The sequence below is a fragment of the Carcharodon carcharias genome, chromosome 36 (genome assembly GCF_017639515.1).
Source record: "Carcharodon carcharias isolate sCarCar2 chromosome 36, sCarCar2.pri, whole genome shotgun sequence".
NCBI classification, from domain to species: domain Eukaryota; kingdom Metazoa; phylum Chordata; class Chondrichthyes; order Lamniformes; family Lamnidae; genus Carcharodon; species Carcharodon carcharias.
Window position 1 is genome coordinate 1,002,181 of NC_054502.1, and position 144,179 is coordinate 1,146,359.

Consider the following 144,179-nt stretch of genomic DNA (forward strand, 5'->3'; position numbering starts at 1 on the left):
TTATGTGGGGGCGGTTTAGGCGGGGTTGTGGGGGGGTTAGGTGGGGTTGAGGGGTTTAGGTGGGGTTGAGGGGGTTTAGGTGGGGTGTGGGGCAGTTTAGGCGGTGTTGGGGGGGTTAGGTGGAGCTGGGGGGGTTTAGGTGGGGTTGTAGGGGGGGCTTAGGTGGGGTTGTGGGGGGGGTTTAGGTGGGGTTGGGGGGTTTAGGTGGGGGTGGCATTGTGGGGGGGGTTTAGGTGGGATTGGGGGGGTTTAGGTGGGGTTGGGGGGGTTGTGGGGGGGGTTTAGGTGGGGTTGGGGGGGTTGTGGGGGGTTTAGGTGGGGTTGGGGGGGTTGTGGGGGGGTTTAGGTGGAGTTGGGGGGGTTTAGGTGGGGTTGGGGGGGTTGTGGGGGAGGTTTAGGTGGGGTTGGGGGGGTTGTGGGGGAGGTTTAGGTGGGGTTGGGGGGGTTGTGGGGGGGGGGGGTTGGGGGGGTTGTGGGGGGGGGGTTGGGGGGGTTGTGGGGGGGTTTAGGTGGGGTTGGGGGGGGTTGTGGGGGGGTTTAGGTGGGGTTGGGGGCGGTTGTGGGGGAGGTTTAGGTGGGGTTGGGGGGGTTGTGGGGGGGTTTAGGTGGGGTTGGGGGGGTTTAGGTGGAGTTGGGGGGGTTTAGGTGGTGTTGGGGGGATTTAGGTGGGGTTGGGGGGGGGTTTAGGTGGGGTTGTGGGGGGGTTTAGGTGGGGTTGGGGGGGTTGTGGGGGGGTTTAGGTGGGGTTGTGGGGGGGGTTTAGGTGGGGCTGTGGGGGGGTTTAGGTGGGGTTGGGGGGGTTTAGGTGGGGTTGTGGGGGGTTTAGGTGGGGTTGGGGGGGTTTAGGTGGTGTTGGGGGGGTTGGGGGGGTTTAGGTGGGGTTGTGGGGGGGTTTAGGTAGGGTTGGGGGGGTTTAGGTGGGGTTGGGGGGGTTGTGGGGGGGATTTAGGTGGTGTTGGGGAGGTTTAGGTGGGGCTGTGGGGGGGTTTAGGTGGGGTTGGGGGGGTTTAGGTGGTGTTGGGGGGGTTTAGGTGGTGTTGGGGGGGTTTAGGTGGGGCTGTGGGGGGGTTTAGGTGGGGTTGGGGGGGTTTAGGTGGTGTTGGGGGGGTTTAGGTGGGGCTGTGGGGGGGTTTAGGTGGGGTTGGGGGGGTTTAGGTGGTGTTGGGGTGGTTGGGGGGGTTTAGGTGGGGTTGGGGGGGGTTGTGGGGGGGGTTTAGGTGGGGTTGTTGGGGGGGGTTAAGGTGGTGTTGGGGGGGTTTAGGTGGGGTTAGGGGGGGTTAGGTGGGGTTGGGGTTGTGGGGGGTTTAGGTGGGGTTGGGGGGTTTAGGTGGGGCTGGGGGGGGGTTTAGGTGGGGTTGGGGGGTTTAGGTGGCATTGGGGGTTTAGGTGGGGTTGGGGGGTTTAGGTGGGATTGGGGTTGGGGGTGTTTAGGTGGGGTTGGGGTTGGGGGGGGTTAGATGGGGTTGGGGGGTTTAGGTGGGGTTGGGGTTGGTGGGGTTTAGGTGTGGTTGAGGTTGGGGGGGTTTAGGTGGCGTTGGGTGGGTTTAGGTGGGGTTGGGGTTGGGGGGGTTTAGGTGGGATTGGGGGGTTTAGGTGGGGTTGGGGGGATTTAGGTGGGGTTGGGGTTGGGGGGTTTAGGTGGGGTTGGGGGGATTTAGGTGGGGTTGGGGTTGGGGGGGTTTAGGTGGGGTTGGGGGGGTTTAGGTGGCGTTGGGGTTGGGGGGTTTAGGTGGGGTTGGGGGGTGTTTAGGTGGGGCTGTGGGAGGGTTTAGGTGGGGTTTAGGGTGGTTTAGGTGGGGTTGGGGGGGGTTTAGGTGGTGTTGGGGTGGTTGGGGGGGTTTAGGTGGGGTTGGGGGGGTTGTGGGGGTTGTGGGGGGGGTTTAGGTGGGGTTGTTGGGGGGGGTTAAGGTGGTGTTGGGGGGGTTTAGGTGGGGTTAGGGGGGTTTAGGTGGGGTTGGGGTTGTGGGGGGGTTTAGGTGGGGTTGGGGGGTTTAGGTGGGGCTGGGGGGGGGTTAGGTGGGGTTGGGGGGTTTAGGTGGCATTGGGGGTTTAGGTGGGGTTGGGGGGTTTAGGTGGGATTGGGGTTGGGGGTGTTTAGGTGGGGTTGGGGTTGGGGGGGGTTAGATGGGGTTGGGGGGTTTAGGTGGGGTTGGGGTTGGTGGGGTTTAGGTGTGGTTGAGGTTGGGGGGGTTTAGGTGGCGTTGGGTGGGTTTAGGTGGGGTTGGGGTTGGGGGGTTTAGGTGGGATTGGGGGGTTTAGGTGGGGTTGGGGGGATTTAGGTGGGGTTGGGGTTGGGGGGTTTAGGTGGGGTTGGGGGGATTTAGGTGGGGTTGGGGTTGGGGGGGTTTAGGTGGGGTTGGGGGGGTTTAGGTGGCGTTGGGGTTGGGGGGGTTTAGGTGGGGTTGGGGGGGTGTTTAGGTGGGGCTGTGGGAGGGTTTAGGTGGGGTTTAGGGTGGTTTAGGTGGGGTTGGGGGGGGTTTAGGTGGGGCTGTGGGGGGGATTTAGGTGGGGTTGGGGTTGGGGGGGTTTAGGTGGGTTGGGGGGGGTTAGGTGGCGTTGGGGTTGGGGGGTTTAGGTGGGGCTGTGGGAGGGTTTAAGTGGGGTTGGGGGGTTTAGGTGGGGTTGGGGGGGGTTTAGGTGGGGCTGTGGGGGGGTTAGGTGGGGTTGGGGGGGTTTAGGTGGTGTTGGGGCGGTTTAGGTGGGGTTGGGGAGGGTTTAGGTGGGGTTGGGGGGTTTTAGGTGGGGTTGGGGGGGTTGTGGCAGGGGTTTAGGTGGGGTTGGGGGGGTTGTGGGGGGGGGGTTAGGTGGGGTTGGGGGGGTTTAGGTGGTGTTGTGGGGGGCTTTAGGTGGGGTTGGGGGGGATAAGGTGGGGTTGGGGGGGTTTAGGTGGGGTTGGCGGGGTTTAGGTGGGGTTGGGGGGGTTGTGGGGGGGTTTAGGTGGGATTGGGGGGGTTTAGGTGGGATTGGGGGGGTTGTGGGGGGGTTTAGGTGGGGTTGGGGGGGGGTTTAGGTGGGGTTGGGGGGGGTTTAGGTGGGGTTGGGGGGGGTTGTGGGGAGGTTTAGTGGGGTTGGGGGGGGTTTAGGTGGGGTTGTGGGGGGGTTTAGGTGGAGTTGGGGGGGTTTAGGTGGGGTTGGGGGGGGTTGTGGGGGAGGTTTAGGTGGGGTTGGGGGGGGTTTAGGTGGGGTTGGGGGGGGTTGTTGGGAGGTTTAGGTGGGGTTGGGGGGGTTTAGGTGGGGTTGGGGGGGTTGAGCTGGGGTTGGGGGGGTTTAGGTGGGGTTGGGGGGTTTAGGTGGTGTTGGGGGGGTTAAGGTGGGGTTGGGGGAATTGTGGGGGGGTTTAGGTGGGGTTGTGGGGGTGGGTTTAGGTGGGGTGGTTGGGGGGGTTGTGGGGGGGTTTAGGTGGGGCTGGGGGGTTGTGGAGGGGGTTTAGGTGGTGTTGGGGGGGTTTAGGTGGGGCTGTGGGGGGGTTTAGGTGGGGTTGGGGGGGTTTAGGTGGGGTTGGGGGGGGTTTAGGTGGTGTTGGGGGGGTTTAGGTGGGGTTGGGGGGGTTTAGGTGGGGTTGGGGGGGTTTAGGTGGGGTTGGGGGGGTTGTGGGGGGGTTTAGGTGGTGTTGGGGGGGTTTAGGTGGGGTTGGGGGGGTTTAGGTGGTGTTGGGGTGGTTAGGGGGGTTTAGGTGGGTTTGGGGGGGTTGTGGGGGGGGGTTTGGGGTTGGGGGGGTTTAGGTGGGATGGGGGGAGTTTAGGTGGTGTTGGGGGGGTTGGGGGGGTTTAGGTGGTGTTGGGGGGTTTAGGTGGGGTTGGGGGGGTTGTGGGGGGGGTTTAGGTGGTGTTGGGGGGGTTTAGTTGGGGCTGTGGGGGGGTTTAGGTGGGGTTGGGGGGGGGTTTAGGTGGGGTTGGGGGCGGTTTAGGTGGTGTTGGGGGGGTTTAGGTGGGGTTGGGGGGTTGTGGGGGGGTTTACGTGGGGTTGTGGGGTGGGGTTGTGGGGGGGGTTAGGTGGGGTTGTGGGGGGGGTTTAGGTGGGGTTGGGGGGTTTGTGGGGGGGTTTAGGTGGGGTTGGGGGGGATAAGGTGGGGTTGGGGGGGGTTTAGGTGGGGTTGGGGGGGTTTAGGTGGGGTTGGGGGGGGTTGTGGGGGGGTTTAGGTGGGATTGGGGGGTTGTGGGGGGGTTTAGGTGGGATTGGGGGGGTTGTGGGGGGGGTTTAGGTGGGGTTGGGGGGGTTAGGTGGGGTTGGGGGGGTTGTGGGGGGGTTTAGGTGGGGTTGGGGGGGGTTTAGGTGGGGTTGGGGGGGTTTAGGTGGGGTTGGGGGGTTTAGGTGGGGTTGTGGGGGGTTGGGGGGGTTGTGGGAGGTTTAGGTGGGGTTGGGGGGGTTGTGGGGGGGTTTAGGTGGTTTGGGGGGGTTTAGGTGGGTTTGGGGGGGTTGAGGTGGGGTTGGGGGGGTTGTGGGGGGGGGTTTAGGTGGGGTTGGGGGGGTTGTGGGGGGGTTTTAGGTGGAGTTGGGGGGGTTGTGGAGGGGGTTTAGGTGGTGTTGGGGGGGTTTAGGTGGGGCTGTGGGGGGGTTTAGGTGGGGTTGGGGGGGTTTAGGTAGGGTTGGGGGGGTTTAGGTGGTGTTGGGGGGGGTTTAGGTGGGGTTGTGGGGGGGTTTAGGTGGGGTTGGGGGGGTTGTGGGGGGGTTTAGGTGGGGTTGTGGGGGGGGTTTAGGTGGGGCTGTGGGGGGGTTTAGGTGGGGTTGGGGGGGTTTAGGTGGGGTTGGGGGGGGTTTAGGTGGTGTTGGGGGGGTTGGGGGGGTTTAGGTGGGGTTGTGGGGGGGTTTAGGTAGGGTTGGGGGGGTTTAGGTGGGGTTGGGGGGGTTGTGGGGGGGATTTAGGTGGTGTTGGGGAGGTTTAGGTGGGGCTGTGGGGGGGTTTAGGTGGGGTTGGGGGGGTTTAGGTGGTGTTGGGGGGGTTTAGGTGGTTGTTGGGGGGGTTTAGGTGGGGCTGTGGGGGGTTTAGGTGGGGTTGGGGGGGTTTAGGTGGTGTTGGGGGGTTTAGGTGGGGCTGTGGGGGGGTTTAGGTGGGGTTGGGGGGGTTTAGGTGGTGTTGGGGTGGTTGGGGGGGTTTAGGTGGGGTTGGGGGGGTTGTGGGGGGGGTTTAGGTGGGGTTGTTGGGGGGGGTTAAGGTGGTGTTGGGGGGGTTTAGGTGGGGTTAGGGGGGTTTAGGTGGGGTTGGGGTTGTGGGGGGGTTTAGGTGGGGTTGGGGGGTTTAGGTGGGGCTGGGGGGGGGTTTAGGTGGGGTTGGGGGGTTTAGGTGGCATTGGGGGTTTAGGTGGGGTTGGGGGGTTTAGGTGGGATTGGGGTTGGGGGTGTTTAGGTGGGGTTGGGGTTGGGGGGGGGTTAGATGGGGTTGGGGGGTTTAGGTGGGGTTGGGGTTGGTGGGGTTTAGGTGTGGTTGAGGTTGGGGGGGTTTAGGTGGCGTTGGGTGGGTTTAGGTGGGGTTGGGGTTGGGGGGGTTTAGGTGGGATTGGGGGGTTTAGGTGGGTTGGGGGGATTTAGGTGGGGTTGGTGTTGGGGGGTTTAGGTGGGGTTGGGGGGATTTAGGTGGGGTTGGGGTTGGGGGGGTTTAGGTGGGGTTGGGGGGGTTTAGGTGGCGTTGGGGTTGGGGGGGTTTAGGTGGGGTTGGGGGGTGTTTAGGTGGGGCTGTGGGAGGGTTTAGGTGGGGTTTAGGGTGGTTTAGGTGGGGTTGGGGGGGTTTAGGTGGTGTTGGGGTGGTTGGGGGGGTTTAGGTGGGGTTGGGGGGGTTGTGGGGGTTGTGGGGGGGGTTTAGGTGGGGTTGTTGGGGGGGGTTAAGGTGGTGTTGGGGGGGTTTAGGTGGGGTTAGGGGGGTTTAGGTGGGGTTGGGGTTGTGGGGGGGTTTAGGTGGGGTTGGGGGGTTTAGGTGGGGCTGGGGGGGGGTTTAGGTGGGGTTGGGGGGTTTAGGTGGCATTGGGGGTTTAGGTGGGGTTGGGGGGTTTAGGTGGGATTGGGGTTGGGGGTGTTTAGGTGGGGTTGGGGTTGGGGGGGGTTAGATGGGGTTGGGGGGTTTAGGTGGGGTTGGGGTTGGTGGGGTTTAGGTGTGGTTGAGGTTGGGGGGGTTTAGGTGGCGTTGGGTGGGTTTAGGTGGGGTTGGGGTTGGGGGGGTTTAGGTGGGATTGGGGGGTTTAGGTGGGGTTGGGGGGATTTAGGTGGGGTTGGGGTTGGGGGGTTTAGGTGGGGTTGGGGGGATTTAGGTGGGGTTGGGGTTGGGGGGGTTTAGGTGGGGTTGGGGGGGTTTAGGTGGCGTTGGGGTTGGGGGGGTTTAGGTGGGGTTGGGGGGTGTTTAGGTGGGGCTGTGGGAGGGTTTAGGTGGGGTTTAGGGTGGTTTAGGTGGGGTTGGGGGGGGTTTAGGTGGGGCTGTGGGGGGGATTTAGGTGGGGTTGGGGTTGGGGGGGTTTAGGTGGGGTTGGGGGGGGTTAGGTGGCGTTGGGGTTGGGGGGGTTTAGGTGGGGCTGTGGGAGGGTTTAAGTGGGGTTGGGGGGTTTAGGTGGGGTTGGGGGGGGTTTAGGTGGGGCTGTGGGGGGGTTTAGGTGGGGTTGGGGGGGTTTTAGGTGGTGTTGGGGCGGTTTAGGTGGGGTTGGGGAGGGTTTAGGTGGGGTTGGGGGGTTTTAGGTGGGGTTGGGGGGGTTGTGGCGGGGGTTTAGGTGGGGTTGGGGGGGTTGTGGGGGGGTGTTAGGTGGGGTTGGGGGGGTTTAGGTGGTGTTGTGGGGGGCTTTAGGTGGGGTTGGGGGGGATAAGGTGGGGTTGGGGGGGTTTAGGTGGGGTTGGCGGGGTTTAGGTGGGGTTGGAGGGGTTGTGGGGGGTTTAGGTGGGATTGGGGGGGTTTAGGTGGGATTGGGGGGTTGTGGGGGGGTTTAGGTGGGGTTGGGGGGGGTTTTAGGTGGGGTTGGGGGGGGTTTAGGTGGGGTTGGGGGGGGTTGTGGGGGAGGTTTAGGTGGGGTTGGGGGGGGTTTAGGTGGGGTTGTGGGGGGGTTTAGGTGGAGTTGGGGGGGTTTAGGTGGGGTTGGGGGGGGTTGTGGGGGAGGTTTAGGTGGGGTTGGGGGGGGTTTAGGTGGGGTTGGGGGGGGTTGTTGGGAGGTTTAGGTGGGGTTGGGGGGGTTGTGGCGGGGGTTTAGGTGGGGTTGGGGGGGTTTAGGTGGGGTTGGGGGGGTTGAGCTGGGGTTGGGGGGGTTTAGGTGGGGTTGGGGGGTTTAGGTGGTGTTGGGGGGGTTTAGGTGGGGTTGGGGGAATTGTGGGGGGGGTTTAGGTGGGGTTGTGGGGGTGGGTTTAGGTGGGGTTGGGGGGGTTGTGGGGGGGTTTAGGTGGGGCTGGGGGGGTTGTGGAGGGGGTTTAGGTGGTGTTGGGGGGGTTTAGGTGGGGCTGTGGGGGGGTTTAGGTGGGGTTGGGGGGGTTTAGGTGGGGTTGGGGGGGGTTTAGGTGGTGTTGGGGGGGCTTTAGGTGGGGTTGGGGGGGTTTAGGTGGGGTTGGGGGGGTTTAGGTGGGGTTGGGGGGGTTGTGGGGGGGTTTAGGTGGTGTTGGGGGGGTTTAGGTGGGGTTGGGGGGGTTTAGGTGGTGTTGGGGTGGTTAGGGGGGTTTAGGTGGGTTTGGGGGGGTTGTGGGGGGGTTTAGGTGGGGTTGGGGGGGTTTAGGTGGGGATGGGGGGAGTTTAGGTGGTGTTGGGGGGGTTGGGGGGGTTTAGGTGGTGTTGGGGGGGTTTAGGTGGGGTTGGGGGGGTTGTGGGGGGGGTTTAGGTGGTGTTGGGGGGGTTTAGTTGGGGCCTGTGGGGGGGTTTAGGTGGGGTTGGGGGGGGGTTTAGGTGGGGTTGGGGGCGGTTTAGGTGGTGTTGGGGGGGTTTAGGTGGGGTTGGGGGGGTTGTGGGGGGGTTTACGTGGGGTTGTGGGGTGGGGTTGTGGGGGGGGTTTAGGTGGGGTTGTGGGGGGGGTTTAGGTGGGGTTGGGGGGTTTGTGGGGGGGTTTAGGTGGGGTTGGGGGGGATAAGGTGGGGTTGGGGGGGGTTTAGGTGGGGTTGGGGGGGTTTAGGTGGGGCTGGGGGGGTTGTGGGGGGGTTTAGGTGGGATTGGGGGGGTTGTGGGGGGGTTTAGGTGGGATTGGGGGGGTTGTGGGGGGGGTTTAGGTGGGGTTGGGGGGGTTAGGTGGGGTTGGGGGGGTTGTGGGGGGGTTTAGGTGGGGTTGGGGGGGGTTTAGGTGGGGTTGGGGGGGTTTAGGTGGAGTTGGGGGGTTTAGGTGGGGTTGTGGGGGGTTGGGGGGGTTGTGGGGAGGTTTAGGTGGGGTTGGGGGGGTTGTGGGGGGGTTTAGGTGGTTTGGGGGGGTTTAGGTGGGTTTGGGGGGGTTGAGGTGGGGTTGGGGGGGTTGTGGGGGGGGGTTTAGGTGGGGTTGGGGGGGTTGTGGGGGGGTTTTAGGTGGAGTTGGGGGGGTTGTGGAGGGGGTTTAGGTGGTTGTTGGGGGGGTTTAGGTGGGGCTGTGGGGGGGGTTTAGGTGGGGTTGGGGGGGTTTAGGTAGGGTTGGGGGGGTTTAGGTGGTGTTGGGGTGGGTTTAGGTGGGGTTGTGGGGGGGTTTAGGTGGGGTTGGGGGGGGTTTAGGTGGGGTTGGGGGGTAGTGGGTGGGGTTAGGTGGTGTTGGGGGGGTTTAGGTGGGGTTGGGGGGGTTTAGGTGGTGTTGGGGCGGTTGGGGGGGTTTAGGTGGGGTTGGGGGGGGTTTAGGTGGTGTTGGGGCGGTTGGGGGGGGTTTAGGTGGGGTTGGGGGGTTGTGGGGGGGTTTAGGTGGGGTTGGGGGGGTTTAGGTGGGGTTGGGGGGTTTAGGTGGGGTTGGGGGGGGTTTAGGTGGTGTTGGGGGGGTTTAGGTGGTGTTGGGGGGGTTTAGGTGGGGTTGGGGGGGTTGTGGGGGGGTTTAGGTGGTGTTGGGGGTGTTTAGGTGGGGCTGTGGGGGGGTTTAGGTGGGGTTGTGGGGGGGTTTAGGTGGGGTTGGGGGCGGTTTAGGTGGTGTTGGGGGGTTTAGGTGGGGTTGGGGGGGTTTACGTGGGGGGGGGTTTAGGTGGGGTTGGGGGGGTTGAGGTGGGGTTGGGGGGGTTTAGGTGGGGTTGGGGGGGTTTAGGTGGTGTTGGGGGGGTTTAGGTGGTGTTGGGGGGGGTTTAGCTGCGGTTGGGGGGGTTGTGGAGGGGGTTTAGGTGGTGTTGGCGGGGTTTAGGTGGGGTTGGGGGGGTTGTGGGGAGTTTAGGTGGGGTTGGGGGGGTTGTGGGGAGTTTAGGTGGGGTTGGGGGGTTTAGGTGGGGTTGGGGGGGTTTAGGTGGGGTTGTGGGGGGGTTTAGGTGGGGTTGGGGGGGTTGTGGGGGGGGTTTAGGTGGTGTTGGGGGGGTTTAGTTGGGGCTGCGGGGGGGTTTAGGTGGGGTTGGGGGGGTTTAGGTGGGGTTGGGGGGGTTGTGGGGGGGTTTAGGTGGGGTTGGGGGGGGTTTAGGTGGGGTTGGGGGGGTTTTAGGTGGGGTTGGGGGTGGTTTAGGTGGGGTTGGGGGGGTTGTGGGGGGGTTTAGGTGGGGTTGGGGGGGGTTTAGGTGGGGTTGGGGGGGTTGTGGGGGGGGTTTAGGTGGGGTTGGGGGGGTTGTGGGGGGGTTTAGGTGGGGTTGGGGGGGTTGTGGGGGGGTTTAGGTGGGGTTGGGGGGGTTGTGGGGGGGTTTAGGTGGGGTTGTGGGGGGGTTTAGGTGGGGTTGGGGGTGTTGTGGGGGGGTTTAGGTGGGGTTGGGGGGGTTGTGGGGGGGGTTTAGGTGGGGTTGGGGGGGTTGTGGGGGGGTTTAGGTGGGGTTGGGGGGGTTGTGGGGGGTTTTAGGTGGGGTTTGGGGGGTTGTGGGGGGGTTTAGGTGGGGTTGGGGGGGTTGTGGGGGGGTTTAGGTGGGGTTGGGGGGGTTGTGGGGGGGTTTAGGTGGGGTTGGGGGGGTTGTGGGGGGGTTTAGGTGGGGTTGGGGGGGTTTAGGTGGGGTTGGGGGGGGTTTAGGTGGGGTTGGGGGTGGTTTAGGTGGGGTTGGGGGGGTTGTGGGGGGGTTTAGGTGGGGTTGGGGGGGGTTTAGGTGGGGTTGGGGGGGTTTGTGGGGGGGTTTAGGTGGGGTTGGGGGGGTTGTGGGGGGGTTTAGGTGGGGTTGGGGGGGTTGTGGGGGGGTTTAGGTGGGGTTGGGGGGGTTGTGGGGGGGTTTAGGTGGGGTTGTGGGGGGTTTAGGTGGGGTTGGGGGTGTTGTGGGGGGGTTTAGGTGGGGTTGGGGGGGTTGTGGGGGGGGTTTAGGTGGGGTTGGGGGGGTTGTGGGGGGGTTTAGGTGGGGTTGGGGGGGTTGTGGGGGGTTTAGGTGGGGTTGGGGGGGTTGTGGGGGGGTTTAGGTGGGGTTGGGGGGGTTGTGGGGGGGTTTAGTGGGGTTGGGGGGGTTGTGGGGGGGTTTAGGTGGGGTTGGGGGGGTTGTGGGGGGGTTTAGTTGGGGTTGGGGGGGGGGTTTAGGTGGGGTTGGGGGGGGTTTAGGTGGGGTTGGGGGTTTGTGGGGGGGTTTAGGTGGGGTTGGGGGGGTTTAGGTGGGGTTGGGGGGGTTGTGGGAGGGTTTAGGTGGGGTTGGGGGGGTTGTGGGGGGGGTTTAGGTGGGGTTGGGGGGGTTGTGGGGGGGTTTAGGTGGGGTTGGGGGGGTTGTGGGGGGGTTTAGGTGGGGTTGGGGGGGTTGTGGGGGGGTTTAGGTGGGGTTGGGGGGGTTTAGGTGGGGTTGGGGGGGTTGTGGGGGGGGTTTAGGTGGGGTTGGGGGGGTTGTGGGGGGGGTTTAGGTGGGGTTGGGGGGGTTGTGGGGGGGGTTTAGGTGGGGTTGGGGGGGTTGTGGGGGGGGTTTAGGTGGGGTTGGGGGGGTTGTGGGGGGGTTTAGGTGGGGTTGGGGGGGTTGTGGGGGGGGGTTAGGTGGGGTTGGGGGGTTGTGGGGGGGTTTAGGTGGGGTTGGGGGGGTTGTGGGGGGGTTTAGGTGGGGTTGGGGGGGTTTAGGTGGGGTTGGGGGGGTTGTGGGGGGGTTTAGGTGGGGTTGGGGGGGTTGTGGGGGGGGTTTAGGTGGGGTTGGGGGGGTTTAGGTGGGGTTGGGGGGTTTAGGTGGGGTTGGGGGGGTTGTGGGGGGGTTTAGGTGGGGTTGGGGGGGTTGTGGGGGGGTTTAGGTGGGGTTGGGGGGTTTAGGTGGGGTTGGGGGGGTTTAGGTGGGGGGGTTTAGGTGGGGTTGGGGGGGTTGTGGGGGGGGTTTAGGTGGGGTTGGGGGGGTTGTGGGGGGGTTTAGGTGGGGTTGGGGGGTTTAGGTGGGGTTGTGGGGGTTGTGGGGGGGTTTGGGTGGGGTTGGGGGGGTTGTGGGGGGGGTTTAGGTGGGGTTGGGGGGGTTGTGGGGGGGGTTTAGGTGGGGTTGGGGGGGTTGTGGGGGGGGTTTAGGTGGGGTTGGGGGGGTTGTGGGGGGGGTTTAGGTGGGGTTGGGGGGGTTGTGGGGGGGTTTAGGTGGGGTTGGGGGGGTTGTGGGGGGGGTTTAGGTGGGGTTGGGGGGGTTGTGGGGGGGTTTAGGTGGGGTTGGGGGGGTTGTGGGGGGGGTTTAGGTGGGGTTGGGGGGGTTGTGGGGGGGGTTTAGGTGGGGTTGGGGGGGTTGTGGGGGGGGGGTTGTCGGTATTGATGGTTCCTCGAGCAGATGGGCTCAGCCCGAGACGCCCGACCAGACGACACGGCTCGTGGCCAGCGGTTCACTGATTGGGCGGGAAAGGGCAGGACGCGCGAGAGGGGAAGGGCGGGGAGGGCGGTTGATTGAGGCGGGGCGGGGAGCGGGCGGGGCGGGGTTGATTGGGGCGGGACGGCGGTTGATTGGGGCGGGGAGTGGGCGGGGCGGGGAGGGCGGTTGATTGGGGCGGGGAGTGGGCGGGGCGGGGAGGGCGGTTGATTGGGGCGGGGAGTGGGCGGGGCGGGGAGGGCGGTTGATACGGGGGGGCGGCGGGTGTGTGAGTTCGGTGTATAGGGACATCCAGGCCCGGGGCCGGCGGAGAGTAACGGTCACGGGTGCGAAATCCGTTCCGGACGGAGGGTGTCCGCCCCGGTCACACATCCTTACACAAGAGGCGGCTCCTCCTTTCATCCTTGTCTCAGTTCCCACTTCTCATTCCCCTCTTTTCCAGGATAGCGCTCCCTTAGGGTTCCTCTGGCCCAGAGAAACTCCACTGGGATTGAGGGGGCAGTGCCACTGGCCCAGTGCAGCTCACTGGGATTGAGGAGGGGGCAGCTCCCCTGGCCCAGTGCAGCTCACTGGGATTGAGGAGGGCAGCGCCACTGGCCCAGTGCAGCTCACTGGGACTGAGGAGGGGGCAGCTCCCCTGGCCCAGTGCAGCTCACTGGGATTGAGGAGGGCAGCGCCACTGGCCCAGTGCAGTTTACTGGGATTGAGGAGGGGGCAGCGCCACTGGCCCAGTGCAGCTCACTGGGACTGAGGAGGGGGCAGCTCCCCTGGCCCAGTGCAACTCACTGGGATTGAGGGGGCAGCTCCACTGGCCCAGGGCATCTCACTGGGATTGAGGAGGGGGCAGCTCCCCAGGCCCAGGGCAGCTCACTGGGATTGAGGAGGGGGCAGCTCCACTGGCCCAGGGCATCTCACTGGGATTGAGGAGGGGGCAGCTCCACTGGCCCAGGGCATCTCACTGGGATTGAGGAGGGGGCAGCTCCACTGGCCCAGGGCATCTCACTGGGATTGAGGAGGGGGCAGCTCCCCAGGCCCAGGGCAGCTCACTGGGATTGAGGAGGGGGCAGCTCCACTGGCCCAGGGCATCTCACTGGGATTGAGGAGGGGGCAGCTCCACTGGCCCAGGGCATCTCACTGGGATTGAGGAGGGGGCAGCTCCACTGGCCCAGGGCATCTCACTGGGATTGAGGAGGGGGCAGCTCCCCAGGCCCAGGGCATCTCACTGGGATTGAGGAGGGGGCAGCTCCCCAGGCCCAGGGCAGCTCACTGGGATTGAGGAGGGGGCAGCTCCCCAGGCCCAGGGCAGCTCACTGGGGCCTACCCCCCCCCGGCTCATTCCTTTCTGGTGCAAAAATACAACAGGAAAAGTGGCCTAACTGTGGCTAACGGAAGAAGGTAAGGATAGTATTAGATCCAAAGTGGAGTCATATTAAGTTTCTAGAAAAAGTAGCAAGCCTGAGAATTGGGACCAGTTTAGAATTCAGCAAAGGAGAACCAAAAGATTGATTAAGAGGGGAAAAATGGAATCAACTTGCAAGGAACATGAAAGCGGACTGTAAAAGCTTCTATAAATATGTAAAAAGAAAAGGATTAGTGAAGACAAATGTACGTCCCTTACAGTCTGAAGTGGTGAATTTATAATAGAGAACAAGGAAATGACAGAGCAATTAAACAACTACTTTAGCTCTGTCTTCATGGAGCCAACTCCTTGAATGAGAAAGAATGACAAGATGGAATCTTCAGGAAAGTCAGGCATTTTGAACAAGCTTACTCCAAAAAAGTTTGACAAGCTATGCCTTGAGCTCCTCTATGTGGGTGTAGACTCTAAACTGGTCCTAAAAGGGATCGTTTTACTGATATCAAGAAATACTAGGGACCCAAGGGTCTAGTGCAGAGTATAGAAGGAAATTACTATTACAAAACAATAGTGCTGGAGAAATTAATGGGACTGAAAGCCGATAAATCCCCAGGGCCCGATAATCTACATCCCAGGGTACTAAAGGAGGTGGCCATGAAAATAGTGGATGTGTTGGTTGTCATCTTCCAAAGTTCTATAGACTCTGGAACAGTCCCTGCAGATTGCGGGGGGTGGGGTGGCAAATGTAACCCCGCTATTTTTTTTTAAAAAGGAGGGAGGGAGAAAACAGAATTACAGACCAGTTTGCCTAACATCAGTAGTAGGGAAGATGTAAGAGTCTATTCTAAAAGGTGTGATAACAGGACATTTAGAAAATATCAGTGGGATTAGACAAAGTCAGCATGGATTTATGAAAGCGAAATCATGTTTGACAAACCTACTGGAGTTTCTTGACGTAATTAGCAGGATAGATAAGGGAGAACCAGTGGATATGACGTATTTGGGTTTTCAGAAAGCTTTTGATAAAGTGCCACATGTGAGGTTAGCCTGCAAAATTAAAGCACATGGGATTGGGGATAACATATTGGCATGGATTGGGAATTGGTTAGCAGACAGGAAACAGTAGGAATAAATGAGTCTTTTTTGGAGTGGCGGGTGGTACAGCAGGAATCAGTGCTCGGGCCTCAGCTATTCACAATATATATCAATGATTTGGATGACGGAACCAAATGTAATATTTCCAAAACAAAAACAGAATTACCTGGAAAAACTCAGCAGGTCTGGCAGCATCAGCGGAGAAGAAAAGAGTTGACGTTTCGAGTCCTCATGACCCTTCGACAGAACTTGAGTTCGAGTCCAAGAAAGAGTTGAAATATAAGCTGGTTTAAGGTGTGTGTGTGGGGGGGCGGAGAGATAGAGAGAGAGAGAGGTGGGGGGGGTGTGGTTGTAGGGACAAACAAGCAGTGATAGAAGCAGATCATCAAAAGATGTCAACGACAATAGTACAATAGAACACATAGGTGTTAAAGTTGGTGATATTATCTAAACGAATGTGCTAATTAAATAATATCACCAACTTTAACTTTAACACCTATGTGTTCTATTGTACTATTGTCGTTGACATCTTTTGATGATCTGCTTCTATCACTGCTTGTTTGTCCCTACAACCACATACCCCCCCCACCTCTCTCTCTCTCTCTCTGTCTCTCCGCCCCCCACACACACACCTTAAACCAGCTTATATTTCAACTCTTTCTTGGACTCGAACTCAAGTTCTGTCGAAGGGTCATGAGGACTCGAAACGTCAACTCTTTTCTTCTCCGCTGATGCTGCCAGACCTGCTGAGTTTTTCCAGGTAATTCTGTTTTTGTTTTGGATTTCCAGCATCCACAGTTTTTTTGTTTTTATCTCTGTAATATTTCCAAGTTTGCTGACGACATGAACTTGATGAGCATGTGAGCAATGAGGAAGGAGAGTGTTAAGAAACTTCCAGGGGATTTTTTATACAGGTTGGGTAAGTGGGCAAATAAATGACAGATGCAGTATAACGTGGATAAGTGAAGTTATCTACTTTGGTAGGAAAAACAGAATGGCAGTGTATTATTTAAATGGTGATAGATTGGGAAATGTTGATGTACAAAGGGACCTGGGTGTCCTTGTACACCAATCACTGAAAGCAAGCATGCAGGTACAGCAAGCAGTTAAGAAGGCAAATGGTATGTTGGCCTTCATTGCGAGAGGACTTGAGTACAGGAGCAAGGATGTCTTACTGCAGCTGTACAGGGCCTTGGTGAGACCACACCTGGAGTATTGTGTGCAGTTTTGGTCTCCTTACCCAGTGCAGCTCACTGGGATTGAGGAGGGACCTGTTCCCCTGGCCCAGAGCAGCTCACTGGGATTGAGAAGGGACCTGTTCCCCTGGCCCAGAGTAGCTCACTGGGATTGAGAAGGGACCTGTTCCCCTGGCCCAGAGTAGCTCACTGGGATTGAGGAGAGAGCAGTTTCCCCGGCCCAGAGCGGCTCGCGGGGATTGAGGAGAGAGCAGTTTCTCCGGCCCAGAGCAGCTCGCGGGGATTGATGGGTGTGCGTTCCCTGGCCCAGAGGTTTCCTAAATTACACCAGTGACTAAGTTTCCAAAGTATTTAATTGCTGTTAAGCACTTTTGGATGTCTTAGGTTGTGAAATGGAAGTCTTTTAAAAATATTTTTGCTGTTTTGTAATTTCAGGATGCGATGTTTGTTGCCACCCTGATTAATGTTTGCATTGCCACTTTTGGCCCAGCAAGCAACAACCTTTTGAGAATTCAAACCCACACATGAGGACTACGCCCAGGCTGGAACAGGTAGAAGCGACAAGCTAAATCAGGGGATTGACGTTAGTTGGCAGAGTTTGCATTTACAGATTTTGAATAAAATTCTAAGGAAGGTACTTGGAGCATGTTGGCACAAGACATGGGAAAACCCCCTTGGTCGTCTTCAAGTACTAATGTGGGATCTTTTATAGCCACCTAAGAGCGCAAAAGGGACACTACTTAACATCACATCCGAAATCCTAACCCTCTGACAGCGCAGCACTCCCTCAGTACTGATTATCCAACAGTGCAGCACTTCCCCAGTACTGATCATCCAACAGTGCAGCGCTCCCTCAGTACTGATTATCCAACAGTGCAGCGCTCCCTCAGTACTGATTATCCAACAGTGCAGGGCTCCCTCAGTACTGATTATCCAACAGTGCAGCACTCCCTCAGTACTGATTATCCAACAGTGCAGCACTCCCTCAGTACTGACTATCCAACAGTGCAGGGCTCCCTCAATACTGATTATCCAACGGTGCAGCGCTCCCTCTGTCCTGATTATCCAACAGTGCAGGGCTCTCTCAGTACTGATTATCCAACAGTGCAGCACTCCCTCAGTACTGATTATCCAACAGTGCAGCTCTCCCTCTACTGATTATCCAACAGTGCAGCGCTCCCTCTACTGATTATCCAACAGTGCAGGGCTCCCTCAATACTGATTATCCAACAGTGCAGCACTCCCTCAGTACTGATTATCCAACAGTGCAGCTCTCCCTCTACTGATTATCCAACAGTGCAGCGCTCCCTCAGTACTGATTATCCAACAGTGCAGGGCTCCCGCAATACTGATTATCCAACAGTGCAGCACTCCCTCAGTACTGATTATCCAACAGTGCAGGGCTCCCTCAATACTGATTATCCAACGGTGCAGCGCTCCCTCTGTACTGATTATCCAACAGTGCAGGGCTCTCTCAGTACTGATTATCCAACAGTGCAGCACTCCCTCAGTACTGATTATCCAACAGTGCAGCTCTCCCTCTACTGATTATCCAACAGTGCAGCGCTCCCTCAGTACTGATTATCCAACAGTGCAGGGCTCCCTCAATACTGATTATCCAACAGTGCAGCACTCCCTCAGTACTGATTATCCAACAGTGCAGTGCTCCCTCAGTACTGATTATCCAACAGTGCAGCGCTCCCTCAGTACTGATTATCCAACGGTGCAGCGCTCCCTCAGTACTGATTATCCAACGGTGCAGCGCTCCCTCAGTACTGATTATCCAACGGTGCAGCGCTCCCTCAGTACTGATTATCCAACAGTGCAGCGCTGCCTCAGTACTGATTATCCAACAGTGCAGCGCTCCCTCAGTACTGATTATCCAACGGTGCAGCGCTCCCTCAGTACTGATTATCCAACAGCGCAGCGCTCCCTCAGTACTCATTATCCAACAGTGCAGCGCTCCCCCAGTACTGATTATCCAACAGTGCAGGGCACCCTCAGTACTGATTATCCAACAGTGCAGCTCTCCCTCTACTGATTATCCAACAGTGCAGCACTCCCTCAGTACTGACCCTCCAACACAGTGGCTCCCCTTCGGCACCAGCCCTCTGACAGTGAAACCCCGGGCAGCGCAGCGCTCCCCCAGAATCGGCCCTCGGGCAGCGCGGCGCTCCCCCAGAATCGGCCCTCGGGCAGCGCAGAGCTCCCCCAGAATCGGCCCTCGGGCAGCGCGGCGCTCCCCCAGAATCGGCCCTCGGGCAGTGCGGCGCTCCCTCAGCACCGGCAGCCCAGCACTCCCTGACCATGGGCCCTCCTGTATTGCAGTGCTCCCTGTGCAAGACATTTCTGGGAGGCTGGAACTGAGACCCAGCCTTACTGCAAACCAGATCCCAGGAACAGGGGATGCCTTAAAACTCCCCTTCCCTCCAAGAGAAGTGGAACTCTTTCATATTTTAATTTATTTTTGCTTGTTTCTATTCTTTATTGTCGCTCAGCTCTTTTGCAGCTTGCCCATTCCCTGCAGTGCTCACAGTTTCATTCATTCATTCATTGCCCCACCCCCATGCCTGTGTGTTTGATGTTTCTCCCTCCTTGCTTTGCACACTCTGCTCCAATCAGATGCCCTGGTCAGTTTCATACCAAATAAGGAGATGAGAGTGCAGCAATCAGTCAAATAGTCAGGCACTCTGGGGTTTATCCTCCTCCTCACTGATAGGCAGAGACTTAACCCTGTGTGTCCCAGGCTAGCCCCAAATCAATTCCTCACAAACTGATCACAGAAGAAGAAATTCACATTTTCTGCAGCTGGGACTTACTGGGTAGCACTCTTGTTTCTGAGTCAGAAGATCGTAGGTTCAAACTCCACTCTAGACGCTTGAGCATGTAATTCAGCCTGACTATCCCATTTTTCAAGATGAGACATTACACCAAATCCCCATCTACCCCCTTGCATGGATGTAAAAGATCCCATGGCATTACTTTGAAGAAGAACCGGGGAGTTCTCCCAGGTGTCCTGTAGCCAATGTGTATCCCTTAACCAACATAATTTAAAACAAAAATATTTGATCATTTTCACATTACTGTTTGTGGGAGCTTTTTTCTGTGAAATTCATTGGCTGCATTTCCTACATTACAATAGCATTTAAACTTCAAAAGTACTTCATTGCCTGTAAAGCACTTTGGTATGTCCTGAGGTGCTATGTTAAATGCAAGTCTTTGTTTCTTTCAGAAACCACAACTCAACGCAGCTCAAATGCAATTTTATTTAATCCCAGATTTTTCACTCCACACTTGCTCGGGTCGGGTTCCATGGGAGTTGGTGCCTTCCACTCAGTTAAGCAGCTGTTCTTTGTGTGTGAGCCCAGACAGTGGATTGTAGCAGGATATTCAAACATGACAATGTCACTGTCAAGACTGATCCTGTGCCCCTGCATTGACACTGAGTTTGAGCAGAAAAAATTAAATCAGCTACTGTCCTACTCCTGACCACTGTTCAGAGATCCCTGTTGGGAAGCAAGTCACTGGATACAAGCTGAGATCAACATAGGGCTTCACTGTGATGCCTGATGACAAAATAGCCAGGTAATCCTCATTATCTGGGTACTCAGAACAAAAAGAAAAGTTGTATTTATATAGTGCCTTTCACAACCTCAAGACATCCCCAAAGTACTTTACAACTAATGAAGTACGAATGAAGTATAATCACTTAGTTGCAATGGTGGAAATGTGGCAAACAATTTCCACAGAGCAAGCTCTCATAAACATCAGTGAGAATATGTTTAGTGGAGTTGGCTCAAGGATAAATATTGTCCCAAGACACCATGGAGAACTGCCCTACTCTTCAAAATAGTGCTGTGGAATCTTTTATATCCACCCAACAGAGCAGACAAGGCCTCAGTTTAATGTCTCAGCCAAAAGATGGAGCTTTCTTCAGTGCATGACCACTCAGTACTGCATTGAAATGTTGATCCAGATTATGTGCTAACATCTGTGAAGTGGGACTTGACCCCACAATCTGGGACTCAGAGGCAAGAGTGCTACCAATTGAGCCATGGCTAACCCCTTGAAAAGAAAAGAAAAATCACTTGCATGAGGTGTTGAAGAGAGCTGCTAGTGCTCATGGAGCCTGAACTTCAGCAAGAAAAAGAAACCTAAATCGTCTGTAGAATAAATGATGCGGCACTAGTGGAGGGAGGGAAAGACCAAGTGTCAAAGTCAGGTGAAGCAGCATTAGAGGGCAGAGAACAGTTGGCCCCAATTTAGTCCAATACTTACTTTTAAATAATTTCTATGTTCCTACTTATAATGAGACCCGCCCATGTAAACTTGTCACACTATAGTTACACCTTCCTGCCAGTAGTGGTGCTGCACCAATCCTTCTCCACACCCACACTGGTGGGAGGATGTAACTACAGCATGATTGTTTTACAAAGACAGTTTTCATTCAAATTTTGGACATATAAATTTATAATGAAAAGTTGAGAGAAAGTGTATCCAGACAAAAGATTTTTGATGTATAATAGGCGGTCCAGACATTGCGAACAAAACAGAGACTGCATGCAGGCTTAGTTTTACTCATTTTAATTTAATTGTATTAAAATCACAGCTTCAAAAAAATTCAAAGGAAATAAAGATGGATCAGGATCTGACAGTGCTGGGGAAAGAGGAGACCCAGAGATTAATTGTGGAAAAATAAATGTTATTAGGCCATCATTTCTTCCTCCCCTGATTTACATTTTGTTTTCTCAAATTGTTCAAGCTGCAAATTATCAGGCCACCCTTGGAACTGACAGGAAGGTTGTGATGTGACTGAGATTGCATTCTGTTCCTTTAGGCTGATACATTTGGACAGTAACTGATCTGATGGGACTCAATAGCACCTTAAGAACATTGAGCAGGTTAGAAGCATCAGATAAAATATTCGGACTACACAAACTCCCTATACTGAGGAACTGATACATCAGCACTTGATTAGATGAGTATATGCCCCTCCAAGAAGGATCAGGAATCATACCTTACATTGCCACATTGTTCGGTTGATTTCTTACTCTCCCCTTTATAAAGTTCAGAATATCACAAGTTCTTTGCAACACTTCCTTTCCCCCTGGAATTTGTTACAAGTAGATATTGAAACTAGGTTGACACTCAACAGTCAGGCCCAGCCATTCTCCAATGCGGTTTCTGTCCTGAGGAGACTCAGCACCCATATTAGATCCTCACAAGGACAATCCCCACACTGAATGCAGGGGCACGATAACAGTGAAGGGAGGGTAGGTGAGACAGGCTGGGTGAGGCGCAAGTGGGGAAGGAGGGACAAAGAGAAGGTAGGGCAAGGTATGTGGTGAACCCCAGGTGGGTGGATGGAGAGGGCTCATTTGTGGATGGTTGGGTGGAGGATAGGGAACAAAGGCATGAGTGTGAAGGAGTAGATTGGGTGGGTATATGGCTGGAGTTCTGAGGTTTAAACTGCTGGTTAAAGTTGATTGAAAATCTTAAAGGCTAACTCTCCAAGTCAAGGACAGATGTCCATCTTAAGAATTTTAACACATTTCCAGACAGCTCCTTTATAAGGTGAATACACGGGAACCTTGGAACTGGTAGACTATCCTGAAATAAAAACAAAATACTGGAAATAGCAGCAGTCCTGGCAGCATCTGTGGAGAGAGAAGTAGGGTTAACGTTTCAGGTCCTAATTTTTCATCAGAGTTCTGAGGGCCTGAAGCACTAACACTATTTCTCTCTCCACACTGCTGTCAGATATACTGAATAATTCCAGCATTTTCTATTTTTATCTCAGATTTTCAGCATCCATAGTATTTTGCTTTTGTATTAGACTACCCTGATGCTGAGTGGGGGATAATACTGACATAAACAAGGCTGAAAAGAGGCTTTATACTTGGGGAGTTTTCAGGGCAGCAGCTGCTGATGGGCTTCCTCCCTCCACTCAAATTAAACAGCTGAATTTGTAGCATTGTGCAGCTTACTCCAGTTTGTAACACAGGCACTGCATTGAAATGTGAGGTCCTGTCACTCGGCACAGACAACTGCAGCCTCAAAACAGGCTCAGTGGAATGAGGTGGACTCGTAGGCTCCTCCCTTCCAGACAGGATGGCACAGGCTTAGGCCATCAGTCTTGTCTGTTCCTGCCAGGGCTGAATCCAAAGTTAAGGTCGTGGTGAAGCCAAGCGACCCTTGCCAAAAGGCTCTCAATCTTCTGTAGGAACAAGAGAAGGAGGTTGACCAAGACACAAGGTTGTATACCTGCAAAGTTCACATCAGACTCCTCCTGGATGGAGGTTGGCTGCCTGCTGTCAGTGCTGGCTCAATGTGCATTCGAGCTGACTGCTTGCAGAGGTCCCTCAGTTCCTTGATCTCCTCCAGAACCTGCTTGGCTTGGGTCCAGTTGGTCAGAGCCTCAGTGAGTAGCCGCTCCGTCTCATAGAGGGCGCTCTGGCCATCTGATTTCCCTGAGGAGTCTCTGTTCTGCCTTTTCCGGCTCCCGTGGTTGCCAGCCTCCAGCAACAGCTGCTGAGTTCTCTCCAGTTTCAGTGCAATGAGTTCCCTGACCTGCCCCAACTGCTCCTGCTCCATACTGCTTGATTGGGTCTCAAACCCTTTCCGTAATGCAGACCTGTGCACAGATCCTGCTCGGGACAGGATTTCCTCTGACGCGCACTTGTTTAGCTCCGCAAAGGGTAGTTTCTTTGGGATCTTTGGCGAGGAGGCCCCTTCCCGATCCAGAGAGGTGGCTGATTCCCTCTGCCGACCGTCTCCTTTCTTCTGTAGGTTGCCACTCCGGGAGAAGAGCTCCTTCTCTGTTACCATGTCTCCCTTCTCCACGGTTTTGGTGGAGGTTTCATAGTTCGATTTGGGGTGGCTGGTACCAAGCTGATTGGTGCAGAAACTCTCTGCACAAGTTCCATGATGGTCCAGGGCTGTATCTTCTTCCTGGATCAGGTCGAGGGTCAGCATGCCATCGGATGTGGAGGTAGAAGCCTGTGGACACCAGATAAACACTTCACAATCTTGCTCAGGTCATACATGATGTTCTTTTTATAATATTCCCTCCACCCCTCAATCTGTCAAAGCACTAGTTCTTGCTGGGGAATGGGTTCCCTAGCATCCTTGACCCAGGTGCCTAGATAGTGAATATTTGCAGACTATTCAGCTGCAGAGGGCATTGCAACCAAGTCTGATCCTATCATCCCCAACACCACACACACAAATTACAACATGGAAACAGGCCAATCAGCCCAACCAATCTTTAAATCAATCTCTAAATCAATATTTATGCTCCACAAGTGCAGCATCCTAATCCCACCTGTTCCTATTTTCCTTTCAACAATTTTTCTACTCTTCTTAAATGTGGATATGTTCCACTAGAATAGTGATTGGGTGTAGGAACCATGGCTGATCATCCCCCTACCTTGTCAGGGGCCCCAAGACTAATTGTAATGTCCCAGGTATTGGCCACCTGGATGAAAGTTGCTCCTAGGTGCCTATACCAGCTAAACCCAGGGCAGCAACAGCAAACATCCAACGCGCACTTGTTTAGCTCCACAACATCAACATCTTGGGGGTTATCATTGATGAGAAACTGAATAGGACCAGCCATATAAATACTGTGACTACAAAAGCAGGTCAGAGGGTAGGAATCCTGTGACGGGTAACTCAGCTCTGACTCCCCAAAGCCTGTCCACCATCTACAAGGTACAGGTCAGGAGTGTGATGGAATACTCCCCCACTTGCCTGGATGAGTGCAGCTCCCACACTCAAGAAGCTCCACACCATCCAGGACAAAGCAGCCCGCTTGATTGGTACCCCATCCGCAAATATGCACTCCAATCTACAAGATGCACTGCAGGAACTCACCAAGGCTCCTTCGACAGCACCTTCCAAACCCACGACCACTACTACCTAGAAGGACAAGGGCAGCAGACACATGGGAACACCACCACCTGGAAGTTCCCCTCCAAGTCACCCACCATCCTGACCTGGAAATATATCTATCACTGCTTGTTTGTCGCTACAACCACACCAACCCCCTCCACCTCTCTGTCTCTCTATCTCTCCGCCCCCCACACACACACCTTAAACCAGCTTATATTTCAGCTCTTTCCTGGACTCGAACTCAAGTTCTGTCGAAGGGTCATGAGGACTCGAAACGTCAACTCTTTTCTTCTCCGCCGATGCTGCCAGACCTGCTGAGTTTTTCCAGGTAATTCTGTTTTTGTTTTGGATTTCCAGCATCCGCAGTTTTTTTGTTTTTTTTTTTCTGGAAATATATCGGCTGGTCCTTCACTATCGCTGGGTCAAAATCCTGGAACTCCCTCCCTAACAGCGCTGTGGGTGTACCTACACCACATGGACTGCAGCGGTTCAAGAAGGCAGCTCACCACCACCTTCACAAGGGTAACTAGGGATGGGCAATAAATAATGGCTCACATTCAATGAATAAATAAAAAATAGCTCCCAAATTCCTCTGTTGCCCCATGCCCATCCCAGCCAATTCCAGTCTGTCCCACAGTTTGTGAAGGCTGAAACCCAGGAGCTGATTCAGCCTCTCAAGCAGGCCACAGTTGACTTGCTGTCTCGGTGAAACAGAGCTGCCTCTTGTGCCAAGATTGATGAATGTATGAAACCAACTTCATCTGCATCTGAGATTAAATTCACATTATGTTAAGCAGTATTACAGACTGGACTCCAGCTGTGACAGGCATTGGGCTTTTAGTTTCTTTTTGGAGCAGGCAGGCAATTTGTTTAGGTGCCTGGCCCCTTTAACTTTGTCTGCAGTCACGCACACGCCCTAACTTAAAGGGGCCAATTTGTGCATGGCCCGTGTGGGGTCTTTTGAGTGTTGCACAGCCATGGAGCTTAGAGAAAGGGAACATTAGTTACTGCTACTGGAACTCTAGGATTGAGACCTCGTCCTAATTTCCTCAGCTGGCAGTCACACCTCCCTAGGCAACCATCCTAGGGCTCCTTCCATCAAAGTTAGATTCCTCTCCACTCCAGGATTTCTCGGGGAGAAGTCTCCAACGTTGTCCTAACTGCAGCCCAACATTGCCCTGCCAACATTTCTGTGACTGCACCCTGACAATCCTGGGCCCAGGACTATACTGAGTGAAGTTGAGGAACGGGGAACCCACTCACCACTGCCATCAGGTGGCCGCGAGTGGGTGGCCGGCGGGTGTGCTGGATTTTCACTCGGTCTCGAGTCGGGTGGGCAAGAAAGCTTTCTTCATCAACGGTCACCTGTAATTAAACAAATGACAGGAGTGGAATCCATGTCTGTGACCAGTACGCTTAACCACACAGAACCCCTACATGCACGCAGAAATCAATCACACCCAACCCCCAAACTCTCCAGAACACACATACACACTTGCACAGAGGGATCAAACATCCCCCTGCCCTACAGACGCATACACAAACAGAGGGATTGAATTTCAGCCACACACAAGGACCAAACTCACCCCTCATGCCCCCCCCCCCACACACACACACACACACACAGAGACCAAATCCCATCCACATGTTGCATGAAACACTCCCAGGACAGGTACAGCACTGGGTTAGATACAGAGTAAAGCTCACTCTACACTGTCCCCATCAAACACTCCCAGGGCAGGTACAGCACGGGGTTAGATACAGAGTAAAGCTCCCTCTACACTGTCCCCATCAAACACTCCCAGGACAGGTACAGCACAGGGTTAGATACAGAGTAAAGCTCCCTCTACACCGAACTCATCAAACACTCCCAGGACAGGTACAGCACAGGGTTAGATACAGAATAAAGCTCCCTCTACACTGTCCCCATCAAACACTCCCAGGACAGGTACAGCACGGGGTTAGATACAGAGTAAAGCTCCCTCTACGCTATCCCCATCAAACACTCCCAGGACAGGTACAGCACGGGGTTAGATACAGAATAAAGCTCCCTCTACACTGTCCCCATCAAACACTCCCAGGACAGGTACAGCACGGGGTTAGATACAGAGTAAAGCTCCGTCTACACCGAACTCATCAAACACTCCCAGGACAGGTACAGCACAGGGTTAGATACAGAATAAAGCTCCCTCTACACTGTCCCCATCAAACACTCCCAGGACAGGTACAGCACAGGGTTAGATACAGAATAAAGCTCCCTCTACACTGTCCCCATCAAACACTCCCAGGACAGGTACAGCACAGGGCTAGATACAGAATAAAGCTCCCTCTACACTGTCCCCATCAAACACTCCCAGGACAGGTACAGCACGGGGTTAGATACAGAGTAAAGCTCCCTCTACACTGTCCCCATCAAACACTCCCAGGACAGGTACAGCACAGGGTTAGATACAGAATAAAGCTCCCTCTACACTGTCTGTACTGTGCCATTTTAACTTAGTGCTGAATTTCTGGTGCCAAATTTGTAAGAATGTGTGAGCTGTTACCTCATCAAGGACGCGGTTCTTTGCTCGGCTGAGCGCGCTGCTCAGAACATTAATCCATGATTCCTTCTCCTCAGGACTCACTGCCAGGAAGACCAGATTTGGTACCTGGAGGGAGATGCATAAGGACAATGAGTGAGTAATGTGGTGGTGGCAATAATACCATAGCAATGAAATTGACACCAAATGTAGAGCCTTAATAGGAGGCACTGCTGGCCTCAGGGGCATATGATGTTCAACAGATATTTATTTATTTTGCATTTTAGCTGAAGTGTAAACGTAGGATTATGGAGGAAAGAACAACCATGCATTTATACTGCATCTTTCATAATCTCAGGAGATCCCAAAGTATTCTGCAGCCAATGTGAAGTATGTTTAAAATGTTTATTTTTTATTATTCATTCATGGGATGTGGGCTTCGCTGACTGGGCCAGCATTTATTGCCACAGTCTTGATGTCATGTATTGTAATTTGTGTGCAACAACCTCCCACAAACAGTAACGTGATAATGACCAGTTAACATGTTTTAGTAATGTTGGCTAAGGGGTAAATATTGGGCGAAGATCCTGAGAGAACTCCCCCGTTCCTCAAAGTAGTGCCATGGGATCTTTTACATCTATTTGAAAGGGTAGATGGGACCTTGATTTGGTGCCTCACCTGAAAGATGGCACCTTTAATAGTGAAGTGCTCCTCGGTATTACGCTGTGTTGGTATGGATTTTGTGCTGGAGCCTGCAGAATAGCGTTTGAACCCTCAACCTCCTAACTCTTGAGGTGAGAGTATTAGCCACTGAGTGACAGCAGAAGGAAATAAGCCTTAGTACAATTACAGTTGGAGATGGAGAGGCCAGCTGGATCAAAATCTTGCCAAGCATGGGATACAGGACTTCCCAGCAGAGATGACAAGGGCCAGCACAGGTTAAGGTGAGTCACATGTCAGCACTAGAAGCCCCATTTCCCCTCACTGCAACCTCAAGGGAAAATTATGCTCCTGCCAATCAGTGCCAGAGAGGCTCATGGGAAGGGAACATGCACAGGATCGCTAGCGTCAGATAGCGGTGTGTACACAAGGAGAAGCTCACCGTGTTACCGGGCTGTTTGTTGCGGACCAGTGTGAACTTGCTGTGGTTTTTCTTGCTCCGGCTTTTCGATTTGCGCAGTTCTTCGCATTTCTCATAGTCTGTCAGGTCGAACTTATCTGGAACCTTCTTCTCATCTTTCACCTGTGAATTGGAACAATCAGGATGAGCTGAAGAGCCGGCTGAGAATGAAAGCAAAGTCTTTGAATATTTTTAAGGCCGAGGTGGATAGATTCTTGGTAAGCAAGGGGGTGATAGGTTATTGGGGTAGGTAGGATGCAGATTTGAGATTACTATCAGATCAACCACGATCCTATTAAATGGCGGAGCCGGCTGGAGGGGCTGAATGGCCTACTCCTGCTCCTTGTTTGTATGTAAAGCAGGGATATACCTGGTCTCACCCATTCCTCGAACTTCAGCAGTTTATCAACATCACTCCGAAACCAAGGAAGCAAAGGTGGTTGGAAGTGACTGTGGAGCTGCTGCAAGGTGCCTCTCGTCAACCTTTTTCCAAACATCGACTACAATCCTTGCCAATCAATGTGAGGTTAAAGTATGGAGCCTGCATGAGGTGGCAAGGATGCAAAGACAAGATGTAGTATAACGACTCCGGCCCTCAAACCTTCGACATAAATCACAACTGCACAGGTAGGTGCAAGGCTGAACTACTCTTCCATTGGAATGGAATGGAGTGAAACCAATTAGACTAACACCAAGAATGTTAAACGGTTAGCTACATCTTTCCTGCTCCACACTTGCATTGAACATCCACCCTCAGGGCATTCTCTTTCTTTATCTGCCCTCCCTCACTGGGAACCAGCTGCATCGCTCCCAAATGATCATTCCTCATGTGAACGTGGGCAGGATATTTGACTGAGGGGCAGCAAAGGCAATCCTGTGTGCTCAGCACAAAGCCACACACGCTAGCTTAAAAGGGTCACTGGGTTGTGATCAGGAATGGAAACTCTGATCAGTGTAAGGTTGGTCGCAGCCATCCTGTAGTCAGAATGAATCCAGGTGCTTTGAGAGGGGAGCTAAGTTTATCACAGATTGCAGACTGTCACCTCACTTCTTATAGATACATTAGAAACGGCTGGTGAAGCTCTTTCCCCTGCCATTGTGTAGCCCCAGTTGTCTCTTAGTTGAGACCAGCTAACTCAGCACAGCCCAGTAGTGAGATAACAAACATACGCAATAGGAACAGAAGTAGGCCATTCAGTCCCCCGAGCCTGCTCTGCCATTCAATAAAGATGGCTGATCTATTGTGTTTTGAATTCCACATTTCCTCTACCTCTGATAAGTTTTGATTCCCTTGCCTAACAAGAATCTACTTACCACCTTAAAAATATTCAGTGACCCCGCCTCCACCACCTCCTGAGGCAGAGTTCCAGAGTTGCATAACCCTCTGAGAGAAAAAATTTCTCCTCATCTCTGTCCTAAAAGAATGACCCTTCATTTTAAATCAGTGCCCCCTAGTTCTGGACTCACCCACAAGAGGAAACATTCTTCCCATGTCCACCTTGTCAAGGCCGTTCAGGATCTTACATACTTCAATCAAATCACCCCTCACTCTTCTAAACTCCAGTGGAAACAAGCCCAGTCTGTCCAACCTTTCCTCATCAGTAACTGTATGGCTCAAGATTACAGCTGTCCTCTCCCACCAAAACTTCAGTGATGGGAGTCAATAGGGTCAAAGGCTCCCCCCCCCCGCCCAAGTCAGGTCTGAACCTTGCTGTAAAGACAATGGATCTGGAGTCTGTCTCAGTAGATGGAAACCATCATATTGCTGGATTTTTCAGAATGCCACAAAATCCATGGGAATTGCACCCTTCCAAAACTGAAGCCTGTTCATGGAATTAGTAACTAGGACAAAGAGAGGAAGTGAGGAGACATCCTGGGATTCCCCGTCTGATTAAAGAGGGATCGAGTTCTCTTATAAAAAAGCAGGAAATGAAACTGAGGGGGTAAAATTGATGTGTTCTCTCAAAGTCCTTTCCATATTCCCCCATCCTCATCAATAGAAAAGTGTATATATTTGTCAGCTTCCCATGTTAAGCAAGCAGCAGTGACGAAAGCTCACAAAATGAATGTTACCCAGGATGGAGATAAAATGTGTTTTGAGAAATCAAGCAACAGGTCTTTGGGCAGCATCATCAACCTCCTTGGAACCACTCCTAGCACTGACTGTCTGACCACAATAAAATGGCAAAGTCAGGGTTTCTGTTCCTGATCAGTCTCCACAGAGTATCATTGTGAGTGCATGTGAATGGTGAATGAGGACAGGACTGGAGGCATTCTGTGCTGACATTGATTAGTTAAAGAGCCTCCTTCTATCTACAGCTCCCTCCTATACCTACAGCTCCTCCCTCTGCCCACAGACAGCTCTCCCCTTCTCTACTAACAGCTCCAGCTCTCTCTGCTGACAGGTCCTCCCCACTCTCTACCGCTAGCTCTCTTTCTCTGCCAATAGATTCCCCCTCTACGACCATTTTCCTCCCTGTCCCTCTTTCTACTGCTAGGTCCTCCCTCTATCAACAGACAGCTTTCCCTTTCTCTACCAACAGCTCCCCCTTTCCACTGACTGCTCCTGCTTTCTCTACAGACAACTCCCCCACCACTCCCATCTACTGACAATACCCCCCCAATCCACCAACAGCCTCCCTCTCTCTACCAACAACTCCCCCTCTCTTACTGACAGCTACCCCTCTCTAGGGACAGCTCCCATTCTCTGCTGACAGTGCCCCCTCACTACCAACAGCTCACCCCCTCTACCGACACCTCCCCCTCTCTAGCAATAGTCCCCTCTGTACAGACAGCTCCTGCTCCCACCCATAGTTCCCCTGCTACCATTAGCTCCCCCCTCAATCGATAGTTCTACCAACAGCTCCCTGCCCCTACCAATAGCTCCCCTATCTATTGACAGCTCCCTCCGCCTCTACCAACAGCTTGCCCTGATACCAACAGCACCCCCTTTACTGATAGTTCCCGTTCTCTAGTGACAGCTTCCTCCACCCCCACCCACTCACAGCTGCCCCCCCTCCTCTACTGAGAGCTCGCTCCTCTCTATTGATACCTCTCCCTCTACCAACAACTCTTAAATAAGTGAACACTAAAATTAAGAAGCTTCAAAAGGTGAAAATTCACAATGCACCATGATTGCCAGCAGGACCAGTGTAAACAGACGCCCCTGTCCAGCACCCCGACGTGACCAGTGCCTACAGATTTCAGGGGTTAGTTGCTTCATCCTGAAGCAAGTGTGGCACCCTTAATCTCCTCAGCCTTTAGAAAGGATAGTCAGCATGACAGTTCATCCCTCCTGTCAGTTAACAGTGCAGCTGTTTACAACTAAAATACATTTTGTGCATTAGGAAAGTGACCACTATTCATGGCAGTGAAGGTGAGGGTAAAGGACGAATGTGGAGTGAGGGTGAGTGGTACAATGAAGAGCAGACACAGGGTGAAGGAATACCGTCGAGCTGAACCATGTGGCTCTGTTTCTCTCCAAAAAGTTATAATTAGCTGGCTGATCAGGATTTGTAAATGTGTGGGTTAGAGAGTGTCACCAAACAAACACTTTTTAAACACAGCTTATCAATCCTGGAATGAAATCTTATCGAGGAGCAACTGTCACAAACTGCCTTTTAAAAATAAATAATGAGTCAGTTTTAACATTTTTAGCTCATTTCCATCTCCAGAATTTTTTTAACTGTTATCTATTTTCATTTGAGTTGATGATATTTGTGTCTCTCTATGCATACTCTGTGTTTGTGCATGTGTTATTGTGCGTACTGTGTAGACATGCATGTGTTTTGGTGCGTATTCTGTGTGTTAAACATTGGTGCTGTGGAATACGTGAGTGACAGCCCAATACATGTCTATGTGCACAGCATGTTGTGGCTTTTCTGTACAGACAGGCGGTGATGGAATGAAACCTCAGATGTACTGTCCTTCCTCTGTCCTCACTCAGCAAAACAGGAAGTGATAAAATGCAAGGTTAGAACTCAACTGTTTTTTGTGTACTTGACTCCTCCTTTCCTGCACCTTGGCTTCCAGATGCAAATGTGCTCTGTACAGAAAAGCCCAGAGACTCTCCTAATATCACATTAAGTGCACCACTCGCTGTGACATTGATCCATAACGTCCAGATGGTGCCAGGTTCCAACTCCTAGTCTGTGCTGAGCTAACTCGTACCACACAGGGCAGCAGTTAGGGACTACAATTGTTCTCAGAATCCCTGGGCTAAGGAGGTAAAAAAATCAGACAAGATCATTGCTGGAAAAAGTGTTTGTTGAGAAAGAACAGGATCAGGTTTGCTGCAGTGCTTTCACCGATGAATAATCTGCCGACGTTCCCAAGTGAAAAATGACCACTTGAATTAGGTATTGGAGAGGAGCTGGAACCTGTTCCCTAGCAAAGAGTTCTTTAGCCAATCACTTGAAATTATTGTCCTTGGTTCTCAACCCTTCTGCCAATGGAAACAGTTCCTCCCTACCCTGTCTAGTCCCTCATGATTTGGAACACCTCCATCAAATGTCCACTCAACTTTTATCCCACTACTGGACTTATCCCAAGAACTGAACATTTATAACCAGCACAGTTGCTGAAATAATCAGCATTAATGAAAGGATTTCAGAGGTTGCTGGTGCTGCCATGAGAATGGCCTTCGCAGGAGAGGGTTTTGGATGTTTGCGATCAAGAGTGGCCTCACTGTCATTACACAAGAATATGTTTGGGGTGCTAATTGAACCTCAGAGTAATGGCACAAAATCAAACCAAATGGGATCCAAAGCTTTTTCAGAGTCATTATCAATTTATGTGTCTGATTTTTAAGCTACCTTCCACTTCCAATTGCTCCTCATTGTAGCTTTTCATCTTTTTATCTGGAATAATGTATCAGTGTGTCAAGGAAATGTTTGCTATCTTTCCTTCAAAGCTTTGAAAACTCCAGGCTATCTCAAACCTGTGGAACTAGTGATCTCCCCAGGTCACTTCTTCCTCTTACTATCTACAGGCCATTAAAATCCAAGCCTGGCATCAACTAACCAGTAATTGCACAAACGTTGGCATTAAACTAATCACTACTTTAAGATTAGCCTGCTCTTCTTTCCTTATTCATTTCACTTCTGATCCTTCAGCTGAGCTTCTCAATAGGGAAAATCTGTTCTTCAGTTTCTGAGCACCTCACCCTCACTCCACCCATCCCAAATCCCTGCTTATCCCAGTAGGAAAAATCAGCAAGGATTGAACTCTGAGAAATTCAAAAACATTCCAACAAATGGGAGATGGAGCCAGTGATGGGGGAGGTAGGAAAGAGGAGTCATTGATGAAGGATGTAGGACAGAGATGGAGGCAGTAACAACGAATGTAAGAGAGAGATGGATCCATTAGTGGAGGATGTAGAGAGAGATGGAACCAGTGATGGAGAATGTAAGAGAAAGGTAAATCTAGTGACAGAGGCTGTATTGGAGAGATGGACCCAGTGGTGGAGGGTGTAAGGGAGAGATGGACGCAGTGATGGAGGATGTAGGACAAAGATGGATTTTTTTTAGAGAAATTAAAGAGAGATGAACCCAGTGACAGTGGACGTAGGAGCGAGGTGGATCCAGTGATGGAGGATATAAGAGAGAAATGGACCCAGTGACGGAGGATGTAGGAGAGAGATGGATCCAATGACGGAGGAATTAGAGAGAGCTGGATCCAATGATGGAGGACATAGAAGAGAGATGGATCCAGTGGTGGAGACTATAGGCAGGAGCTGGATCCAATTATGGAGGATGTAGGAAAAAGATGGACCCAGTGACGGAGGATGTAGGTGAAAGATGGATCCAATGATGGAGAATGTCGGAGAGAGATGGACCCAGTGAATCAGAATGTACAGAGAGATGGATCCAATGATGGAGAATGTCGGAGAGAAATGGACCCAGTGAATCAGAATGTACAGAGAGATGGATCCAATGATGGAGAATGTCGGAGAGAGATGGACCCAGTGATGGAGGATGTAATAGAGAGATAGACCCAGTAACGGTGGATGTAGGAGAGAGATGGATCCAGAACAGAGGAATTAGAGAGAGATGGACCCAGTGATGGAGGATTTAGAAGAGAGATGGAACCCATGAAAAAAAGCAGTTACTGACAATGTTGGACAATACTGGAAATTATGTTATCTCTCAAATTAGCTTGAACAGGAAGTGAGCAGTCATTACAGGACTATGCACAGACACAGTGACACTTATAGCTATTAGCCCTTAAATAATCTGAGATACGAACAAGGAGCAGGAGTAGGCCATTCAATCCCTCAAGCCTGCTCCGCCATTTAATAAGATCACAGCTGATCTGATAGTAACCTGAAATCTGCATCCTGCCTACTCCCGATAACCTATCACCTCCTTGCTTACGAAGAATCTATCCACCTCTGCCTTAAAAATATTCAAAGACTCTGCTTTCACCACTTTTTCGGAAAGAGAGTTCCAAAGACTTATGGCCCTCTGAGTGAAAACATTTCGCCTCATCTCTGTTTTAAATGGGTGACTCCTTATTTTTAAACAGTTCTAGATTCTCCCACAAGAGGAAACATCCTCTCCACATCCACCCTGTCAAGACCCCTCAGGATCTTATATGTTTCAATCAAGTCACTTCTTACTGTTCTAACAAGCCCAGCCTGTCCAACCTTTCCTCATAAGATAACCCACTCATTCCAGGTATTAGTCTGGTAAACCTTCCCTGAACTGCTTCCAATGCATTTAATATCTTTCCTTAAATAAGGAGACCAATACTGTATCCAGTACTCCAAATGTGGTTTCACTAGCGCTCTGTGTAACTGAAGCATAACCTCCCTACTTTTGTATTCAATTCCCCTTGCAATAAACGATAACATTCTATTAGCTTCCCTAATTACTTGCTGTACCTGCATTCTAACTTGTGTGATTCTTCACCCTAGTGATCCCTCTGCACCTCAGAGCTCTGCAATCTTTCACCATTTAGTTAATATGCTTCTCTTTTATTCTTCCTGTCAGAATGAACAATTTCACATTTTCCCACATTATACTCAATTTGTCAGATCTTTGCCCACTCACTTAACCTACCTATATCTTTTTGTAGTCTCCCCATGTCTTCTTCACAACTTATTTTCCTACCTGTCTTTGTGTCATCAGCAAATTGTGACATCACCCATCCATCCCTTCATCTAAGTCATTTATATAAATTGTAAACAGTTAAGGTCCCAGCACTGATCCCTGTGGCTCACCACTCGTTACATCTTGCCAATCTGAAAAAAAACCACATGCCTACTCTCTGCTTCCTGTTAGCCAGCCAATCTCTATGCTTGCCAATATGTTACCTCCTACACCATGAGGTTTTATTTTTTGCAATCACCTTTCATGTGGCTCTTTATAGTTTCAAAAATCTCATTCTTAAATTTCCCTTTCTCCTTGAACCCACCTCCAACTGTTTTCTCACTTGTCCAGTACCCAGTGAGCAAGGGGAAATTGCAGCCCAGTCTAATATTAGCACACAAGGGAGGATGTGGGCCGCTTAACAGTGATCAGGATCATGCACCCTACTAAATTCCCCACCTTCGCACTCACCCCCCCATAACAGGTGCATTGTGGCTAATTGCAGCTCCAACTGAGATCAGCAAAGTGAACCAGGGACCCATGCGATCCCAAGGGCTAAGCACCAGGTATCTACTCAACCAAAGTGAGATCTAAAATTTTGTTCCTGATGAATGTTGAGATTCCATGATCCCTCCATACTGCAGGATGCCTGTATGTGCCTCAGATCAACTCTTTATCTCACAACCCCTCTTTACCTTAGTACTCTTCCCTGTGTGCCTCAGGACCCACAGGATCCCTCTCTGTGTCTCAGGATCCCTCCCTGTGTCTCAGGATCCCTCCCTGTGCCTCAGGATCCCTCTCTGTGCCTCAGGATCCCTCTCTGTGCCTCAGGATCCCTCTCTGTGCCTCAGGATCCCTCTCTGTGCCTCAGGATCCCTCTCTGTGTCTCAGGATCCCTCTCTGTGATCCCTCTCTGTGTCTCAGGATCCCTCTCTGTGTCTCAGGATCCCTCTCTGTGTCTCAGGACCCACAGGATCCCTCTCTGTGCCTCAGGATCCCTCTCTGTGCCTCAGGATCCCTCTCTGTGCCTCAGGATCCCTCTCTGTGTCTCAGGACCCACAGGATCCCTCTCTGTGTCTCAGGACCCACAGGATCCCTCTCTGTGTCTCAGGACCCACAGGATCCCTCTCTGTGTCTCAGGACCCACAGGATCCCTCTCTGTGTCTCAGGATCCCTCTCTGTGTCTCAGGATCCCTCTCTGTGCCTCAGGATCCCTCTCTGTGTCTCAGGATCCCTCTCTGTGTCTCAGGACCCCTCTCTGTTTCTCAGGATCCCTCTCTGTGTCTCAGGATCCCTCTCTGTGCCTCAGGACCCCTCTCTGTTTCTCAGGATCCCTCTCTGTTTCTCAGGATCCCTCTCTGTGCCTCAGGATCCCTCTCTGTGTCTCAGGATCCCTCTCTGTGCCTCAGGACCCCTCTCTGTGTCTCAGGGTCCCTCTCTGTGCCTCAGGATCCCTCTCTGTGCCTCAGGATCCCTCTCTGTGTCTCAGGGTCCCTCTCTGTGCCTCAGGACCCCTCTCTGTGCCTCAGGACCCCTCTCTGTGCCTCAGGACCCCTCTCTGTGCCTCAGGACCCCTCTCTGTGCCTCAGGACCCCTCTCTGTGCCTCAGGGTCCCTCTCTGTGCCTCAGGACCCCTCTCTGTGCCTCAGGACCCCTCTCTGTGCCTCAGGACCCCTCTCTGTGCCTCAGGATCCCTCTCTGTGCCTCAGGATCCCTCTCTGTGCCTCAGGATCCCTCTCTGTGCCTCAGGATCCCTCTCTGTGCCTCAGGATCCCTCTCTGTGTCTCAGGATCCCTCTCTGTGTCTCAGGGTCCCTCTCTGTGCCTCAGGACCCACAGGACCCATCTCTGTGTCTCAGGATCCCTCTCTGTGCCTCAGGGCCAGGACTCTCTCAGTCTCCGGACACATACCTCTCTCTCTGAGATGTATAGCTGATCTGTCTTTAAGATCACGTAGCGGTTTTTCCAGATTTCCCGAAATATTCCTCTCCCGCAGTATTTCCGAATCCAGCCACACTTCTCGGGTTGGCCAGGCGGCTGATTCCCTTCCTGGGTGCCCTGGATAATGAAGCAATGTTAGTGAGCAGGAGAATATCAGTGAATGGAGCTGGGAGGAGATGCTGTTCACACCGGGGCTTTCGGGCTGTACACAATTATTATTATTATTATTATGAACATTATATTTTCTTTCGCAGTATTTGATTCCCCCAAAATTCTCTTTTTTTTTCTCTCTCTCTCTCTCTCTGGGTCCAGTTCATGTAAATAAAATGGGACGGAGTGGGGAAGGTGGAGCCTGACTCTCAGACCCCGATCCCAGAGGCACGGCCCGGCTCTTGGCCATCACTCACCCTCTTATTCGGCAGTGTCTTCTTCATCATCCAACAGCCCCAGCCCTGGCTCCGGCGGCTGGAGATGGTCAGGGGCTCTTGGTCTTTCTTTCCCTCTGCCTGGGGTTCTGTTCCTCTCCTTTCGTCTGCTTCTGCCTCTGAGTTTCCCTGTATCGAGCTGTCCCTACCCTCCTCTCCCTGCTTCTGTCTGCCTATCCTCTGCCTCTATTTCTCTCTCGCTAGCCCTCTCTATCTATCTATTCGCCCCGACGCTATTTCTCTAGATACACTTCTGTCGATGCCTTTATTCGCTGTGTCTATATATCTTACTGTCTGTCTCTGTTTCTGTATGTCTATTTCTGTCTCAGGGTCACATCCGTTCTATTGCATTTCTTGTTTCCCCACTCACGATGTCAGTCTGAATGGCTGGACGGCGGTCTATTTTGCTGCCTCCCTCTCCCCGCCTCTAACTCATCTTGTTAAAACCAGTGAGCGGGGCCGGATTTTTTGCTGCTTTCAGAGGAAGTTGACGTTAACCCATTGCGGGTTGTGAACTCAGCCTGCCTCTGGGAAGTTCTAAAGCTTTTTATCTGTTTTTTTTAAATGACCGATGTTAACAAAAAGTGGAAAATGGGAGGCCGGCCAAAAGATCCTGGAGTAGCCGAGCCTGGAGATGATAAATGCATGGACACGGGTTTCAGCGGCAGATGGGCTGAGGCAGGGGCAATGTTACAGATTTGTACATAGGCGGTGCTGATGATGGAGAGGGTATTGTGGAAATCTTAGCTTGGGGTCAAATAGGATACCAAGATCCTGAACAGTCTGGTTCATGCTGAGCTAATGGCCAAGGAGAGGGATGGAACTGGTGTGTGGGAACGCAGCTTGTGATGGACACAAGACTTCTAGTTTCTAGTTGAGTGAAATTTCTGCTGGTCCATTTCTGGATGTTGGACATGTTGGGAGTCACAATCTCAGAATTAAGAGTCTGCCATTTGAGATTTGAAATTTCTTCATTCAGAGGGTCGTGAACCTGCTCAGTTGGTTAGACATAAATAGGAGCAGGAGTAGGCCATAATGTCCCTGGAGCCTGCTATTCAATACCATAATGGCTGATCTTCTGCCTCAAATCCACTTTCACTTGAGAGACCAAAAATCTATTTCAGCCTTACACATAATCAACGATGGAGCATCCACAAGCCTCCAGAGTAGAAAATTCCAAAGATTCACAACCCTTTGCGTGAAGAAATTTCTCCTCATCTCAGTCCTAAAAATTGACCCAGGAACCCAATCTAGTGAATATAGATATACTGAGTACATACTAAACAGAGATTGATAGATTTTCGAATACTAAGGGATTTGAGGAATATGGAAATGATGTGGGAAAGTGGAGTTTAGGTAGATCAGCCACGATTGAATTAAATGGTAGAGCAGGCTTGAACAGCTGAATGGCTTAGATTAGAGACTGGAGCAGTCAAGAGAGGTGTTGAAGAGATAGAACTGGGTATCATCAATGTACATATGGAACTTGTTGTGTTTTCAGATGATGTTACCAAGGGGCAGCATGTAAAAGAGAAATAGAACGAGGTCAAGGAATAGTTCTGGGGGCACCAGAGATAATGGTGCAGGATTGAGAAGAGAAGTCATAGTAGGAGATTCTTGGTTACGATTGGATTGATAAGAAATGCAGCAAAGACTCACATTCAGCTGCAGTGGAAATGGACTTGCCAACTTCTGCTGCAAGGAGTATGTCTTTGAGGAGTTTTACTGCAAACTCTACAGTCTTCTGAACTTGTGCTGCTGTGTGTCCCCTCTCTATGGTGCATTATTAGAATACTGATTCAAAAACCCCTAAAAGCTCTCCACTGCTCTCTCCTTTAATAGTATTCTTAAAATCCAGCTTCACTATGATCACTGTGTCCATTTTTGATTTCATTTGTTAAAATTTTCAAACATTTTTCCTTAATGGTAAACAAAAGTTGTGCATGAGATATATAGAAAGAGCAGCATAAAGAACTTTATATCTAACCCCGTGCTGTACTTGCCCTGGGAGTGTTGATGGGGACAGTGTAGAGGGAGGTTTACTCTGTATCTAACCCCATGCTGTACTCATCCTGAGAGTATTTGATGGAACAGGAGGTTTATTCTGTATCTACTCAACTAAATTTAGACAGGGGCCTCAGTTTGTCTACACAGGAGTTGCACCTCACCTCAACAGTTTGACACATCACCACAATGGCACATACTTTGTTCATCGACAGTGCCTGTACCTTTGTGGATTGATGAAGTTCATCACAGGGTGCTCTGCTCTATCGATGTACAATTGATCAAGATCACAGCATCTGTCAGCAGTGGAACTGGACAATGTCAGACATGGGCCATTGTCTTTTAACTGAGTCTGCATTGGCCCCTCTGCACTGCACACCTAATTCAAACCATGTAAACAGCTCCAGGACCATCTCCTCAGAGGTACAGATATTTCTTCACTCCGTGTCATCTCTTCTCCTGACCCTTTGTACGGTCAAAGGGCAGACGCTGTCCTGGAATAGTCACCCACCTGACCATTCTCTGTCTGAGAGCCTGACATATGAGTGCCAACAGCATCTAGTACCACAGCGCAATATTATGGCTGAGTCCAATCCAGATGGCACCTCTGGATGAGGTCAATAGGAAGGAATTCTGGCTGTTTCTCTTTTGCCTTCCCTACCAGAGGCAATGCAGCTGTTACTCAGCTGCAACACTGATTGAGACCTTGTTCAAAGCTGACATTCTTCTGCCGTGTGGGGCTCAGTGACCTACAGTGGAGCCGTAAGAAATTTTACCTCAAGTTCCTTGAAGGAGTATATAATGTGTTGGGTCTGTAATGCACAGTACCTGTAATATGCTACATCTCCACTGTACGGGCCTGCAACATGCTGTATCTGTAATGCACGGTCCCTGTAACATACTACATTTGTGATGCACAGGCTGTAATGTGCTGAGTCTGTAATGCACAAGGTCTGTAACAATCTGGATTGTAATGCACAGGTACCTGTGATGTGCTACTTCTGTAATGCACAGGACTGTAGCATAATGGGTCTATAATGCACAGATACCTGTAATGTGCTGGGTTTGACGTGCATGGTTACTCTTGTCATGCATGGGTACCGGTAACATGCTGACACTGTAATGCACAGGGCCTGCAACGTGCTGGGTCTGGAATGCATGGATATGCAGTAGTGCCTATGATAATTTTTCAGTGCTCTCAAAACTTATGCTTTGATTTAATAAGCATTTCAGAACAATTATTGATCCACAAGCATCAGAGCCATTAACCAGTTTCTCAACTAGGGAAGGGTTTAACAATGTCCTGTTCTACAGGAATATGCATTACATTTATGCTCTTAGTTTTTGGAATGGAGGCATCCAGAGTTTACAGAAAGCAGGAGTGATGAAGCACTCAGTACAATGATGTTCGGGATAATGATCAGCAACTGGGTTCTTCAGTCATAGTCGGCAGATTTTTTTTTTACTGAAGCTGCAGTAATAATATTACAATCAATTATTCTGCATATTGCTTGACCTTGTGCTGCACCTAGTAACAACCCACCTAGCAGTGAATTACAAAGACCAGGAGAGCTCAGGGTCAATTTGAGTCGAGTCAGCTGAGCACCAGTAGGGAGACAACAGACAGCAATGTCCCTGCATTAAAGAAAGACAGATCACTGTCCAATGACCCCCGGGTTAGAGGACGTTGCGGGGGGGCGGGGGAGAAGCAAGCTGGGATTCCTGTTCCTAATCCCTATCCAGGGACAACTACTGGAGGGATCAGCCCCAACAATGATGCACTAATGGTGGTATATCCTGCTAACACTCACTGTCCAAGCTCACAGATTAGGAAAGGACACCCGAGGGTGGTACCAGAGATAGCACAGTGTGCTGAAATTTGCAGTCCATCCAGACTCCTCAACATTGGAGTTAAGTGAATAGAAAGCTCAAGAGTTAAAAGCAGCAGTTTATCAGACAGGGCATAATCATAACGAAACAGCACACATCCATTGAAAAAACTTTGCTATACCAGTGTCCATGAGCCTGAATTTAAGTTTTTATTTAATTATACAAGGAGATACAAAGCATCCACAGCAGCAGTTACAACAGCACAAACCAGTCCCAAAACACAGAAATACGGCAGTTAGGAGAGGGAGGAGAGAGAACATCCCAGGGCTTCATCGTCTTGATGAACGAGTCACTCCATGAGGCCGCTCTGACACTCGGCTCTGGATTCCTGAAGCTGCAACTTCTTCTACGAAACTAGCAAAAAAGAAAAAGGAAGACTTGCATTTATGTTACATTTTTCACATACTCAAAACCTTCCAACACACTTTCACGTACTTTTTGGAGTGTAGTCACTGTTGTAATGTAAGAAATGCAGGAGTTCCTCAGGGTAGTGGTCCTAGGCCCAACAATCTTCAGTTGCTTAATCAATGACTTTCTCTCCAACATAAAGTCAGAAGTGGGGAATTCACTGATGATTGCACAACATTCAGCACATTCGAGACTCCACAAATACTGAAGCAGTCTGAGCCCATATGCAGAAAAACCTGGACAACATTAAGGCTTGGGCTGACAAGTAACATTCACGCCACACAAATGCGAGGAAATGACCATCTCCAACGAGAGAGAATCCAACCATCTCCCCATGACATTCAATAGCATTACCATCACTGAATCCCCCGTTATCAACATCCTGTGGGGGGTTACAATTGACCAGAAACTGAATTAGACTAGCCATATAAATACTGTGGCTACAAGAAGTCAGAGGCTGGGAATCCTGCAGCGACTCCCCTCCTGACTCCCCAAAGCCTATCCACCATCTACAAGGCACAAATCAGGAGTGTGATGGAATACTTTCCACTTGCCTGGATGGGTGCAGCTCCAACAACACAAAAAGTTCGACACCATCCAGGACAAAGCAACCTGCATCATCAGCACCCCAGCCACCACCACCAGCAACCACTCTCTCCACCACCAATGCACAGTGGCACTGTGGGAGGGTCAGTACTGAGGGAGCGCCGCACTGTGGGAGGGTCAGTACTGAGGGAGCGCCGCACTGTGGGAGGGTCAGTACTGAGGGAGCGCCGCACTGTGGGAGGGTCAGTACTGAGGGAGCGCTGCACTGTGGGAGGGTCAGTACTGAGGGAGCGCCGCATTATTGGTGGTGTACCATCTACAAGATGCACAGCAGCAACTCACCACAGCTCCTTCAACAGCACCTTCCAAACCCACGACCATTACCATCTAGAAGGAAAAGGGCAGCAGATAGATAGGAACACCACCAAGTGGCAAGTTCCCCTCCAAGCCACTCACCATCCTGACTTGGAAATATGTCACCATTACTGACCCTCTGACAGTGCTCACACCACCTACCCAAGGACAATTAGAGATTGGCAATGAAAATGCTGGCCTAACCAGTGAAGCCCACATCCCATGAAAGAGTGAATAAGAAAAACTGAAACAGCCAACACCTCACAGTAAGCTCTCAAATAAACAACAGTAATGACTGGATAATCTGTTTTATGATGTTGGTTGGGAGATAAATTGTCATCTGGGACACCAGGAAGAACCCCCTTTTCTCTTTTCGAAAATTGGACTGTCGACCAACTAGAGCAGAAGGAGCTTCAGATTAATGTGTCCTCTGAAATACAATAACACCAATAATGCGGTGCTCCCTCAGTACTGACCCTCCCACAGTGCGGCGCTCCCTCAGTACTGACCCTCCCACAGTGCGGCGCTCCCTCAGTACTGACCCTCCCACAGTGCGGCGCTCCCTCAGTACTGACCCTCCCACAGTGCGGCGCTCCCTCAGTAGTGCACTGGAGTGTCAACCTGGATTTTGTATTCAGATCACCAAATTGGAATTCGAACCCTCAACTTTCTGAACCAGAAACGAGACTACTACCAAGTAAGCAAGCAACAGCTGGTGGAAATGGAAACAAATCACCGCGGAAAAGGACTTACAGCCCCTACATTCTGGGAAGGATCTCCAGGCCCTTTGTCTGCTCCTCACAAATCATCTTAGCAGCAGCAACACATCAGTATCCTGGACCCAAAGACCCCCAACAACCTGAGTGCCGAACTGTCTCCAGTCTCTCCTGCTCTCCAGCCTGAGGGTTAGTATGTATACCCACAAACAAATTGAGCAGCTAATTGCCAGCATTTGTCACAGGGTTGTCCAGTATTCTTGTTCCTGTGAAAGCCTGCATCATAATTAAAGCTCCTGTAGCTCAGGCTATCATGGGATCAGAAGAAAATGAAACTTCCACTGACCAACCGTGCAAAGTAATAGGAATTGGGGAAAGGGTGATGGGAGATGCCCAAGAGACAGGAGCACCAAAATACAGAAGACCAGAGGGAGATTTGATACAGGTGCTCACATCCTGAAGGATTTTGCTAAGATACAGAGGGAAAAACAAATTTGGTAATTAAAGAAAAATAGATTATCACTAAAACAATGAGGGAGCAATTAGAAGGGTTTTAAGTATATAGAATGTCTAACCAGAAATAAGAATGAAAACAGGATCCAGAATTGTTTCTAAAATGGGAAATAGAGAAAAACTTGAAATAGAAAAAAAATGACATTATTCGGGGAAAGGGCAGGGAAATGGGTCTAAGTGGTAGGTCTTTCAGAGAGAACTGATACCAAGGTGATCAGCCAAATGGCTGCTCCATTCCCACTTTCCCTCCAACCTTCTGTCCACACCCAAGAACACAAGAAATGGAAACAAACCCTTCAAGCCTAGTCCACCAGTGAACAATCATGGCTGATCCTAGACACCCAACTCCATCATTCTTCATTATCCCCATATCCCTTAATTCCCTTAGTATCCAAAGATTTACTGATCTTAGCCTTGCAGATATTCACAGCTCTCTGGGATGGACAATTCCAAAGATTCACACCTTTTGAGTGAAGAAATTTCTCATCTCAGTCCTAAATGGCCAAGCCATTATTCTGAGACTGTGACCCCATGCTTTAGATTTCCCAGCCAGGGGAAACATTTTCTCAGAATCTATCCTGTGAAACTCTAAGAAACATATACATTTCAATTAGATCATTTTCTTCTAAACTTCAGAGAATATGTCCTCTCTTAACCTCTCTCCATTCTGTGCCAATTCACCCCCCTCCTGTGCCACAACTCCCCTGTTCTTGCTGGTCACTCACCCCCAACCCACTCACCAGCCCCATGTCTTTGCCTCTAGTCACATCTCGTTCCCACTCAGCCCCTTCTCACTCACGCTGTGTCCTGCCCACACAGAGAACAAATATTTCAGAAGGTATGAGAAATTTCCATCTGCTGTCATCAGTTGTCATCCTTGAAAACCAAACTGCTTTAAATTATTGAGAGACTGTCAGTAGAGCTGTATGTAACGGAGCAGAGTATGATAGAGTTACTGACTGGCGAGGTCTCAGAATGGCCATGGGACCTCCAATCAACAGGCTCACAATGAATGAGGACATTTTATTTCCAAATACAGATTCTAATTGGTTAATCTCAACACAACACAGCAAATAAAGCAAAAAGTTTTCCAACCGTACCTTTGTACCCCAGTGAGAGTCAGCGCCTTCAAGACAGGAGGGCAAAGATACCCCAGTGAGAGTCAGCGCCTTCAGGAGAGGAAGGGGACCTGTACCCCAGTGAGAGTCAATACCTTCAGGAGAGGAGGGGGACCTGTACCCCAGTGAGAGTCAGCACCTTCAGGAGAGGAGGGGGACCTGTACCCCAGTGAGAGTTAGCGCCTTCAGGAGAGGAGGGGACCTGTACCCCAGTGAGAGTCAGCACCTTCAGGAGAGGAGGGGGACCCGTACCCCAGTGAGAGTCAGCACCTTCAGGAGAGGAGGGGACCTGTACCCCAGTGAGAGTTAGCGCCTTCAGGAGAGGAGGGGACCTGTACCCCAGTGAGAGTCAGCACCTTCAGGAGAGGAGGGGGACCTGTACCCCAGTGAGAGTCAGCACCTTCAGGAGAGGAGGGGACCCTGTAGCCCAGTGAGAGTCAGCACCTTCAGGAGAGGAGGGGACCTGTACCCCAGTGAGAGTCAGCACCTTCAGGAGAGGAGGGAGACCTGTACCCCAGTGAGAGTTAGCGCCTTCAGGAGAGGAGGGGGACCTGTACCCCAGTGAGAGTCAGCACCTTCAGGAGAGGAGGGAGACCTGTACCCCAGTGAGAGTCAGCGCCTTCAGGAGAGGAGGGGGACCTGTACCCCAGTGAGAGTCAGCACCTTCAGGAGAGGAGGGGGACCTGTACCCCAGTGAGAGTCAGCGCCTTCAGGAGAGGAGGGGGACCTGTACCCCAGTGAGAGTCAATACCTTCAGGAGAGGAGGGGGACCTGTACCCCAGTGAGAGTCAGCGCCTTCAGGAGAGGAGGGGACCCTGTACCCCAGTGAGAGTCAGCAACTTCAGGAGAGGAGGGGACCCTGTAGCCCAGTGAGAGTCAGCACCTTCAGGAGAGGAGGGGGACCCGTACCCCAGTTAGTGTCAGGACAGAAGGGAGAAAATGGGAGCTTTAAGAGTGGCCAGTAATTATTTTGGAGATAAAACTATAAAGTAAAAGGAAAAAAGACTGCCATTTGTCCTGTGAACCCAGAACTACATGAATTAGTTTCAATCAGTCATCGATTACCGTAGCACTAATTTACATACTGGTTTCCAGTTAAACTTTGCCCTTTTTTTCTTCAGGGTACTCCCAACAGGGCTCTGAGCAGCTGCTAGTGTAGGGAGAGGCGTAGAGACAACCACCTGTCACACTGTTTGTGGAGCTTCAAGTTACTAACCCCGAGGGGTGTGGGAGAGAGTGAAGGCTGGTGCTGTAATGGACTAACTCAATAGCATGAGGCAGTGGAGATGGGGTGGGGGAGGCTGTGTGGAAAGAAAAGAGCCCAGTAAAAGGTGAGGTGTTTTAGTCTCTATCACAAGCAGTGCTAACTCCAAGTCAATTTCTGCACTGGCTGTGAACACCAAGCAAACTGGATGAACAACATAAAACTCCCCCAGCAGGAGTAACAGGGCTTTCTGCTTCTGTAGACACTTTGACTCAGGACTCCACTGGGGGAGGGAGTATAATTCAGCACTGCTGAATTCTGCAGGCTGTAATATTGTGCAGTTCATGTTTCCAAATAATAACGAATGGAGAGACTGCGGAAAATGACGTCAAGTCAGGAAGGAATGACATCAAACTGCAGTGGAGTTGGGCTTAGACCAAGGTCAGTTCTGACCTCTTGTCACATTTGATAATTATTTTATTATTACTATGTTGGAGGGAAAAGGTCTAGCTGACAAACTCCTTGAGAATCCTGGATAAACTCCAAGCAGCGAATGTCTTGGTTGTAACAGAATTGTGAACTGCATGCAATCACAGGCCGGGATTCATACAGAAGCACACTTTCATTTGAAAGTTCTTAGTTTTGCTGTTTAAAAAACTCTCAAATGTTGATATGCAGCACCAAAAGTAGATGAACTAGCTATTGGTATTGCTATATCTAAAGCCTTGCAGTGTGGAAATTGCCTGCTGCATTTACCCATGGAACAACAGTAACTGCGTTTGAAAGTAATTCACTCAATCGGGCATCACGAGACATTATAATGAAATATCTGTGTTTCCATACAGGGATCTCCTAATAATGCAAACCACAACCATGCAAAGATTGTCAATGGATCAAATCCCTTCCCATTTACTCCCAATGCACAGAATTCCAATGGACCAAAACCATACTTAACCAGAAGAGCATTGCAGTTAACCTGATATTGTTCTTAACCCACTGTCCCAACAATTACATATAATTAGAAACAAGAATATAAACAGAAAGTGCTGGAAAAACTTAGCAGGTCCAGCAGCATCTGTGCATCCAAAGAAGAGTCATTTGACTCAAAACATTAACTTGGTTTCCCTCTCCGCTGATGCTACCAGACCCACTTTTTCCAGCGCTTGGTTTTTATTTCAGATTTCCAGCATCCACAAAATTTTTCCTTTATATAAAAGGAACAGGAACCCTGGTCACTATTTCTCTTTATGTGAGATCTTTCATTCCCCTAGTTTCCCCTTTGCTGAGAACAGCCATAGGCTTCAATCCTGGGAGCTTGACTTATTGACTTCACTAATGTGCTCTCAAGGATACCACACCCTGAGCTTTAAGACAGCTCTGAGCTTCAAGAGTAACTGAACTCAGTGACCAAGTCCAAGCTATGTAATTGTGTGGGATTCTGCTCGAGCTAGCCAGGATCAGAAATTCCATTGCCAGGTGTCCTGACTCCAAATGCAGACTTGCCCTTACCTCTTGGTGTTGTGAATGGTTGTTCCCCCCAGGACAATCCTCACTCCTGGACTGGTACGGTTCAGATTGTAGACAGTCTGTGCCTCCTCATAGGTCCCTCCTCCAATGATAAACACGATGATATCTTGCGGCCTGTGGGAAAGGAGTGTGACACTGAGTACCATCAAAGTGCAGTCAGCTAAGCGTAATATTACTGAGCAAATAGGGCTCCTGCTAAATGTAAAATCAGGAGCTCCTTGGAGGGAGGTAATCTAATTGATGAATTTAATAAATAAGAGATACTTCAATATGGACTGACTGTGTATCCAAATCCAGGACCGTTGCTCCCAGTGGGAGCAACCATTAATCTCAGTGCTCCTGCTCCTGACTGTTGTCCTGTGTCAGGACAGAACTGATCTGCAATGTCCTCTGAGGTCAAATATCTGGCTGACTTTCAAGATCCAGGCTAATGCTATGGAGCTAAACCCCACTGAGAAGTTATCTTCAAAACAAAAGGGAGAAAGGTTAGATGATAAAAAGGGCAAGAACAACTTGCATTTATATTGTACCTTGAAAGTAAAAATATGTCCCAAGGTGCTTCACATGAGTGTAATCAGAAAAAATTGACAAAGATGGAGTTATTAGGGCTGGTGACTAAATGCTCGGTCAAAAGGAGTGTCTTAATGGAGGACAGAGGCGGGAAAGTTTTAGGGAGGCGGTTGCAGAGCTTAGGGCCCAGATAACTGAGGCACTACTGCCAATGGTGGAAATTGAGGAACACAGATCTTAGAAGGTCGTCGGGGCCGGAGGAGGTGACAGAGGCAGGGAGGGGTGTCGGGGCCGGAGGAGGTGACAGAGGCAGGGAGGGGTGTCGGGGCCGGAGGAGGTGACAGAGGCAGGGAGGGGTGTCGGGGCCGGAGGAGGTGACAGAGGCAGGGAGGGGTGTCGGGGCCGGAGGAGGTGACAGAGGCAGGGAGGGGTGTCGGGGCCGGAGGAGGTGACAGAGGCAGGGAGGGGTGTCGGGGCCGGAGGAGGTGACAGAGGCAGGGAGGGGTGTCGGGGCCGGAGGAGGTGACAGAGGCAGGGAGGGGTGTCGGGGCCGGAGGAGGTGACAGAGGCAGGGAGGGGTGTCGGGGCCGGAGGAGGTGACAGAGGCAGGGAGGGGTGTTGGGGCTGGAGGAGGTGACAGAGGCAGGGAGTGACAAGGCCAGGCAGAGGCACTTTCTCCTGGACTGTTGGAAGCGGTGTGGCCTGAACCACAGTCATTTTGTCAATGAACACACCCATTTAAAAGAAGAGAAAATCCATTTTCCATGAGAGTTAATGGAGTGTTTCAGGCCTGGGAGAGATCAGACACCTGAAGGAAGTGCCAACAGTCAGTCAGATTCCACATCTCAATCCAATCAGCAAGCAAGAGTCAGTGGTATGGAGGTAGTACAATCATGGGTTCAAAACACAGATTGGTCTGGAATCCAGGGCTCAGTTGAACTGGTAGATTTGTCCCGGAGGAGTTTTAATCAGAGTCCTTGCACACTGCTCATCTGTCACATCTGCAGCACCTGGTGCCTTAGGCTACTAGAGGATGGGTGGAGCCTTCTTGTCTGGCTCAGCTATCTCACATGAGGTGCCTGTAGTGTCAAACACTCAATGCAGTTTATTGGATCACTGATGAAGGGACTCCTGGCTGTGCAGTCAAGTGAATTCTGGTAACAGAAAGTACTAAAGGAAATGGAGAATTTCCCTGGAATCTGAACTAAGGGTCAGAGGGTACTGCACAGACCTGCTCCACAAACAGTTGGAAGAGACAGTTATTGGTGGGTTCCATGTTGTCTCAGGAAGGAGGGCCAAAAGCACACGGCCAGTGCCAGCTTCCCCGCGGGGCACACGGGCAAATACAGACAGCTTAGCCCTCTTCCACCCCCCCACCAGTCATTACTGTCACCCCCCTCCGATACAGCTCCCTGTCCACTCAGGCTATTTTGTTTTCTTTCTTCCCCTGCTAACTCTTGTTTGATTTAGCTACCGTTCATATTTGACACGCACTGGTTTCTCACTCAAAGTTTCCATTCTTCATACATGAGAATGGTACATTGGTTGGCCACTGAAGTACATGCAACATCTCTTCCTAACTTGATCCAGTGTTTATTCTCACCTCCTAAAGGGGACCCTGGAGAGTGACCAGAGGCAACCTTAATCGTAGCATAGGAATATTGAGGCCAATTGTGGTCCACTGGCTGAAATCATGGAGGCCATGGGCTTTGTGGTCTGTACAGTCTCAGAGGTGTGCAATCAGCACCAATGCAGACAACGTTAACTGCAACAGGAGTCAAAGGTGCACCAGTCAGACAGGACCAAGCAATGAATATTTAAACGCAGGCTGATCACTAAAAGTGGAGAGCGTTCTAGGGTTACCAGCACACTGGAACAGACAGCTCTCAGGAGACTCTGGGTTTCACCAGTTTCACTTACAGAAACTTTGAGGTTGGGGGAGAGAGAGAAAGAAAGAAAATGAACAGGAGGGAGGGAGGTGTTCTGTTGGCAGAAACTCACTTCAGCCTCACCAGACAAACATACATAAAGTAGGAATCCCCTTGAGACAAACATAGGAACATTCAGCCCTCGGAGCTTGTTTTACAGACGAAAGTGATGGCACAGCTTCTGGACACCACTTTCTTGTTTGACTCTAACAGATGAAGAGGAGTCTGCTCCTGGGGGGAGGCTCGGCTAACAGGTGAAGGGGTTGGGTTGCAAAGAATGTGGAGCAGCAGCCCAAGCATGCCTCTCAATAGCTCAGTGGCTCATCTACAAGAAAAACAGATGCCAACATCTTAAGGAGACAGCGCGCTTAGAGTTTGCGATGGACAGGTGCACACAGCCTTTTCTGCTGAGCTTTGAGATCAAGGCAAGGGAATGTGTTAATACTCTACTGTAACACTGGTGGCAAAGGACCCTGCTGTCAGTGAGTGACAGTCACAGAAAGAAACAGAGGCGGTAAATGACTATCACAGCGTATGATCAGCAGAGGAGAAAAAAAGGCCTTATCCAGACGGACAGAGGAAATCTCAACACACCTATAACACGCAAAGGGAACTGAAGCACGGGGAGACTTTCCAGGGATGCCAAAGTTATTAAATAATTTTGCTTCACTTTTAACAGTCCCTTGGGATCCCAGCTGCATCTCTCTCCAAACAATACCACGCTATATTTATTTTTAGTTAGTTGCATGGGCTTTTGAAAAATAGGAAAGGATGGGCATTAACAATAAGTGTTTAAGAAGTTCAGTGTTTCCAGGTCACATTACTCCCTAAAATCCTGTCTCCTCCTCTCCTGAAGGTGCTCACTCTCACTGGGGTACGGGTCCCCTCCTCTCCTGAAGGTGCTGATTCTCACTGGGGTACAGGTCCCCCACCTTTCCTGAAGGTGCTGATTCTCACTGGGGTACAGGTCCCCCTCCTCTACTGAAGGTGCTGACTCTCACTGGGGTACAGGTCCCCCTCCTCTCCTGAAGGTGCTGACTCTCACTGGGGTACAGGTCCCCCTCCTCTCCTGAAGGTGCTGACTCTCACTGGGGTACAGGTCCCCCTCCTCTCCTGAAGGTGCTGATTCTCACTGGGGTACAGGTCCCCCTCCTCTCCTGAAGGTGCTGACTCTCACTGGGGTACAGGACCCCTCCTCTCCTGAAGGTGCTGACTCTCACTGGGGTACAGGTTCCCCCTCCTCTCCTGAAGGTGCTGACTCTCACTGGGGTACAGGTCCCCCTCCTCTCCTGAAGGTGCTGACTCTCACTGGGGTACAGGTCCCCTCCTCTCCTGAAGGTGCTGACTCTCACTGGGGTAAGTCAAAACCAGTCAGTGCACAGACAAGGGACTAACAGACATCTGACACAAGTCTTGGTTTAGAACAGGTTATTCACTTACCGGTCTCGCAGTGTGTTTGGTCCGAGATACGGGTACTGGCTGTCCTTCAGCTTGCCTTTAATCAGTTGGTCCAGGGTGTCCTGAAGCAATGGCTGGTGTTGTGTGTACACATTCTCAATACCCTGCAGAGAAAATGTCAATCCATTACAGAGCACGCTCCCCTAGGCACGCTGCCACCTCAGCCAGTACCCCACCAGGCACCACTCCCGACACTCCCCCCACCGGGCTGCACCCCCTCGACACGCCCCCCACCGGGCTGCACCCCCTCGACACTCCCCCCACCGGGCTGCACCCCCTCGACACTCCCCCCACCGGGCTGCACCCCCTCGACACTCCCCCCACCGGGCTGCACCCCCTCGACACTCCCCCCACCGGGCTGCACCCCCTCGACACTCCCCCCACCGGGCTGCACCCCCTCGACACTCCCCCCACCGGGCTGCACCCCCTCGACACTCCCCCCACCGGGCTGCACCCCCTCGACACTCCCCCCACCGGGCTGCACCCCCACGACACTCCCCCCACCGGGCTGCACCCCCTCGACACTCCCCCCACCGGGCTGCACCCCCTCGACACTCCCCCCACCGGGCTGCACCCCCTCGACACTCCCCCCACCGGGCTGCACCCCCTCGACACTCCCCCCACCGGGCTGCACCCCCTCGACACTCCCCCCACCGGGCTGCACCCCCTCGACACTCCCCCCACCGGGCTGCACCCCCTCGACACTCCCCCCACCGGGCTGCACCCCCTCGACACTCCCCCCACCGGGCTGCACCCCCTCGACACTCCCCCCACCGGGCTGCACCCCCTCGACACTCCCCCCACCGGGCTGCACCCCCTCGACACTCCCCCCACCGGGCTGCACCCCCTCGACACTCCCCCCACCGGGCTGCACCCCCTCGACACTCCCCCCACCGGGCTGCACCCCCTCGACACTCCCCCCACCGGGCTGCACCCCCTCGACACTCCCCCCACCGGGCTGCACCCCCTCGACACTCCCCCCACCGGGCTGCACCCCCTCGACACTCCCCCCACCGGGCTGCACCCCCTCGACACTCCCCCCACCGGGCTGCACCCCCTCGACACTCCCCCCCACCGGGCTGCACCCCCTCGACACTCCCCCCACCGGGCTGCACCCCCTCGACACTCCCCCCACCGGGCTGCACCCCCTCGACACTCCCCCCACCGGGCTGCACCCCCTCGACACTCCCCCCACCGGGCTGCACCCCCTCGACACTCCCCCCACCGGGCTGCACCCCCTCGACACTCCCCCCACCGGGCTGCACCCCCTCGACACTCCCCCCACCGGGCTGCACCCCCTCGACACTCCCCCCACCGGGCTGCACCCCCTCGACACTCCCCCCACCGGGCTGCACCCCCTCGACACTCCCCCCACCGGGCTGCACCCCCTCGACACTCCCCCCACCGGGCTGCACCCCCTCGACACTCCCCCCACCGGGCTGCACCCCCTCGACACTCCCCCCACCGGGCTGCACCCCCTCGACACTCCCCCCACCGGGCTGCACCCCCTCGACACTCCCCCCACCGGGCTGCACCCCCTCGACACTCCCCCCACCGGGCTGCACCCCCTCGACACTCCCCCCACCGGGCTGCACCCCCTCGACACTCCCCCCACCGGGCTGCACCCCCTCGACACTCCCCCCACCGGGCTGCACCCCCTCGACACTCCCCCCACCGGGCTGCACCCCCTCGACACTCCCCCCACCGGGCTGCACCCCCTCGACACTCCCCCCACCGGGCTGCACCCCCTCGACACTCCCCCCACCGGGCTGCACCCCCTCGACACTCCCCCCACCGGGCTGCACCCCCTCGACACTCCCCCCACCGGGCTGCACCCCCTCGACACTCCCCCCACCGGGCTGCACCCCCTCGACACTCCCCCCACCGGGCTGCACCCCCTCGACACTCCCCCCACCGGGCTGCACCCCCTCGACACTCCCCCCCACCGGGCTGCACCCCCTCGACACTCCCCCCACCGGGCTGCACCCCCTCGACACTCCCCCCACCGGGCTGCACCCCCTCGACACTCCCCCCACCGGGCTGCACCCCCTCGACACTCCCCCCACCGGGCTGCACCCCCTCGACACTCCCCCCACCGGGCTGCACCCCCTCGACACTCCCCCCACCGGGCTGCACCCCCTCGACACTCCCCCCACCGGGCTGCACCCCCTCGACACTCCCCCCACCGGGCTGCACCCCCTCGACACTCCCCCCACCGGGCTGCACCCCCTCGACACTCCCCCCACCGGGCTGCACCCCCTCGACACTCCCCCCACCGGGCTGCACCCCCTCGACACTCCCCCCACCGGGCTGCACCCCCTCGACACTCCCCCCACCGGGCTGCACCCCCTCGACACTCCCCCCACCGGGCTGCACCCCCTCGACACTCCCCCCACCGGGCTGCACCCCCTCGACACTCCCCCCACCGGGCTGCACCCCCTCGACACTCCCCCCACCGGGCTGCACCCCCTCGACACTCCCCCCACCGGGCTGCACCCCCTCGACACTCCCCCCACCGGGCTGCACCCCCTCGACACTCCCCCCACCGGGCTGCACCCCCTCGACACTCCCCCCACCGGGCTGCACCCCCTCGACACTCCCCCCACCGGGCTGCACCCCCTCGACACTCCCCCCACCGGGCTGCACCCCCTCGACACTCCCCCCACCGGGCTGCACCCCCTCGACACTCCCCCCACCGGGCTGCACCCCCTCGACACTCCCCCCACCGGGCTGCACCCCCTCGACACTCCCCCCACCGGGCTGCACCCCCTCGACACTCCCCCCACCGCGCTGCACCCCCTCGACACTCCCCCCACCGCGCTGCACCCCCTCGACACTCCCCCCACCGCGCTGCACCCCCTCGACACTCCCCCCACCGCGCTGCACCCCCTCGACACTCCCCCCACCGCGCTGCACCCCCTCGACACTCCCCCCACCGCGCTGCACCCCCTCGACACTCCCCCCACCGCGCTGCACCCCCTCGACACTCCCCCCACCGCGCTGCACCCCCTCGACACTCCCCCCACCGGGCTGCACCCCCTCGACACTCCCCCCACCGGGCTGCACCCCCTCGACACTCCCCCCACCGGGCTGCACCCCCTCGACACTCCCCCCACCGGGCTGCACCCCCTCGACACTCCCCCCACCGCGCTGCACCCCCTCGACACTCCCCCCACCGCGCTGCACCCCCTCGACACTCCCCCCACCGCGCTGCACCCCCTCGACACTCCCCCCACCGCGCTGCACCCCCTCGACACTCCCCCCACCGCGCTGCACCCCCTCGACACTCCCCCCACCGCGCTGCACCCCCTCGACACTTCCCCCACCGCGCTGCACCCCCTCGACACTTCACTGAAAGCATCACCCTGAGATGCCTTGCTCGCTACTGCATTCTCCCCACAACTTTTTACATCCCTAATAAGTAGCAAAATCAACTTCATTTGAAGTCAGTTAGTGTCAATCCTATAAAGGGAGCACCTGATGCTGCATGTAAAACAGATGTGGAGCTGGAAGGAGACAGGGACACCGAGTGAATGAAGTTACCCTTACGTGTGGGAACTTTCCACCGAGGGCCCTGCCCCCACCGAGGGAAGCTCCACTGCTGTGCACCACAAGGACAGAGGGGTTATGTCGAAGGAGATATTGCGAATTTATCAGTAAATGTAAACTTTACCTTCAGTCCTTTAAAGAACTGCTTGGTGATGGCAACAGCATCCTTTGGGGTCACAAGGTCACTTCCTCGGATTCTTTTCCCACCGTATTCCACAACAACTGATACCAACTAGGATAAAATTAACAAAAGGAGGGAGAAATAGTCATCAACTTCACATAGTGTAAATAGCGACAGACCCGTCCCCGTCAGTACTGTACCCCAGTGTTATACAGTGACAGACCTGTCCCCACCGGTATTGTACCCCAGTATTATACAGTGACTGATCCGTCCCCACCAGTACTGTACCCCAGTGTTATACAGTGACAGACCCGTCCCCACCAGTACTGTATCCGTGTTATACAGTGACAGACCCGTCCCCATCAGTACTGTACCCCAGTGTTATACCGTGACAGACCCGTCCCCACCAGTACTGTACCCCAGTTTCATACACTGACAGACCCGTCCCCACCAGTACTGTACCCCAGTGTTATATAGCGACAGACCCGTCCTGGTCAGTACTGTACCCCAGTGTTATACAGCGATAGACCAATCCCCACCAGTACTGTACCCCAGTGTTATACAGTGACAGACCCAGCCCCACCAATACTGTACCCCAGTGTTATACAGTGACAGACCCATCCCCACCAGTACTGTACCCCAGTGTTATAGTGACAGACCTGTTCCCGTCAGTACTGTACCCCAGTGTTATACAGTGACAGACCCATCCCCACCAGTACTGTACCCCAGTGTTATACAGTGACAGACTAGTACCCATCTCTACTATATGTATTAAACTGTGGACCATTTGCTTCATGTGCCCCCTTCAATCCCTGCCCAAATTGGCCAAACATAATGGGTGAGCCCAGACCTCGTGTGTCAGTTTTATATACTGTGAACAGCACTGTATATAAATTTCCCCTCTCCATAACCCAGGGATCACTGGACAGTGATCAGGAGCAAGAACCCTGGCTGATTTACCCTCTCTCTCTAACCCAGGGATCACTGGACAGTGACCAGGAGCAGGAACCCTGGCTGATTTCCCCTCTCTCTCCAACCCAGGGATCACTGGACAGTGATCAGGAGCAGGAACCCTGGCTGATTTCCCCTCTCTCTCTAACCCAGGGATCACTGGACAGTGATCAGGAGCAGGAACCCTGGCTGATTTCCCCTCTCTCTCTAACCCAGGGATCACTGGACAGTGATCAGGAGCAGGAACCCTGGCTGATTTACCCTCTCTCTCTAACCCAGGGGTCACTGGACAGTGATCAGGAGCAGGAACCCTGGCTGATTTCCCCTCTCTCCAACCCAGAGGTCACTGGACAGTGATCAGGAGCAGGAACCCTGGCTGATTTCCCCTCTGTCTCTCTCTCTCTAACCCAGGGATCACTAGACAGTGACCAGGAGCAGGAACCCTGGCTGATTTCCCCTCTCTCGCTCTCTAACCCAGGGATCACTAGACAGTGACCAGGAGCAGGAACCCTGGCTGATTTCCCCTCTCTCGCTCTCTAACCCAGGGATCACTAGACAGTGATCAGGAGCAGGAACCTTGGCTGATTTCCCCTCTCTCTCTAACCCAGGGATCACTAGACAGTGACCAGGAGCAGGAACCCTGGCTGATTTCCCCTCTGTCTCTCTTTCTCTAACCCAGGGGTCACTAGACAGTGACCAGGAGCAGGAACCCTGGCTGATTTCCCCTCTCTCGCTCTCTAACCCAGGGGTCACTAGACAGTGACCAGGAGCAGGAACCCTGGCTGATTTCCCCTCTCTTGCTCTCTAACCCAGGGATCACTAGACAGTGATCAGGAGCAAGAACCCTGGCTGATTTCCCCTCTCTCTCTAACCCAGGGATCAGTGAACAGTGATCAGGAGCAGGAACCCTGGCTGATTTCCCCTCTCTCTCTAACCCAGGGATCAGTGAACAGTGATCAGGAGCAGGAACCCTGGCTGATTTCCCCTCTCTCTCTAACCCAGGGGTCACTGGACAGTGATCAGGAGCAGGAACCCTGGCTGATTTCCCCTCTCTCTCTGACCCAGGGATCAGTGAACAGTGATCAGGAGCAGGAACCCGGGCTGATTTCCCCTCTCTCTCTAACCCAGGGGTCAGTGGACAGTGATCAGGAGCTGGAGATCCGGTTAATTGTTCATTGGATTGAATTATTGAGCCAATGCCAAAAATGAATTGCATTTCTACATGGATGGCCAGAGGCTGAAGCATGATCTGAATGCAACGTACTTGGAAGTGACCCTAGATAGCATTCTATCCTTCCTGGAACATCTGAAGAAAACAGCAGCAAAGGTCAAAAGCAGAAATTATCTATGTGGGGCACTGCTGCTCCAACACTCCGCAGCAGAGTACTGCGCACTTGTCTCCAAAAGTCATCTCACATACATCTTGTTGACATTCAACTGAATGCAACAATGCACATCATAACTGGAATCCTCCGCTTAACACCTCTGGCCTGGTTTCCTATCTTCATATACATCACTCCCGACAATCCACCAGCTGACCAAAACCCACAAGCTGGTTGAAACCATCTGTGCTGCAACTCACCACTCCATGATGACCTGTTCAACCCATTTACTGCCCACCTTTCATCGTGGCACCCCATATGGAGCACCCTTCATGAGCATAAGGTACCCGCAGACTGTTACTCACAATAAGAGGTTGTGGTGGAAGAATTAATCCAGGCTGGTCTTTTGGTTCAAGCTGGTTTATTTTCAAGACAACTCTTTAGTGCTACTGACTTCCAAGTAGCTCCTACCCAAAGTGTTCCAGCTGTATCTTTTTATTCTATTTAGATGGGCTAATCAATGCCCGTTACCTGTTTATCTAGCAATTGTCTTTAACAATTTGATAGTGTGACTATTTATACATTGACACAGACATCCTTTGGATCAAGGAATGGGAGCTTGGCCTAAATAGCCAAGTGGTTATGGTACTGGGTTTGTAACCCTGAGATCAAGAGTTCAAATCTCACAATGGCAAACTGTGAAACATGTAACTTCATCTGAAACAGATGGAAACAGGTTTGTACTCGAAAGAGTATCAAGGAATGGGAAACATGGAAAGTCACTAACAAGTTCCTTATGACAAACCCCATCTATCCAATGACAGCTTTGAAGTACCACAGTGACTGTGGTCCTTGCTAAACAGGTTCAGGGCAGGCCAGAGCCCCTGTGCAGCCAACCTCCACTGCTGGGGCCTTATGCACTTGTAGCAGACACAATATTGCACATTACCGAGGAGCATCCCCTATATAGACGAATCACCTTAAACTCAGCAAATGAGGAGGCTATCACTTGGCTTTGGGGATTTGCATTCACTACATAAATAAATAACTCAGAGGCCAACACTCACCCGCTTGTACTTTTCCGACACCCCCTTACGAGTCAGAGCCTCCATCAGCGAGGCCAGGCTACTGTTGCTGTGACGTTCATAACGCAGAGCGTAGAGCATCACCAGCCTCACTGCGTCCAAGTCCGTCACTTTGGGGTCCTGCAGCAACTTCCTCACGTTCTGTGGGTTACAGAAGCAGGGTTAACCCAGCAACAATTTCAGCACCATCCTCAAACACTAACACCAGGGCTATACCCAAACTCACTTCCCCTCCCAAAACTGCAATACATCATTGCTAAGGCTATCGCTCATCAATCACCCTCTGCAATGGCAGGCACAGCTTCTACACCCTTTGTCCTCAGATCAGGTCTTGTGATAGAATCACCACTCGAATGTTTCAAGGGCCCCACCCCAGCTCACCACCACCTCGGCCAATCCACAAATTTCCCCCAACTTCCAAACAACGTCTGCCCTCATTAAGAGGTGTGCTGTTTAATCTGAGCCAAGTGGAGGTGTGTTGGGGGATAGCAAATAACACAGCCACTGTTTCCCCTAGACTTCCATCATGTAGCTGTTCAGTGAGCGGGTCAACATTTTCCCCCTTAGGCTTGGTGAGGGACAACGCGAAGGAGATGTTGCCCTCCTGATCTGGGAGAGAGGAGCAAGGAAGCAGCATGTGACCTTTTGATAGACAGAACATCAGATGGGAGAAAAATGTCAAGCAGCAGGAGTGACGGGCCAGCTGTGAGTCTGTTAGCGACAGTCTGTGCACACAGTTACAGTTACTCATAGGTCATGGACTAGGGCTCTGTGACTGTGTGGGTCACAGTTAAACAGAGCACACTCTGTCTTTCTCATTGCCTCACACTCTACAAAAACACAAAAGCCCTTGTCATCACCATAATTAGAGAATTAAAAAGCAGAAGTCAGCTTAACAGTTGTGGTCAGAGGGGTTTAGGATAAAAATGGTCAAAGTTCAAGAGCAGAAAAACACCCTAGTGTCTGAAGACTATGACACAAAGGCTCACAATTAATTCTTTATGGCGCTGGACTTTCACCTTGAAGAATTAAGGGTTAATTAGACTCATTTTTAGTAAAGGTTTAAAGAACTCAAATGAGAAAGGAAAGTCTGTGTGATTTCACAGTCGCAAATTCCATCCAACCAAAAGTCAATTGGAAGAATTACAAGACAAAGTCAATCAAACATGGCTGTAAAGCTCCTCTCATCTCTCAAACAGCTCGATTGCCACATGAACTGGAATAAATCCGGAATAATTCACTCAGCTGCATTGCGATGTGGGAGTGAAGGGAAGTCTGTTTCACTAACTGGGACACAAAGACACTGTAAGTAGACCATGTCAGAAACATGCAGTTTCAAGTGCTTGAAAGGAGGTAGTGGTCAGCAGGTCACCTTGTGTTGGTAACTGGGAGACCTGGGAGCAGGTTGGCAGGTTCCTCAGTTTAAAACAGAGCAGCATGGTAAAGGCAAGTGAAATCAGCACGGCTTAATATCGAGATGATTTTATGGAAAAGAGATGTCAGTGAAACACTTAGTTCAATGATTGGAAGTCAGAGGGCACATCAGCATCTGCTCCACTCAACTGTTGTTTCATAGGCCAAATGTGCCAAAACAGAAGGTCAAGGAGCAGAAGGGATTGGCCCATTCCACAAAGTCCATCACAGCCCACCAGCAGTACACAGTGCAAAAGTCAGGGGAGAGAAGGTTGGAAGGTGCTGATATTCAGTAGGTCAGAGCAGTGGATGGGCTGCTTGCTTGGTACCATGGCATCACACATCCCATCACTTGCACCAAAAATTGCTGTTAGAGTGAGAGGTAGGAGGGGAGGCTCATGAGGTGGATGAACACAAGCATGGACCAGTTGGGCTGAATGGCCTGTTTCCCTGCTGCAAATTCTATGCAGTGTGTGACACCAACATGTTTACACACATTGACCAAACAAATACGTGGAACACGTTGTTTTGATTCCTGTCCCAGAGATCATCAGGGATGAAGGCCAGTTTGTGTAGTGTGTACTGACTCTCAGCATGCCTTCAAGAGGATTAACATCATATAAAGATTAAGTGGATTCAGAAGGTAAACGTCAGATTGATTTGGATCACCTGAGGGGATGGCAGTGGACATGGCCAGTACTTGCTCCTCCTTCTGGGGCCTGTTTTATATGTTTTGTTCCTTTCCTAACAGATTACTTGGCTGTGGGATTGCAAAGTGAGAGGGTTGGAAGTGTCTGGTGACAGTGCTCCAACCATCACCACTACAGGGCAGATTTAAAATCAGCTGGTCTTTATCTGCCTGTCATTTTTATTTGTTTGTATGTATCTAATACCCAAATAGATAATAATGCTGACAATGCTCTGATGCCTGGTACTTTCCTTTTGGTGCTTCTCAGTGACCCAAACTGACAGTTCCCCAGATTTAAACACAGAATACATCTTAGTCTGTCACCCAAATATAGACTCATTACATCCATTTTATCCAGAGGCAAATTCCACATAATCATACAAGCTACCAGTTAATGCAGTTCTTCTTGGGTTTAGAGAGAAACTTGAACATAAATACCACCAGCAGAGCTCTTTCCTCCCCTTCAAATGGAGCTAGTGGATCCTTAACTTTCACTTTAACAAATACAAGATGTATGTGGCATCTTGTAAAATGGCACCACTCAGTGCCTGTCTTAGCCTGGATTAGAATTAGGCTCACAGTCTCACCCTCTGAGCCAGAAGAGAGCATTACTGAATACAGTGAGCAGAGAAGAGGGTGGGTTTCAGATGGAAAACAGTCAAAACTCTACTCACACACTTCCCTCAATACACAAGCTGAAACATATGACAGACACTTTGATCCTAACTGCACCAGCTGAGACAGGAAGTTCCCATAAAGAGTTTCTGCTTTTCTCCAGCCCAGAGAGGAAGTTTTACAAAGAACCAGACCGCAAACAGGCAGATATCTCAGAGCTTTAATGACTACAGGACTGGTGGGTGGCGGGGGGGCGGAGGGTGATACATGAGCACACTCACAACACCTCCTCAATAATAGGGTTTAAGAGGGAAATAGCACTGGATTAGATACAGAGTTGAGTTCACTCTTTCTATACAGTCCAGTCAAAAGGATTAGATATGGAGTAAATCTCACTCTACACTGTCCCCATCAAACACTCCCAGGACAGGTACAGCACGGGGTTAGATACAGAGTCAAGCTCCCTCTCCACTGTCCCCATCAAACACTCCCAGGACAGGTACAGCACGGGGTTAGATACAGAGTAAAACTCCCTCTACACTGTCCCCATCAAACACTCCCAGGACAGGTACAGCACGGGGTTAGATACAGAGTAAAACTCCCTCTACACTGTCCCCATCAAACACTCCCAGGGCAGGTACAGCACGGGGTTAGATACAGAGTCAAGCTCCCTCTCCACTGTCCCCATCAAACACTCCCAGGACAGGTACAGCACGGGGTTAGATACAGAGTAAAGCTCCCTCTCCACTGTCCCCATCAAACACTCCCAGGACAGGTACAGCACGGGGTTAGATACAGAGTCAAGCTCCCTCTCCACTGTCCCCATCAAACACTCCCAGGACAGGTACAGCACGGGGTTAGATACAGAGTAAAACTCCCTCTACACTGTCCCCATCAAACACTCCCAGGGCAGGTACAGCACGGGGTTAGATACAGAGTAAAGCTCCCTCTACACTGTCCCCATCAAACACTCCCAGGACAGGTACAGCACAGGGTTAGAAACAGAGTAAAGCTCTCCCTACACTGTCCCCATCAAACACTCCCAGGACAGGTACAGCTCGGGGTTAGATACAGAGTAAAGCTCCCTCTACACCGTCCCCATCAAACACTCCCAGGGCAGGTACAGCATGGGGTTAGATACAGAGTAAAGCTCCCTCTACACTGTCCCCATCAAACACTCCCAGGACAGGTACAGCACGGGGTTAGATACAGAGTAAAGCTCCCTCTACACTGACCCCATCAAACACTCCCAGGACAGGTACAGCACGGGGTTAGATACTGGGTAAAGCTCCCTCTACACTGTCCCCGTCAAACACTCCCAGGACAGGTACAGCACGCGGTTAGATACAGAGTAAAGCTCCCTCTACACTGTCCCCATCAAACACTCCCAGGACAGGTACAGCACAGGGTTAGATACAGAGTAAAGCTCCCTCTACACTGTCCCCATCAAACACTCCCAGGACAGGTACAGCACGGGGTTAGATACAGAGTAAATCTCCCTCTACACTGTCCCCATCAAACACTCCCAGGACAGGTACAGCACGGGGTTAGATACAGTGTAAAGCTCCCTCTACACCGTCCACATCAAACACTCCCAGGACAGGTACAGCACGCGGTTAGATACAGAGTAAAGCTCCCTCTACACTGTCCCCATCAAACACTCCCAGGGCAGGTACAGCACGGGGTTAGATACAGAGTAAAGCTCCCTCTACACTGTCCCCATCAAACACTCCCAGGACAGGTACAGCACGGGGTTAGATACAGAGTCCCCATCATACACTCCCAGGACAGGTACAGCACGGGGTTAGATACAGAGTAAAGCTCCCTCTACACTGTCCCCCTCCAACACTCCCAGGACAGGTACAGCACGGGGTTAGATACAGAGTCAAGCTCCCTCTACACTGTCCCCACCAAACACTCCCAGGACAGGTACAGCACGGGGTTAGATACAGAGTAAAACTCCCTCTACACTGTCCCCATCAAACACTCCCAGGACAGGTACAGCGCAGAGTTAGATACAGAGTAAAACTCCCTCTACACTGTCCCCGTCAAACACTCCCAGGACAGGTACAGCACGGGGTTAGATACAGAGTAAAGCTCCCTCTACACTGTCCGCATCAAACACTCCCAGGACAGGTACAGCACGGGGTTAGATACAGAGTCCCCATCATACACTCCCAGGACAGGTACAGCACGGGGTTAGATACAGAGTAAAGCTCCCTCTACACTGTCCCCATCAAACACTCCCAGGACAGGTACAGCACGGGGTTAGATACAGAGTAAAGCTCCCTCTACACTGGCCCCATCAAACACTCCCAGGACAGGTACAGCACGGGGTTAGATACAGAGTAAAGCTCCCTGTACACTGTCCCCATCAAACACTCCCAGGACAGGTACAGCACGGGGTTAGATACAGAGTAAAGCTCCCTCTACACTGTCCCCATCAAACACTCCCAGGACAGGTACAGCACGGGGTTAGATACAGAGTAAAGCTCCCTCTACACTGTCCCCATCAAACACTCCCAGGACAGGTACAGCACGGGGTTAGATACAGAGTCCCCATCATACACTCCCAGGACAGGTACAGCACGGGGTTAGATACAGAGTAAAGCTCCCTCTACACTGTACCCATCAAACACTCCCAGGACAGATACAGCACGGGGTTAGATACAGAGTAAAGCTCCCTCTACACTGTCCCCCTCCAACACTCCCAGGACAGGTACAGCACGGGGTTAGATACAGAGTAAAGCTCCCTCTACACTGTCCCCATCAAACGCTCCCAGGACAGGTACAGCATGGGGTTAGATACAGAGTAAAGCTCCCTCTACACCGTCCCCATCAAACACTCCCAGGACAGGTACAGCACAGAGTTAGATACAGAGTCAAGCTTCCTCTACACTGTCCCCACCAAACACTCCCAGGACAGGTACAGCACGGGGTTAGATACAGAGTAAAACTCCCTCTACACTGTCCCCATCAAACACTCCCAGGACAGGTACAGTGCAGAGTTAGATACAGAGTCAAGCTCCCTCTACACTGTCCCCATCAAACACTCCCAGGACAGGTACAGCACGGGGTTAGATACAGAGTCCCCATCATACACTCCCAGGACAGGTACAGCACGGGGTTAGATACAGAGTCCCCATCATACACTCCCAGGACAGGTACAGCACGGGGTTAGATACAGAGTAAAGCTCCCTCTACACTGTACCCATCAAACACTCCCAGGACAGGTACAGCACGGGGTTAGATACAGAGTAAAGCTCCCTCTACACTGTCCCCATCAAACACTCCCAGGACAGGTACAGCACGGGGTTAGATACAGAGTAAAGCTCCCTCTACACCGTCCCCATCAAACACTCCCAGGGCAGGTACAGCACGGGGTTAGATACAGAGTAAAGCTCCCTCTACACTGTCCCCATCGAACACTCCCAGGACAGGTACAGCACGGGGTTAGATACAGAGTCCCCATCAAACACTCCCAGGACAGGTACAGCACGGGGTTAGATACAGAGTAAAGCTCCCTCTACACTGTCCCCGTCAAACACTCCCAGGACAGGTACAGCACGGGGTTAGATACAGAGTCCCCATCATACACTCCCAGGACAGGTACAGCACGGGGTTAGATACAGAGTAAAGCTCCCTCTACACTGTACCCATCAAACACTCCCAGGACAGATACAGCACGGGGTTAGATACAGAGTAAAGCTCCCTCTACACTGTCCGCAACAAACACTCCCAGGACAGGTACAGCACGGGGTTATATACAGAGTAAAGCTCCCTCTACACTGTCCCCATCAAACACTCCCAGGACAGGTACAGCACGGGGTTAGATACAGAGTAAAGCTCCCTCTACACCGTCCCCATCAAACACTCCCAGGACAGGTACAGCACAGAGTTAGATACAGAGTCAAGCTCCCTCTACACTGTCCCCACCAAACACTCCCAGGACAGGTACAGCACGGGGTTAGATACAGAGTCAAGCTCCCTCTACACTGTCCCCATCAAACACTCCCAGGACAGGTACAGCACAGAGTTAGATACAGAGTCAATCTCCCTCTACACTGTCCCCATCAAACACTCCCAGGACAGGTGCAGCACGGGGTTAGATACAGAGTAAAGCTTCCTCTACACTGTCCCCATCAAACACTCCCAGGACAGGTACAGCATGGTGTTAGGTACAGAGTAAAGCTCCCTCTACACTGTCCCCATCAAACACTCCCAGGACAGGTACAGCACGGGGTTAGATACACAGTAAATCTCCCTCTACACTGTCCCCCTCAAACACTCCCAGGACAGGTACAGCATGGTGTTAGGTACAGAGTAAAGCTCCCTCTACACTGTCCCCATCAAACACTCCCAGGACAGGTACAGCATGGTGTTAGGTACAGAGTTAAGCTCCTTCTATACTGTCCCCATCAAACACTCCCAGGACAGGTACAGCACGGGGTTAGATACAGAGTAAATCTCCCTCTACACTGTCCCCATCAAACACTCCCAGGACAGATACAGCACGGGGTTAGATACAGAGTAAAGCTCTCTCTACACTGTCCCCATCAAACACTCCCAGGACAGGTACAGCACGGGGTTAGATACAGAGTAAAACTCCCTCTACACTGTCCCTATCAAACACTCCCAGGACAGGTACAGCACGGGTTTAGATACAGAGTAAAGCTCCCTCTACACTGTCCCCATCAAACACTCCCAGGACAGGTACAGCACGGGGTTAGATACAGAGTAAAGCTCCCTCTACACCGTCCCCATCAAACAGTCCCAGGACAGGTACAGCACGGGGTTAGATACAGAGTAAAGCTCCCTCTATCAACCTGAAACCTGTTGTAGACAACACATTTTGAGGAGAGGGGAAGAAAAGGTCGATGAAACAGTAATGGATGTTCATGTCTTGTTCTGGTCAGGCAGTGACAGGTTTCTCAGTGTGCAGCAGAAATAAAAGGTGGTGATTGGAGTGGTTGCTGATCCGGTCAGAAATAACAAGGCTCTTGTAGTGGGAGTTGGGGGGACAGGAGGGAGGGAAGGTGAAGAACACAGATCCTGTATCAGGATATCAACAATGTTTCCCATTGTTAATGCAAACCGGCCGGAAACATGTTGCAGAGACGGCCTGAAGGTCACTGCTGTTGGTTTGCTGCCAAAGTGTGACAGAAGATTAACAGTATGGGGTAGCCCAGTACTGTGAAACAACAGCTCCAGAAATTATATAGAATAAATCAGCTTCTGAAGACAATCAAAGAAGAGTGATGAGAGATGAAGTGAAAGTGCGAGAGAGAGAGAGAGCGCGAGCGCCAGTGTGTGTATGCACGCAGTCAGACCTGGGTATATCAGTTACTTGTGAATCAGGGCCCCAGGCCCTCGTTCTAACCTCATTCTGGTAGCTGAAGCTTGAGAGGTTGACACAAATTACCGAGGCCCAGAGATTGCAGCAGAAACAGCAGCAATGGAGCCCATGGGTAAGGCAGACTGCAACTTGTGGTTGTTTGGGGACCGGGGTGCAGACAAGAATCACCTCTTCCCTTGAGGAGGGTCTGTGGGGCAACAGTCTCAAACTCTGGAAAGAAGGACCTCAAATGGCAACAACCTGCAGCACACAGCCAAGAGCAGAGAGTGAGAGGCAGCAAACTATTTGACCATGGGAGGCAGCAAAGACAAACTGATCCCTTCCTTACCTCCCAGTGGTGACACAGTCTCCAGCAGGGACCATGAGTGATCAGAAGCCAGGATCCTGACTGACTATTTTGCCCAGATGTAGGAAAGAGTTGGATTTCTACAGCGCCTTTACACAATGCCTTTACTGATCTCAGGAGGGCCCCAAAGTACTTTATAGCCAACCATGTACTTTTGAAGTGCAGTCACTGTTGTCTTGTAGGAAACGCAACAATCAATTTCTGCAGAGCAAGGTCCCAGGCACAGGAATGACATAATGGCCAGTTTGGTTTTACTTATTGGCTCATAGATAAATAATGGCCAGGAACCTTCTTTCAATAATGCAATGGGAATAGGGAGAGAGCAGATGAAGCTACTGTTTAACATCTAACCTGAAAGGCAGCACCTCCAACACTGCGGTGCTCCCGCTGTGCTGACTCGCCCATGGTGCAACGCTCCCACCACGCTAACCCGCCCACAGCACAGCGGGCCCACCGACAGTGCGGCACTTGCTCAGTACTGCAGCCATGTTGGCCTGGAATACATGCTCAAATCCCTACAGCGGACTTAAACCCACAACTCCATGGCTCACATCACAACTCAGAGAGCAACTTCAATCCTATTCTCTACTGAAATCTGCTGAGCACCAGACCAACAAGCTGTGGCTGCTTCCTGTCTGAAAGGCTAGGGCTCTACGTCACACTGAGAATTGGCTTCAGCTATCACAGATGTGGAAAGTGTTGATCTCTTGGTCGTGTTGAACTAGCTGGGTTAGAGTGGTGGATTGTGAAATGTGTGGGAGGCTGAGGGGGAAACTGCAACAATGAAAGACAATCAGCGTACAGATTAGACAGTGTAAAGGAGTGTGCCTGTATGTATCAGTGTGGGCTCTGCAAGGTCTCACAGGGATCCGATAAGCACGCTCCTTGTCACTGCCCTTCAACCACTGAAACAATTTCATATTTTGTTGATTGAAGGACTCCCCCCTCATACAGAGACCTGCTGCATCAGCACAGTGCAACTGGGGATGTGCTGGGCACATGGGGGTGATTCACTGGCCCTGATGGACTCGGTCTGTTCCTAAATATTCTCTGGGTGCCCTTGGGAGCAAACCAAGGGTTTCAGAAACAGCTAACCAGCATTCTACCTCCATTAACAGGCAGACATGCTAATAAAGAGGATCAAGGCAAGGTCCTTCATCTCCAACCTTCTTACTCAGCTCTAGGTGGCAGGGCCTTTCCCCATTAGTATCCTCTCATTCACTCTAATCCCCCACCACAACCTCACTGCCCACCTCTGACCAGATCTCCAGCTACCCACCCAGCCTCACCTGCTGCTCAGACCTGTTCTTTCACTCAGAGCCCTTTACCTCCACACACACTTCAAGGAAAGATGCAATGAAAGAATGTGTGGGCCATTGCAATGGAGCTTGATGCTGCTTTGTGATGATTGGGAATCAGCCTTCCCTGCTAGACTGTCTGCTCTCAGACCTGCTGCTGTTGGCCAGCCAACCAATGATGAAGCAAGAGGTGAAACAAAAAGAAAAAAATGCTGGAAAAGCTCAGCAGGTCTGACAGCATCTGTGGAGAGAGAGAGAAACTCTGTCTTCCTCTCCACAGATGTTGTCAGACCTGTTGAGTTTTTCCAACATTTTTTCTTTCTGTTTCAGATTTCCAGCACCCACAGTATTTTGCCTTTATATAAGAGATGAAACAAGATGCCTTTGTTGGAGGACTATGCTTGCTTCTCTTCCATTCCTTACCCCTGGCCCCATCCCCCACCTGCAGAGCACTGGAATGGTCATTCTGACAGGCCAGCTCCTGCTCCACCTCCGACACCTCCATCAAGTGATGCTCGCTGACCAATCGTGACAGCTCTCCGACCACCGTTACGTGTTTTGACACCGTGCCTGACATCTTCTTAAACTGTGGGTAGTTTTCCACAAATGCCTGGGGAAAACAACAAAAAACAGACATCTCAGGTTACGGGCTGGGGAGTGTGCGCAGTGTACCCAGGAAATGGAAATGGCTGCATTTCATCCAACTTGTATTCAGCTACTGTTTGGGGAGAGAGAGAATCCAGGACGACCTTAACTCTACTGGACCGTCCAGCTGCTGCCATCTCCCAGCAGCATGGTCTGTGCTCCACCCAATCGACTGACATAGTACCAGCCATTCAACACGACTCAAAGGTAGTTCACTACTTCAAGGCAGTGGACCTCGACCCCTCAATACCCCTGTGCCACCCCCCCTCACTCCGCATTCCCTGACACCCCACCAAATTGTCCACTTCCCCGTTTCCCCTGCCCCGTGTAAGCCCTTCTCCTGCCCCCATTAACCCCATCCTCCATTCCCTGCTCCCCATTCCCCTGCCCCCGTTAACCCTGTAGCTCATTTCCCCTGCCCTTCTTAGCCTCATACCCCTCCCCCCCGATCCTGTGAACCCTGTACCGCATTCCCCCCGCCTTCCTGTTAACCCTGGACCCCATTCCCGCCCCGCCGTTATCCTGACCCACCCGTTCCCCTGCCCCCGTTCCCCACCCCCTGCCCCCCCCATTTCCCCTACACCGTTCCCCACCCCCCATTTCCCCTACACCGTTCCCCACCCCCCATTTCCCCTGCACTGTTCCCCACCCCCTGCCCCCCCATTTCCCCTGCCCCCGTTCCCCACCCCCCATTTCCCCTGCACTGTTCCCCACCCCCTGCCCCCCCCATTTCCCCTGCACTGTTCCCCACCCCCTGCCCCCCCCATTTCCCCTGCACTGTTCCCCACCCCCCATTTCCCCTGCCCTCGTTCCCCACCCCCCATTTCCCCTACACCGTTCCCCACCCCCCATTTCCCCTGCCCCCGTTCCCCACCCCCCATTTCCCCTACACCGTTCCCCACCCCCCATTTCCCCTGCACTGTTCCCCACCCCCCATTTCCCCTACACCGTTCCCCACCCCCCATTTCCCCTGCCCCCGTTCCCCACCCCCCATTTCCCCTACACCGTTCCCCACCCCCCATTTCCCCTGCCCCCGTTCCCCACCCCCCATTTCCCCTACACCGTTCCCCACCCCCCATTTCCCCTGCCCCCGTTCCCCACCCCCCATTTCCCCTGCACTGTTCCCCACCCCCCATTTCCCCTACACTGTTCCCCACCCCCCATTTCCCCTGCCCCCGTTCCCCACCCCCCATTTCCCCTGCCCCCGTTCCCCACCCCCCATTTCCCCTGCACTGTTCCCCACCCCCCATTTCCCCTGCCCCCGTTCCCCACCCCCCATTTCCCCTACACTGTTCCCCACCCCCCATTTCCCCTACACTGTTCCCCACCCCCCATTTCCCCTGCCCCCGTTCCCCACCCCCCATTTCCCCTGCCCCCGTTCCCCACCCCCCATTTCCCCTGCACTGTTCCCCACCCCCTGCCCCCCCATTTCCCCTGCCCCCGTTCCCCACCCCCCATTTCCCCTGCACTGTTCCCCACCCCCTGCCCCCCCATTTCCCCTGCCCCCGTTCCCCACCCCCTGCCCCCCCCATTTCCCCTACACCGTTCCCCACCCCCTGCCCCCCCATTTCCCCTACACCGTTCCCCACCCCCTGCCCCCCCCATTTCCCCTACACCGTTCCCCACCCCCCATTTCCCCTGCACTGTTCCCCACCCCCTGCCCCCCCATTTCCCCTGCCCCCGTTCCCCACCCCCTGCCCCCCCCATTTCCCCTACACCGTTCCCCACCCCCTGCCCCCCCCATTTCCCCTGCCCCCGTTCCCCACCCCCCATTTCCCCTGCACTGTTCCCCACCCCCTGCCCCCCCCATTTCCCCTGCCCCCGTTCCCCACCCCCCATTTCCCCTGCACTGTTCCCCACCCCCTGCCCCCCCATTTCCCCTGCCCCCGTTCCCCACCCCCTGCCCCCCCCATTTCCCCTACACCGTTCCCCACCCCCCATTTCCCCTGCCCCCGTTCCCCACCCCCCATTTCCCCTGCACTGTTCCCCACCCCCTGCCCCCCCATTTCCCCTGCCCCCGTTCCCCACCCCCCATTTCCCCTGCACTGTTCCCCACCCCCTGCCCCCCCATTTCCCCTGCCCCCGTTCCCCACCCCCTGCCCCCCCCATTTCCCCTGCACTGTTCCCCACCCCCTGCCCCCCCCATTTCTCTCACATCTTTCCCCACCCCCTGCCCCCCCCATTTCTCTCACATCTTTCCCCACCCCCTGCCCCCCCCCATTTCTCTCACATCTTTCCCCACCCCCTGCCCCCCCATTTCTCTCACATCATTCCCCATTCCCTGCCCCCCCATTTCTCGCACATCATTCCCCATTCCCTGCCCCCCCCATTTCTCTCACATCTTTCCCCACCCCCTGCCCCCCCCCCATTTCTCTCACATCTTTCCCCATTCCCTGCCCCCCCATTTCTCTCACATCTTTCCCCACCCCCTGCCCCCCCATTTCTCTCACATCATTCCCCATTCCCTGCCCCCCATTTCTCTCACATCTTTCCCCACCCCCTGCCCCCCCCATTTCTCTCACATCATTCCCCATTCCCTGCCCCCCCATTTCTCGCACATCATTCCCCATTCCCTGCCCCCCCCCATTTCTCTCACATCATTCCCCACCCCCCTGCCCCCCCATTTCTCTCACATCATTCCCCACCCCCCTGCCCCCCCCATTTCTCTCACATCATTCCCCATTCCCTGCCCCCCCATTTCTCGCACATCATTCCCCATTCCCTGCCCCCCCATTTCTCTCACATCATTCCCCACCCCCCTGCCCCCCCCATTTCTCTCACATCATTCCCCACCCCCCTGCCCCCCCCATTTCTCTCACATCATTCCCCATTCCTTCCCCACCCCCCCATTCCCATGTCCCCGCACCTCCCCACCCCCCGACCTTCCCCCGTTACCTTCATGTCTGAGATGGACTCCAGCTTCTGTTGGCCTTTTGGTTTCTTTTTCTGAAAATCCTCCATCAGATTCCGGATGTTGGTGCCAATTTCACCGAAGTTGAGGTACATGTTCTGTAGGAGAGGAGATGCTGTGTGAGGAATACCTAGCGGGAACATACAGCTCTTTAAGGAGCATTGAAAACCTTCCAGACATAGAGTGGGCTTACATTTGCATAGAATTCATCATTTTCAGCAGACAGCACCACTTCCTTCAGGTCCCTGCTGATCCCCGGCACTCGGGAAAGGTCAATTCGATTGTTGTTGATTCCCAGGAGCTCATGAACCATGGCTTGGTACGTCCACTGCAAAACAAGATGGCACTCAGCCTCCCATTTACAATTCGCATCTGTTACATGCCACATAATCACAGAACTGTTACAGTGCAGGAGGCTATTCGGCCCTTCGTGTCTGCACCGGCTCTTGATGAGCATTTTCACTTAGTGCCAATCTCTTGCCTTTTCCCCATAACCCTGCACATTAGATGATTATCTAAATAGAAACAATGCCCTCTTGAATGCCTCAGTTGAACCTACCTTCGTCACACTTCCAGGCAGTGCATGCCAAACCCTAACTACTCGCTTTGTGAAAACGTTTTTTCTCACCTTGCTTTTGCTTCTTTTGCAAAACACTTCAAAAAACTGTGTCCTCTAGTTCTCGATTCATTTATGAGTGGGAACAGCTTCTCCCTATCTACCCTGTCCAGGCCCCTCATTATTTTGAAAAGTTCTATCAAGTCTCCTCTCAGCCTTCTCCTCTCCAAGGAGAACAGTCCCAACTTCTCCAATCTTTCCTCATAACTGAAGTGTCTCATCCCTGGAACCATTCTCGTAAACCTCTTCTGCACTCTCTCCAGTGCAATGACATCCTTTCTATGGTGTGGCACCCAGAACTGTACACAATACTCCAGCTGAGGTCTAACCAGTGTCTTATATAAGTTCATCATAACCTCCCTGCTCTTGTACTCTATGCCCCTATTAATGAAGACTAGAATACTGTATGCTTTAGAAACAGCTCTCTCTACCTGTCCTGCCACCTTTAATGACTTATGTATATATACACCCAGGTTTCTCTGTTCTTGCACACCTTTTAGAATAGTATCCTTTGTTTTATATTGTCTCTCCGTGTTCTCACATTTCTCTGCATTGAACTTCATCTGCCACCTATCTGCCCACTCCACCAATGTGTCAATGTCCTTTTGAAGCTCTACACTGTCCTCCACACAGTTTACAATTCTCCCAACTTTTGTGTCATCTGTAAACTTTGAAATTGTTCCCTGCACACCAAGATCTAGATGATTTATATATATCAGGAAGAGCAAGGGTCTCAATACCGACCCCTGGGGAGCTCCACTACAAACCTCCTTCCAGCCTGAAAAATACCCATTAAACCATCACTCTCTGTTTCCCATTCCTCAGCCAATTTTGTGTCCACGTTGCTACTGTCCATGACCTGTAACTTCCCTCACAAGTCTGTTGTGTGGCACTGAATCAAACGCCTTTTGGAAGTCCATATACACATCATCAATTGCCTTATCCTCGTAAACCATCTCTGTCACCTCTTCAAAAAAACTCCAGTAAATTAGTTAGATTCAATTTCCCTGTAACAAATCCATACTGACTCTTCCGAATCAATCCAAGTTTTTCCATGTGACTATTAATTCTATCCCAAATAATTGTTTCTAGAAGTTTCCCCACCACCGAAGTTAAACTGACTGGTCTGTATTGAAAAGCAGATCTCTATAACCTTTATGGAACACGGGCGTAATGTTTTCAATTCTCCAGCACCTACCCTGAATCTAGGGAACATTGAAAGATTATTCCCAGTGCCTCTGCAATTTCCACTCCTGCTTCCTTCAATATTCTTGGATGCATCTCATCCAGTCCTGGTGACTTATCAACTTCAAGTCCCGACAGCTTATCCAATACCTCCTCCTTATCAATTTTAAACCCTTCTAGTGACTGAGTTTCCTCCTCTGTCACCTTGGCCTGGGCAGCATCTACCTCGTAGGTAAAGACAGATGCAAAGTATTCATTTAACACCTCAGCCGTGCCTCTTGTCTCTTTGTGTAAATCCCCTTTTTGGTCCCTAATCGGCCCTACTCCTCCTTTTACCCACCATGCCCCTCGGACCCGTGCCCATCATGTTCCATCAGACCTTGTGCTGCTTATCCCTTGTAATGTGTAACTCTGTGAGAGACCCCACACGTACTGGAAACTACATGCATGACTGCAACCTGGGGCCATGCTGGTGTTGACAGGGGGTCACTGTTAACGGGGGGGCGGGGGGGGTGTTGGGTGGGAATCAGGTCGGGGTGGGCGTGGGGATCAGGGTGTCCCCAGGAATGTCTTGGGATTTAATAGGTGAATCCCTCTGGCTCACTCACATAAGTTTAATTCCATCATTTTCAGCGCATCCGTGTGTCGGAAACTTGCTTTCTGACTCAAAAGGGGGAAGTAACTGCAGGAAAAGTGTCAACATTATCTAACTGTGTTTATAAACATTCAGCTCCTGCAGTCAGACGTTCAACTTCCAGCTTTAGTTTACATCATGTAGGAAACAGAGTGTGTCTCCTGCACTGTACCTTGGGCTCGATCAACAGGTCCTCCAGCTCCCTCCAATGCTCAATTACCGTTACTGCAGCATTATACTGAGGTACACAAAGAAGGCAGCTAGATCACGAGGGCCAGACAGCAGTGGGGTTGAAGGCTGACCTGGTTGAGGAGTGGTGTGATAGCATCATCACTGCGATCCAGGATAAGCAGCAGCGGCGGCACCTCAGTCCGACGGAAGTCAAACAGTTCATACTCCTTGGTGATGATTTGCTGCCATTAGAAGAGATGAAATGAATCCACAGTAAACAGGGTATTCATTTATGTACTAAACATTCAACAACCATTCCTGCCAACATATGGCACCCTGCTCTTCACAGCCTTTTTGTTTAAAGGACAAGTGGAACTTGTTCAGACAGGTATGGAGATACTGGATTACCCACTGTTTTAGACTATAAAACATAGGAGTAGACAGTAGGCCATTTGGCCCATCGAGTCTGCTCTCCCATTCAATGAGATCATGGCTGATCTGCTAATCCTCAACTCCACTTTCCTGCCTTTTCCCCATAACCCTTGATTCCCTTACTGATTAAAGATCTGTCTATCTCAGCCTTGAATATACTAAATGACCCAGCCTCTACAGCCCTCTGTAATAAAGAATTCCAGATTGATTACCCTCTGAGAAGAAATTCCTCCTCATCTCTGTATTAAATCTCACTCTGAGATTATGCCCTCTGGTCCTAGACTCTCCCTCAAGGGAAAACAACCTCTCAGCATCTACCCTGTCAAGCTCCCTAAGAATCTTATATGTTTCAATAAGGTTGCCTTTCATCCTTCCAATGAGTACAGGCCTAACCTACTCAACCTCTCCTCATAAGAAAATCCCTCCACACCCAGGATCAACCGAGTGAACCTTCTCTGGACTGCCCCCAATGCTAGTACATCCTTCCTTAGATAAAGGGACCAAAAAAGTGTTCACACTATTCTAGGTTTGGTCTAACTTGTGCCTTGTATCGTTTTAGCAAGACTCAGCTATTTTTGGACTCCATTCCCTTTGAAATAAAGGCCAACATTCCATTTGCTTCCTTATCACCGGCTGAACATGTACGCCAGCGTGATTCATGCACGAGGAGCCCCAAATCCCTCTGTGCTGCAGCTTTCTGCAGTCTTTCTCCATTTAAATAATATTCAGCTCCTCTATTCTTCCTGCCAAAGTGCATAACCTCACATATTCTCACATTATATTCCAACTGCCAAGTTTTTGCCCACTCACTTAACCTGTCTATATCCCTCTGTAGACTCTGTCGTCCTCATCACTTGCCTTCTCACCTATTTTTGTGTCATCCGCAAACTCGGCAATAGTACATGCACTTCCCTCATCCAAGTCATTAATGTATATATGTATACGCATGTATATAATTGCAGCCCCAGCACTGAGCCCTGTGGCACTCCACTAGTTACAGACTGCCATCCTGAAAATGCCCCCCTTATCCTAACTCTGTCTTCCATTAGTTAACCAATTCTCTATCTATGCTAATATACTACCCCCAAGGGCTTTATCTTATTAAGTAGATAAGAACATAAGAAATTGAAGGAGTAGGCCATTCGGCCCCTCAACCCTGCCCCGCTATTCAATAAGATAATGGCAGATCTGCCCCAGGCCTCAATTCCTCTTTCGTGCCAGCTCCTCATAGCCCTCAACTCCCCAATATTTTAAAAATCTATCTACCCCTCTTTAAATACTTTCAGTGATCTAACCTCCACAACTCTCTGGGGTGGAGAATTCCAAACATTCACTACCCTTTGAGAGAAAAAATTCCTTCACATCTCAGTTTTAAATGAGTGCTTCCTTATTCTGTAACTATGTCCCCTAGTTCGAGATTCCCCCACTAGTGGAAACATCTTCTCAACATCTACCCTGTCAAGTCCCCTCTGAATCTTGTATGTTTCAATAAGATCACCCCTCATTCATCCAAACTCTAATGAATAAAGGCCTAACCTGTTTAGCTGTTCTTGATAAGTCAACCCCTACATCCCAGGAATCAGCCTAGTGAATCTCTTTTGAACGGCCTCCAACGCCAGTATATCCTTTCTTAAATATGGGGACCAAAACTGTACACAGTGCTCCAGGTACAGCCTCACCAACACCCTGTACAGTTGTAACAAGACTTCCCTATTTTTAAACTCCAACCCCCTAGAAATACAGGCTAAAATTCCATTTGCCTTCTGAATTAGTTGCTGCGCCTACATGCTAACCTTTTGTGTTTTATGCATAAGAACACCCAGATCACTCTATGCTGCATTTATTGGAGTCTCTCTCCATTTAAATAATAGTCTGCCTTTTGATATTTCCTACCAAAGTGCATGACCTCATACTTTCCTACATTAAACTTCATCTGCCAAGTTTTTGCCCACTCACTCAACCCATTTATATCCCCTTGCAGATTCCTTGTGTCCTCATCACAACATGCCCACCCAGCTATTTTTGTATCGTCAGCAAAATTGGATACATTACACTCTGCCCCTCCTCCAAGTCATGACTATAGATAGTAAATAATTGAGGCCCTGGAACTGATCCTTGTGGCATTCCACTAGTTACATCTTTCCAACCTGAAAAGGACCCATTAATCCTGACTCTCTGTCTTCTTATCTGTTAACCAATCCTCAATCCATGCTACTAAATTACCCCCAAAACCGTGAGCTCTTATCTTGTGCAATAACCTTTTATGTGGCACCTTATTGAATGCCTTCTGGAAATCCAAATACACTACATCTACCGATTCCCCTTCATCGATCCCGCTCATTACCCCCTTAAAAGAATTCTAACAAATTTGTAAGGCATGATTTCTCCTTCACGAAGCCATGCTGACTCGGCTTGATTATATTATGCAGTTCTAAATGCTCTATTACATACTTTATAAGAGACTCTAACATTTTCCAAATGACGGATGTTAAGCTAACTGGCCTACTGTAAGCTGTATTTTATCTCCCTCCCTTTTTGAATAAGGGTGTGACATTGCCAGTTTTCCAATCCTCTGGGACTTCTCCAGAATCTAAGGATTCATGGAAGATTACTAGCAGTGCATCCACTATCCCTATAGCTGCTTCCTTTAATATCCTAGGATGCAACCCATCAGGTCCAGGGAACTTATCAGCCTTTAGCCCCATTAGTTTCCCTAGTGATAGTTATTGTATTTATTTCCTTCCCCTCTTTTGCCCCTTGATTATTTAGTATTTTTGGTATGCTATTAGTGTCTTCTACCCTGAAGACTGAAGTATTTATTCAGCTCCTCTACCGTTTCCTTATTCCCCCAGCCTCATTCTCTAAGGGGTCTATGTTCACTTTGGCCTCTCTCTTCCTTTTTATATATTTAAAGAAGCTCTTACTATCCGTTTTTATATTACTTGCTAGTTTACCCTCAAAAGTTTATTTTCTCCCTCTATTATTATTTTGGTCATCTTCTGTTGGTTTTTGAAACTTTCCCAATCCTCTTACTCACCACTAATCTTTGCCACATTGTATGTTTCTTTCTTTCACTTTGATGCTATCCTAACTTCCTTGGTTAACCATGGTTGGTTTATCCCTGTCCAACAATCCTTCTTCCTCATTTGGATATATCTTAAGTCATGAACTATTTCCTTAAACATCTGCCACTGTTCATCAACCATATTCCTTCTTTTCCACTCTTTGCCTTAGTGTCACACTCTGGGTAACATTATCTAAATAGCTGCCCTGCAAGGATGCTGTATCCTTTTGCTTTGTGAGCCGACGTATCCCTTCTCCGAAACCCTCCCACTTTCACCATCACCTGTAAATCTAACCTGTACAGAACGGTCTTTACCCCACTTCCACAAGTGACCATCACAAACACAACACTCCAGTTTACTGCATCACCTTGACACTCTCCGCAAGCCTCTTTGCCATGTCAGATGACAGCTGATAACGGATCATGGGACATTTCTTCAGTGACAGAAGGACTGCAGTCAGCCCCTGGGTGGTTCGTGCCAAATGTGCAGGGTTCCAGTTCCTGCCCTGTTAATGCACATGTGTTATTAACCACTTCCTACCCATCAATTAATCAACAAACAAACAGGCATTCGAAAATATCAAAGGGTACTGAACAACTTGTACACATCAACATAAAACAATTCCAGTTTTCCATACACTGTTCCCATCAAACACTCCCAGGACCAGTACAGCACGGGGTTAGGTACAGAGTAAAGCTCCCTCTACACTGTCCCCATCAAACACTCCCAGGACAGGTACAACACGGGGTTAGATACAGAGTAAAGCTACCTCTACACTGTCCCCATCAAACACTCCCAGGACAGGTACAGCACGGGGTTAGATACAGAGTAAAGCTCCCTCTACACTGTCCCCATGAAACACTCCCAGGACAGGTACAGCAAGGGCTTAGATACAGAGTAAAGCTCCCTCTACACTGTCCCCATGAAACACTCCCAGGACAGGTACAGCACGGGGTTAGAGACAGAGTAAAGCTCCCTCTACACAGACCCCAATAAACATTCCAGGGCAGGTATTACAAGGTTAGACACATTAAAGCCCCCTCTGCAGTGCAATCCAAACCGCAGGACCAGATTGACTGTCTGGGAGATAATTACTGGACCATACAGACACATCTAAACAGATCACCCAGAACCCTTGACCCAACGTTGCACATTGCTGCTTTCGGTCTGGAGAGGAGATTAATGTGGGAGCATTAATCACTCAGTTCCCCCACACCCATCCTCAAGTCTCAGCATTTTCTTGTCTGAAGTTCCCCAATGGCAATTAGCTTGGACTGAAATTCCATGAGAGAATATTCCAGGGAGAGCAATCTCACACACGCACACACTGTTCACATATATAATAATAACACCAGGGAGAGGATCTCACAAACACACTGTTCATATATATAATAACTCCAGGGAGAGGAATCTCACAAGCACACTGGTCACATATATAATAACTCCAGGGAGAAGAATCTCACAAACACACTGTACACATATATAATAATAACTCCAGGGAGAGGAATCACACACAGACACTGTTCACATATATAATAATAACTCCAGGGAGGGGAATCACACACACACACACACACACACTGTTCACATATATAATAATAACTCCAGGGAGAGGAATCTCACACACATACACACACACACTGTTCACATATGTAATAATAACTCCAGGGAGAGGAATCACACACAGACTGGTCACATACATCTAATAACACCAGGGAGATGAATCACACACACACACACACACACACACTGTTCACATATATAATAATAACTCCAGGGAAAGGAATCACACACAGACACACTGTTCACATATATAATAATAACTTCAGGGAGAGGAATCAAATTCTCACACACTGTTCACATATATAATAACTCCAGGGAGCAGAATCTCACACACACACACTGTTCATATATATAATAATAACTCCAGGGAGAGGAATCACACACACACACACTGTTCACATATATAATAATAACTCCAGGGAAAGGAATCTCACACACACACACTGTTCATATATATAATAACTCCAGGGAGAGGAATCAAACTCACACACATTGGTCATATATATAATAATAACTCCACGGAGAGGAATCTCACACACACACACACACACTGTTCACATATATAATAACTCCAGGGAGAGGAATCTCACTCACACACACTGTTCACATGTATAATAATAACCCGAGGGAGAGGAATCTCACTCTCACACACTGTTCACATATATAATAATAACTCCAGGGAGAGGAATCACACACAGACACACAGTTCACATATGTAATAACTCCAGGAAGGGGAATCTCACATACATACGTACTGTTCACATATATAATAATAAATCCAGGGAGAGGAAGCAAACTCACATACACTGTTCACATATATAATAATAACTCCAGGGAGAGGACTCACACACACACACACTGTTCACATATATAATAATAACTACAGGGAGAGGAATCTCACACACACACACTGTTCACATATATAATAATAACTCCAGGGAGAGGAATCACACTCACACACACTGTTCACATATATAATAATAACTCCAGGGAGAGGAATCACACACACACACACACTGTTCACATATATAATAATAACTCCAGGTAGAGGAATCACACACACACACTGTTCAAATATATAATAATAACGCCAGGGAGAAGAATCACACACACACACTGATCACATATATAATAATAACTCCAGGGAGAGGAATCACACACACACACTGTTCACATATATAATAATAACTCCAGGGAGAGGAATCACACACACACACTGTTCACATATATAATAATAACTCCAGGGAGAGGAATCAAACTCACAAACACTGTTCACATGTATAATAATAACTCCAGGGAGAGGAATCACACTCACATACACTGTTCACATATATAATAATAACTCCAGGGAGAGGAATCACACACACACACACTGTTCACATATATAATAATAACTCCAGGGAGAGGAATCACACACACTGTTCACATATATAATAATGACTCCAGGGAGAGGAATCTCACACACACACACTGTTCACATATATAATAACAACTCCAGGGAGTGGAATAACACACACACTGTTCACATATATAATAATAACTCCAGGGAGAGGAATCACACACAGACTGGTCACATACATCTAATAACACCAGGGAGATGAAACACACACACAGACACACTGTTCACATATATAATAATAACTCCAGGGAGAGGAATCACACACACACACACTGTTCACATATATAATAGTAACTCCAGGGAGAACAACCACAAACACACACTGTTCACATATATAATAATAACTCCAGGGAGAGGAATCTCACACACACACACTGTTCACATATATAATAATAACTCCAGGGAGAGGAATCACACTCACACACACGGTTCACATATATAATAATAACTCCAGGGAGAGGAATCACACACACACACACACACATTGTTCACATATATATTAATAAATCGAGGGAGAGGAATCACACACACTGGTCACATATATATAATAACTCCAGGGAGATGGATCACACACACAGACACACTGTTCACATATATAATAATAACTCCAGGGAGTGGAATAACACACACACACATTGTTCACATATATAATAACTCCAGGGAGGGGAATCACACACACACACACTGTTCACATATATAATAATAACTCCAGGGAGAGGAATCACACACACACACTGTTCACATATATAATAATAACTCCAGGGAGAGGAATCACAAACACACACTGTTCACATATATAATAATAACAACTCCAGGGAGAGGATTCACACACACACACTGTTCACATATATAATAATAACCCGAGGGAGAGGAATCTCACTCACACACACTGTTCACATATATAATAATAACTCCAGGGAGAGGAATCACACACACACACACACATTATTCACATATATAATAATAACTCCAGGGAGAGGAATCACACACACACACACATTGTTCACATATATAACAATAACTCCAGGGAGAGGAATCATACTCACACACATTGTTCACATATATAATAATAACTCCAGGGAGAAGAATCACACACAGACACACTATTCACATATATAATAACTCCAGGGAGAGGAATCATACTCACACGCATTGTTCACATATATAATAAGTCCAGGGAGAGGAATCACACACACACACATTGTTCACATATATAATACTAACTCCAGGGAGAGGAATCACACAAACACACACACACACACGCACACTGTTCACATATATAATAATAACTCCAGGGAGAGGAATCAAACACAGACACACTGTTCACATATGTAATAATAACTCCAGGGAGTGGAATCTCACACACGCACGCACGCACACACACACACTGTTCACATATATAATAATAACTCCAGGGAGAGGAATCATATACACACACACTGTTTACATATATAATAATAACCCCAGGGAGAGGAATCTCTCACACACACACACACATTATTCACATATATAATAATAATTCCAGGCAGAGGAATCACACACACACATATTGTTCACATATATAACAATAACTCCAGGGAGAGGAATCACACACACACTGGTCACATATATATAATAACTCCAGGGAGAGGAATCACACACACACACATTGTTCACATGCATAATAATAACTCCAGGGAGAGGAATCACATATACACACACTGTTTACATATATAATAATAACTCCAGGGAGGGGAATCACACACACACACTCACACACACACACACAGAGTTCACATATATAATAATAACTCCGGGGGAGGAATCAAACTCACACACACTGTTCACATATATAATAATAACTCCAGGGAGAGGAATCACACACACACACACACACACACACACACACACACACACACACACACACACACACACACTGTTCACATATATAATAATAACTCCAGGGACAGGAATCACACTCACACACACTGTTCACATATATAATAATAACTCCAGGGAGAGGAATCACACTCACACACATTGTTAACATATATAATAATAACTCCAGGGAATGGGAATCACACACACACACACACTGTTCACATATATAATAATCACTCCAGGGAGAGGAATCAAACACACACACTGTTCACATATATAATAATAACTCCAGGGAGAGGAATCTCACACACACACACATTGTTCACATATATAATAATCTGTCCAGGGAGAGGAATCACACACACACACACACACACTGTTCCCATATATAATAATCTGTCCAGGGAGAGGAATCACACACAGACACACCGTTCACATATATAATAATAAGTCCAGGTAGAGGAATCACACACACACACACACACAAACACTGTTCACATATATAATAATAACCCCAGGGAGAGGAATCACACACAGACACACTGTTCACATATCTAATAATAACTCCAGGGACAGGAAACACACTCACACACACTGTTCACATATATAATAATAACTCCAGGGAGAGGAATCACACTCACACACACTGTTCACATATATAATAATAACTCCAGGGAGAGGAATCACACACACACACACACTGTTCACATATATAATAATAACTCCAGGTAGAGGAATCACACACACACACTGTTCAAATATATAATAATAACGCCAGGGAGAAGAATCACACACACACACTGATCACATATATAATAATAACTCCAGGGAGAGGAATCACACACACACACTGTTCACATATATAATAATAACTCCAGGGAGAGGAATCACACACACACACTGTTCACATATATAATAATAACTCCAGGGAGAGGAATCAAACTCACAAACACTGTTCACATGTATAATAATAACTCCAGGGAGAGGAATCACACTCACATACACTGTTCACATATATAATAATAACTCCAGGGAGAGGAATCACACACACACACACTGTTCACATATATAATAATAACTCCAGGGAGAGGAATCACACACACTGTTCACATATATAATAATGACTCCAGGGAGAGGAATCTCACACACACACACTGTTCACATATATAATAACAACTCCAGGGAGTGGAATAACACACACACTGTTCACATATATAATAATAACTCCAGGGAGAGGAATCACACACAGACTGGTCACATACATCTAATAACACCAGGGAGATGAAACACACACACAGACACACTGTTCACATATATAATAATAACTCCAGGGAGAGGAATCACACACACACACACTGTTCACATATATAATAGTAACTCCAGGGAGAACAACCACAAACACACACTGTTCACATATATAATAATAACTCCAGGGAGAGGAATCTCACACACACACACTGTTCACATATATAATAATAACTCCAGGGAGAGGAATCACACTCACACACACGGTTCACATATATAATAATAACTCCAGGGAGAGGAATCACACACACACACACACACATTGTTCACATATATATTAATAAATCGAGGGAGAGGAATCACACACACTGGTCACATATATATAATAACTCCAGGGAGATGGATCACACACACAGACACACTGTTCACATATATAATAATAACTCCAGGGAGTGGAATAACACACACACACATTGTTCACATATATAATAACTCCAGGGAGGGGAATCACACACACACACACTGTTCACATATATAATAATAACTCCAGGGAGAGGAATCACACACACACACTGTTCACATATATAATAATAACTCCAGGGAGAGGAATCACAAACACACACTGTTCACATATATAATAATAACAACTCCAGGGTGAGGATTCACACACACACACTGTTCACATATATAATAATAACCCGAGGGAGAGGAATCTCACTCACACACACTGTTCACATATATAATAATAACTCCAGGGAGAGGAATCACACACACACACACACATTGTTCACATATATAATAATAACTCCAGGGAGAGGAATCACACACACACACACATTGTTCACATATATAACAATAACTCCAGGGAGAGGAATCATACTCACACACATTGTTCACATATATAATAATAACTCCAGGGAGAAGAATCACACACAGACACACTATTCACATATATAATAACTCCAGGGAGAGGAATCATACTCACACGCATTGTTCACATATATAATAAGTCCAGGGAGAGGAATCACACACACACACATTGTTCACATATATAATACTAACTCCAGGGAGAGGAATCACACAAACACACACACACACACGCACACTGTTCACATATATAATAATAACTCCAGGGAGAGGAATCAAACACAGACACACTGTTCACATATGTAATAATAACTCCAGGGAGTGGAATCTCACACACGCACGCACGCACACACACACACTGTTCACATATATAATAATAACTCCAGGGAGAGGAATCATATACACACACACTGTTTACATATATAATAATAACCCCAGGGAGAGGAATCTCTCACACACACACACACATTATTCACATATATAATAATAATTCCAGGCAGAGGAATCACACACACACATATTGTTCACATATATAACAATAACTCCAGGGAGAGGAATCACACACACACTGGTCACATATATATAATAACTCCAGGGAGAGGAATCACACACACACACATTGTTCACATGCATAATAATAACTCCAGGGAGAGGAATCACATATACACACACTGTTTACATATATAATAATAACTCCAGGGAGGGGAATCACACACACACACTCACACACACACACAGAGTTCACATATATAATAATAACTCCGGGGGAGGAATCAAACTCACACACACTGTTCACATATATAATAATAACTCCAGGGAGAGGAATCACACACACACACACACACACACACACACACACACACACACACTGTTCACATATATAATAATAACTCCAGGGACAGGAATCACACTCACATACACTGTTCACATATATAATAATAACTCCAGGGAGAGGAATCACACTCACACACATTGTTAACATATATAATAATAACTCCAGGGAGGGGAATCACACACACACACACACTGTTCACATATATAATAATCACTCCAGGGAGAGGAATCAAACACACACACTGTTCACATATATAATAATAACTCCAGGGAGAGGAATCTCACACACACACACATTGTTCACATATATAATAATCTGTCCAGGGAGAGGAATCACACACACACACACACACACTGTTCCCATATATAATAATCTGTCCAGGGAGAGGAATCACACACAGACACACCGTTCACATATATAATAATAAGTCCAGGTAGAGGAATCACACACACACACACACACAAACACTGTTCACATATATAATAATAACCCCAGGGAGAGGAATCACACACAGACACACTGTTCACATATCTAATAATAACTCCAGGGACAGGAAACACACTCACACACACTGTTCACATATATAATAATAACTCCAGGGAGAGGAATCACACTCACACACATTGCTAACATATATAATAATAACTCCAGGGAGGGGAATCACACACACACACACACACACACACTGTTCACATATATAATAATAACTCCAGGGAGAGGAATCACACACACACACACTGTTCACATATATAATAATAACTCCAGGGAGAGGAATCACACACACACACACTGCTTACATATGTAATAATAACTCCAGGGAGAGGAATCACACACAGACACACTGTTCACATATATAATAATAACTCCAGGGAGAGGAATCACACACACACACACACACTGTTCACATATATAATAATAACTCCAGCGAGAGGAATCAGACACATACACACACTGTTCACATATATAATAACTCCAGGGAGAGGAATCACACACACACACTGTTCAAATATATAATAATAACGCCAGGGAGAAGAATCACACACACACACTGATCACATATATAATAATAACTCCAGGGAGAGGAATCACACACACACACTGTTCACGTATATAATAATAACTCCAGGGAGAGGAATCACACACAGACACACCGTTCACATATATAAAAATAACTCCAGGTAGAGGAATCACACACACACACACACACACAGTTCACATACACACACTGTTCACATATATAATAATAACTCCAGGGAGAGGAATCACACACACACACACACACACACACACACACACACACACACACACTGTTTACATATATAATAATAACTCCAGGGAGAGGAATCACACACACACACACACACACACACACACACACACACACACACACACACTGTTTACATATATAATAATAACTCCAGGGAGAGGAATCACACACACACACACACACACACACACACACAGTTCACATATTTCATAATAACCCCAGGGAGAGGAATCACACACACACACACACACTGTTCACATATATAATAGCTCCAGGGGGAGGAATCACATACACACACATTGTTCACATATATAACAATAACTCCAGGGAGAGCAAACACACACACACACACACACACACACACACACACAGAGTTCACATATATAATAATAACTCCAGGGAGAGGAATCACACTCACACACTGTTCACATATGTAATAATAACTCAGGGAGAGGAATCACACACACATACTGTTCACATATATAATAATCACTCCAGGGAGAGGAATCACACACACACACTGTTCACATATATAATAATAACTCCAGGGAGAGGAATCTCACACACACACACACATTGTTCACATATATAATAATCTGTCCCGGGAGAGGAATCACACACACACACACACTGTTCACATATATAATAATAACTCCAGGGAGAGGAATCACACACAGACACACCGTTCACATATATAATAATAACTCCAGGTAGAGGAATCACACACACACACACACACAGTTCACATGTATAATAATAACTCCAGGGAGAGGAATCACACACACACACACACACACACATTCACACATTGTTCACATATATAATAATAACTCCAGGGAGAGGAATCACACACACACACACACATTGTTCACATATATAATAATAACTCCAGGGAGAGGAATCACACACACACACACACCGTTCACATATATAATACTAACTCCAGGGAGAGGAATCACACACACACACATGCACACACTGTTCACATATGTAATAATAACTCCAGGGATAGGAATCACACACACACTGTTCACATATATAATAATAATTCCAGGGAGAGGAATCACACTCACACACACTGTTCACATATATAATAATAACTCCAGGGAGAGGAATCACACACAGACACACTGTTCACATATATAATAATAACTCCAGGGACAGGAATCTCATACACACACACTGTTCACATATATAATAATAACTCCAGGGAGAGGAATCATATACACACACACTGTTTACATATATAATAATAACCCCAGGGAGAGGAATCAGACACACACACTCACACACACAGTTCACATATATAATAATAATCCCAGGGAGAGGAATCACACACACACACACTGTTCACACATATAATCATCACTCCAGGGAGAGGAATCACACACACACACTCACACACACAGTTCACATATATAATAATCTGTCCAGGGAGAGGAATCACACACAGACACACCGTTCACATATATAATAATAAGTCCAGGTAGAGGAATCACACACACACACACACAAACACTGTTCACATATATAATAATAACTCCAGGGAGAGGAATCACACACACACACACACACACACTGTTCACATATATAATAATAACTCCAGGGAGAGGAATCACACACACACATACTGTTCACATATATAATAATAACTCCAGGGAGAGGAATCTCACACACACACACATTGTTCACATATATAATAATCTGTCCAGGGAGAGGAATCACACACACACACACACACACTGTTCCCATATATAATAATCTGTCCAGGGAGAGGAATCACACACAGACACACCGTTCACATATATAATAATAAGTCCAGGTAGAGGAATCACACACACACACACACAAACACTGTTCACATATATAATAATAACTCCAGGGAGAGGAATCACACTCACACACACTGTTCACATATATAATAATAACTCCAGGGAGAGGAATCACACTCACACACACTGTTCACATATGTAGTAACAACTCCAGGGAGAGGAATCACACTCACACACATTGCTAACATATATAATAATAACTCCAGGGAGGGGAATCACACACACACACACACACACTGTTCACATATATAATAATAACTCCAGGGAGAGGAATCACACACACACATACTGTTCACATATATAATAACAACTCCAGGGAGAGGAATCACACACAGACACACTGTTAACATATATAATAATAACTCCAGGGAGAGGAATCACACTCACACACACTGTTCACATATATAATAATAACTCCAGGGAGAGGAATCACACACACACACACACACTGTTCACATATATAATAATAACTCCAGGTAGAGGAATCACACACACACACTGTTCAAATATATAATAATAACGCCAGGGAGAAGAATCACACACACACACTGATCACATATATAATAATAACTCCAGGGAGAGGAATCACACACACACACTGTTCACATATATAATAATAACTCCAGGGAGAGGAATCACACACACACACTGTTCACATATATAATAATAACTCCAGGGAGAGGAATCAAACTCACAAACACTGTTCACATGTATAATAATAACTCCAGGGAGAGGAATCACACTCACATACACTGTTCACATATATAATAATAACTCCAGGGAGAGGAATCACACACACACACACTGTTCACATATATAATAATAACTCCAGGGAGAGGAATCACACACACTGTTCACATATATAATAATGACTCCAGGGAGAGGAATCTCACACACACACACTGTTCACATATATAATAACAACTCCAGGGAGTGGAATAACACACACACTGTTCACATATATAATAATAACTCCAGGGAGAGGAATCACACACAGACTGGTCACATACATCTAATAACACCAGGGAGATGAAACACACACACAGACACACTGTTCACATATATAATAATAACTCCAGGGAGAGGAATCACACACACACACACTGTTCACATATATAATAGTAACTCCAGGGAGAACAACCACAAACACACACTGTTCACATATATAATAATAACTCCAGGGAGAGGAATCTCACACACACACACTGTTCACATATATAATAATAACTCCAGGGAGAGGAATCACACTCACACACACGGTTCACATATATAATAATAACTCCAGGGAGAGGAATCACACACACACACACACACATTGTTCACATATATATTAATAAATCGAGGGAGAGGAATCACACACACTGGTCACATATATATAATAACTCCAGGGAGATGGATCACACACACAGACACACTGTTCACATATATAATAATAACTCCAGGGAGTGGAATAACACACACACACATTGTTCACATATATAATAACTCCAGGGAGGGGAATCACACACACACACACTGTTCACATATATAATAATAACTCCAGGGAGAGGAATCACACACACACACTGTTCACATATATAATAATAACTCCAGGGAGAGGAATCACAAACACACACTGTTCACATATATAATAATAACAACTCCAGGGAGAGGATTCACACACACACACTGTTCACATATATAATAATAACCCGAGGGAGAGGAATCTCACTCACACACACTGTTCACATATATAATAATAACTCCAGGGAGAGGAATCACACACACACACACACATTATTCACATATATAATAATAACTCCAGGGAGAGGAATCACACACACACACACATTGTTCACATATATAACAATAACTCCAGGGAGAGGAATCATACTCACACACATTGTTCACATATATAATAATAACTCCAGGGAGAAGAATCACACACAGACACACTATTCACATATATAATAACTCCAGGGAGAGGAATCATACTCACACGCATTGTTCACATATATAATAAGTCCAGGGAGAGGAATCACACACACACACATTGTTCACATATATAATACTAACTCCAGGGAGAGGAATCACACAAACACACACACACACACGCACACTGTTCACATATATAATAATAACTCCAGGGAGAGGAATCAAACACAGACACACTGTTCACATATGTAATAATAACTCCAGGGAGTGGAATCTCACACACGCACGCACGCACACACACACACTGTTCACATATATAATAATAACTCCAGGGAGAGGAATCATATACACACACACTGTTTACATATATAATAATAACCCCAGGGAGAGGAATCTCTCACACACACACACACATTATTCACATATATAATAATAATTCCAGGCAGAGGAATCACACACACACATATTGTTCACATATATAACAATAACTCCAGGGAGAGGAATCACACACACACTGGTCACATATATATAATAACTCCAGGGAGAGGAATCACACACACACACATTGTTCACATGCATAATAATAACTCCAGGGAGAGGAATCACATATACACACACTGTTTACATATATAATAATAACTCCAGGGAGGGGAATCACACACACACACTCACACACACACACACAGAGTTCACATATATAATAATAACTCCGGGGGAGGAATCAAACTCACACACACTGTTCACATATATAATAATAACTCCAGGGAGAGGAATCACACACACACACACACACACACACACACACACACACACACACACACACACTGTTCACATATATAATAATAACTCCAGGGACAGGAATCACACTCACACACACTGTTCACATATATAATAATAACTCCAGGGAGAGGAATCACACTCACACACATTGTTAACATATATAATAATAACTCCAGGGAATGGGAATCACACACACACACACACTGTTCACATATATAATAATCACTCCAGGGAGAGGAATCAAACACACACACTGTTCACATATATAATAATAACTCCAGGGAGAGGAATCTCACACACACACACATTGTTCACATATATAATAATCTGTCCAGGGAGAGGAATCACACACACACACACACACACTGTTCCCATATATAATAATCTGTCCAGGGAGAGGAATCACACACAGACACACCGTTCACATATATAATAATAAGTCCAGGTAGAGGAATCACACACACACACACACACAAACACTGTTCACATATATAATAATAACCCCAGGGAGAGGAATCACACACAGACACACTGTTCACATATCTAATAATAACTCCAGGGACAGGAAACACACTCACACACACTGTTCACATATATAATAATAACTCCAGGGAGAGGAATCACACTCACACACACTGTTCACATATATAATAATAACTCCAGGGAGAGGAATCACACACACACACACACTGTTCACATATATAATAATAACTCCAGGTAGAGGAATCACACACACACACTGTTCAAATATATAATAATAACGCCAGGGAGAAGAATCACACACACACACTGATCACATATATAATAATAACTCCAGGGAGAGGAATCACACACACACACTGTTCACATATATAATAATAACTCCAGGGAGAGGAATCACACACACACACTGTTCACATATATAATAATAACTCCAGGGAGAGGAATCAAACTCACAAACACTGTTCACATGTATAATAATAACTCCAGGGAGAGGAATCACACTCACATACACTGTTCACATATATAATAATAACTCCAGGGAGAGGAATCACACACACACACACTGTTCACATATATAATAATAACTCCAGGGAGAGGAATCACACACACTGTTCACATATATAATAATGACTCCAGGGAGAGGAATCTCACACACACACACTGTTCACATATATAATAACAACTCCAGGGAGTGGAATAACACACACACTGTTCACATATATAATAATAACTCCAGGGAGAGGAATCACACACAGACTGGTCACATACATCTAATAACACCAGGGAGATGAAACACACACACAGACACACTGTTCACATATATAATAATAACTCCAGGGAGAGGAATCACACACACACACACTGTTCACATATATAATAGTAACTCCAGGGAGAACAACCACAAACACACACTGTTCACATATATAATAATAACTCCAGGGAGAGGAATCTCACACACACACACTGTTCACATATATAATAATAACTCCAGGGAGAGGAATCACACTCACACACACGGTTCACATATATAATAATAACTCCAGGGAGAGGAATCACACACACACACACACACATTGTTCACATATATATTAATAAATCGAGGGAGAGGAATCACACACACTGGTCACATATATATAATAACTCCAGGGAGATGGATCACACACACAGACACACTGTTCACATATATAATAATAACTCCAGGGAGTGGAATAACACACACACACATTGTTCACATATATAATAACTCCAGGGAGGGGAATCACACACACACACACTGTTCACATATATAATAATAACTCCAGGGAGAGGAATCACACACACACACTGTTCACATATATAATAATAACTCCAGGGAGAGGAATCACAAACACACACTGTTCACATATATAATAATAACAACTCCAGGGTGAGGATTCACACACACACACTGTTCACATATATAATAATAACCCGAGGGAGAGGAATCTCACTCACACACACTGTTCACATATATAATAATAACTCCAGGGAGAGGAATCACACACACACACACACATTGTTCACATATATAATAATAACTCCAGGGAGAGGAATCACACACACACACACATTGTTCACATATATAACAATAACTCCAGGGAGAGGAATCATACTCACACACATTGTTCACATATATAATAATAACTCCAGGGAGAAGAATCACACACAGACACACTATTCACATATATAATAACTCCAGGGAGAGGAATCATACTCACACGCATTGTTCACATATATAATAAGTCCAGGGAGAGGAATCACACACACACACATTGTTCACATATATAATACTAACTCCAGGGAGAGGAATCACACAAACACACACACACACACGCACACTGTTCACATATATAATAATAACTCCAGGGAGAGGAATCAAACACAGACACACTGTTCACATATGTAATAATAACTCCAGGGAGTGGAATCTCACACACGCACGCACGCACACACACACACTGTTCACATATATAATAATAACTCCAGGGAGAGGAATCATATACACACACACTGTTTACATATATAATAATAACCCCAGGGAGAGGAATCTCTCACACACACACACACATTATTCACATATATAATAATAATTCCAGGCAGAGGAATCACACACACACATATTGTTCACATATATAACAATAACTCCAGGGAGAGGAATCACACACACACTGGTCACATATATATAATAACTCCAGGGAGAGGAATCACACACACACACATTGTTCACATGCATAATAATAACTCCAGGGAGAGGAATCACATATACACACACTGTTTACATATATAATAATAACTCCAGGGAGGGGAATCACACACACACACTCACACACACACACAGAGTTCACATATATAATAATAACTCCGGGGGAGGAATCAAACTCACACACACTGTTCACATATATAATAATAACTCCAGGGAGAGGAATCACACACACACACACACACACACACACACACACACTGTTCACATATATAATAATAACTCCAGGGACAGGAATCACACTCACATACACTGTTCACATATATAATAATAACTCCAGGGAGAGGAATCACACTCACACACATTGTTAACATATATAATAATAACTCCAGGGAGGGGAATCACACACACACACACACTGTTCACATATATAATAATCACTCCAGGGAGAGGAATCAAACACACACACTGTTCACATATATAATAATAACTCCAGGGAGAGGAATCTCACACACACACACATTGTTCACATATATAATAATCTGTCCAGGGAGAGGAATCACACACACACACACACACACTGTTCCCATATATAATAATCTGTCCAGGGAGAGGAATCACACACAGACACACCGTTCACATATATAATAATAAGTCCAGGTAGAGGAATCACACACACACACACACACAAACACTGTTCACATATATAATAATAACCCCAGGGAGAGGAATCACACACAGACACACTGTTCACATATCTAATAATAACTCCAGGGACAGGAAACACACTCACACACACTGTTCACATATATAATAATAACTCCAGGGAGAGGAATCACACTCACACACATTGCTAACATATATAATAATAACTCCAGGGAGGGGAATCACACACACACACACACACACACACTGTTCACATATATAATAATAACTCCAGGGAGAGGAATCACACACACACACACTGTTCACATATATAATAATAACTCCAGGGAGAGGAATCACACACACACACACTGCTTACATATGTAATAATAACTCCAGGGAGAGGAATCACACACAGACACACTGTTCACATATATAATAATAACTCCAGGGAGAGGAATCACACACACACACACACACTGTTCACATATATAATAATAACTCCAGCGAGAGGAATCAGACACATACACACACTGTTCACATATATAATAACTCCAGGGAGAGGAATCACACACACACACTGTTCAAATATATAATAATAACGCCAGGGAGAAGAATCACACACACACACTGATCACATATATAATAATAACTCCAGGGAGAGGAATCACACACACACACTGTTCACGTATATAATAATAACTCCAGGGAGAGGAATCACACACAGACACACCGTTCACATATATAAAAATAACTCCAGGTAGAGGAATCACACACACACACACACACACACACACAGTTCACATACACACACTGTTCACATATATAATAATAACTCCAGGGAGAGGAATCACACACACACACACACACACACACACACACACACACACACACACACACACACACACACACACACTGTTTACATATATAATAATAACTCCAGGGAGAGGAATCACACACACACACACACACACACACACACACTGTTTACATATATAATAATAACTCCAGGGAGAGGAATCACACACACACACACACACACACACACACACACAGTTCACATATTTCATAATAACCCCAGGGAGAGGAATCACACACACACACACACACTGTTCACATATATAATAGCTCCAGGGGGAGGAATCACATACACACACATTGTTCACATATATAACAATAACTCCAGGGAGAGCAAACACACACACACACACACACACACACACACACACACACACACACAGAGTTCACATATATAATAATAACTCCAGGGAGAGGAATCACACTCACACACTGTTCACATATGTAATAATAACTCAGGGAGAGGAATCACACACACATACTGTTCACATATATAATAATCACTCCAGGGAGAGGAATCACACACACACACTGTTCACATATATAATAATAACTCCAGGGAGAGGAATCTCACACACACACACACATTGTTCACATATATAATAATCTGTCCCGGGAGAGGAATCACACACACACACACACTGTTCACATATATAATAATAACTCCAGGGAGAGGAATCACACACAGACACACCGTTCACATATATAATAATAACTCCAGGTAGAGGAATCACACACACACACACACACAGTTCACATGTATAATAATAACTCCAGGGAGAGGAATCACACACACACACACACACACATTCACACATTGTTCACATATATAATAATAACTCCAGGGAGAGGAATCACACACACACACACACATTGTTCACATATATAATAATAACTCCAGGGAGAGGAATCACACACACACACACACCGTTCACATATATAATACTAACTCCAGGGAGAGGAATCACACACACACACATGCACACACTGTTCACATATGTAATAATAACTCCAGGGATAGGAATCACACACACACTGTTCACATATATAATAATAATTCCAGGGAGAGGAATCACACTCACACACACTGTTCACATATATAATAATAACTCCAGGGAGAGGAATCACACACAGACACACTGTTCACATATATAATAATAACTCCAGGGACAGGAATCTCATACACACACACTGTTCACATATATAATAATAACTCCAGGGAGAGGAATCATATACACACACACTGTTTACATATATAATAATAACCCCAGGGAGAGGAATCAGACACACACACTCACACACACAGTTCACATATATAATAATAATCCCAGGGAGAGGAATCACACACACACACACTGTTCACACATATAATCATCACTCCAGGGAGAGGAATCACACACACACACTCACACACACAGTTCACATATATAATAATCTGTCCAGGGAGAGGAATCACACACAGACACACCGTTCACATATATAATAATAAGTCCAGGTAGAGGAATCACACACACACACACACAAACACTGTTCACATATATAATAATAACTCCAGGGAGAGGAAACACACACACACACACACACACACTGTTCACATATATAATAATAACTCCAGGGAGAGGAATCACACACACACATACTGTTCACATATATAATAATAACTCCAGGGAGAGGAATCTCACACACACACACATTGTTCACATATATAATAATCTGTCCAGGGAGAGGAATCACACACACACACACACACACTGTTCCCATATATAATAATCTGTCCAGGGAGAGGAATCACACACAGACACACCGTTCACATATATAATAATAAGTCCAGGTAGAGGAATCACACACACACACACACAAACACTGTTCACATATATAATAATAACTCCAGGGAGAGGAATCACACTCACACACACTGTTCACATATATAATAATAACTCCAGGGAGAGGAATCACACTCACACACACTGTTCACATATGTAGTAACAACTCCAGGGAGAGGAATCACACTCACACACAGTGCTAACATATATAATAATAACTCCAGGGAGGGGAATCACACACACACACACACACACTGTTCACATATATAATAATAACTCCAGGGAGAGGAATCACACACACACATACTGTTCACATATATAATAACAACTCCAGGGAGAGGAATCACACACAGACACACTGTTAACATATATAATAATAACTCCAGGGAGAGGAATCACACACACACACACTGCTTACATATGTAATAGTAACTCCAGGGAGAGGAATCACACACACACTGTTCACATATATCATAATAACTCCAGGGAGAGGAATCACACACACACACACACACACACACACACACACACACACACACACACACACACACACACACACACACACACACACACACACACACACACACACACACACACACACACACACACACACACTGTTCACATATATAATAATAACTCCAGGGAGAGGAATCAGACACATACACACACTGTTCACATATATAATAATAACTCCAGGGAGAGGAATCACATAAACACACACACTGTTCACATATATAATAATATCTCCAGGGAGAGGAATCACACACAGACACACCGTTCACATATATAAAAATAACTCCAGGTAGAGGAATCACACACACACACACACACACACAGTTCACATACACACACTGTTCACATATATAATAATAACTCCAGGGAGAGGAATCACACACACACTGTTTACATATATAATAATAACTCCAGGGAGAGGAATCACACACACACACTCACACACACAGTTCACATATTGCATAATAACCCCAGGGAGAGGAATCACACACACACACACACACACACACACTGTTCACATATATAATAACTCCAGGGAGAGGAATCTCACTCACACACACTGTTCACATGTATAATAATAACCCGAGGGAGAGGAATCTCACTCTCACACACTGTTCACATATATAATAATAACTCCAGGGAGAGGAATCACACACAGACACACAGTTCACATATGTAATAACTCCAGGAAGGGGAATCTCACATACATACGCACTGTTCACATATATAATAATAAATCCAGGGAGAGGAATCACATAAACACACACACTGTTCACATATATAATAATAACTCCAGGGAGAGGAATCACACACAGACACACCGTTCACATATATAAAAATAACTCCAGGTAGAGGAATCACACACACACACACACACACACACAGTTCACATACACACACTGTTCACATATATAATAATAACTCCAGGGAGAGGAATCACACACACACACACTGTTTACATATATAATAATAACTCCAGGGAGAGGAATCACACACACACACTCACACACACAGTTCACATATTGCATAATAACCCCAGGGAGAGGAATCACACACACACACACACACTGTTCACATATATAATAACTCCAGGGGGAGGAATCACATACACACACATTGTTCACATATATAACAATAACTCCAGGGAGAGCAAACACACACACACACACACACACACACACACACACACAGAGTTCACATATATAATAATAACTCCAGGGAGAGGAATCACACTCACACACTGTTCACATATGTAATAATAACTCAGGGAGAGGAATCACACACACATACTGTTCACATATATAATAATCACTCCAGGGAGAGGAATCACACACACACACTGTTCACATATATAATAATAACTCCAGGGAGAGGAATCTCACACACACACACACATTGTTCACATATATAATAATCTGTCCCGGGAGAGGAATCACACACACACACACACACACTGTTCCCATATATAATAATCTGTCCAGGGAGAGGAATCACACACAGACACACCGTTCACATATATAATAATAAGTCCAGGTAGAGGAATCACACACACACACACACACAAACACTGTTCACATATATAATAATAACCCCAGGGAGAGGAATCACACACAGACACACTGTTCACATATCTAATAATAACTCCAGGGACAGGAAACACACTCACACACACTGTTCACATATATAATAATAACTCCAGGGAGAGGAATCACACTCACACACATTGCTAACATATATAATAATAACTCCAGGGAGGGGAATCACACACACACACACACACACACACTGTTCACATATATAATAATAACTCCAGGGAGAGGAATCACACACACACACACTGTTCACATATATAATAATAACTCCAGGGAGAGGAATCACACACACACACACTGCTTACATATGTAATAATAACTCCAGGGAGAGGAATCACACACAGACACACTGTTCACATATATAATAATAACTCCAGGGAGAGGAATCACACACACACACACACTGTTCACATATATAAAAATAACTCCAGGTAGAGGAATCACACACACACACACACACACAGTTCACATACACACACTGTTCACATATATAATAATAACTCCAGGGAGAGGAATCACACACACACACACACACACACACACACACACACACACACACACACACACACACACACACACACACACACACACACACACACACACACACACACACACACACACACACACACACTGTTTACATATATAATAATAACTCCAGGGAGAGGAATCACACACACACACACACACACACAGTTCACATATTTCATAATAACCCCAGGGAGAGGAATCACACACACACACACACACACACTGTTCACATATATAATAACTCCAGGGGGAGGAATCACATACACACACATTGTTCACATATATAACAATAACTCCAGGGAGAGCAAACACACACACACACACACACACACACACACACACACACACACACACACACACACACACACACACACACACACACACACACAGAGTTCACATATATAATAATAACTCCAGGGAGAGGAATCACACTCACACACTGTTCACATATGTAATAATAACTCAGGGAGAGGAATCACACACACATACTGTTCACATATATAATAATCACTCCAGGGAGAGGAATCACACACACACACTGTTCACATATATAATAATAACTCCAGGGAGAGGAATCTCACACACACACACACATTGTTCACATATATAATAATCTGTCCCGGGAGAGGAATCACACACACACACACACTGTTCACATATATAATAATAACTCCAGGGAGAGGAATCACACACAGACACACCGTTCACATATATAATAATAACTCCAGGTAGAGGAATCACACACACACACACACACAGTTCACATGTATAATAATAACTCCAGGGAGAGGAATCACACACACACACACACACACATTCACACATTGTTCACATATATAATAATAACTCCAGGGAGAGGAATCACACACACACACACACATTGTTCACATATATAATAATAACTCCAGGGAGAGGAATCACACACACACACACACCGTTCACATATATAATACTAACTCCAGGGAGAGGAATCACACACACACACATGCACACACTGTTCACATATGTAATAATAACTCCAGGGATAGGAATCACGCACACACTGTTCACATATATAATAATAATTCCAGGGAGAGGAATCACACTCACACACACTGTTCACATATATAATAATAACTCCAGGGAGAGGAATCACACACAGACACACTGTTCACATATATAATAATAACTCCAGGGACAGGAATCACACACACACACACTGTTCACATATATAATAATAACTCCAGGGAGAGGAATCATATACACACACACTGTTTACATATATAATAATAACCCCAGGGAGAGGAATCAGACACACACACTCACACACACAGTTCACATATATAATAATAACCCCAGGGAGAGGAATCACACACACACACACTGTTCACACATATAATCATCACTCCAGGGAGAGGAATCACACACACACACTCACACACACAGTTCACATATATAATAATCTGTCCAGGGAGAGGAATCACACACAGACACACCGTTCACATATATAATAATAAGTCCAGGTAGAGGAATCACACACACACACACACAAACACTGTTCACATATATAATAATAACTCCAGGGAGAGGAATCACACACACACACACACACACACACTGTTCACATATATAATAATAACTCCAGGGAGAGGAATCACACACACATACTGTTCACATATATAATAATAACTCCAGGGAGAGGAATCTCACACACACACACATTGTTCACATATATAATAATCTGTCCAGGGAGAGGAATCACACACACACACACACACTGTTCCCATATATAATAATCTGTCCAGGGAGAGGAATCACACACAGACACACCGTTCACATATATAATAATAAGTCCAGGTAGAGGAATCACACACACACACACACAAACACTGTTCACATATATAATAATAACTCCAGGGAGAGGAATCACACACACACACACTGTTCACATATATAATAATAACTCCAGGGACAGGAATCACACTCACACACACTGTTCACATATATAATAATAACTCCAGGGAGAGGAATCACACTCACACACACTGTTCACATATGTAGTAACAACTCCAGGGAGAGGAATCACACTCACACACATTGCTAACATATATAATAATAACTCCAGGGAGGGGAATCACACACACACACACACACACTGTTCACATATATAATAATAACTCCAGGGAGAGGAATCACACACACACATACTGTTCACATATATAATAACAACTCCAGGGAGAGGAATCACACACAGACACACTGTTAACATATATAATAATAACTCCAGGGAGAGGAATCACACACACACACACTGCTTACATATGTAATAGTAACTCCAGGGAGAGGAATCACACACACACTGTTCACATATATCATAATAACTCCAGGGAGAGGAATCACACACACACACACACACACACACAGTTCACATACACACACTGTTCACATATATAATAATAACTCCAGGGAGAGGAATCACACACACACTGTTTACATATATAATAATAACTCCAGGGAGAGGAATCACACACACACACTCACACACACAGTTCACATATTGCATAATAACCCCAGGGAGAGGAATCACACACACACACACACACACACACTGTTCACATATATAATAACTCCAGGGAGAGGAATCTCACTCACACACACTGTTCACATGTATAATAATAACCCGAGGGAGAGGAATCTCACTCTCACACACTGTTCACATATATAATAATAACTCCAGGGAGAGGAATCACACACAGACACACAGTTCACATATGTAATAACTCCAGGAAGGGGAATCTCACATACATACGCACTGTTCACATATATAATAATAAATCCAGGGAGAGGAATCACATAAACACACACACTGTTCACATATATAATAATAACTCCAGGGAGAGGAATCACACACAGACACACCGTTCACATATATAAAAATAACTCCAGGTAGAGGAATCACACACACACACACACACACAGTTCACATACACACACTGTTCACATATATAATAATAACTCCAGGGAGAGGAATCACACACACACACTCACACACACAGTTCACATATTGCATAATAACCCCAGGGAGAGGAATCACACACACACACACACACTGTTCACATATATAATAACTCCAGGGGGAGGAATCACATACACACACATTGTTCACATATATAACAATAACTCCAGGGAGAGCAAACACACACACACACACACACACACACACACACACACACACACACACACACACACAGAGTTCACATATATAATAATAACTCCAGGGAGAGGAATCACACTCACACACTGTTCACATATGTAATAATAACTCAGGGAGGGGAATCACACACACATACTGTTCACATATATAATAATCACTCCAGGGAGAGGAATCACACACACACACTGTTCACATATATAATAATAACTCCAGGGAGAGGAATCTCACACACACACACACATTGTTCACATATATAATAATCTGTCCCGGGAGAGGAATCACACACACACACACACACACACACTGTTCACATATATAATAATAACTCCAGGGAGAGGAATCACACACAGACACACCGTTCACATATATAATAATAACTCCAGGTAGAGGAATCACACACACACACACACACACACACACACACAGTTCACATGTATAATAATAACTCCAGGGAGAGGAATCACACACACACACACACACACACACATTGTTCACATATATAATAATAACTCCAGGGAGAGGAATCACACACACACACACACACATTGTTCACATATATAATAATAACTCCAGGGAGAGGAATCACACACACACACATGCACACACTGTTCACATATGTAATAATAACTCCAGGGATAGGAATCACACACATACTGTTCAGATATATAATAATAATTCCAGGGAGAGGAATCACACTCACACACACTGTTCACATATATAATAATAACTCCAGGTAGAGGAATCACACACACACACACACACACACACTGTTCACATATATAATAATAACTCCAGGGAGAGGAATCACACACAGACACACTGTTCACATATATAATAATAACTCCAGGGACAGGAATCACACTCACACACACTGTTCACATATATAATAATAACTCCAGGGAGAGGAATCACACTCACACACATTGTTCACATATATAATAATAACTCCAGGGAGAGGAATCACACACAGACACACTCTTCACATATATAATAATAACTCCAGGGAGACGAATCACACACACTGTTCACATATATAATAATGACTCCAGGGAGAGGAATCACACACACACACACACACACACTGTTCACATATATAATAATAATTCCAGGGAGAGGAGTCACACACACAAACACAAACTGTTCACATATATAATAATAACTCCAGGGAGAGGAATCACACACACTGTTCACATATATAATAATAACTCCAGGGAGAGGAATCACACACACACACACTGTTCACATATATAATAATAACTCCAGGGAGAGGAATCAGACACATACACATACTGTTCACATATATAATAATAACTCCAGGGAGAGGAATCACATACACACACACACACTGTTCACATATATAATAATAACTCCAGGGAGAGGAATCACACACACACACTGTTCACATATATAATAACTCCAGGGAGAGGAATCACACACACACACACACACACACACACACACTGTTTACATATATAATAATAACTCCAGGGAGAGGAATCACACACACACACTCACACACACAGTTCACATATTTCATAATAACCCCAGGGAGAGGAATCACACACACACACACTGTTCACATATATAACAATAACTCCAGGGGGAGCAATCACATACACACACATTGTTCACATATATAACAATAACTCCAGGGAGAGCAAACACACACACACACACACACACACACACACACACACAGAGTTCACATATATAATAATAACTCCAGGGAGAGGAATCACACACACACACTGTTCACATATATAATAATAACTCCAGGGAGAGGAATCTCACACACACACACACATTGTTCACATATATAATAATCTGTCCCGGGAGAGGAATCACACACACACACACACACGCACACACACACACATTGTTCACATATATAATAATAACTCCAGGGAGAGGAATCACACACAGACACACCGTTCACATATATAATAATAACTCCAGGTAGAGGAATCACACACACACACACAGTTCACATATATCATAATAACTCCAGGGAGAGGAATCACACACACACACACACACACACACACACACACACAAACACACACACACACATTGTTCACATATATAATAATAACTCCAGGGAGAGGAATCACACACACACACACACACACATTGTTCACATATATAATAATAACTCCAGGGAGAGGAATCACACACACACACACACCGTTCACATATATAATACTAACTCCAGGGAGAGGAATCACACACACACACATGCACACACTGTTCACATATGTAATAATAACTCCAGGGATAGGAATCACACACACACTGTTCACATATATAATAATAATTCCAGGGAGAGGAATCACACACACACACACACACACACACTGTTCACATATATAATAATAACTCCAGGGAGAGGAATCACACACACACACACACACATTGTTCACATATATAATAATCTCTCCAGGGAGAGGAATCACACACACACACACTGTTCACATATATAATAATAACTCCAGGGAGAGGAATCACACACACACACACACGCACTGTTCCCATATATAATAATAACTCCAGGGAGAGGAATCACACACAGACACACCGTTCACATATATAATAATAACTCCAGGTAGAGGAATCACACACACACACACACACACACACACACACTGTTCACATATATAATAACAACTCCAGGGAGAGGAATCACACACAGACACACTCTTCACATATATAATAATAACTCCAGGGAGAGGAATCACACACACACACACACTGTTCACATATATAATAATAACTCCAGGGAGAGGAATCACACAGACACACCTTTCACATATATAAAAATAACTCCAGGTAGAGGAATCACTCACACACACACACACACACACACACACACACACACACACACACACACACACACACACACACACACACACACACACACACACACACACACACACACACACACACACACACACACACACACACACACACACACACACACACACACACACACACACACACACACACACACACACACACACACACACACACACACACACACACACACACACACACACACACACACACACACACACACACACACACACACACACACACACACACACACACACACACACACACACACACACACACACACACACACACACACACACACACACACACACACACAGTTCACATATATAATCATAACTCCAGGGAGAGGAATCACACACACACACTGTTCACATATATAATAATAACTCCAGGGAGAGGAATCACACTCACACACTGTTCACATATGTAATAATAACTCGGAAAGGAATCACACACACACACACTCTTCACATATGTAATAATCACTCAAGGGAGAGGAATCACACACACACACTGTTCACATATATAATAATAACTCCAGGGAGAGGAATCTCACACACACACACATTGTTCACATATATAATAATCTGTCCCGGGAGAGGAATCACACACACACACACACACTGTTCACATATATAATAATAACTCCAGGGAGAGGAATCACACAAGACACACCGTTCACATATATAATAACTCCAGGTAGAGGAATCACACACACACACACACACACACACAGTTCACATATATAATAATAACTCCAGGGAGAGGAATCACACACACACACACACACACACTGTTCACATATATAATAATAACTCCAGGGAGAGGAATCACACACACACACACACACACACACACACATTGTTCACATATATAACAATAACTCCAGGGAGAGGAATCACACACACACACCGTTCACATATATAATACTAACTCCAGGGAGAGGAATCACACACACACACACTGTTCACATATGTAATAATAACTCCAGGGATAGGAATCACACACACACTGTTCACATATATAATAATAATTCCAGGGAGAGGGATCACACTCACACACACTGTTCACATATATAATAACTACTCCAGGGAGAGGAATCACACACACACACACACACTGTTCACATATATAATAATAACTCCAGGGAGAGGAATCACACACACACACACATTGTTCACATATATAATCATCTCTCCAGGGAGAGGAATCACACACACACACTGTTCACATATATAATAATAACTCCAGGGAGAGGAATCACACACACACACACACTGTTCACATATATAATAATAACTCCAGGGAGAGGAATCACACACACACACTCTGTTCACATATATAATAATAACTCCAGGGAGAGGAATCACACACACACACACTGTTCACATGTATAATAATAACTCCAGGGAGAGGAATCACACACAGACACACTGTTCACATATATAATAATAACTCCAGGGAGAGGAATCACACACAGTCACTCCGTTCACATATATAATAGTAACTCCAGGGAGAGGAATCACATACACACACACTGTTCACATATATAATTATAACTCCAGGGAGAGGAATCACACACACACACACACACACGCACTCTGTTCACATATATAATAACTCCAGGGAGAGGAATCACACACAGACACACCGTTCACATATATAATAATAACTCCAGGGAGAGGAATCACACACAGACACACTATTCACATATATAATAACTCCAGGGACAGGAATCACACTCACACACACTGTTCACATATATAATAATAACTCCAGAGAGAGGAATCACACTCACACACACTGTTCACATATATAATAATAACTCCAGGGAGGGTAATCACACACACACACACACACACTGTTCACATATATAATAATAACTCCAGGGAGAGGAATCTCACACACATACACACACACACTGTTCACATATGTAATAATAACTCCAGGGAGAGGAATCACACACACACTGTTCACATATATAATAATAACTCCAGGGAGAGGAATCACACACACACACACTGTTCATATATATAATAATAACTCCAGGGAGAGGAGTCACACACACACACACACACTGTTCACATATATAATAATAACTCCAGGGAGAGGAATCACACACACACACACTGTTCATATATATAATAATAACTCCAGGGAGAGGAATCACACACACACACACTGTTCACAAAAATAATAATAACTCCAGGGAGAGGAATCTCACACACATACACACACACACTGTTCTCATATGTAATAATAACTCCAGGGAGAGGAATCACACACACACACACTGTTCACATATATAATAATAACTCCAGGGAGAGGAATCACACACACACACACTGTTCACATATATAATAATAACTCCAGGGAGAGGAATCACACACACACACACTGTTCACATATATAATAATAACTCCAGGGAGAGGAATCACACACACACACACACTGTTCATATATATAATAATAACTCCAGGGAGAGGAATCACACTCACACACACTGTTCACATATATAATAATAACTCCAGGGAGAGGAATCACACACACACACAGTTCACATATATAATAATAACTCCAGGGAGGGGAATCACACACACACACACACACACACACTGTTCACATATATAATAACTACTCCAGGGAGAGGAATCACACACACACACACTGTTCACATATATAATAATAACTCCAGGGAGAGGAATCACTCACACAAACTGTTCACATATATAATAATAACTCCAGGGAGTGGAATAACATCCACACACAGGGACCTGATTAATAGCGCAATAAACACACAGACACAAATAACATGTATATGTTACATCATTGCCACTATCTCCTTACCTGAGTGCAGCCAGTGAGATTGAGGGAAAACACATGTGGACTCACAGCAATAAAATCTCCATAAAACTCCTAAAAGAGCAAGAAAAGACAAAGTGAGTGACAAGAGGTGAATTCAGAGCTTTCTTCTGCTAAAAGTCTTCAAATCTGTCGAAAAATACACCTGATGTTGGAAATACTGAGCAGGGAATGGCAAAAGTCACAGACTGAAAACGTCAACTCTTCCTCTCCACAGATAATGGCAAAAGTCACAGACTGAAAACGTCAACTCTTCCTCTCCACAGATAATGGCAAAAGTCACAGACTGAAAACGTCAATTCTTCCTCTCCACAGATAATGGCAAAAGTCACAGACTGAAAACGTCAACTCTTCCTCTCCACAGATAATGGCAAAAGTCACAGAGTGAAAACGTCAATTCTTCCTCTCCACAGATGCTGCCATCTAGATAGGGAGAAGCTGTTTCCGCTCATAATAGGATCAAGAACGAGAGGGCACAGATTTAAAGTGATTTGCCAAAGAAGCAAATGTGATGTGAGAAAAAACTTTTTCACAAAGCGTGTGCTTGGGGTCTGGAATGCACTGTCTGGAAATGTGGTAGAGACAGGTTCAATCGAGCCATTCAAGAGGACATTAGATGATTATTTGAATATAAACAGGGATACGGGGAAAAGGCTGGGCAATGGCACTAGGTCATAATGCTCATTTGGAGAGCCAGTGCAGACGCGATGGGCTGAATAGCCTCCTTCTGTGCCATTAAAATTCTGTGATAACCCGCTGAGTATTTTCAGCATTTTCTGTTTATATTTGTGGACCATTTACTGGGTTAAAGAGAACCCCAGTCCTGTTCCAATGGACAAAGGGGACCACAGCCCAGCTACAGAGGTCATGTATACACAAATGATTAAAGGGGTCATTAATCCAGCGATAGAGGACTGCGGGGTCCTTTAATTCCTCCAATCCACGCTCCACCTGTTAAGGCAAAGGTCTAGTAATCCAGACCCCCCCAGGGGAATGCTCTGGGGACCTGGTTTCAAATCCCATCATGACAAATGGTGGAATTTTAATTCAATAAAAATCTGGAATTAAAAGTCTAATGATGACCATGAAACCATTGTCGATTGTTGTAAAAAGCCATCTGGTGTAATGTCCTTTAGGGAAGGAAATCTGTTATCCTTACCTGATCGGGCCTGCATGTGACTCCAGACCCACAGTAATGTGGTTGACAATGTGAGGGACTCTTAAATGCCCTCTGAAATGGCCTAGCAAGCCACTCAGTTAAGCAGCTCACCACCACCTTCTTAAAGGGCAACTAGGGATGGGCAATAAGTGCTGGCACAGCCACATCCCGTGAATGAATTTTAAAAAAGTAGACAGAGCCGACTGTCACTCACCTGAACTTCGGAAACGACCTCCTGTTCATCAGCCTCTGCCAGGGACTTGATGTCGCTCTTACTAATCACATTACTGAAATCTGGAGAGAGTTAAAGACAGGGGAAGGTAAGCTTATAGCTAGTGACTGAAACTGAAAGTATCACTAGGAACAGGAGAAGCCTGCACCATGATGTCCTCACCACAATTCCATAAGGACCAATCTGACACACAGCAGCAAGGTGCCCGTGGGTCCATTCATCATCTGGACCCTGGGACACTTGCTGATTGATGATGAAGGGTACTGAGGCTAACTGCAGCCTCCATCCAAGATCAACCACCACAGCAAATACTGGCAATGGAGCTGGGCCTTGTACTGCTCTGTGGCCCAGTGACTCGCATCCCCTTGGCTAATGCTCATTTCACTGAACTCAGTCATTAATGTTCCTGTCGAGTACTCACAAACAAAGAATAAGCCGTACTTGGGTCTGCGCAGCTCCTGGATCAGAAGTTCAACGTTCTCCTAGAAAACGGAAATGAACAATTACAGGAGGAAATGTGAGACTTTTGTACTCAAATCTGAACCCCACTGTCTTAATGTTTTCCATTCACCTCAGCCCTAATCACTCCAAACCTCCCCGACCCCACGTGCCAAATCCCAAAGCCCACCACAAACCGTCAACCCCACAATACACACCCACTCTCAGCGCAGGAACCCCCCCCACCGGGCGCCCGCTCTCAGCGCAGGCCCCCTCCCCCGGTGCCCACTCTCAGCGCAGGCCCTCAAAACATGCCACAGTCAACCTCTCAGCAGTGAGCCCCAAACCCGAATCTCACCATATTCCCCAACTCCACTTGCTCACTCAATCTCTGCATTCACATTTCCCATTAACCGCAGACCTTTCCATAAATGAAATTGTTTCGAATGTTTCTACTGACTTCTGCAGTTCCCTCTCAGCTGGGCTGTGAACTAGGCGGGTTGGCTGCCTGAGAGTGCACTGTGTTCCCATAATGTGGGGTAGGGAGGCAGCAAGCAGGCGCCAATTACCTTGGTGGGCCGCAAGAAGCAGATGGCTTTCAGGTGCTTCATGGTATCACGGTTAGTGGAATCAATGCGTTCGAAGAGGTAAACTTCCTTCTGTAGGATCTCAGACTGTGTGTACACCATACTGATGATGCTGGTCTGCAAAAGGATCAGATACTTCACACACTGCATCCAATCTCTCATTCCCATGTTAAAACTCAGAAAGCAATGGTAAGAAACAGAATAAGTCTCCCTCTACAAAGTCCCCATCAAACACGCCCAGGACAGGTACAGCACAGGGATAGATACAGAGTAGAGCGCCCTCTACGTTATCCCCATCAAACACTCCCAGGACAGGGTTAGATACAGAGTAAAGCTCCCTCTACACTGTCCCCATCAAACACTCCCAGGACAGGGACAGCCCGGGGTCAGATACAAAGTAAAGCTCCCTCTACCTGATCCCATCAAACACTCCCAGGACAGGTACAGCACGGTGATAGATACAGAGTAAAGATCCCTCGACACTGTACCCTTCAAACACTCCCAGGACAGGTACAGCACGGGCATATATACAGAGTAAAGCTCCCTCTACACTGTCCCCATCAAACACTCCCAGGGTAGGTACAGCACGGGGTCAGATACAAAGTAAAGCTCCCTCTACACTGTCTACATCAAACACTCCCAGGACAGGTACAGCCCGGGGTTAGATACCGAGTAAATCGACCTCTGCCCTGCCACCATCAAACACTCCCAGGTCAGGTACAACGCGGGGTTAGATACTAAGGAAAGCTCTCCATGCACTGTCCCCATCAAATACTCCGAGGATAGTTAAAGCAAGGCGGTAGACACAGAATGAAGCTCCCTCTGCACTTTCCCCATCAAACACTCCCAGGACAGGTAGAGTGCGGGGTTACATACAGAGTAAATCTCCCCCTCCACCCTCCACATCAAACACTCCCAGGACAGTTACAGCACAGGGATAGATAAAGAGTAAAACACCCTCCACACCATCCCCATCAAACACTCCCAGGACAGGTACAGCATGGGGTTAGATACAGAGTAAAGCTCCCTCTACACCGTCCCCATCAAACACTCCCAGGACAGGTACAGCACGGGGTTAGATACAGAGTAAAGCTCCCTCTACACTGTCCCCATCAAACACTCCCAGGACAGGTACAGCACGGGGTTAGATACAGAGTAAACCTCCCCTCCACTCTCCCCATCAAACACTCCCAGGACAGGTACAGCACGGGGTTAGATACAGAGTAGAGCGCCCTCCATGCTGTCCCCATCAAACAATCCCAGGGCAGGTGCAGCACGGGGTTAGATACAGAGTAAACTTCCCTCGACAGTGTCCACATCAAACATTCCCAGGACAGGTACAGCACGGGGTTAGATACCGAGTAAATCGCCCTCTACACTGTCCCCATCAAACACTCCCAGGACAGGCACAGCACGGGGTTAGATACAGAGTAAATCTTCCTCGACACTGTCCCCATCAAACACTCCCAAGACATGTACAGCACGGTGAAAGATACAGAGTAAAGATCCCTCGACACTGTACCCTTCAAACACTCCCAGGACAGGTACAGCACGGGCATATATACAGAGTAAAGCTCCTTCTACACTGTTCCCATCAAACACTCCCAGGGTAGGTAAAGCAAGGCGGTAGACACAGAATGAAGCTCCCTCTGCACTTTCCCCATCAAACACTCCCAGGACAGGTACAGCACAGGGATAGATACAGAGTAAAACACCCTCCACACCATCGCCATCAAACACTCCCAGGCCAGGTACAGCACAGGGATAGATACAGAGTAAAGCTCCCTCTACACTGTCCCCATCAAACACTCCCAGGACAGGTACAGCACGGGGTTAGATACAGAGTAAAGCTCCCTCTACACTGTCCCCATCAAACACTCCCAGGGCAGGTGCAGCACGGGGTTAGATACAGAGCAAGCTTCCCTCGACAGTGTCCACATCAAACACTCCCAGGACAGGTACAGCACGGGGTTAGATACAGAGTAAAGCTCCCTCTACACTGTCCCCATCAAACACTCCCAGGACAGGTACAGCACGGGGTTAGATACAGAGTAAAGCCCCCTCTAAACTGTCCCCATCAAACACTCCCAGGACAGGGACAGCACGGTGATAGATACAGAGTAAATATCCCTCGACACTGTCCCCATCAAACACTCCCAGGACAGGGACAGCCCGGGGTCAGATACAAAGTAAAGCCCCCTCTACCCGGTCCCCATCAAACACTCCCAGGACAGGGACAGCCCGGGGTCAGATACAAAGTAAAGCCCCCTCTACCCGGTCCCCATCAAACACTCCCAGGACAGGTACAGCACGGGGTTAGATACAGAGTAAAGCTCCCTCTACACTGTCCCCATCAAACACTCCCAGGACAGGTACAGCACGGGGTTAGATACAGAGTAAAGCCCCCTCTAAACTGTCCCCATCAAACACTCCCAGGACAGGGACAGCACGGTGATAGATACAGAGTAAATATCCCTCGACACTGTCCCCATCAAACATTCCCAGGACATGTTCAGCACAGTGATAGATACAGAGTAAATATCGCTCGACACTGTACCCTTCAAACACTAACAGGACAGGTACAGCACGGGGTTAGATACAGAGTAAACCACCCCCGACAGTGTCTGCAACAAACGTTCCCAGGGAAGCAACAGAACGGGGTTAGATTCAGAGTAGAGCTCCCTCACCACTTACCCATCAAACACTCTCAGGACAGGTACAGCACGGGGTTAGATACAGAGTAAAGCTCCCTCTACACTGTCCCCATCAAACACTCCCAGGACAGGTACAGCACGGGGTTAGATACAGAGTAAAGCTCCCTCTACACTGTCCCCATCAAACACTCCCAGGACAGGTACAGCACGGGGTTAGATACTGAGTAAAGCTCCCTCTACACTGTCCCCATCAAACACTCCCAGGACAGGTACAGCATGGGGTTAGATACAGAGTAAAGCTCCCTCTACACTGTCCCCATCAAACACTCCCAGGACAGGTACAGCCCGGGGTTAAATACAGAGTAAAGCTCCCTCTACACTGTCCCCATCAAACACTCCCAGGACAGGTACAGCACGGGGTTAGATACAGAGTAAAACTCCCTCTACACTGTCCCCATCAAACACTCCCAGGACAGGTACAGCACGGGGTTAGATACAGAGTAAAGCTCCCTCTACACTGTCCCCATCAAACACTCCCAGGGCAGGTACAGCACGGGGTTAGATACAGAGTAAAGCTCCCTCTACACTGTCCCCATCAAACACTCCCAGGACAGGTACAGCACGGGGTTAGATACAGAGTAAAGCTCCCTCTACACTGTCCCCATCAAACACTCCCAGGACAGGTACAGCATGGGGTTAGATACAGAGTAAAGCTCCCTCCATGCTGTCCACATCACACACTCCCAGGTCAGGTACAACGCGGGGTTAGATACTAAGGAAAGCTCTCTATGCACTGTCCCCATCAAATTCTCCGAGGATAGTTAAAGCAAGGGGGTAGACACAGAATGAAGCTCCCTCCACACCATCCCCACCAAACACTCCCAGGACAGATACAGCACGGGGTTAGATACAGAGTAGAGCTCCCTCTACATTGTCCCCATCAAACACTCCCAGGACAGGTACAGCACGGGGTTAGATACAGAGTAGAGCTCCCTCTACACTGTCCCCATCAAACACTCCCAGGACAGGTACAGCACGGGGTTAGATACAGAGTAGAGCTCCCTCTACATTGTCCCCATCAAACACTCCCAGGACAGGTACAGCACGGGGTTAGATACAGAGTAGAGCTCCCTCTACACTGTCCCCATCAAACACTCCCAGGGCAGGTACAGCACGTTGTTAGACACAGAGTAAACCTCCCTCTACACCGTCCCCATCAAACATTCCCAGGACAGGTTCAGCAAGGGGTTAGATACAGAGGTAATCGCCCTCTACACTGCCCCCAAAAAACACTCCCAGGACAGGTACACCCAGGGTCAGATACCAAGTAAAGCTCCCTCTACACTGTCCCCATCAAACACTCCCAGGGTAGGTACAGCACGGGATTAGATACAGAGTAAACCTCCCTCGACAGTGTCCGCATCAAACATTCCCAGGGAAGCAACAGAACGGGGTTAGATACAGAGTAAACGCCGTCTACACTGCCCCCATCAAACACTCCCAGGACAGGTACAGCCCGGGGTCAGATACAAATTAAAGCTCCCTCGACATTGTCCCCATCAAACACTCCCAGGACAGGGACAGCCCGGGGTCAGATACAAAGTAAAGCTCCCTCTACCCGGTCCCCATCAAACACTCCCAGGACTGGTACAGCACGGGGTTAGATACAGAGTAAATCTCCCTCTACACTGTCCCCATCAAACATTCCCAGGACATGTACAGCACGGGGTTAGATACAGAGTAAATCTCCCTCTACACTGTACCCATCAAACACTCCCAGGACAGGTACAGCACGGGCTTATATACAGAGTAAAGCTCCCTCTATACTGTCCCCATCAAACACTCCCAGGGCACGTGCAGCACAGGGTTAGATACAGAGAAAAGCTCCCTCGACACTGTCCCCATCAAACACTCCCAGGACAGGTACAGCACGGGGTTAGATACAGAGTAAAGCTATCCCTAAACTGTCCCCATCAAACACTCCCAGGACAGGTACAGCACGGGTTTAGAAACAGAGTAAAGCTCCCTCTACACTGTCCCAATCAAACACTCCCAGGACAGGTACAGCACGGGTTTAGAAACAGAGTAAAGCTCCCTCTACACTGTCCCAATCAAACACTCCCAGGTCAGGTACAACGCGGGGTTAGATACTAAGGAAAGCTCTCGATGCACTGTCCCCATCATATACTCCGAGGATAGTTAAAGCAAGGGGGTAGACACAGAATGAAGCTCCCTCCACACCATCCCCATCAAACACTCCCAGGACAGGTACAGCACGGGGTTAGATACAGAGTAAAGCTATCCCTAAACTGTCCCCATCAAACACTCCCAGGACAGGTACAGCACGGGTTTAGAAACAGAGTAAAGCTCCCTCTACACTGTCCCAATCAAACACTCCCAGGACAGGTACAGCACGGGTTTAGAAACAGAGTAAAGCTCCCTCTACACTGTCCCAATCAAACACTCCCAGGTCAGGTACAACGCGGGGTTAGATACTAAGGAAAGCTCTCGATGCACTGTCCCCATCATATACTCCGAGGATAGTTAAAGCAAGGGGGTAGACACAGAATGAAGCTCCCTCCACACCATCCCCATCAAACACTCCCAGGACAGGTACAGCACAGTGTCAGATACAAAGTAAATCTCCCTCGACACTGTGCCCATCAAAAATTCCCAGGACATGTACAGCACGGTGATAGATACAGAGTAAATATCCCTTGACACTTTACCCTTCAAACACTCCCAGGACAGGTACAGCACGGGGTTAGATATAGAGTAAAGCACCCTCTAAACTGTCCCCATCAAACACTCCCAGGACAGGTACAGCACGGGGTTAGATACAGAGTAAAGCTCCCTCTACACCGTCCCCATCAACACTCCCAGGACAGGTACAGCACGGGGTTAGATATAGAGTAAAGCACCCTCTAAACTGTCCCCATCAAACACTCCCAGGACAGGTACAGCACGGGGTTAGATATAGAGTAAAGCACCCTCTATACTGTCCCCATCAAACACTCCCAGGACAGGGTTACATACAGAGTAAAGCTCCCTCTACACTGTCCCCATCAAACACTCCCAGCTCAGATACAGCACAGGGTTAGTGAGTAAAGCTCCATCCACACTGTCCCCATCAAACACTCCCAGGGCAGTGACAGCCCGGGGTCAGATGCAAAGCAAAGCTCTCCCAAAACTGTCCCCATCAAACTCTCCCATGACAGGTACAGGGTGGAGTTACATTCAGAGTAAATCTCCCTCTACACATTCCCCATCAAACACTCCCAGGACAGGAAAAGCACGGGCTTAGATACAGAGTAAAGATCCCTGTTCACTGTCCCCATCAATCACTCCCAGCTCAGGTCCCGCACGGGGTTAGATAGAGAGCAAAGCTCCCTCTACACAGACCCCATCAAACACTCCCAGGACAGGTCCCGCACGGGGTTAGATAAAGAGTAAAGCTCCCTCTACACTGTCCCCATCAAACACTCCCAGGACAGGTACAGCACAGGTTTAGATACAGAATAACCTCCCCTCCACCCTCCCCATCAAACACCCCCAGGACAGGTATGGCACTGCTTTACATACGGAGTAAATCGCCCTCTACACTGCCCCCATCAAACACTCCCAGGACAGGTACAGCACGGGGTTAGATACAGAGTAAAGCTCCCTCTACTGTTCCAATCAAACACTCCCAGGAAAGGTACAACCCGGGGTTAGATACACAGTAAAGTTCCCTCTACACTGTCTACATCAAACACTCCCAGGACAGGTACAGCCCGGGGTTACATACCGAGTAAATCGCCCTCTATGCTGCCCACATGAAGCACTCCCAGGACAGATACAGCCCGGGGTTAGATACCGAGTAAATCGCCCTCTACGCTGCCCACATCAAGCGCTCCCAGGACAGATACAGCCTGGGATCAGATACAAAGTAAAGCTCCCCCCACACTGTCCCCATCAAACACTCCCAGGACAGGTACAGCACGGGGTTAGATACAGAGTAAAGCTCCGTCTACACTGTCCCCATCAAACACTCCCAGGAGAGGTACAGCATGGGGTTAGATACAGAGTAAAGCTCCGTCTACACTGTCGCCATCAAACACTCCCAGGACAGGTACAGCACGGGGTTAGATACAGAGTAAAGCTCCCTCTACACTGTCCCCATTGAACACTCCCAGGTCAGGTACACCACAGGGTTAGATTCAGAGTAAAGCTTCCTATACACTTTCCCGGTCAAACACACCTAGGACAGGTACAGCACGGGGTTAGATACAGAGTAAAGCTCTCTCTACACTGTCCCCATCAAACACTCCCAGGACAGGTACAGCATGGGGTTAGATACAGAGTAAAGCTCTCTCTACACTGTCCCCATCAAACACTCCCAGGACAGGTACAGCATGGGGTTAGATACAGAGTAAAGCTCCCTCCATGCTGTCCACATCACACACTCCCAGGTCAGGTACAACACGGGGTTAGATACTAAGGAAAGCTCTCTATGCACTGTCCCCATCAAATTCTCCGAGGATAGTTAAAGCAAGGGGGTAGACACAGAATGAAGCTCCCTCCACACCATCCCCATCAAACACTCCCAGGACAGGTACAGCACGGGGTTAGATACAGAGTAAAGCTCCCTGTACACTGTCCCCATCAAACACTCCCAGGACAGGTACAGCACGGGGTTAGATACAGAGTAAAGCTCCTTCTGCACTGTCCCCATCAACACTCCCAGGACAGGTACAGCACAGGGTTAGATACAGAGTAAAGCTCCCTCTACACTGTCCCCATCAAACTCTCCCAGGACAGGTACAGCACGGGGTTAGATACAGAGTAAAGCTCCCTGTACACTGTCCCCATCAAACACTCCCAGGACAGGTACAGCACGGGGTTAGATACAGAGTAGAGCTCCCTCTACATTGTCCCCATCAAACATTCCCAGGACAGGGTTAGATACAGAGTAAAGCTCCCTTTCATGCTGTCCCCATCAAACACTCCCAGGACAGGTACAGCTCGGGTTTAGATACAGAGTAAAGCTCCCTCTACACTGTCCCCATCAAACACTCCCAGGACAGGTACAGCACGTGGTTAGATCCAAATTAAAGCTCCCTCGACACTGTCCCCGTCAAACACTCCCAGGACAGGGACAGCACTGTGTTACATACGGAGTAAATCTCCCTCTACACTTACCCATCAAACACTCCCAGGGCAGGTACAGCACGGGGTTAGATACCGAGTAAATCGCCCTCTACACTGTCCCCATCAAACACTCCCAGGACAGGTACAGCCCGAGGTCAGATACAAATTAAAGCTCCCTCGACACTGTCCCCGTCAAACACTCCCAGGACAGGTACAGCACGGGGTTAGATACAGAATAAAGCTCCCTCTACACTGTCCACATCAAACACTCCCAGGACAGGTACAGCACGGGCTTATATACAGAATAAAGCTCCCTCTACACTGTCCACATCAAACACTCCCAGGACAGGTACAGCACGGGCTTATATACAGAGTAAAGCTCCCTCTACACTGTCCCAATCAAACACTCCCAGGAAAGGTACAACCTGGGGTCAGATACACAGTAAAGCTCCCTCTACATTGTCCCCATCAAACACTCCCAGGACAGGCACAGCACGGGGTTAGATACAGAGTAAAGCTCCCTCTACACTGTCCCCATCAAACACTCCCAGGACAGGTACAGCACAGGGTTAGATACAGAGTAAATCTCCCTCGACACTGTTCCCATCAAACATTCCCAGGACATGTACAGCACAGTGATAGATACAAAGTAAATATCCCTCTACACTGTCCCCATCAAACACTCCCAAGACAGGTACAGCACGGGGTTAGATACAGAGTAAAGCTCCCTCTACACTGTCCCCATCAAACTCTCCCAGGACAGGTACAGCACAGGGTTAGATACAGAGTAAAGCTCCCTCTACACTGTCCCCATCAAACACTCCCAGGACAGGTACAGCACGGGGTTAGATACAGAGTAAAGCTCTCCCTAAACTGTCCCCATCAAACACTCCCAAGACAGGTACAGCACGGGGTTAGATACAGAGTAAAGCTCCCTCTACACTGTCCCCATCAAACACTCCCAGGACAGGTACAGCACGGGGTTAGATACAGAGTAACTCTCCCTCTACACTGTCCCCATCAAACACTCCCAGCACAGGTACAGCACGGGGTTAGATACAGAGTAAAGCTCCCTCTACACTGTCCCCATCAAACACTCCCAGGACAGGGACAGCACTGTGTCACATACGGAGTAAATCTCCCTCTACACTTACCCATCAAACACTCCCAGGGCAGGTACAGCACGGGGTTAGATACCGAGTAAATCGCCCTCTACACTGTCCCCATCAAACACTCCCAGGACAGGTACAGCCCGAGGTCAGATACAAATTAAAGCTCCCTCGACACTGTCCCCGTCAAACACTCCCAGGACAGGTACAGCACGGGCTTATATACAGAGTAAAGCTCCCTCTACACTGTCCCAATCAAACACTCCCAGGAAAGGTACAACCTGGGGTCAGATACACAGTAAAGCTCCCTCTACATTGTCCCCATCAAACACTCCCAGGACAGGTACAGCACGGGGTTAGATACAGAGTAAAGCTCCCTCTACACTGTCCCCATTAAACACTCCCAGGACAGGTACAGCACGGGGTTAGATACAGAGTAAAGCTCCCTCTACACTGTCCCCATCAAACACTCCCAGGACAGGTACAGCACGGGGTTAGATACAGAGGTAATCGCCCTCTACACTGCCCCCAAAAAACACTCCCAGGACAGGTACACCCAGGGTCAGATACCAAGTAAAGCTCCCTCTACACTGTCCCCATCAAACACTCCCAGGGTAGGTACAGCACGGGGTTAGATACAGAGTAAACCTCCCTCGACAGTGTCCGCATCAAACACTCCCATGACAGGGTTAGATACAGAGTAAACCTCACTCGACAGTGTCCGCATCAAACTTTCCCAGGGAATCAACAGAAAGGGGTTAGATTCGTGTAGAGCTCCCTCTACACCGTCCCCGTCAAACACTCCCAGGACAGGTACAGCACGGGGTTAGATACAGAGTAAAGCTCCCTCTACACTGTCCCCACCAAACACTCCCAGAACAAGCACAGCAAGGGATTAGATACCGAGTAAATCACCCTCTACACTGTCCCCATCAAACACTCCCAGGGCAGTGACAGCCCGGGGTCAGATACAAAGCAAAGCTCTCCCAAAACTGTCCCCATCAAACTCTCCCATGACAGGTACAGGGTGGGGTTACTTTCAGAGTAAATCTCCCTCTACACTTTCCCCATCAAACACACCCAGGACAGGTACAGCACGGGGTTAAATACAGAGTAAAGCTTCCTCTAGACTTTTCCCATCAAACACTCCCAGGACAGGCACAGCACGGGGTTAGATACAGAGTAAAACTCCCTCTACACTGTCCCCATCAAACACTCCCAGGACAGGTACAGCACAGGGTTAGATACAGAGTAAATCTCCCTCTACACTGTCCCCATCAAACACTCCCAGGACAGGTACAGCATGGGGTTAGATACAGAGTAAAGCTCCCTCTACACCGTCCCCATCAAACACTCCCAGGACAGGTACAGCACGGGGTTAGATACAGAGTAAAGCTCCCTCTACACTGTCCCCATCAAACACTCCCAGGACAGGTACAGCACGGGGTTAGATACAGAGTAAAGCTCCCTCTACACTGTCCCCATCAAACACTCCCAGGACAGGTACAGCACGGGGTTAGATACAGAGTAAAGCTCCCTCTACACTGTCCCCATCAAACACTCCCAGGACAGGTACAGCACGGGGTTAGATACAGAGTAAAGTGCCCTCTACACTGTCCCCATCAAACACTCCCAGGACAGGTACAGCACGGGGTTAGATACAGAGTAAAGCTCTCTCTACACTGTCCCCATCAAACACTCCCAGGACAGGTACAGCACGGGGTTAGATACAGAGTAAAGCTCCCTCTACACTGTCCCCATCAAACACTCCCAGGACAGGTACAACGCGGGGATAGACACAAAAGAAAGCTCCCCATGCACTGTCCGCATCAAATATTCCGAAGACAGGTAAAGCAAGGGGGTAGATACAGTAAAAAGCTCCAGCGACACTGTCTCCACCAAACACTCCCAGAAAAGGTACCGTATGTGGTTAGATAGAGAGTAAAGCTCCCTCTACACTGTCCCCATCAAACACTCCCAGGACAGGTACAACACAGGGGTAGATAGATAGTAAGGCTCCCTCTACACTGTCCCCATCAAACACTCCCAGGTCAGGTACAGCACGGGCTTATATACAGTGTAAAGCTCCCTCTACACTGTCCCCATCAAACACTCCCAGGGTAGGTACAGAAAGGGGTTAGATACAGAGTAAAGCTCCCTCTACACTGTCCCCATCAAACACTCCCAGGACAGGTACAGCACGGGGTTAGATACAGAGTAAAGCTCCCTCTACACTGTCCCCATCAAACACTCCTAGGATAGGTAGAGAACAGGGCTAAATACAGTGTAAAACTCCCTCGGCAAAGTCCCCATCGAATACTCACCGGAAGGTACAGCACAGGGTTAAATACAGAGTAAAGCTCCCTCTACACTGTCCCCATCAAACACTCCCAGCACAGGTACAGCACGGGGTTAGATACAGAGTAAATCTCCCTCTGCACTGTCCCCATCAAACACTCCCAGGACAGGTACAGCACGGGGTTAGATACAGAGTAAAGCTCCTGTTCACTGTCCCCATCAACCACTCCCAGGACAGGTACAGCACGGGATTAGATACAGAGTAAAGTTCCCTCTACACTGTCCCCATCAAACACTCCCAGGACAGGTACAATGCGGGGATAGACACAAAAGAAAGCTCCCTATGTACTGTCCTCATCAAATATTCCGAAGACACGTAAAGCAAAGGGGTAGATACAGTAAAAACCTCCAGCGACACAGTCTCCATCAAACACTCCCAGGAAATGTACAGTATGTAGTTAGATACAGAGTAAAGCTCCCTCTACACTGTCCCCATCAAACACTCCCAGGACAGTGACAGCCCAGGGTCAGATACAAAGCAAAGCTCTCCCAAAACTGTCCCCATCAAACTCTCCCAGGACAGGTACAGCACAGGGTTAAATACAGAGTAAAGCTCCCTCTACACTTTTCCCATCAAACACTCCCAGGACAGCTACAGCACGGGGTTAAATACAGAGTAAAGCTCTCCCTAAACTGTCCCCATCAAACACTCCCAGGACAGCTACAGCACGGGGTTAGATACAGAGTAAAGCTCCCTCTACACTGTCCCCATCAAAGACTCCCAGGACAGGTACAGCACAGGGTTAGATACAGAGTAAAGCTCCCTCTACACTGTCCCCATCAAACACTCCCAGGACAGGTACAGCACGGGGTTAGATACAGAGTAAAGCTCCCTCTACACTTTTCCCATCAAACACTCCCAGGACAGGTACAGCACAGGGTTAGATACAGAGTAAAGCTCCCTCTACACTGTCCCCATCAAACACTCCCAGGGCAGGTACAGCACGGGGTTAGATACAGAGTAAAGCTCCCTCTACACTGTGTCCATCAAACACTCCCAGGACAGCTACAGCACGGGGTTAGATACACAGTAAAGCTCCCTCTACACTGTCCACATCAAACACTCCCAGGACAGGTACAGCACGGGGTTAGATACAGAGTAAAGCTCCCTCTACACTTTTCCCATCAAACACTCCCAGGACAGGTACAGCACGGGGTTAGATACAGAGTAAAGCTCCCTCTACACTTTTCCCATCAAACACTCCCAGGACAGCTACAGCACAGGGTTAATTACAGAGTAAAGCTCCCTCTACATTGTCCCCATCAAACACTCCCAGGTCAGGTACAGCACGGGGTTAGATACAGAGTAAAGCTCCCTCTACGCTATCCCCATCAAACACTCCCAGGTCAGGTACAGCACGTGGTTAGATAAAGAGAACAGCTCCCTCTACACCGTCCCCACCAAACATTCCCAGGTCAGGAACAGCACGGGTTTAGATACAGAGTAAAGCTCCCTCTACACCGTCCCCATCAAACTTTACCAGGACAGGTACAGCACGGGGTTCCATTCAGCATAAATGTATTTCTACACTTTCCCGGTCGAACACACCCAGGACAGCTACAGCTCGGGGTTAGATACAGAGTAAAGCTCCCTCTACACTGTCCCCATCAAACACTCCCAGGACAGGTACAGCACGGGGTTAGATACAGAGTAAAGCTCCCTCTACACTGTCCCCATCAAACACTCCCAGGACAGGTACAGCATGGGGTTAGATACAGAGTAAAGCTCCCTCTACACTGTCCCCATCAAACACTCCCAGGACAGGTACAGCACGGGGTTAGATACAGAGTAAAGCTCCCTCTACACTGTCCCCATCAAACACTCCCAGGACAGGTACAGCACGGGGTTAGATACAGAATAAATCTCCCTCTACACTGTCCCCATCAAACACTCCCAGGACAGGTACAGCATGGGGTTAGATACAGAGTAAAGTTCCGTCTACACTGTCCCCATCAAACACTCCCAGGACAGGCACAGCACTGGGTTAGATACAGAGTAAAGCTCCGTCTACACTGTCCCCATCAAACACTCCCAGGACAGGTACAGCACAGGGTTAAGTACAGAGTAAAGCTCCATCTACATTGTTCCCATCAAACACTCCCAGGACAGGTACAACGCGGGGATAGACACAAAAGAAAGCTCCCTATGTACTGTCCTCATCAAATATTCCGAAGACACGTAAAGCAAAGGGGTAGATACAGTAAAAAGCTCCAGCGACACTGTCTCCATCAAACACTCCCAGAAAAGGTACCGTATGTGGTTAGATACAGAGTAAAGCTCCCTCTACACTGTCCCCATCAAACACTCCCAGGACAGGTACAACACAGGGGTAGATACATAGTAAGGCTCCCTCTACACTGTCCCCATCAAACAATCCCAGGTCAGGTACAAAACGGGGTTAGATACACAGTAAAGCTCCCTCGACAATGTCCCCATCAAACACTCCTAGGATAGGTAGAGAACAGGGCTAAATACAGTGTTAAACTCCCTCTGCAAAGTCTCCACCGAATATTCAACAGACGGTACAGCACAAGGTTAGATACAGAGTAAAGCTCCCTCTGCACTGTCCCCATCAAACACTCCCAGGACAGGTACAGCACAGGGTTAGATACAGAGTAAAGCTCCCTCTACACTGTCCCCATCAAACACTCCCAGGACAGATACAGCACGGGGTGAGATACAGAGTAAAGCTCTCCCTAAACTGTCCCTATCAAAGACTCCCAGGGCTGGTACAGCACAGGGTTAGATACAGAGTAAAGCTCTCCCTAAACTGTCCCCATCAAACACTCCCAGGACAGGTACAGCATGGCGTTAGATACAGAGTAAAGCTCTCCCTAAACTGTCCCCATCAAACTCTCCCAGGACAGGTACAGGGTGGGGGTAAATTCAGAGTAAATCTCCCTCTACATTTTCCCCATCAAACACACCCAGGACAGGTAGAGCACAGGGTTAGATACAGGTTAAACCTCCCCTCCATCCACCCAATCAAACATTACCAGGACAGGGACAGCACAGGGCTAAATACAGAATAAAGCTCCTCCATAATGTCCCCATCGAACACACCCAGTACGGTACAGCACAGGGTCCTATACACAGTAAAGCTCCACCTACACTGACCCCATTAAACACTCCCAGGACAGGTACATCTCGGGATTAGATACAGAGTAAAGCTTCCTCTACACTGTCCCAATCAAACAATCCCAGGAAAGGTACAACCTGGGGTCAGATACACAGTAAAGTTCCCTCTACACTGTCCCCATTAAACACTCCCAGGACAGGTACAGCACAGGGTTAGATTCAGAGTAAAGCCCCCTCTACACTTTCCCGGTCAAACACACCCAGGAGAGCTACAGCACGGGGTTAGATACAGAGTAAAGATCCCTCTACACTGTCCTCATCACACACTCCCAGGACAAGGACAGCAAGAGATTAGATATAGAGGAAAGCTCCCTCTACATTGGCCCCATCAAACACTCCCAGGACAAGCACAGCAAGGGATTAAATACAGAGTAAAGCTCCCTCAACATTGTCCCCATCAAACCCTCCCAGGACAGGTACAGCCCGAGGTCAGATACAGAGAAAAGCTCTCCCGAAACTGTCCCTATCAAAGACTCCCAGGGCAGGTACAGCACAGGGTTAGATACAGAGTAAAGCTCCCTCTACACTGTCCCCATCAAACACTCCCAGGACAGGTACAGCACGGGTTTAGATACAGAGTAAAGCTCTCCCTAAACTGTCCCCATCAAACTCTCCCAGGACAGGTGCAGGGTGGGGGTAAATTCAGAGTAAATCTCCCTCTACATTTTCCCCATCAAACACACCCAGGACAGGTAGAGCACAGGGTTAGATACAGATTAATCCTCCCCTCCATCCACCCCATCAAACATTACCAGGACAGGAACAGCACAGGGCTAAATACAGAATAAAGCTCCTCCATAATGTCCCCATCGAACACACCCAGTACGGTACAGCACAGGGTCCTATACACAGTAAAGCTCCACCTACACTGACCCCATTAAACACTCCCAGGACAGGTACATCTCGGGATTAGATACAGAATAAAGCTTCCTCGGCACTGTCCCAGTCAATCAATCCCAGGAAAGGTACAACTTGGGGTTAGATACACAGTAAAGTTCCCTCTACACTGTCGCCATCAAACACTCCCAGGACAGGTGTAGCAAGGGCCTAGATACAGAGTAAAGCTCCCTCTACACTGTCCCCATTGAACACTCCCAGGACAGGTACAGCACAGGGTTAGATTCAGAGTAAAGCCCCCTCTACACTTTCCCGGTCAAACACTCCCAGGACAAGCACAGCAAGGGATTAGATACACAGGAAAGCTCCCTCTACATTGTCCCCATCAAACCCTCCCAGGACAGGTAAAGCCTGAGGTCAGATACAAAGTAAAGCGCCCTCTACAGTGTCCCCATCAAACACTCCCAGGGCAGTGACAGCCCGGGGTTAAATACAGAGTAAAGCTCGCTCTACACTGTCCCCATCAAAGACTCCCAGGGCAGGTACAGCACGGGGTTAGATACAGAGTAAAGCTCCCTCTACACTGTCCCCAACAAACACTCCCAGGACAGGTAAAGCACGGGGTTAGATACATAGTAAAGCTCTCCCTAAACTGTCCCCATCAAACACTCCCAGGACAGGTACAGCATGGCGTTAGTTACAGAGTAAAGCTCCCTCTACACCGTCCCCATCAAACACTCCCAGGACAGGTACAGCACGGGGTTAGATACAGAGTAAAGCTCCCTCTACACTGTACCCATCAAACACTCCCAGGACAGGTACAGCACGGGGTTAGATACAGAGTAAAGCTCCCTCTACACCGTCCCCATCAAACACTCCCAGGACACGTACAGCACAGGGTTACATTCTGCGTAAATCTCCCTCTACACATTCCCCATCAAACACTCCCAGGACAGCTACAGCACGGTGTAAGATACAGAGTAAAGCTCCCTCTACACTGTCCCGATCAAACACTCCCAGGACAGGTACAGCACGGGGTTAGATACAGAGTAAAGCTCCCTCTACACTGTCCCGATCAAACACTCCCAGGACAGGTACAACGCCAGGATAGACTCAAAAGAAAGCTCCCTATGCACTGTCCGCATCAAATATTCTGAAGACAGGTAAAGCAAGGGGGTATATACAGTAAAAAGCTCCAGCGACACTGTCTCCACCAAACACTCCCAGGAAATGTACAGTATGTAGTTAGATACAGAGTAAAGCTCCCTCTACACTGTCCCCATCAAACACTCCCAGGACAGGTACAGCACGGGGTTAGATACAGAGTAAAGCTTCCTCTACACTGTCCCAATCAAACAATCCCAGGAAAGGTACAACACGGGGTTAGATACACAGTAAAGTTTCCTCTACACTGTCGCCATCAAACACTCCCAGGACAGGTATAGCACGGGCCTAGATACAGAGTAAAGCTCCCTCTACACTGTCCCCATCAGACACTCCCAGGACAGATACAACGCAGGGATAGACACAAAAGAAAGCTCCCTTTATACTGTCCTCATCAAATATTCCGAAGACACGTAAAGCAAAGGGGTAGATACAGTAAAAAGCTCCAGCGACACTGTCTCCATCAAACACTCCCAGGAAATGTACAGTATGTAGTTAGATACAGAGTAAAGCTCCCTCTACACTGTCCCCATCATACACTCCCAGCACAGATACAGCACGGGGTTAGATACAGAATCAATCTCCCTCTACACTGTCCCCATCAAACATTCCCAGGACAAGCACAGCAAGGGATTAGATACAGAGGAAAGCTCCCTCTACATTGTCCCCGTCAAACACTCCCAGGACAGGTACAGCACGGGGTAAATATTGAGTAACGCTCTCTCTGCACTGTCTACATCAAACACTCCCAGGACAGGTACAGCCCGGGGTTACATACCGAGTAAATCGCCCTCTATGCTGCCCACATGAAGCACTCCCAGGACAGATACAGCCCGGGGTTAGATACCGAGTAAATCGCCCTCTACGCTGCCCACATCAAGCACTCCCAGGACAGATACAGCCTGGGATCAGATACAAAGTAAAGCTCCCCCCACACTGTCCCCATCAAACACTCCCATGTTATGTACAGCATGGGGTTAGATACAGAGTAAACCTCCAACTACACTGTCCCCATCAAACACTCCCATGTCATGTACAGCATGGGGTTAGATACAGAGTAAACCTCCAACTACACTGTCCCCATCAAACACTCCCAGGACAGGTACAGCACGGGCTTACATACAGAGCAAAGCTCCCTCTACCCTGTCGCCATCAAACACTCCCAGGACAGGTATAGCACGGGCCTAGATACAGAGTAAAGCTCCCTCTACACTGTCCCCATCGAACACTCCCAGGTCAGGTACAGCACGGGCTTATATACAGTGTAAAGCTCCCTCTACACTGCCCCCATCAAACATTCCCAGGGTAGGTACAGAAAGGGGTTAGATACAAAGTAAAGCTCCCTCTACACTGTCCCCATCAAACACTCAGGTCAGGTACAGCACGGGTTTAGATACAGAGTAAATCTTCCTCTACACTGTCCCAATCAAACAATCCCAGGAAAGGTACAACCGTGGTTAGATACACAGTAAAGTTCCCTCTACACGGTCGCCATCAAACACTCCAGGACAGGTATATCACGGGCCTAGATACAGAGTAAAGCTCCCTCTACACTGTCCTCATCACACACTCCTAGGACAGGTACGGAATGGGGTTAGATACAGAGTACAGCTCCCTCTACACTGTCCCCATCAAACACTCCCAGAACAAGCACAGCAAGGGATTAGATACCGAGTAAATCACCCTCTACACTGTCCCCATCAAACACTCCCAGGACAGGTACAGCACGGGGTTAGATACAGAGTAAAGCTCCCTCTACACTGTCCCCATCAAACAATCCCAGGACAGGTACAGCACGGGGTTAGATACAGAGTAAAGCTCTCCCTAAACTGTCCCCATCAAACACTCCCAGGGCAGGTACAGCATGGCGTTAGATACAGAGTAAAGCTCTCTCTAAACTGTCCCCATCAAACTCTCCCAGGTCAGGTACAGCACAGGGTTAGATACATAGTAAAGCTCCCTCTACACTGTCCCCATCAAACACTCCCAGGACAGGTACAGCACGGGGTTAGATACAGTGTAAAGCTCCCTCTACACTGTCCCCATCAAACACTCCCAGGACAGGTACAGCACGGGGTTAGATACAGTGTAAAGCTCCCTCTACACCGTCCCCATCAAACACTCCCAGGGCAGGTACAGCACGGGGTGACATTCAGCGTAAATCTCCCTCTACACTTTCCCGGTCAAACACACCCAGGACAGCTACAGCTCGGGGTTAGATACAGAGTAAAGCTCCCTCTACACTGTCCCCATCAAACACTCCCAGGTCAGGTACAGCACAGTGTTAGATACAGAGTAAAGCTCCCTCTACACTTTCCTGGTCAAACACACCCAGGACAGCTACAGCACGGTGTTAGATACAGAGTAAAGTTCCCTCTACACTGTCCCCATCATACACTCCCAGGACAAGCACAGCAAGGGATCAGATACAGAGGAAAGCTCCCTCTACATTGTCCCCATCAAACACTCCCAGGACAGGCACAGCCCGAGGTCAGATACAAAGTAAAGCGCCCTCTACACTGTCCCCATCAAACACTCCCAGGACAGTGACAGCCCGGGGTCAGATACAAAGCAAAGCTCTCCCAAAACTGTCCCCATCAAACTCTCCCATGACAGGTACAGGGTGGGGTTACATCCAGAGTAAATCTCCCTCTACACATTCCCCATCAAACACTCCCAGGACAGCGACAGCACGGGGTTAAGTACAGAGTAAAGCTCTCCCTAAACTGTCCCCATCAAAGACTCCCAGGGCAGGTACAGCACGGGGTTACATTCAGAATAAAGCTCGCTCTCCACTGTCCCCATCAAACACTCCCAGGTCAGGTACAGCACGGGGTTAGATACAGAGTAAAGCTCTCCCTAAACTGTCCCCATCAAAGACTCCCAGGGCAGGTACTGCACGGGGTTAGATACAGAGTAAAGCTCCCTCTACACTGTCCCCATCAAACACTCCCAGGACAGGTATAGCACGGGGTTAGATACAGAGTAAAGCTCTCCCTAAACTGTCCCCATCAAACACTCCCAGGACAAGTACAGCACGGGGTTAGATACAGTGTAAAGCGCCCTCTACACCGTCCCCATCAAACTCTCCCAGGACAGGTACAGCACAGGGTTAGATACAGTGTAAAGCTCCCTCTACACCGTCCCCATCAAACACTCCCAGGGCAGGTACAGCACGGGGTTACATTCAGCGTAAATCTCGCTCTACACTTTCCCGGTCAAACACACCCAGGACAGCTACAGCTCGGGGTTAGATACAGAGTAAAGATCACTCAACACTGTCCCCATCAAACACTCCCAGGTCAGGTACAGCACAGTGTTAGATACAGAGTAAAGCTCCCTCTACACTTTCCTGGTCAAACACACCCAGGACAGCTACAGCACGGTGTTAGATACAGAGTAAAGTTCCCTCTACACTGTCCCCATCATACACTCCCAGGACAAGCACAGCAAGGGATCAGATACAGAGGAAAGCTCCCTCTACATTGTCCCCATCAAACCCTCCCAGGACAGGTACAGCCCAAGGTCAGATACAAAGTAAAGCGCCCTCTACACTGTCCCCATCAAACACTCCCAGGGCAGTGACAGCCCGGGGTCAGATACAAAGCAAAGCTCTCCCAAAACTGTCCCCATCAAACTCTCCCATGACAGGTACAGGGTGGGGTTACATCCAGAATAAATCTCCCTCTACACATTCCCCATCAAACACTTCCAGGACAGCTACAGCACGGGGTTAGATACAGAGTAAAGCTCTCCCTAAACTGTCCCCATCAAAGACTCCCAGGGCAGGTACAGCACGGGGTTAGATACAGAGTAAAGCTCGCTCTACACTGTCCCTATCAAACACTCCCAGGACAGGGACAGCACGGGGTTAGATACAGAGTAAAGCTCTCCCTAAACTGTCCCCATCAAACACTCCCAGGACAGGTACAGCACGGGGTTAGATACAGTGTAAAGCTCCCTCTACACCGTCCCCATCAAACTCTCCCAGGACAGGTACAGCACAGGGTTAGATACAGAGTAAAGCTCCCTCTACACCGTCCCCATCAAACACTCCCAGGGCAGGTACAGCACGGGGTTACATTCAGCGTAAATCTCCCTCTACACTTTCCCGGTCAAACACACCCAGGACAGCTACAGCTCGGGGTTAGATACAGAGTAAAGATCACTCTACACTGTCCCCATCAAACACTCCCAGGTCAGGTACAGCACAGTGTTAGGTACAGAGTAAAGCTCCCTCTACACTTTCCTGGTCAAACACACCCAGGACAGCTACAGCACTGTGTTAGATACAGAGTAAAGTTCCCTCTACACTGTCCCCATCATACACTCCCAGGACAAGCACAGCAAGGGATCAGATACAGAGGAAAGCTCCCTCTACATTGTCCCCATCAAACCCTCCCAGGACAGGTACAGCCCGAGGTCAGATACAAAGTAAAGCGCCCTCTACACTGTCCCCATCAAACACTCCCAGGGCAGTGACAGCCCGGGCTCAGATACAAAGCAAAGCTCTCCCAAAACTGTCCCCATCAAACTCTCCCGTGACAGGTACAGGGTGGGGTTACATCCAGAGTAAATCTCCCTCTACACATTCCCCATCAAACACTCCCAGGACAGCGAGAGCACGGGGTTAAATACAGAGTAAATCTCCCTCTGCACTTTTTCCATCAAACACTCCCAGGACAGCTACAGCACGGGGTTAAGTACAGAGTAAAGCTCTCCCTAAACTGTCCCCATCAAAGACTCCCAGGGCAGGTACAGCACGGGGTTAGATACAGAGTAAAGCTCGCTCTCCACTGTCCCCATCAAACACTCCCAGGACAGGTACAGCACGGAGATAGATACAGAGTACAGCTCTCCCTAAACTGTCCCCATCAAAGACTCCCAGGGCAGGTACTGCACGGGGTTAGATACAGAGTAAAGCTCCCTCTACACTGTCCCCATCAAACACTCCCAGGACAGGTATAGCACGGGGTTAGATACAGAGTAAAGCTCTCCGTAAACTGTCCCCATCAAACACTCCCAGGACAGGTACAGCATGGCGTTAGATACAGAGTAAAGCTCTCTCTAAACTGTCCCCATCAAACTCTCCCAGGTCAGGTACAGCACAGGGTTAGATACAGAGTAAAGCTCCCTCTACACTGTCCCCATCAAACACTCCCAGGACAGGTACAGCACAGGGTTAGATACAGAGTAAAGCGCCCTCTACACTGTCCCCATCAAACACTCCCAGGACAGGTACAGCACGGGGTAGATACAGTGTAAAGCTCCATCTAAACCGTCCCCATCAAACACTCCCAGGGCAGGTACAGCACGGGGTTACATTCAGCGTAAATCTCCCTCTACACTTTCCCGGTCAAACACACCCAGGACAGCTACAGCACGGGGTTCGATACAGAGTAAAGTTCCCTCTACACTTTCCTGGTCAAACACACCCAGGACAGCTACAGCACGGTGTTAGATACAGAGTAAAGCTCCCTCTACACTGTCCCCATCATACACTCCCAGCACAGGTACAGCACGGGGTTAGATACAGAATAAATCTCCCTCAACACTGTCCCCAGCAAACATTCCCAGGACAAGCACAGCAAGGGATTAGATACAGAGGAAAGCTCCCTCTACATTGTCCGCATCAAACACTCCCAGGACAGGTACAGCATGGCGTTAGATACAGAGTAAAGCTCTCCCTAAACTGTCCCCATCAAACTCTCCCAGGACAGGTACAGCACGGGGTAAATATAGAGTAAAGCTCCCTCTGCACTGTCTACATCAAACACTCCCAGGGCAGGTACAGCACGGGGTTAAGTACAGAGTAAAGCTCTCCCTAAACTGTCCCCATCAAACACTCCCAGGACAAGTACAGCACGGGGTTAGATACAGTGTAAAGCGCCCTCTACACCGTCCCCATCAAACTCTCCCAGGACAGGTACAGCACAGGGTTAGATACAGTGTAAAGCTCCCTCTACACCGTCCCCATCAAACACTCCCAGGGCAGGTACAGCACGGGGTTACATTCAGCGTAAATCTCGCTCTACACTTTCCCGGTCAAACACACCCAGGACAGCTACAGCTCGGGGTTAGATACAGAGTAAAGATCACTCAACACTGTCCCCATCAAACACTCCCAGGTCAGGTACAGCACAGTGTTAGATACAGAGTAAAGCTCCCTCTACACTTTCCTGGTCAAACACACCCAGGACAGCTACAGCACGGTGTTAGATACAGAGTAAAGTTCCCTCTACACTGTCCCCATCATACACTCCCAGGACAAGCACAGCAAGGGATCAGATACAGAGGAAAGCTCCCTCTACATTGTCCCCATCAAACCCTCCCAGGACAGGTACAGCCCAAGGTCAGATACAAAGTAAAGCGCCCTCTACACTGTCCCCATCAAACACTCCCAGGGCAGTGACAGCCCGGGGTCAGATACAAAGCAAAGCTCTCCCAAAACTGTCCCCATCAAACTCTCCCATGACAGGTACAGGGTGGGGTTACATCCAGAATAAATCTCCCTCTACACATTCCCCATCAAACACTCCCAGGACAGCGAGAGCACGGGGTTAAATACAGAGTAAATCTCCCTCTGCACTTTTTCCATCAAACACTCCCAGGACAGCTACAGCACGGGGTTAAGTACAGAGTAAAGCTCTCCCTAAACTGTCCCCATCAAAGACTCCCAGGGCAGGTACAGCACGGGGTTAGATACAGAGTAAAGCTCGCTCTCCACTGTCCCCATCAAACACTCCCAGGACAGGTACAGCACGGAGATAGATACAGAGTACAGCTCTCCCTAAACTGTCCCCATCAAAGACTCCCAGGGCAGGTACTGCACGGGGTTAGATACAGAGTAAAGCTCCCTCTACACTGTCCCCATCAAACACTCCCAGGACAGGTATAGCACGGGGTTAGATACAGAGTAAAGCTCTCCGTAAACTGTCCCCATCAAACACTCCCAGGACAGGTACAGCATGGCGTTAGATACAGAGTAAAGCTCTCTCTAAACTGTCCCCATCAAACTCTCCCAGGTCAGGTACAGCACAGGGTTAGATACAGAGTAAAGCTCCCTCTACACTGTCCCCATCAAACACTCCCAGGACAGGTACAGCACAGGGTTAGATACAGAGTAAAGCGCCCTCTACACTGTCCCCATCAAACACTCCCAGGACAGGTACAGCACGGGGTTAGATACAGTGTAAAGCTCCATCTAAACCGTCCCCATCAAACACTCCCAGGGCAGGTACAGCACGGGGTTACATTCAGCGTAAATCTCCCTCTACACTTTCCCGGTCAAACACACCCAGGACAGCTACAGCACGGGGTTCGATACAGAGTAAAGTTCCCTCTACACTTTCCTGGTCAAACACACCCAGGACAGCTACAGCACGGTGTTAGATACAGAGTAAAGCTCCCTCTACACTGTCCCCATCATACACTCCCAGCACAGGTACAGCACGGGGTTAGATACAGAATAAATCTCCCTCAACACTGTCCCCAGCAAACATTCCCAGGACAAGCACAGCAAGGGATTAGATACAGAGGAAAGCTCCCTCTACATTGTCCCCATCAAACACTCCCAGGACAGGTACAGCATGGCGTTAGATACAGAGTAAAGCTCTCCCTAAACTGTCCCCATCAAACTCTCCCAGGACAGGTACAGCACGGGGTAAATATAGAGTAAAGCTCCCTCTGCACTGTCTACATCAAACACTCCCAGGGCAGGTACAGCACGGGGTTAAGTACAGAGTAAAGCTCTCCCTAAACTGTCCCCATCAAACACTCCCAGGACAAGTACAGCACGGGGTTAGATACAGTGTAAAGCGCCCTCTACACCGTCCCCATCAAACTCTCCCAGGACAGGTACAGCACAGGGTTAGATACAGTGTAAAGCTCCCTCTACACCGTCCCCATCAAACACTCCCAGGGCAGGTACAGCACGGGGTTACATTCAGCGTAAATCTCGCTCTACACTTTCCCGGTCAAACACACCCAGGACAGCTACAGCTCGGGGTTAGATACAGAGTAAAGATCACTCAACACTGTCCCCATCAAACACTCCCAGGTCAGGTACAGCACAGTGTTAGATACAGAGTAAAGCTCCCTCTACACTTTCCTGGTCAAACACACCCAGGACAGCTACAGCACGGTGTTAGATACAGAGTAAAGTTCCCTCTACACTGTCCCCATCATACACTCCCAGGACAAGCACAGCAAGGGATCAGATACAGAGGAAAGCTCCCTCTACATTGTCCCCATCAAACCCTCCCAGGACAGGTACAGCCCAAGGTCAGATACAAAGTAAAGCGCCCTCTACACTGTCCCCATCAAACACTCCCAGGGCAGTGACAGCCCGGGGTCAGATACAAAGCAAAGCTCTCCCAAAACTGTCCCCATCAAACTCTCCCATGACAGGTACAGGGTGGGGTTACATCCAGAATAAATCTCCCTCTACACATTCCCCATCAAAAACTCCCAGGACAGCTACAGCACGGGGTTAGATACAGAGTAAAGCTCTCCCTAAACTGTCCCCATCAAAGACTCCCAGGGCAGGTACAGCACGGGGTTAGATACAGAGTAAAGCTCGCTCTACACTGTCCCTATCAAACACTCCCAGGACAGGGACAGCACGGGGTTAGATACAGAGTAAAGCTCTCCCTAAACTGTCCCCATCAAACACTCCCAGGACAGGTACAGCACGGGGTTAGATACAGTGTAAAGCTCCCTCTACACCGTCCCCATCAAACTCTCCCAGGACAGGTACAGCACAGGGTTAGATACAGAGTAAAGCTCCCTCTACACCGTCCCCATCAAACACTCCCAGGACAGGTACAACACAGGGTTAGATACAGTGTAAAGCTCCCTCTACACCGTCCCCATCAAACACTCCCAGGGCAGGTACAGCACGGGGTTACATTCAGCGTAAATCTCCCTCTACACTTTCCCGGTCAAACACACCCAGGACAGCTACAGCTCGGGGTTAGATACAGAGTAAAGATCACTCTACACTGTCCCCATCAAACACTCCCAGGTCAGGTACAGCACAGTGTTAGGTACAGAGTAAAGCTCCCTCTACACTTTCCTGGTCAAACACACCCAGGACAGCTACAGCACTGTGTTAGATACAGAGTAAAGTTCCCTCTACACTGTCCCCATCATACACTCCCAGGACAAGCACAGCAAGGGATCAGATACAGAGGAAAGCTCCCTCTACATTGTCCCCATCAAACCCTCCCAGGACAGGTACAGCCCGAGGTCAGATACAAAGTAAAGCGCCCTCTACACTGTCCCCATCAAACACTCCCAGGGCAGTGACAGCCCGGGGTCAGATACAAAGCAAAGCTCTCCCAAAACTGTCCCCATCAAACTCTCCCGTGACAGGTACAGGGTGGGGTTACATCCAGAGTAAATCTCCCTCTACACATTCCCCATCAAACACTCCGAGGACAGCGAGAGCACGGGGTTAAGTACAGAGTAAAGCTCCCTCTGCACTTTTTCCATCAAACACTCCCAGGACAGCTACAGCACGGGGTTAAGTACAGAGTAAAGCTCTCCCTAAACTGTCCCCATCAAAGACTCCCAGGGCAGGTACTGCACGGGGTTAGATACAGAGTAAAGCTCCCTCTACACTGTCCCCATCAAACACTCCCAGGACAGGCACAGCACGGGGTTAGATACAGAGTAAAGCTCCCTCTACACCGTCCCCATCAAACACTCCTAGGATAGGTACAGCACGGGGTTAGATACAGAGTAAAGCTCACTCTACACTGTCCCCATCAAACACTCCCAGGACAGGTATAGCACGGGGTTAGATACAGAGTAAAGCTCTCCGTAAACTGTCCCCATCAAACACTCCCAGGACAGGTACAGCATGGCGTTAGATACAGAGTAAAGCTCTCTCTAAACTGTCCCCATCAAACTCTCCCAGGTCAGGTACAGCACAGGGTTAGATACAGAGTAAAGCTCCCTCTACACTGTCCCCATCAAACACTCCCAGGACAGGTACAGCACAGGGTTAGATACAGAGTAAAGCGCCCTCTACACTGTCCCCATCAAACACTCCCAGGACAGGTACAGCACGGGGTTAGATACAGTGTAAAGCTCCATCTAAACCGTCCCCATCAAACACTCCCAGGGCAGGTACAGCACGGGGTTACATTCAGCGTAAATCTCCCTCTACACTTTCCCGGTCAAACACACCCAGGACAGCTACAGCACGGGGTTCGATACAGAGTAAAGTTCCCTCTACACTTTCCTGGTCAAACACACCCAGGACAGCTACAGCACGGTGTTAGATACAGAGTAAAGCTCCCTCTACACTGTCCCCATCATACACTCCCAGCACAGGTACAGCACGGGGTTAGATACAGAATAAATCTCCCTCAACACTGTCCCCAGCAAACATTCCCAGGACAAGCACAGCAAGGGATTAGATACAGAGGAAAGCTCCCTCTACATTGTCCCCATCAAACACTCCCAGGACAGGTACAGCATGGCGTTAGATACAGAGTAAAGCTCTCCCTAAACTGTCCCCATCAAACTCTCCCAGGACAGGTACAGCACGGGGTAAATATAGAGTAAAGCTCCCTCTGCACTGTCTACATCAAACACTCCCAGGGCAGGTACAGCACGGGGTTAAGTACAGAGTAAAGCTCTCCCTAAACTGTCCCCATCAAACACTCCCAGGACAAGTACAGCACGGGGTTAGATACAGTGTAAAGCGCCCTCTACACCGTCCCCATCAAACTCTCCCAGGACAGGTACAGCACAGGGTTAGATACAGTGTAAAGCTCCCTCTACACCGTCCCCATCAAACACTCCCAGGGCAGGTACAGCACGGGGTTACATTCAGCGTAAATCTCGCTCTACACTTTCCCGGTCAAACACACCCAGGACAGCTACAGCTCGGGGTTAGATACAGAGTAAAGATCACTCAACACTGTCCCCATCAAACACTCCCAGGTCAGGTACAGCACAGTGTTAGATACAGAGTAAAGCTCCCTCTACACTTTCCTGGTCAAACACACCCAGGACAGCTACAGCACGGTGTTAGATACAGAGTAAAGTTCCCTCTACACTGTCCCCATCATACACTCCCAGGACAAGCACAGCAAGGGATCAGATACAGAGGAAAGCTCCCTCTACATTGTCCCCATCAAACCCTCCCAGGACAGGTACAGCCCAAGGTCAGATACAAAGTAAAGCGCCCTCTACACTGTCCCCATCAAACACTCCCAGGGCAGTGACAGCCCGGGGTCAGATACAAAGCAAAGCTCTCCCAAAACTGTCCCCATCAAACTCTCCCATGACAGGTACAGGGTGGGGTTACATCCAGAATAAATCTCCCTCTACACATTCCCCATCAAAAACTCCCAGGACAGCTACAGCACGGGGTTAGATACAGAGTAAAGCTCTCCCTAAACTGTCCCCATCAAAGACTCCCAGGGCAGGTACAGCACGGGGTTAGATACAGAGTAAAGCTCGCTCTACACTGTCCCTATCAAACACTCCCAGGACAGGGACAGCACGGGGTTAGATACAGAGTAAAGCTCTCCCTAAACTGTCCCCATCAAACACTCCCAGGACAGGTACAGCACGGGGTTAGATACAGTGTAAAGCTCCCTCTACACCGTCCCCATCAAACTCTCCCAGGACAGGTACAGCACAGGGTTAGATACAGAGTAAAGCTCCCTCTACACCGTCCCCATCAAACACTCCCAGGACAGGTACAACACAGGGTTAGATACAGTGTAAAGCTCCCTCTACACCGTCCCCATCAAACACTCCCAGGGCAGGTACAGCACGGGGTTACATTCAGCGTAAATCTCCCTCTACACTTTCCCGGTCAAACACACCCAGGACAGCTACAGCTCGGGGTTAGATACAGAGTAAAGATCACTCTACACTGTCCCCATCAAACACTCCCAGGTCAGGTACAGCACAGTGTTAGGTACAGAGTAAAGCTCCCTCTACACTTTCCTGGTCAAACACACCCAGGACAGCTACAGCACTGTGTTAGATACAGAGTAAAGTTCCCTCTACACTGTCCCCATCATACACTCCCAGGACAAGCACAGCAAGGGATCAGATACAGAGGAAAGCTCCCTCTACATTGTCCCCATCAAACCCTCCCAGGACAGGTACAGCCCGAGGTCAGATACAAAGTAAAGCGCCCTCTACACTGTCCCCATCAAACACTCCCAGGGCAGTGACAGCCCGGGGTCAGATACAAAGCAAAGCTCTCCCAAAACTGTCCCCATCAAACTCTCCCGTGACAGGTACAGGGTGGGGTTACATCCAGAGTAAATCTCCCTCTACACATTCCCCATCAAACACTCCGAGGACAGCGAGAGCACGGGGTTAAGTACAGAGTAAAGCTCCCTCTGCACTTTTTCCATCAAACACTCCCAGGACAGCTACAGCACGGGGTTAAGTACAGAGTAAAGCTCTCCCTAAACTGTCCCCATCAAAGACTCCCAGGGCAGGTACTGCACGGGGTTAGATACAGAGTAAAGCTCCCACTACACTGTCCCCATCAAACACTCCCAGGACAGGCACAGCACGGGGTTAGATACAGAGTAAAGCTCCCTCTACACCGTCCCCATCAAACACTCCTAGGATAGGTACAGCACGGGGTTAGATACAGAGTAAAGCTCACTCTACACTGTCCCCATCAAACACTCCCAGGACAGGTATAGCACGGGGTTAGATACAGAGTAAAGCTCTCCGTAAACTGTCCCCATCAAACACTCCCAGGACAGGTACAGCATGGCGTTAGATACAGAGTAAAGCTCTCTCTAAACTGTCCCCATCAAACTCTCCCAGGTCAGGTACAGCACAGGGTTAGATACAGAGTAAAGCTCCCTCTACACTGTCCCCATCAAACACTCCCAGGACAGGTACAGCACAGGGTTAGATACAGAGTAAAGCGCCCTCTACACTGTCCCCATCAAACACTCCCAGGACAGGTACAGCACGGGGTTAGATACAGTGTAAAGCTCCATCTAAACCGTCCCCATCAAACACTCCCAGGGCAGGTACAGCACGGGGTTACATTCAGCGTAAATCTCCCTCTACACTTTCCCGGTCAAACACACCCAGGACAGCTACAGCTCGGGGTTAGATACAGAGTAAAGATCACTCTACACTGTCCCCATCAAACACTCCCAGGTCAGGTACAGCACGGGGTTCGATACAGAGTAAAGTTCCCTCTACACTTTCCTGGTCAAACACACCCAGGACAGCTACAGCACGGTGTTAGATACAGAGTAAAGCTCCCTCTACACTGTCCCCATCATACACTCCCAGCACAGGTACAGCACGGGGTTAGATACAGAATAAATCTCCCTCAACACTGTCCCCAGCAAACATTCCCAGGACAAGCACAGCAAGGGATTAGATACAGAGGAAAGCTCCCTCTACATTGTCCCCATCAAACATTCCCAGGACAGGTACAGCACGGGGTTAGATACAGAGTAAAGCTCTCCCTAAACTGTCCCAATCAAACTCTCCCAGGACAGGTACAGCACGGGGTTAGATACAGAGTAAAGCTCCCTCTGCACTGTCTACATCAAACACTCCCAGGACAGGTACAGCACGTGGTTAGATACAGAGTAAAGCTCCCACTGCACTCTCCCTATCAAACACTCCCAGGACAGGGACAGCACGGGGTTAGATACAGAGTAAAGCTCTCCCTAAACTGTCCCCATCAAACACTCCCAGGACAGGTACAGCACGGGGTTAGATACAGTGTAAAGCTCCCTCTTCACTGTCCCCATCAAACTCTCCCAGGACAGGGACAGCACAGGGTTAGATACAGTGTAAAGCTCCCTCTACACCGTCCCCATCAAACACTCCCAGGGCAGGTACAGCACGGGGTTACATTCAGCGTAAATCTCCCTCTACACTTTCCCGGTCAAACACACCCAGGACAGCTACAGCTCGGGGTTAGATACAGAGTAAAGATCACTCTACACTGTCCCCATCAAACACTCCCAGAACAGGTACAGCACGGGGTTAGATACAGTGTAAAGCTGCATCTACACTGTCCCCATCAAACACTCCCAGGACAGGTACAACACGGGGAGAGACACAAAAGAAAGCTCCCTATGCACTGTCCGCATCAAATATTCCGAAGACAGGTAAAGCAAGGGGGTAGATACAGTAAAAAGCTCCAGCAACACTGTCTCCATCAAAAACTCCCAGGAAATGTACAGTATGTAGTCAAATACAGAGTAAAGCTCCCTCTACACTGTCCCCATTGAACACTCCCAGGACAGGTACAGCACAGGGTTAGATTCAGAGTAAAGCCCCCTCTACACTTTCCCGGTCAAACACACCCAGCAGAGCTACAGCACGGGGTTAGATACAGAGTAAATCACCCTCTACACTGCCCCCAACAAACACACCCAAGACAGGTACAGCCCGAGGTCAGATACAAAGTCAAGCTCCCTCTACACTGTCCCCATCAAACACTCCCAGGGCAGTGACAGCCCGGGGTCAGATACAAAGCAAAGCTCTCCCAAAACTGTCCCCATCAAACACTCCCAGGACAGCGACAGCACGGGGTTAAATACAGAGTAAAGCTCGCTCTACACTGTCCCCATCAAACACTCCCAGGACAGTTACAGCACAAGGTTAAATACAGAGCAAAGCTCCCTCTGCACTGTCCCCATCAAACACTCCCAGGACAGGTACAACGTGGGGATAGACACAAAAGAAAGCTCCCTATGTACTGTCCTCATCAAATATTCCGAAGACACTTAAAGCAAAGGGGTAGATACAGTAAAAACCTCCAGCGACACTGTCTCCATCAAACGCTCCCAGGAAATGTACAGTATGTAGTTAGATACAGAGTAAAGCTCCCTCTACACTGTCCCCATCATACACTCCCAGCACAGGTACAGCACGGGGTTAGATACAGAATAAATCTCCCTCTACACTGTCCACATCAAACATTCCCAGGACAAGCACAGCAAGGCATTAGATACAGAGGAATGCTCCCTCTCCATTGTCCCCATCAAACACTCCCAGGACAGGTACAGCCCGGGGTCACATACCGAGTAAATCGCCCTCTACGCTGCCCACATCAAGCACTCCCAGGACAGATACAGCCCGGGGTTACATACCGAGTAAATCGCCCTCTACGCTGCCCACATCAAGCACTCCCAGGACAGATACAGCCTGGGATCAGATACAAAGTAAAGCAACCCCCACACTGTCCCCATCAAACACTCCCATGTTATGTACAGCATGGGGTTAGATACAGAGTAAACCTCCAACTACACTGTCCCCAACAAACACTCCCAGGACAGGTACAGCGCGGGCTTACATACAGAGTAAAGTTCCCTCTACCCTGTCGCCATCAAACACTCCCAGGACAGGTAAAGCACGGGCCTAGATACAGAGTAAAGCTCCCTCTACACTGTCCCCATCGAACACTCCCAGGTCAGGTACAGCACGGGCTTATATACAGTGTAAAGCTCCCTCTACACTGCCCCCATCAAACATTCCCAGGGTAGGTACAGAAAGGGGTTAGATACAAAGTAAAGCTCCCTCTACACTGTCCCCATCAAACACTCAGGTCAGGTACAGCACGGGTTTAGATACAGAGTAAAGCTTCCTCTACACTGTCCCAATCAAACAATCCCAGGAAAGGTACAACCCGGGGTTAGATACACAGTAAAGTTCCCTCTACACTGTCGCCATCAAACACTCCCAGGACAGGTATAGCACTGGCCTAGATACAGAGTAATGCTCCCTCTACACTGTCCCCATTGAACACTCCCAGGTCACGTACAGCACAGGGTTAGATTCAGAGTAAAGCTCCCTCTACACTTTCCCGGTCAAACACACCTAGGACAGCTACAGCACGGGGTTAGATACAGAGTAAAGATCCCTCTACACTGTCCTCATCACACACTCCGAGGACAGGTACAGAATGGGGTTAGATACAGAGTACAGCTCCCTCTACACTGTCCCCATCAAACACTCCCAGAACAAGCACAGCAAGGGATTAGATACGGAGTAAATCACCCTCTACACTGTCCCCATTAAACACTCCCAGGGCAGTTACAGCCCGGGGTCAGATACAAAGCAAAGCTCTCCCAAAACTGTCCCCATCAAACTCTCCCATGACAGGTACAGGGTGGGGTTACATTCAGAGTAAATCTCCCTCTGCACTTTCCCGATCAAACACACCCAGGACAGCTACAGCACGGGGTTAAATACAGAGTAAAGCTTCCTCTACACTTTTCCCATCAAACACTCCCAGGACAGCTACAGCACGGGGTTAAATACAGAGTAACGCTCCCTCTACATTGTCCTCATCAAACACTGACAGGTTTGCTACAGCATGTGGTCAGATAAAGAGAAAAGCTCCCTCTACACCGTCCCCAACAAACTTTCCCAGGTCAGGAACAGCACGGGTTTAGATACAGAGTAAAGCTACCTCTTCACTGTCCCCATCAAACACTCCCAGGACAGGTACAGCACGGGGTTAGATACAGAGTAAAGCTCCCTCTACACTGTCCCCATCAAACACTCCCAGGACAGGTACAGCACGGGGTTAGATACAGAGTAAAGCTCCCTCTACACTGTCCCCATCAAACACTCCCAGGACAGGTACAGCACGGGGTTAGATACAGAGTAAAGCTCCCTCTACACTGTCCCCATCAAACACTCCCAGGGCAGGTACAGCACGGGGTTAGATACAGAGTAAAGCTCCCACTACACTGTCCCCATCAAACACTCCCAGGACAGGTACAGCACGGGGTTAGATACAGAGTAAAGCTCCCACTACACTGTCCCCATCAAACACTCCCAGGACAGGTACAGCACGGGGTTAGATACAGAGTAAAGCTCCCTCTACACTGTCCCCATCAAACACTCCCAGGGCGGGTACAGCACGGGGTTAGATACAGAGTAAAGCTCCCTCTACACTGTCCCCATCAAACACTCCAGGACAGGTACAGCACGGGGTTAGATACAGAGTAAAGCTCCCTCTACACTGTCCCCATCAAACACTCCCAGGACAGGTACAGCACGGGGTTAGATACAGAGTAAAGCTATCCCTAAACTGTCCCCATCAAACACTCCCAGGACAAGTACAGCACGGGGTTAGATACAGTGTAAAGCGCCCTCTACACCGTCCCCATCAAACTCTCCCAGGACAGGTACAGCACAGGGTTAGATACAGAGTAAAGCTCCCTCTACACCGTCCCCATCAAACACTCCCAGGGCAGGTACAGCACGGGGTTACATTCAGCGTAAATCTCGCTCTACACTTTCCC

At 49.0% G+C, this 144,179-nt stretch overlaps 2 protein-coding genes and 1 long non-coding RNA gene across 3 annotated transcripts; 1 reads left to right on the top strand and 2 right to left on the bottom strand.

Annotated features, from left to right (window-relative positions):
• Positions 1 to 13,052: 13,052 nt before the first annotated feature.
• Positions 13,053 to 58,854, top strand: LOC121272914. The gene is made up of 4 exons (XR_005941921.1): positions 13,053 to 13,137; positions 15,826 to 15,941; positions 25,904 to 25,961; positions 58,785 to 58,854. It is a non-coding gene; the product is annotated as an uncharacterized LOC121272914 (long non-coding RNA).
• LOC121272911 (pleckstrin homology domain-containing family O member 1-like) lies at positions 19,965 to 36,797 on the bottom strand. The gene is made up of 6 exons (XM_041179773.1): positions 36,364 to 36,797; positions 35,927 to 36,073; positions 26,908 to 27,048; positions 25,830 to 25,934; positions 24,547 to 24,648; positions 19,965 to 22,389 (listed from the first exon to the last, which is right to left on the bottom strand). The coding sequence occupies exons 1-6, from the start codon at positions 36,391 to 36,393 to the stop codon at positions 21,664 to 21,666; spliced, it is 1,251 nt and encodes a 416-aa protein (XP_041035707.1). The 5' UTR covers positions 36,394 to 36,797; the 3' UTR covers positions 19,965 to 21,663.
• On the bottom strand, positions 40,406 to 110,638 carry vps45 (vacuolar protein sorting 45 homolog). The gene is made up of 14 exons (XM_041179774.1): positions 110,486 to 110,638; positions 109,900 to 109,960; positions 109,461 to 109,540; positions 108,073 to 108,141; positions 77,328 to 77,465; positions 73,595 to 73,705; positions 71,051 to 71,185; positions 70,842 to 70,955; positions 67,744 to 67,911; positions 57,568 to 57,726; positions 54,231 to 54,338; positions 50,540 to 50,661; positions 46,644 to 46,775; positions 40,406 to 40,629 (listed from the first exon to the last, which is right to left on the bottom strand). Exons 1-14 carry the CDS (start codon positions 110,603 to 110,605, stop codon positions 40,545 to 40,547), a joined length of 1,602 nt encoding a protein of 533 aa, XP_041035708.1. The 5' UTR covers positions 110,606 to 110,638; the 3' UTR covers positions 40,406 to 40,544.
• Between the last annotated feature and the right edge of the window lie 33,541 nt (positions 110,639 to 144,179).

What these genes read in the sequence shown, in the direction of transcription:
- vps45 (XM_041179774.1), bottom strand. Translation starts at nt 110,605, where the DNA reads ATGGTGTACACACAGTCTGAGATCCTACAGAAGGAAGTTTACCTCTTC. An exon ending in AGGTCGTTTCCGAAGTTCAG is followed by an intron (nt 108,142 to 109,460) that starts GTGAGTGACAGT and finishes TTGCTCTTTTAG; the next exon opens with GAGTTTTATGGAGATTTTAT. An exon ending in ATGATGAATTCTATGCAAAT is followed by an intron (nt 70,956 to 71,050) that starts GTAAGCCCACTC and finishes CCTCTCCTACAG; the next exon opens with AACATGTACCTCAACTTCGG.
- LOC121272911 (XM_041179773.1), bottom strand. Translation starts at nt 36,393, where the DNA reads ATGATGAAGAAGACACTGCCGAATAAGAGG. An exon ending in AGACACTGCCGAATAAGAGG is followed by an intron (nt 36,074 to 36,363) that starts GTGAGTGATGGC and finishes TTCATTATCCAG; the next exon opens with GGCACCCAGGAAGGGAATCA. An exon ending in GCGGCCACCTGATGGCAGTG is followed by an intron (nt 22,390 to 24,546) that starts GTGAGTGGGTTC and finishes TGGTGTCCACAG; the next exon opens with GCTTCTACCTCCACATCCGA.